This window comes from Marmota flaviventris, chromosome X (genome assembly GCF_047511675.1).
Source record: "Marmota flaviventris isolate mMarFla1 chromosome X, mMarFla1.hap1, whole genome shotgun sequence".
NCBI classification, from domain to species: Eukaryota; Metazoa; Chordata; class Mammalia; order Rodentia; family Sciuridae; genus Marmota; species Marmota flaviventris.
In genome coordinates, this window is record NC_092518.1 from 99,328,433 (window position 1) to 99,472,611 (window position 144,179).

General features: G+C 38.4%; 1 protein-coding gene across 2 annotated transcripts; it reads left to right on the forward strand.

The window, feature by feature from the left end:
- The first annotated feature begins 12,554 nt into the window (after window positions 1-12,554).
- On the forward strand, window positions 12,555-97,200 carry Pls3 (plastin 3). 2 transcript variants are annotated; one of them, XM_027932249.2, is made up of 16 exons: window positions 12,555-12,660; window positions 57,685-57,765; window positions 69,374-69,537; window positions 76,097-76,226; window positions 76,923-77,055; window positions 79,336-79,417; window positions 80,138-80,303; window positions 82,746-82,888; window positions 86,302-86,397; window positions 89,106-89,301; window positions 90,168-90,246; window positions 91,070-91,184; window positions 91,503-91,636; window positions 92,343-92,466; window positions 92,676-92,800; window positions 95,958-97,200. In XM_027932249.2, exons 2-16 carry the CDS (start codon window positions 57,693-57,695, stop codon window positions 96,088-96,090), a joined length of 1,893 nt encoding a protein of 630 aa, XP_027788050.1. In that variant the 5' UTR covers window positions 12,555-12,660; window positions 57,685-57,692; the 3' UTR covers window positions 96,091-97,200. The 2 variants fall into 2 exon arrangements, with proteins under 2 accessions (XP_027788050.1, XP_071462310.1); XM_071606209.1 differs by lacking the exon at window positions 12,555-12,660 and adding an exon at window positions 43,569-43,670.
- The last annotated feature ends 46,979 nt before the right edge of the window (window positions 97,201-144,179 follow it).

The following is a 144,179-nucleotide window of genomic DNA, read 5'->3' on the forward strand; positions in this document are numbered from 1 at the left end:
CACCTCCACTCTGTATATCTGGGGAGCTCCAATATATGTTGCTGGGAGATAGGCCAGACAGGTAGTCATACTGGGATTTTAAGGATGTAGTGTGGGGCCGAGGGTATAGTTCAGTGGTAGAGCACTTCCCTAGCATATATGAGGCCCTGGGTTCCACAAGGAGGGAAAAATAGGGAATATGAAGGCAAGTCTCACAGAGGGAAAGAGGGTAAACGTACCACAAAATAAATATCCATGCATGACCAAAAATCATCTCGGGCCACCAGGAACTCCAGCCCTGCCTTACATGCCTGTGGCACCACAAAATAAATAAATACTGCCAATCCTTTGCAGTTTGTTACTGATGCTTCTCTCTTTGGTGGATTTTTTTTTTTTTGCTCTGTCAATGTTAAAATTTATATTAATCCAGAATGATTTTGACATTTTAATAAGAAGTACCTGCTTCAATCAAGGTAAAAAAGAAATCCAAAGGAATAAATAAGGATGAAATTTATTTCTCAGATTTGATGAAGAGAAAGGGTTTCGTTCTCCTTTAACAGAACAGAGAGGATCTTGTATATTTAAAGGGAAGGGAAGGGGAAAAAAGAGAATTAAGAAAGCAAAGTAAATGAAGTCTTCCTATTGTATGACAGAATGACTTGACATGGGACCTCTTCCTATTGATGTGAATAATTTACTTCAGCCTTCATTCAATGTAGTGAATTTCACGTCTCTTAGTTTCAAAGTCACTAGTTAGACAACAGACTGAAGGGATGCGCCAAATAAGGGATCTTTGCACTGTTGTGTGATCATTTGGGACACTATCTCAAAACTAACAAATCAGGTTGGGGCTGTAGCTCAGTGGCAGATGTTCCATGCCCTGGGCTCTGTCCCCAGCACCTTCAGAAACAAAACAAAAACAAATACCTCTCTGCTGAGGTTCTATTCAGGTTTCCTTTGCCTTCCTTGCTTCCTTCTCAGATTAAATCTTTAAAGCTCAGATTTTGCATTTCCTTTGGTAATTCTTTACCTGCTATTTGAACTCAGCCAGTCCCCTATTGTTTGTTTGTTGAGCCAGGGTCTCCGATATTTTCCCAGGCTACCCTTGAACTCCTGGGGCCCAAGGATCCTACCTCTTCAGTCTTCCAAGCCCCTAGGACTATAGACATGTGTCACCACTGCCTGCCAGTCCCCCATTGTTGACTTATACAGGAAACCCACAACTGGAAGTAACTCCCCCCTACTACATGGCATGAATTATGACAATGTCATGGGAATGCATCATTATCTAGCATATTCGCAAAGCCACACTTAAAATGGAAATATATAGAAAGAAAATTATAATCCTCCAGAATGCCACCAGTTAAAGTAACTTTATAAAAGGACTTCAAAAGAACCAAAAGATTGAAGCAAGTCATTTTATTCCTGTGGGCCTCGGTTTTACTAATCTATAAAAGCCAGAGTGATAGTCTACGCTTTCTCTAATACAGAAAGCTTATAATTTTAGAGCTGGGGATATAGCTCAGTGGTAGAGCACTTGTCTAGCATGCACAAGGCCCTGGTTTGGATACCCAAGGACCAAAACAAAACAACAAAAGGAACAACAGCCAAAAAAAAAACACTTATGATTTTTTAAAAAAAATTTTCTAGTTGTAGATGGACAGAATGCCTTTATTTTATTTGTATATGGTGCTAAGGATCAAACACATGACAGCCAAGCGCTCTGCCACTGAGCTATAGCCCCAGCCCCCACTTATGACTTTTAATTATAAAATTAGTTACATTTTTAAAATTTATGTATATATATATTCACAGTGCTAAGGATCTAACCCAGGGCCTCAGATGTGCTAGGCAAATGCTGTACCCCCACTTCTCAAATTATTTCACTTTTTAAATTTGATACTTCAGGAGACTATATTAGATAAAATTAAAGGGAATATCACACATGTGCTTTGGGTGTTTTGTTATAAACACATATTTTAGAATCTATTCCATTTGCTTAAGTGAATTATGATTGATGAAATCCATAATTTAGAGTTCATCAGGTAGGAGAAATTGGGCTGTACCAGTACATTTTCTGAAAAAATTGATAAATTATGCCTGTGTCTATAATGTACCTAGAGGATAACTGAAATTTTGTTGTTTGGTATTTGTAGCAAATAACTGGCTTAACTAAACCTTTCACTGAAATTATCTTACATTTTAATATTCTATAGAATACAGCCTAAAAATAGAACACCCTTAGTTTTTGGTCTTCATAATGATGAAATAGCTCTATTATTATTCCTGAGTATAACCTAAAAATATTACTAAGTAGTAAGGTGGAATTATATTCTTTCTGCTGTCATTGGCATACATTACTATTACATGAATTCATTTGCTTAGCCTTCAAAGTTGATAATTTGATTTCGTGAAAAGAAAACACCATGAGTAGAATTATGAAAAAATAAATACATGCTATTACACACAGCTAACAGTAGATTAACCATTAGTGTATTGTCTTAGTCTGTTTGTGAAAGCTTAGACTAGGTAATTTATAAACAATTTAGATTTATTGCTCACAGTTCTATTGGCTGCGAAATTCACAAGACAGGAGCTGATTTAGTGCCAGGTGAGAGCTCTGCATAGCATAGTGCCTTCAAAAGGCCTCATCTGTCATTTGTGCAAATCAGTTCTGTGGGGTCTCTTTAATGACGGCACCAATTGCAATCACTAGGGTTTCATCCTCATGACCTAATCACCTCCCAAAGACCTCACCTGCTAATACCATTGCCTTGGTGATTAGGTTTCAATTTGGGTGAAGAGGCACAAATATTCAGACCATAGAATTAAATAAATGTGTCTGCTAATCTACAAAATTTACTGCCAGTGGGCTGACCAATTTTCCGTGGAAGTCAAAAGAAGGTGGTCAGCAGTGTTCCCACCTGTGCTTCATTTCATGAGATAAAAGTACAATAAATATTTCCCATAAAATCCTATGGGTCTGCCAGGTGCAGTGGTGCACACCTGTAATCCCAACAGCTCTAGAGGTTGAGGCAGGAGGATTGCAAGTTCAAGGCCAGCCAGCCTCAGCAATTTAGGAAGGCCCTAAGCAACTTAGCCAGACCCTATCTCAAAATAAAAAGTAAAAAGGGCTGGGGATCTGGTTCAGTGGTTAAGCACCCCTGCATTCCTAGTACCAAAAAAAAAAAAAATCCTGTGGGTCTAATCACAGGCTGTAGAGTCAGATATGAAATGGGGCCATTTTCCACCTACCAGCACACCTCAGCTCCTGCATCTCTAGACAAAATGATGTCAGACAAAAGTTACTTATTCTGTAAACCTTATTTATCTCATCTTAAAATGGCAATAATGTTTTCAACTATGGGAGAGAGTTATTAATCTTAAGTGAGATAATGTATATAAAATTTCTAGAAGGCAGCTTACCACATAGAAGCAACTCACTAAGGATTAGTCTTAATGGTTGTCTCCTTCCCCAGTGGAATTTTGTCATTATGATTACATTCAAATTTAAAAGGTGAAAAAGAAGAGAGTAAATAGCTCTTTGTTGGTTGCTTGGTGTTGAAGACTGTGAAGACCTAAGATCGGCTCATTTCTGTTTTATTTAATTTTTTAAATTTTTAAAAAATATTTTTAGATGTTGATTAACCTTTGTTTTATTCATTTATTTATACACAGTGCTGAGAATCGAACCCAGTGCCTCACACAAGCTAGGCAAGCGCTCTAACGCTGGGCCACAACCCCAGCCCTCATTTCTATTTTAATCTCTTTCATATCTTTACTCATGAACGAACTCTTAAATACCCATTTAAGAACACAGCTCCAGGGCTGGGGATATAGCTCAGTTGGTAGAGTGCTTGCCTAGATTACACAAGGCCCTGGGTTCAATCCCCAGCACCACAAAAAAAAAGAAGAAGAAGAAGAAGAAGACAGCCCCAATGGGTGCAGTGGTGCAAGGCCTGTAATCCCAGCTACTCCAGGGACTGAGGATCAAAAATTTGAGGCTAGCCTGGGCAACTTAGTAAGACCTTGTCTCAAAATAAAATTAAAAACTGCTCAGGATATATCTCTGTGATAGAGCACATCCCCAATAGAGCACATCCCCAGCATTTGTAGATCCTAGGTTCAAATCCCCAGGACCACAAAAACACAGCTCATCCAGATGCCAAGACCATACTAGAGTAAGCACAGAAATCTAGACAGTGGTTGGCAAACTATAGTCCACAAGTCCCATCTGTTGCTGCCTATTCTATTCTTGTAAACAGTTTTATTGGCATATCAACTGTGCCCATTTGTTTATTTTCTATGGCTGTTCAACAGCAAAGTTGAGTAGTTGTAACAGAGACTGTGTGGCCTGCATGCAAAAAAAATATTTACTATCCAGTCCTTTACAGACAATGTTTGCTGACTCTTGACCTAAAATATTTCTTAGGAGTCTGATCTCATTTCCTATGATGTTCTTTCCAAAGGACCCTCAAATGTGTTTTTAAAAATTTAAAATCTTGGGGCTGTCGTTGTGGCTCAGCGGTAGAGTGCTTGCCTAGCATGTGCAAGGCCCTGTGTTCGATCCTCAGCACCACGTAAAAATAAAATAAAGATATTGTGTCCAATTACAACTAAAAAATATATATTTAAAAAAATTAAAATCTTAGTTAAACTTAGTTATAAGCCTACTCCATTCCATCCAGGGAACGAGATTTATCCTACCAGGATGCTACTCAGTATGTGATAGGAATGGAATCTTCAAATGGACAGCTTTACATTCTATTTGTGCCCTTGTTAGATGACTCTGTGACACTGATAAACAAGCCAGTGAAAGTATTTTTGGTGTTAATTACAAAGAGATGGTGATTTGAAAGGGAACTTATATTCTCAACTCTTCTGTAACACTTCCTAAGGAACCTCTTAATTTGTTGAGATGAAATATCCAATTATCTTTATAACTACTGTTTATTAAAACCATGCCATGATTGAAATACTTAGACCAATTGTCTCATGATGATTCAAACCTTTCTAAAAGTGAAAGAAGAAATATAACTCTTGTTATCTGGGTTATTTCTGGCTTATTTGGCATAAAGTGGTTTTTATATACCATTTAACTTAAATCCTTTGTGGTAAATCCTTTGTGGTAAATGACAGTGGCAAACAAGGGATCATGATGACCAAGTGACCTTTTAAGTCCCTTTTTTGGGGGGGCGGGCAACAGGGATGGAACTCAAGAGCACTCAACCACTGAATCACATCCCATCCCAATTTCGTGTTTTATTTAGACACAGGGTCTCACTGAGTTGCTTAGCGCCTCGCTTTTGCTCAGGCTGGCTTTGAAATCGCAATCCTCCTGCCTCAGCCTCCAGAGCCACTGGGATTACAGGTATGCCCCACCATGCCCCGCTCTTATTGCTTTTGACTTCTATGAGTTTAGTTCATTTTCTGCAGTTATAGATGCTTTCTCTAATTTATTTCTGCCATCATACATATCCACATTAATATGGTTTTCCATGTGCTTGAGCAGCTTAATTCTGTCAATCTCAGGGTTTTTTTTTTAAGTAATAGCCTTATTAAGATATAATTCACATACCATACAGTTCATTCATTTAAATGGTTCAATTCAATGGTAGAGTGAGCACTTTGCATTCCCCAGGCTCCCAGCTCCTAAAAAGAAACAACAACAACAACAAAAAAGATGGACAAGATGATAACTCCTGTAATGCCAGCTACTCTAGAGGCTGAGGTAGGAAGACAAGAAGTTTGAGACCAGTCCGGGTAATTTTGTGAGACACTGTCTCGAAATAAAAAATAGATAAAAGGGCTGGGGATACAGCTCAGTGGAAGACAGCCACTGAGTTCAATCTTCAGTTCTACAAATAAGTAAATAACCAAAATGGTATGATTCAATAGCTTTTAGTTGATTCATAAAGTTGTACAAATACCAAACAATCTATTTTAGATTTCCATTACCCCCCCCCCCACAAAAGAACCCCACACCCATTAGCAGTGACTCCCTGGTTTTCTCCAACTCTTCTCCTTTCCAGTCCCTAGCAACCATTAATTTACTTTCTGTCTCTTCAGAGTTTCTCTTTTTGTACTTTTCATATAAATGGAATCGTACAATCTGAGGTCTTTTGTAAATGGCTTCTTTCAGTTAGCATAATGTTTTCAAGGTTCATCCATGCTATAGTGCTGTCAATCTCCTTTTAAAGTCACATTTTGCATATTCAGTAGACACAGACTCAAATATTTAACCATGACCATTCTTTGAAGAATAAATAGTAATAGCATTTAAAAATGTGATTATATGCTTTCTCTCTCTCTCTCTCTCTCTCTCTCTCTCTCTCTCTCTCTCTCTCTCTCTTTCTGTGTCTCTCTGTCTTACTCTCTCTCTGGCAGACACTCCTAAGTTCACCAAAATCTATTCTAACATAGTAGACTGGACATGACTGTTTCTTCCTGGTTAATGGTGTGGAGAATCATGGATAATCTGTTCTATTTTTAAATGTGCTCTGTAATTTATCCTGAAGGGTCTTTAGTATATCTTTAACAGAACCTTCTCATCAGAAATACCCAATATTTGAAATTACATTCTGACAAAGATTTAAAGATATCATCAAAATGAGTACCTTATATCCAAGACATACAAAAGGATAAAATCAAGATGTGTTTGAGCTGTTACACTCACCTACCTTTACATTCCTGTAAGTTTCAGGCATGTTTATATTTATTCAAGAAGCAAAATGCAATGTGTGGGACTGAGGATGTTGCTTAGTTTGTAGAGTACTTGCCTAACACACACAAGGCTCTGGGTTCCATTAATAAATACAAACAAAAGTGATGTGTGTCAATTGGTTACATAGATCTCATAGGAGAGGTGGGGATTAATAGGCTATGTAGAAAGTAACTGTCAAAATTACTGTAGCCAAAAGCAAAATTTTCTGTGACTTGTAGTTAAAATACTATAAAGTCACAAGTCTTTAATCACTAAAGTAAGTTTAATAAATACATAGTTCTCCCTCTGTATCCACAATGGAATTGGTTCCAGGCCTCCTGCAAATAACAAAATCCTTTATATAAAAGTCCCCTATACAAAATGGCCCACAATATTTGCATATAACCTGCATATCCTTTATCTCTAGATGTTTTATAATACCCAATACACTGTAAATGCTCTGTTAATAGTTGTTATACTGTATTGTTTAGGAAACAATGACAAGAAAAGTCTGTACATGTTCAATAGAGACACTCTTTTATTTTTCATTTTCATATTTTTTATCTGTGGTTGACTGAATCCAATGGATGGAGAGGGCTGATGGCCTACTGTATTTTATCTTTTTTAAAAAATATTTTTTAGTTGTTGATAGACCCTTATTTTATTTATTTATATGTGGTGCTTAGAATCAAACCTGGTGCCTCAAACATGCCAGGCAAGTGCTCTATCGCAGAGCCCCAGCTCCAGCCCCTGTATTTTATCTTTTAAATGATTTAAATAGATGAGATCTCGAGTAACCTTTCCAATTGATGTTATCACTGGATCTTTATTTTAAGCAAATTCTCAGCTTTTGTTTTGCATACAGAGAAATAGAAGTCTAGAAAAGAAGCCCAATTTCAGAAACTCACCTAAAACTTGCCCCTTTTGTTTTTTTTCCCAGGAATGGCATGTTTTACATTTCTACTTAGCCTTTTAAAAATTTACCCATTTCTTTCAAGCCTCCTTGAATCCCACTGTACAAAGGATGTCTTCTCTACTTCAGCCTATCATTTTCATTCTTTTCAGAGTTCTCACAGCACCCCTTATATATTCGATCTTAAATTGTTTACAATGATTTTAGTTGTGTTGATTTTGCTATTTGAATTAGTATTAGACTATTAATTCTTTGTGTATTGAGACCATATTTTTTCTATCCTGCTTATAATACTTAATTGAATACTAGAACCTAATAGGCTCTTAAAAGAATATTGTTGATTAATTATAAATTTAATAGACAGCAAAATCAGGGAAATGCATTTGTTTTAAGCATTTCCAATGATGGTAGTGACCTTCATTGGATCTACATAAATGGATCTAATTTGATGTTGATTAAATATGTCCTAATCCTAATAAATATATTCCAATTAATTTTGTCTTTAAATCTTAATTTTTCAACAATTGAAAATCTAAAGTAACCTTGGACATGTCACAGTAACTTCTTTATGACAATGGGTTTGTAAAATAATTGACCCATAATAACCTTGGATGTTTGAAAAGTGTTTGCCAAATGTCCATTAAAGGAATTAGCATTCATGTACTATGCTGGTATATATTTTGAGTTATAAACATGAAAAATATTCTACATTTACTAAACAATGGAGATAACTGTTCTAATTTTTATTCTCTGGTTGAAAAAATTTTAAGAATTTCCAGATCTACTAAGATTTCCTCAATGCCTAATATTGTAATTATAAAATAATTTTCTAAAAATTCATGTCACAATATGTTAATAAAAAGAAGACTAAAGGATTGATTCAATACTTTAACATGGAATATAATTATCATATAAGCTATAAGATGAAAGAAAAAATAAATGAGTTCTTAGAGGCAAATTGATAAAATAAGAAACAAAACAGATTAGTATGCAATTCTATATTTATTTTTTCACATTTTTATTGGTGCAAATGATGAAATTTGTTGTGATATATTCAAACATGCACACAATGTAACAATATCACTTCCCTGTATAATTCCACATTTAGACACTGATAAAACAGATGAGTTAGAAAAATGATTCAGCATTAAATCAATCAAGATTCTTTAAATTATTCCTTACTTCTATTATATAAAGTTTGTGCAGCAAATTACTTTTTTAAAATGTTTATATTTCATTTTTATTTATTTATTTAGCCTAGCTGAGGATTGAACCCAGGGACTCAAGAATGCTAAGCAAGCACTTTGCCACTGAGCTACATACCTGTCCCCAAAAGGTTTTCCTGTTTTATTTATTTATTTATTTTTGTACTGGAGATTGAATCCAGGGGCACTTTACCACTGAGCTAGATTCACAGCTCTTTTTATTTTTTTATTTTGAGACAGGATCTCACTAAATTGATGAGACTGGCCTTGAATTAACTAGCCCCTGGCCTCAGCCTCCTGAGTCAATGGAGAACTACACCTGAGCCACTGCACCCAGCCCAGAAGGGTTTTTTTTTTTTTTTTTAATATTTTTAGTTGTAGATGGACACAATAACTTTATTTTTTTAAGGTTTTTGTGTGTGTGTGTGTGGTGCTGGGGATTGAACCCAGTGCCTCCCATGTGCTCAGCAAGCGCTCTACCACTGAAAACAATCCCAGCCCCCAGAAAGGTTTTTAAAAATAGATTAAAAAGAAACTGACAGCCACAAGTGGTAGCCCACACCTGTAATTCCAACAATTTGGGAGATTGAGGCAGGAGGATGGCAAGTTCCAGGCCAGCCCAGGCAATTTAGCAAAACCCTGTCTCAAAATAAAAAATAACAAAGGCTGGGGATTAGAGCTCAGTGGCAGAGTGTTGTTATTCATTTATTTATTGCAATCCCCAGTACTGCAATAAATAAATGAATAACAATGAAAGAAAGAACAAAGGAGCCAGGTGTGGTGGCTGGTGCACACCTGTAATCCCAGTGGCTCCTGTGCCTGAGGCAGGAGGATCACAAGTTCAAATCTAGCCTCAGCAATTTATCAAGACCCTGTCTCAAAAATCCCTGGTACAAGGGGAAAAAAAAAAGAAGGAACAAAAGAAAGAAAATGACAACTTACTCTAAGAAAGTTTCTAGAAAAAACTCAGACTGTATGCATTTCATAAATTTTGAACTGGCTTGGGGAGAGCGTTGGGAAAAGCAATAGAAAAAAAGAGCCAAGAGAAAGGGAATATGATTGTGGAAAGGGAGTAAGAAAGGTAAATTGGACAGAGAAAATCTAAAGGGGAAAATGGAGTTTCCTATGATATTCAAGAAAGATAAGAATAAATGCTTTCAAAATTTTGTGATACTGATTTTAAGTTATTTATTACAAAGTCAAATGGGATTGAAAATTGGAGATGGAAAGAAAAGGCCAAGACTCTTAGGTTATTGATTCACAGGGTCTGTGAGAGACCTATATACTGCTTTTTGCTGCTGTTGTTTTACAAGAATAAACCCATAAAATAACCATTATTTCAACAAACATTTACTGAACTCCTAGGTGTTGGGCACTATGCAAGGTGAGGTTAAGATGAACTAGAGCCCATAACCTGCCTATAAGCAGCCAGAGGGGACCCTGAAAATCATGTGATAGTCTTTTTTTATATAGCTATGGAAACTATCAACTTTGGCCTCTTTGTGAATGATCCTAAGTGTGTTAAACTGATGCATGGAAGACACAAAGAAATGCAATCTAACTAGAGCTTTGAGCCTGAGGCTCCTTTCCTAGAGCAAAATGCTAAAGTTTGAAAGGGTCTTTTTAGATTTCAGGCAACACAAACGTAGTTTAGTGACATCAAGTTGGGTATTTTAATGGTACTCATTACAAAGGCGTTTTACCTGGATTATACTGTTGGGCCTGTTAAACAGGAATCTCAACTAGAATCCAAATTGGTGCTTCTGTGCTTAAGGCATGCTTTATCTGTTGGAAAGTTACTGATGAGATAAGTAGTGCTATCACCTGGACACCCTACAGTTTTGAAGTATGGACTAACCCACTTCCATTAAAATGGAATTTAACTAAGCCAGGTGTGTTGTGGGAGGCCAAGGCAGAAGAATGGCAAATTTGAGGCCAGCCTGGGCAATTTAGTGAGATCCCGTGTCAAAAAAAAAAAAAAGTCTGGAATGTAGCACAGTGGTAGAGCACTTGCTTAGCATATACTAGCTCTGGGTTCAATCTCCAGTACCAAAAGATAAAAATGAAAATAAAGCAGATGGAAAACTGAAGTACCCTGGTGAAAAATCTAGAAATTTTGTGTAAGGATCCCAGAAACAACACCAAGCCAATTATTGAAGGTAAGAAATCTCATTTTGGAGCCTATTATAAATGCATATGGCAATGTATTGCATGTTCAATCCAACACCAACATATTGAAGTCAGTATTTTTGTGCTGACCAAAACCTGACCCAGTACAAAATTTCTTATAACAGAAATTTAATGTTTCTGAAAGCATGATTACCCTCTCATTTCTTTTTTTTACCTTCTTGTACCTTTCATAAGTTCTTTCAGTTGGTTAATCATTAATTAATATTTAACAAGGCTTTTTCCCAGTGCCAAATCCTTCTCAGCTAGTCTAGCCTTTAGGCAATGTATGAACTCCCCCACCCCTCACTTAAGAAGCCCTGGCACTCACTACAGGTTAATTTCTCTAAGGAAATTCATAATAGCAGATCAAGTTAGGGCTTTTTTTTTACAAGAACATTCAATTTTTTAAACCTCTCAATTTAGCATTTTTCCTGGTGCATATAAAATGGAACTTAATTGAACCAATTTTAAGTTTTCACAAAACTTTCCAAGCACACATTTCCAGAACAAAAATGATTATGACTGGAACAGGAAAGTTTTGTGAAACAGGAAAGTGCTTAGACATTTTCTTCTACAGCTGTCCCACAAACCGCTCCTTTGACTCCACCCTACAGAATACCCCCAACTCTGGCCTTCTCTCTAGACCTTTCCAATTCCAAAGGATTGGAATGCAGATAAGGAGGAGTCAGTTATGACAATGAGGCAACCTCATGAGCAGAGGAGAAGAAATGATACTCTGGGAAGCAGGAGCACTCTCCAAATTTTCTCTGGTGAAAGGAGACTCATGAGAATTGAACCCATGTGCAAATGAACGGAACCAAGTTGCTTCCACTGCCCGCTCCCACCTCCACCTCTCACTCCTTTCCACATGGACAAACCTTGCAGACAGAGGTGATTCTGGTCAACAATTTACTTGGCTGGAAGCCAAGGGCATGAGGGCTTTGCCCTCCCTATCCCGCTCCCTTAATTTCTTAAAGAAAGGGTTGTTGGTGGGGTTTCTCTGGGTGTTGTTAGCACCTGAACAGAGCAGATGAAACAAGCAATGTTTCTTGCCAAGCCGAGATTCTTTTCGCGATTCCATGAGAAATTGCCTGTCCCCTCTCCCAGACCTAAATAGTTGACGTTCAAACTCTTGTTCCTGCATTCCCATCTTTTCATTTCTCCCACAAGATTGTTTGTTTTGTTTTTGTGGTATTGAGAATTGCCTATCACTGAGTCACATTCCCAGCCCTTTTAGTTTTTACAAATGAGTTATTCATTTTTTATTTCAATGTATTTGTTTAGTTGGGTTTTCCCACAAGATTTTTTGAACATATACTTCAAGTCAGGCACTGTAGACTTCTAACTTCTTAGCCCAGGTAGGAAAGAAAGAAACCAGCGCCAGAGACCGGTCTCTGCTCCCTGCCGCAGAGTCACAGTTACCATCCCTACTGAGTGCCCATCCCAGTGCCTACTCTCTCAACGCTCCACCCAGTTGATGTGACAGGTTCGTGGCCCAATCCCCTTCCTGGTTCCCAAGCGGACTGCTAGTACTACCCGAGCCAATAGCGGCGGCCGAAGGGCGGAGGGGGCTGGCAGAAGGGGAGGGAGCGCTGGCTTTAGAACAGCAGCCGCAAAGATTCCAAGGGGCAGAAGTTGTCTGAGTGTTGGTCGGAGGCAGTCGGGCCAGACCTGGGACTCTGCGACTTTACGTAAGTGCTTTGCAGGCACTGGCGGGCACTAGGAGAGCGGGTTTCCTGGGCGTGGGCTGGAGTGGGTCCTGGGGAGAGCATCTCCGGTAAACTCAGTAGAAACGTGCCTTGCACCGACTGACCGTGTTTGGGCAGAAGGGGGAAAGATCTGAGAATTTTCAGTCTCTGCCTTTGGGCGTCCAGGCGATCATTTGCAACCGGGATGGGTAGGAGTGACTGAGGATTCACCACCACCACCCGCCGCAGGCATTTCTTCACTATAGAAGACAGTGCTTTCTCTCTAGTTGCTCTTAAACTTGTTGCCCACCTCGGGCTAGAGTCCTTGACGCCAACCACTGCCCAGATTCCCTTCCGCCACGGCAGCTCCGAAGTGGAAACCGAGCGACTAACTTCCCTCCGCTGTCCTTCTCCAGCTCCTGCCATTCCCCCCTCCCTCTCGCCCGGACTCAGGAAATCCCGGAGCCGGCAGCCCGCGACGCCTCCAGCCCCCGCTCGTCCGCCTCGCTGACCCGGCTGCTTTACACCGACCCCGAGGCTCTGAGCCCGGGCGGGGGGCGGAGTGCGGTGGCCAGGGGAAGGAATCTGGCTCGCGTTGCCTGCCTTCTGCTTGCTTCCCCTCCTTGCCATTACCCAGAGCGTCGCGATCTCACCGCGTCTCCCTATGAGTAAGCACTTTTTTTCTTTCAGTAGCAGAACATCTCTGGGCCAGTAGGGCAGTACCTTCCGAAGTTCTTCTCTCCTCGGACCCGGTGCCTCTAGTGTGCTCTCTTCCTAGCTGCTCTGCAGCGGAAAGCGCGCAGTCAGGGCTGCAGCTGCCCGGGACCTCTCCCGGCTGCCTTAGAGGGTGAGCCTAAGGGTTGGTGGAAGGGGGATGATGCTGCCCCTTCCTCCGCTCAGCTGCACTTGCCTGTGTTTACTTTTCTCCACCCGCTGTACTTAAGCGCTCTACTGAAAGGCCGGGGACGCCGACCACCCCCGCCAGGGCTTTTCGCCAGTAGCAAAGTTGCCGTCGCCGCCCTGGCTGCTCTAATGTGCTGGTGGTTCTTACTGCCCGCCAGGCTCCAGGCAGGAGCTGGTCCCAGCCCCAGAGGTGGAGTGGAGTTAATACCACCTGACACTTCCCGTTCGAGATGCTTCTTGCTTCTCACTTGAACTGCATTACATCCCCAGTGGTGCAGAAGGTCGAGCTTGAAATTAACAGACTTGGAGAGCCTCGCCATTTAGGATCAAACAGAAGCGATGCTCGGGGTGCCAGGCATATTCAAGGCAGAAGCAGGGAGAATGGAGCATGGCTGGCCACTGTAAGCTGGAAACGTAGGTGAAATTAAAAACTACTGAAGAGTAAGTTTTTCCTCCAGTTGGATGTCACAGTGTATTTGGGAACCTAAACTTGATCCCTGCGATGCACTTTACAGTGACTTCTAACAGTGGCCGAAATCCCACACATGCCAATTGGCATCACGTGCCCCAAGTCTCCGATGCCCCTAGGGTAATGGTCACATGACATCTTTTGACTTTAAAAGTGGAATGTAGTGACTGAGGCCCTTATTCCAGAAACTACGTCGACAAAAAGGGGGGAGGGGGACTCAAGGGAATTCTACTTGGATTTGGATGCGAGAAACAGAAAGGGAATTTGGTGCTCCAATTTTATCCAAAGTAAAGACTGGAGCCACTTTTAAAATAAAGACTTAAAATATATTTGTGCTGGGACATGACATAGCTCTATTTTCTCCCTACAATCTCATATGGCTTTTGTAAATTAAAATATATATATATTTTTTTTTTCTAGGAAAGGTATCCTTTTACTTATATCCCATTTTGCACCTAAATGCTAGAATTGACCATACCCATAAGATAATGTTAAAAAATAAGGCTCTGTCCATATTCCTGACATGTCCTATATTTTAATTGAACCATTCTCTATATTGGGCATTTACTTAAAGATGGTAGCTAAGCCCTTGACTAAAATTAATTATACAGTTATTTATGATAGGGAGTTAATTGAATCAGAAATCATGCACAAAACCAGTCCACACTAAATTTGACAAATAAGACTTGGTTGGGGTTTTGGTTGGCCACGGTTTGGTTAAAATAATGAGAGGACTTTAAACAACTTTCTTATATTGTCCTATACCCACCCATGTGGCCCAAGTTAAGTTTGCTGCTGGGAAAACGTGGCAATTTGCTATTTAGATTATATATTGCAGAGTATAGAAACAACCAGAGGAATCTTAGAGGTCAAGAGTTTGAAAGCTTTATTTAGTTGCAAGAAGGGATCCAGTTGATACACATTCCATCTTAAAACTAGGGCAGAAGTCCTAAAAATGAAACAGACTATTTAAGAGCTTTTTGTCTTTGTAATTTTTTTTGTTCCAAGCCCTTTTTGTTTACTGTTGCAACCTCTGAATGAATTGGCCACTCATTTTGTTGCTGTGCCTGGATTTCTGAGCTTGAAGCTACCTTAAAGCTCGGAGTTCTGTTCCTCAGGCTAGCCTTGTGGCACAGATTAACTAGCAATGGATTTAAACTGCACCTGAACTACTAGAGTTAACTACACTGGTGGATAGACCCCCCCTAGTGGAAATGAGATGACAATATAATTTTAGATTGAGCTAATAAATGTTTAACCTTAAAATATAAAAAGTGGGATACTACCACCCCACTAGGCTACAGTGGTAGAGAGATAAGATTTTTTTTTCTGGCACTGGGGATCAAACCTAGAGCCTCCTACTAGCAGTCTAGTGCTCTATCACTGAGCTACACTCCTAGTCCCAAGAATTATTTTTTAAATGTTATGAGATCCTAACCATATGGAATCATTGGCAGGGCATAGTGAGGCATGCCTGTAATCCCAGCAATTGGGAGGCTGAGGCAGGAGGATCACAAGTTTAAGGCCATCCTCAGCAACTTAAGCTCTAAGCAATTTGGTAAAACTCTGTCTCAAAAAGGGCTGGGATGTAGCTCAGTGGTAAAATGCCCCTGAGTTTGATGTCCTATACCAAAAAAGAAAAGAATCATCATTAGGCTTTAGTCCACAGCATTTCACTGCCTTGGGATTCCCATGCATTTAAAACCACCCCCAAGAGCTCATTGGTAGAGCATTTGTCTAGAAAACATTAGACCATGGTTTCCATCCCCAGCACTAAACACACAAACACACAAAACCACCCTCAATATTGTTGACTTCATGTTTTAATGATACAATCAAATTGAGCCCAAATTTTAATAAAGTTAGAGGATAGTTAGCCTAATTCTTAATTTCTACTGTTAAACCTGGCCAGATATCAACTGCTTTCTTTACCTGGGGTAGGGAGCCAAATACATTCTGCTAGGTCATGATGATCAACATTAAGAGTGCAAAGTCTCTAGTCTGATACTCTTCAGATTCAATTGCTAAAAATGACTAGACTTATGGCTTTTGGGGTAGAAGGATTAATTATAACTACTGAGTAATATTTTGAGTGAGATTAAGTCTCTTCTACCAGTGGTTATACACACATTAGACTTGACCGGGACTATTTATACTGGCAGAATGTCAGTATCCAGGGTATTATCAGAAACCCAATGAAATTTTGCTCCTAGGCAAACAGTATGACTGTTGCTGAAAAGAAAGGACAGCTTGACCATGGTGCTTGAGCACTAAAGTGATTCTGTTTGGTGAAGCTGACAGGGAAAAAGAAGAAAGTCCCCTTCTGTATTCTTTTAAGCATTATTTCAGCTTGGCTTTCTGCAAAATTTACTGACATAATGTTCTTAGCACATATAATAAAGACATGGCTGCTTTTTTATTTGATCTGGCATAATGTAGGTGGAATGTACATGGCAAACCTTTTTTGTTGGTGGTGTAGATTCTAAAAGTATCTGGTATAAAATAAAATTTGAACATGAATGTTATTGATACAGTGCAGTTTCGGTATCTGTTTTTGAAATCATTTGTGACTTATTCATATAACAGTTTTTCTTTTGGTACAAAGTTATGCAGAGGGGAAAAATTTGATCTGTGAAAATAATAAAACTTGGGTTAGAAGAAAATAGGTCATGTTTTGAGTCTATAATTATTCTAGAGAGTGATAAACCAATTTGTTCAATTTTTTTGGAGGTTTTGAAAGCTTTTTGGATGCATTACAATGTTGGAAGCTTGTTTAGATACCAGTGGTCATGACTAACTGTTTTCAGTTAGTTATATATTGGTCTTGGGAGAAGTTGTCATCATACTTTAGTCAATTTATTTTAGCTATACAGGTGAGACAGTTTCAAATTATTCACCATAAATTTTTTAAAAATTTTAGTAGATGGACCAACACCTTTATTTTTATGTGGTGCTGAGAATCGAACCCAGTGCCTCACACATACTAGGCAAGCACTCTGCCACTGAGCTACAGCCCCAGCCCTCACAATAAATTTAATAATATTGAATTTTGCTATATTTTTAGGAGTCAAGAAATTTAAGTATAAACCATTTTTAGGGACAAAGAAGAATTGCTGTTTTATGAAAATGCTAAGGGGCGGTATATTGGACTTGGCCTCAGAGGAGCTAGATTCTATACATGACTCTGCCACTGACTCATAGTTTGACCTTGAGAAAGTCACTTAAAATTATTTTATTGATGACTAACATTGGGTATATACATGTGGCAGACACCAAGCATTTTCACATTTATGAAATGAGGACTGGCTCAAGGACTTTTTGGTTGGCTGGGGTTTTGTTTTATTTTGTTTTGGGCACTGGAGATTGAACCCAGCAACACTTTACCACTGAGCAACATCTCTAATCCTTTCTTTTAGTGCATTTTAGTTATACATAATATCAAGGTTCATTTTGACATAATTATACAAGCATGGAATTTAATTTGCTCTGATTCAGTCCCTAGCACTTACTCTTTTCCTCCTCTCCTCTTTCCCCCATTCCCTTTCCTCTATTCTACCAGTCTGTCTTCTATTTACCTATAATTTTATTTTTAATTAGTGCATTATGGATATACATAAAGATGAAATTCACTGTGGTATATTCATATGTGTACATATGATAGTTTGGTCAGTTTCATTCCACCATTCTGGTTCCCCATCCCTCCTCCCTTCCTCACAATCCCTTTCCTCTATTCCCTTGGTCTCCAATTTTCATGGGATTCCCCTATGTCCCTACCCTGCTTATTTAGGTCTAGCTTCTGCATATGAGAGAAAATATTCAACCCTTGACTTTCTGGGTCTGGCTCATTTCACTTAGCATGATTTTCTCCAGGTCCATCCTTTTACCAGCAAATGACATGATTCATTCACCTTTATAACTGAGTAAAACTCTATTGTGTATATATATCACATTTTCTTTACCATTCATCTGTTGGTGGGCATCTGAGATGGTGCCATAACTTGGCTATTGTGAATTGCACAGCTATAAACATTGATATGCTTTCATCATGATGCTGATTTTAGATATTTTGGATATACTGAATAGTGGGATTCCTGGGTTATATGGTGGTTCCATCCCTAGTTTTTGGAGGAATCTCCATACTGCTTTCCAGAGTGGTTGTACTAATTTGCAGTCCCACCAACAAAGTATGAGTGTATTATTTTCCCCCACGTACTCACCAGCATTTGTTATTATTTGTATTGTATTATTCTGACTGGAGTGAGATGAAATCTCAGAGTGGTTTTGATTTATATTTCCCTGATTGCTGAAGATGTTGAACTTTTTAAATAATATATATGTTGGTCATTTGTGTTTCTTCTTAGGAGAAGCGTTTGTTTAGTTTTTTGGCCCATTTTGTCCTTTCAGGTTTTTTATTTTGACACAAGGCCTCACTAAGTTGCTAAGGGTCTTACAAAGTTAGTGAGGCTGGCCTCTGAAATGTGTTCAATAAAGAGGTAGTGTTGTTTATTGGAAAAGACATTGGATGTGGAATCCGGGGTCATTTAGTCCTCTGCAGTCTGGACACATAGGTCATCTTCAGTAAATCACTGACATTCTCTGTGGTCATATCTGGATTGTGCTTTATTTTTAAGCCATCTGTTTCTAATCTATGCATTTCACAGGAATGCTGAAAGGATAAGTGAGCTATGTGAAGCCTTGGCTCTTTAGCAGACAGGTGCTATATAAATTCAAAGTACTGTAGTAATATATCATAGCATCTCTAACACTTGAATAAGTTTTCAGAGAGGCTGAGGTAGAGCACTTACCTAGCAGGCATGAGACCCTGAGTTTCATTCCCAGCATTGGACAAAAAAAGTCATGCCATGTTTTTTTACTTTGTAAATGTTCTTCAGCCATCCAGTTCTATAAGCAAAGGCAAAATAAAGTAAGACGTAACATAATGAAAACTAAGAAGTAGTTGATGGCAAGAGAATCAAATTCTACATGTATACTTTTTATATTTCTTCCCTCACCTTTTAAAGCCATTAACTCAGTAATTTTTTTCCCTTATTAATAAACTACTAAGCAGATTTGCTCTTCATTGGTAATCATTACAGAGTCTATTGACTTATCATACTTCATTCTTAGTTTTATAATTACCCATATTGTGTAAAAATGCTTACGAAAAATCAAGTGTTTCTCTTCATAATTGCATTCTAAAAAAGGACAAGGTGAAGGTATGGAAAATCACAAAAGGAAGAGATAATCTCTAATGGTAAGTCATGAATAACATGGGAAATGTGAGAAGTTAATGTAACTTTTCTTTTAAAAAATAAACATGTTGAACTGGATAAATTCTGAGGTAATTTTCAACCTCCATCCTCAAAACTGTTAACTTGGAATTAATTTCCAATATTTATTTTCATCTTGTCAATTATATAGTGGTTCTATAACTCTAATTCTTTGCATTATTTTACTTTACATTTTGTTAATTTAAATTCCACTTGATAATATTTGTTGAAACATCGGTCAAGTGATTTTGAGTAAAGTGAAATAAGCCAAAAGCCCTGATTTAAATGACTTTGGAAAATATCAGATATCATATAACTAGTTCTAAAGAGTGGGTTTATTATACTATTACCATTTTCTTTTGTAAAGTCTGATTTCTTATTTCTCTCATCTCTGGTTTAAAAGATTTAATAGAAAAAAAATTTAAATATTTTAACCCATTCACTGAAAATAGAACTTTGATTTTCAAACTATGATGCAGGTACATGAATATGTATGCATATGTATATAGGTATATAAAGTTATATTATTATATAATATGTAAAAATAAAATTAAAATTTTTCCTCTATAAAATAGAATGTTAGAGCAGTGTGATAGATTTGAATATTCATTATTGTGTTGTAAATCATATGTTCTAATTACATAGTATTGCACTTAGATTGACATTTCTGCTATTGATACTTGCATAATTCACTGTCTTTCATAGATGAGTATAATTTTTAGTGCTGGAGATGGAACCCAGAGCCTCATGCATATTAAATACATGTTCTATCACTAAGCTACACCCTCAGCCAACACAAGTATAATTTTTAAGCTTTTATGCTGTATTTCTTAACTTGCTTGTGTTCCCATTTTTGCCACTTATTCTTCTTTTTGATATTTTTAGGCTGGTATTTCAGGTCAGGGAAAATTACTATTGTAGACTGAAAAGTGTTTGCCCAGAGGTTAAAATGATATGAAATTGTTACTAGGACACATCTTATTGCTCTAATCAATATGTATGAATTGGTCAATCTACTAGGAAATTATGTTAAGTAATATTTAAGATATTTTTAATCACTTTAAATTTAAAAAAATACATGATCATTATAAAAATTAGAGTAAAACAAAAGAGTTTATAAAGAAGAAAATAATGATACTACCTGCTCATAATCTTATGTATTTATTTCACATGGACTGAGGGACATATTTTTTTAAATTGGAGGTTGGGGATATAGCTCAGTGGTAAAGCACTTGCTTAGCATGTGTGAGGCCTTGGATTCCACCTCTACCACAAGAAAGAAAAGAGAATAATACACAAACTATATATACAATATGATTTCTTTCTTCTTTTTTTCGGGCTAAGGATTGAATCTAGGGGCCTCTCCCATGCTAGGCAAGCACTCTACCACTGAGTTACAGCCCCAGCCCATGTTCTTTTAATTTATTACATTGATAATATGTTTTTGAGTAATTAAACTTTTTTTGTCCCAAGGATTGAACCCAGGGGCACTTAACCACTGACCTACATCCCCCAACCCTTTTTATATTTAGAGACAGAGTCTCCCCAAGTTGCTTAGGGCCTTGCTAAGTTGCTGAGGCTGACTGAAATTGCAATCCTCCTGCCTCAGCCTCCTGAGCAGCCGGGATTACAGGCATGTGTCACTGTGCCCAGCTAGTAATTAAACATTTTAAAAGATATTTAACAGTCACTGTATAGTATGCTCTATAATGGATATTTCATAATTTTTATTTCACTAATTTGGGGTTGTTGGATATGTAAGTTGTTACCAGAGTTTATTAATAATGTTTCTGTGAATATCCTTGGGCAAAAATAATTTTGCAGCTTTATTTCTTAGAAGATAAATTGCCAAGATTGTTTTAAAGATGAATGCCTTTGATAGTCTAGAAATTTAAACATTGACTTAAAAAAAAAAAAAGATTGCCTTGGGCTGGGGGTATAGCTCAGTGGGAGGGCCCTTGCCTAACTAACATTCAAGGCTCTATCTTTGACCCTTGATTTCAAGTAGTGGCACTGGAAAACCAAAAATAAAACAACGCTATAGGCTATTCTTTCTATAGTGTATCATCTCATATATGACTCTAAACTGGAACTGGTTTGGGTAAAGTATATGTCTTGGAAATATTTTGGTTTCCTATGATTTAGTTAACAGGTGCACAGCAGGATGAAGTAGAAGCCTGTGGGGGTGTACAATCATAGGAAGTTCTGTTTTTTGAAAAGGAACTATTAATGGGGGACGGGACAGATTTGTTTTAAGTAGCCTTTATATTTCAGGTTGCTATAAAACTCAGTTCAAGTATACAAAGGTTATTTGTGCCCATAAACATTCAGTATCCTTAAGACTTTATCCTGGAATTGGTTAGGTGACTGTTGATAGGTCCTTTTATCTCAGACTATTGGTCTCTTTTTGCAGGGAGAGTTTTGGGTACTAGGGATTGAACCCAGGGGCACTCTACCACTCAGTTATATCCCAGCCCCTTCTCTTTTTTATTTGGAGACAGAATCTTGTCATCTTGTTGAGGCTGGCCTCAAACTTGCTATTCTCCTGCCTCAGCCTCCCAAGTCTCTGGGTTTAGAGGACTGTATCACTATGCCTACACTATTGATTTCTTAAATTACTTTGATGTCACTAAGTAAGCTCTGAGCTAAACTCAATAACTTTTATATTTCATTTAGGTTGCTTAAATAATATTAAAAAAACAGGTCTGATAGTGGTAAAAATTCTGATAATGCCACTTTGTGACTGATTTCAGTACCTATGGTGACTCTCTACCTTACAAACGTGTGACTTAACAAACCTTTTGTATATTTGAATGGCTTGTACACTGCATGCCTAAACTTATCCTATACTGCTTCATAGATCCTTCCTTGGTATTTTTATCCTTCTTCCAGTTTACCAGCCTTATTAAGGACCCTGTTGGTCTGGGAATTCAATGATGATCCAGAAGTAACATTAAAGTTTGCCTGACTCAACAACTCGTCCCCTTCCCCTTCCCCTCCCCCACTCTCGGATCATGTATGTGCTGTTTCATAGAATTATTTTAGCATAAAATGTGAGTTTCAATGGCTTTGGTATCTGGGAGATTTCTTAACCCCCCTACATCAATTTCCCCATCTAAAATATGGGAATAATATCACTTGCTTTTCACTGTTCTTAGAATTTAATGGTCCCATTTACAGGCTTGTTAATATTGTCTTAGATGATCCTACAGATAATTCTCCTCTTCATTTTATTTTGGTACTTGGGATTAAATCCAGGGGTGCTTTGCCACTGAGCTACATCCCAGTCCTTTTTAAATTTTATTTCATTTTTATTTTGAGACAATGTCTTGCTAACTTGCTGAGGCTGTCCTTGAATTCAGATCCTCCTGCCTCAGCCTCCTGAGTCCTGTGCACTGCTCCACTCAGCCCTCTTTACTTTCCTCTAATTCAAAACCTAAGTATCACCATTAAAAATAAATAAAATAGTTTATTTCTATTTTATTTAATGGCATTGTGAAACTATTGCTTTCCATTGTTTTCATTGTAAATATAGAGGATTTTGGCAATGTTCTGGGATAAAAGAGCTTCTTTGCTTAGCTCAGAAACCTGTTTATCATTTAAGTCATCCTTTTGTGAGGATATGCCATCCAATAATCTAAAGAACTTTACTCTCCTTCAAAGGAAAATTGGAAACATGACTCTTAATAAGTTACAGACACCATTATAAACTCATTGCCACTAATAAATATAGCTTAAATAAAGATGAAATAAAATAGGTAATGTTGATTCCTGATTTTTGAGAGGAAGGGAGAAAGCTTCAAATTTTTCAGTGTTACTACAATAATAGAAAGAATAAAAATGTGATGTTTATAAAGTATACTTTTAGAGAAAAAATAGGAGAAAAAAGAAAATAGTGAAAACTTAAAATGCTGGGGAAGTAGAGGGTTATAAATTACATCAGTATTATCGGGCTGGGGCTGTAGCTCATTGGTGGAGCACCCACCTCACACGTGTGAGGCACTGGGTTCAATCCTCAGCACCATAAAAAATAAAGACATTGTGTCCAACTACAGCTAAAAAAAATTAAAAAAATAAATAAATTACATCAATATTATTTCTGAGATGTGGCTCAGCGGTAGAGTGCTCGCCTAGCACGTGTGAGGCCCTGGGTTTGAGCTTCGGCACCACATAAAAATAAATAAATAAAATAAAGATAAAATTGTGTCCAACTACAACTAAAAAAATAAACATTTTTTTAAAAAGGGTGAATCCAAAACATTAATCTTAAACTTGATTCCCATTATTCCCTCTGGTGGAGGTTTTCAAAAGCAAAATCAGGAAATTATGACAGATACTGGCATATTCAACAAACATTTTAAGCCGTTTGTGCATCTCCAGTTTAGAGCTAAAGTTGAATCATTTTTGCAAGTGGTTAAGAATAGTTAAAATTTTATATTTCATCTTATAATAATTTAAAAAACAAATAGTCAAGTTATCATTAAATATAGATAACAAAAAATTGTTGACAGATTTACATATTCAAAAACAGAAGCCAACCCATGCATTTTGGTATCTTATCCTAAATCAAACCATTCCAGCTTTTGTTGACCCTCAGAAAAAAGCAAGATAGAAGATATTTATAGATGCTAGCAGAAGGGGAAAAACTTCCCTAACTAGAGATTTGCATCAGGATGAAAGGAAGATTGATATGTCAGATTAAGTACCTTAAAATATGTAAGAATTATATAAAAGAAAGCCTGTAGGCCATTGATAGAGTAAACGTAGGGAAACTTTAAAAAGTGCCCCAGATTCTTAAGTACATATTGAGATAGTACTAAGTACACATGGAGTAATAGTTAACTGAAGGGGTAACATGAATAAAACCTTAGTCTGTGAATGGTTTCATCATCTATTCAACTAACAAAAGTTGAATGAAGACTGTTAGATGCTACAAATAGATAACATACTCCTGCAATGTAGTAGAAGAGAAAGACAGAAAAGTAATATTGGTTTTCATGAAACCTAAAAATATTCTTATGCATAGAAAATGAATCTAAATGTAGCTGTTTTGTGCGGTGGGGTGGGGGGGAGTACTGGGGATTGAACCCAGGGCCTCAGGCATGCAACTTAAGCACTTAACCACTGAGCTATATCCCCAGCCCCCTTTTTTCTTAACATAAAATAATTTCTAAATTTAAACCTTGTGTGAACAAAGACATTCAATTATAACCCAATATAATCAAATCTAAACTAAGAACAAATCACATTTAAACATTGTTATTTCTTTGCAATAATTATTGCATCTAAAAAAGAGACCACTATGAGTTAATTTTACTTAAATAGAACATTGCTCAACCTATAAATGAAGGTCAGCAGACACCAGTGTCTTGGAATAAAATAGCCCTTTGGCAAGAAAATGAGCCACACCCCATTTAGTTTTTACAAAAATAAAATTCTTTCCAGCTTTACTAAATTGTAGATGTTGTGCACAGCATGTACTTCTGTAGTAGTTTGTTCTGCAGCTGTGGAAATATCCATGTATGCAGAAGCCCTAAAAAAAATATCTATTTGCCATTACTTATGCAAGCAGTGCTCAGACTTTTTGTTGTACAGAGTGCTGTTGTCTTTTTTTTTTTTTCTGATTCGCAGATAATACCAAGTAACCACAGTTATAGCTTATGCCTTCGTTTTCTGCCTTGAACTTCATGATTGTCACAGACATTAAATAGGACAGACAAACCTGGAATTTCAAACCTGATATTTGTTTCATCTGGTAGGAGGGCCTCAAAACAATGTACTGTCAACTGTATATGGTTTTCTTCAAGGGCATTAAAAAATTCCTGTTATGGGGCTGGGGATGTAGCTCAGTTGGTAGAGTGCTTTCCTTGCATAAACAAGGCCCTGGGTTCGATCCCCAGTACCACCAAAAAAAAAAAAAAAAAAAAAAAAATCCTGTCATGTACCATGGTAAAGAACTGTATTTCTAGGGAATCAAAGAAATAAACCCTGAGGAAAAGCTCCATTTTCCTAGCTCCTTCACAGGGGTCTGGCATACAGTAGGTCTTCCTATCCACAGGGGATTAGTTCCAGGAACCCCATCTGTAATATCAAAATCCATGGATGCTCAAGTCCCTTATTAAGAATCACATAGTATTTCCACATAAGCTGCATATATCCTCCCATGCAGGTTTTTGTTGTTGTTTGTTGAGAGGTGCCTTTTGCAGAGGCGGTACAGGGAATCCAATCCAGGGCCTCTTGAATGCTAATCATATGTTCTACCTCTGAGCTACATCTCCAGCATTCCCATATACTTCCATATCTCTAGATTACTTAATACCTAGTGCAATGTAAATGCTACATAAATATTTGTTATACTGTCTGTTTAGGGAATAATGGATAGAAAAAATTATGTTTTCAGTACACACAATTTTTTTCTGAATATTTTCTGTCTGCTGTTGGTTGAACCCATGAATATGGAGTCTGCAGGCTGACTATATAAATACTTGAAAGAGGGAGAAATGGATGCCCATGAATTGTCCTTGCTGATAAAGATTAAATTGGAGTTCTGGGTGTGTAGCTCAATAGTAAAGCATGTGCTTAGCATGCAGGGTTCCATTCCTAACACCAAAAAGAAAAGAAAAAAAAAAAAAAACGAATCAGTGAGTCAGTGACTTATGGATCACATTGAATAAAATACATAAAAGTCAAACCTGTGGGAAGACTAACCAAATGGCTTTCTTGGTTTTCTTTACCTTTTAGCTGTTTTAAATGAATGGTTATGAGTTCATGGTATGGCTAGCACTTTCACCGTAAGAACTACTTAATTTTGGAGTCAAAGAGGAAATTAGGACATTAATATTTTCATGTTTTTAGCAGCTTTATTGAGATCATACCATGTACTTAAAGTATACAATTTGATAGATTTTAGTATATTCCAAGATGTACAACCACACCACAATCAATTCTCAAGTTTTTTTTTTTTTTTTTTTTTTTTTTTTGTGGGGCTGGGGATTGAACCCAGGGCCTTGTACATGTAAAGGCAAGCACTCTACCAACTGAGCTATATCTCCAGCCCAATTCTCAAGTTAGTTTTTATCAGTTCAGAAAGAAATTTCACACTCTTTAGCTATCATCACCTTCCCCAGCTCCCCAACCTTAAGCAACCACTAACTAATCTATTTTCTATCTCCATAAATTTCCCTATTCTGAACTTTTTCCCCTTCTTTTTGCAGTATTGGGGGTTTGATCAGAGACACTCTACCACTGAGCTCCATCCCCAGCCCTTTATATATATATATATATAAATATATAAATATATATATATAAATATATATATATATATATATATATATATATATATATATATATATATATTTTTTTTTTTTTTTTTTTTTTTAATTTTGAGACAGACTAACTTGCCCAGGCTGGTCTCCAACTTCTGATCGTCCTGCCTCAGCCTCCCAAGTGACTGGAATTACAGTCATGTGCCACTGCATCCAGCCCCTGTTCTGCACTTTTATATTAATGAAATCATGGCATGTGATCTTTCATGTCTTTCTTATTTCCCTCAACATAATTGTTTCAAGTTCACTCACATTGTAACAGGTATTAGTATTTCATTATTTTATGGCTGAACAATATTCTGTTGTGTATATATGTACTATATTTTGCTTATCTATTAACTTATAAATATTTACATTCTTTTGGTTTTGGTTATTATGAATAATGGAAAGTGTCAGTATTAAATGTTTAATTACAGATGAGCTAATTTACAGATGAGCTAATGAGTTAGAGGTGATAGTGACAAAGTAACATTTCATTTATTACTACTCTGCTATTAATGTAAATCTTTGCTTTGATTAATATTGTATACTACTGATTTTTCCATCTAAGTTTGGATATTTTTTTCTTTCTTCCTGAAGCTTACTGGCTTATTGGCATAGACTTGTTTCCAATAACTTTTCACTAGTAGTGTTTTTTTTTTCTTTACTTGAATGAAGTGAAGTCTATAAAAGTTATAGAATCATCTTGTCTTTTCTTTTGGTATAAGGGATGGGGCACTGTACCACTGAGCTACATCCCTAGCCCTTTCTTTAAGACAGGTTCTCACTAAGTTACATTGCTAAGACTGACCTCAAACTTGTGATTCTCATGCCTCAGCCTCCTGAGTTGCTGGGCTTATAGGTGTGAGCCACCATTCCAGGCTCTAGAACCATCTTTTCTAAAATTTATTATATCATAGATGTTTACAAAATTTTGTTAAACATATCCTTGTTTTTTTGTTTGTTTGTTTTTGTTTTTTTGTGTGTGTGATGCTGAACATCAAACACTCAGGGCCTTGGATGTGCTAGGCAAATGCTCTACCACTGAGCCACATCTCTAGCCCTTATCACATTTTTTGAACACTGAAGGGCAAAGGTAATCAGGGTTAAGGCCTACAAAACTAATAAATAAATGCTTGGAAACATGATGATTACAGTCAACCTAAAGAATTATTGGGCTAAGTACCTGTATTCCCAGTTACCAGAGAAGATAAGGCAGGAGAATCTTAAATTCAAAGTCAGCCTGAGCAACTTAGTAAGACCTTATCTCAAAATAAAACAAAAAGGGTTGGGGATGTAGCTCAGGGGTAGAGTGCTTGCCTAGCATGCATGAGGCCCTAGGTCCCAATCCCTAATACTGAAAAAAAAATAGTTTGAGAGAATCTTACCTTTTGACTTCTTGGGAGTAAATATGAAAATGAAGGATTATCAAAGGATGATAAAATATTGACACTTTTCATTATTCATAATAACCAAAACTAGTATACAGATATTGATACAGCTAAGATACAGAACATTCCCTCACCACTAGAATCTCTTTTGTTGTCCATTTATAACAACACAAACCTTCCTCTACCCTCAACCCTATTCCTGACAATTGGAAGCCACTAACCTACCTGTTCTCCATTTTTACAATGTCATGTTCATATTATATAATGTAACCTTTGGGGATGGCTTTTTTCACTGAGCGTAATCCTCTGAAAACTCATCTAACTTGTGTTTATCATTACCTTGTTCCTTTTCATTGCTGAATAGTATCATATGTTGTAGAGGGAGCTACCATAATTTATTTAACTGTTCACCCATTAAAAGACATCTGGGCCAGGGGCTTGGGTTGTGGCTCAGTGGTAGAGGGCTTGCTTAGCATGTGTGAGGCACTGGGTTCAATCCTCAGCACCACATAAATAAATAAAATAAAGGTATTGTCCATCTACAACTTAAAAAAAAAAAAAAAAAAAACATCTGGGCCGGGGCTATAGCACTTACCCGGCATGTATGAGGCCCTGGGTTAAATCCCTTAGCACCCCCTCCAAAAAAAAGGCATCTGGGCCATTTCCATTTTCATTGTTTATTTTTATTTGTTTTGGTGCTGATAACAGAACCTAAAGCCTGTGCATGCTAACATCCACTCTACCACTGAACTATATTCCAGCCCAGTTCTAATTTTTTAACTATCACAAAAAATTGCTATAAATGTTGGGTAGTTATTTTTGTATAAATGTAAATTTTTGTTTCTCTGGGATTAATGCCCAAAGAGCACAATTGCTGGGTTGTATGGGAGTTGCACATTAGTTTTATAAGAAACTGACAAAATGTTTTTCCCAGAGTGACTATACCATTTTGTGCTTCCACCAGCAATGTATGAGTGATCCAGTTTTTCTATATTCTTGCCAGCATTTGGTGGTGTCACTATTTAACTATTCTGACAGGTGTGTAGTGATAATCTCATTGAGTTTCATGTTTCATTTCTCTAATGGCTAATGATGTTGAACATCTTTTCATGTGCTTATTTCCCATCTCTATATCTTCTTCAGTGAAATGTCTGTTCATGTTGTTCATGTCTTTTGCCTATTTTCTAATTGGATTTTTTTTTTTTTTGCACTATTGGGGATTGAACCATTGAACCCAGGGAACCCTACCACTGAATTACACTCCCAACCTCTTTATAATTTTTAAAATATTTGAGATGGGAGTCTTGCTAAGTTGCCCAGGCTGACCTTGGACTTGTGATCATCCTGTCTCAGCTTCCCCAGTAGCTGAGATTACAGGAGTATACCATCATACCTGGGCAATTGCTTTTTGTTTTTTTTTTTGTTTGTTTGTTTTGTTTTGGTTTTTTTTGTTGTTGTTGTTGTTTTTAACTGGGGTTTGAACCCAGGAGCACTTTATCACATCTACCCAGTCCTTTTTTTACTTTTTATTTTGAAACATGGTCTCGCTTAGTTGCTGAGGGCCTCACTGAGTTCCTAAGGCTGAACTCAAACTTGGAATCCTTTTGTCTCAGCCTCCTGAATTGCTAGGATCACAGGCATGTGCCTGGCCTATGTTTTTTTTTTTTTTTTTATGTTGAGTTTTGAGAAATCTTTATATATTCCAGATAGCAGTCCTTGATCAAATATGTGGTATAAAATATCCTAGTCTGGATAATCAAGGTCTTTGATAGAACAAAAGTATCTTGATAAGCCCAATTTAACAATATTTCCTTTCATAGGTTGTCTTTTTTTAATGTCATGTCTAAAAACTTTTCACCAAATCTTGCTCCTGAAGAATTTCTTCTTTTTTCCCCTCTTATGGTATTTAGGCCTATGATCCATTTTGAGTTAATTTTTGTAAAGTAAAAGATTTAGGTCAAAGTCTTTCTTCTTTTTTTATTTTGACCTGTGGTTGTCCAGCTGCTCTAGCACCATTCCTCCACTAATGGGCTTTTCTTTTTAATATGTTTTTAGTTGTAGATGGACACAATACCTTTATTTTATTTATTTATTTTTTTATGTGGTGCTAAGGATCGAACCCAGTGCCTCATACTTGCGACGCAAGTGCTCTACCACTGAGCCATAACCCCAGCCCCCACTAATGGGCTTCTTATTCCTTTCTACAAAATCAGTTGAAAATGGAATTAAGGGTATAGCTCAGTAGTAGAGCATATGTTTAATATGTACAAAACTTTGAATTCAATAACCAACCCAAAAAGAACAGAAAAGAAAAAGACAAAAATCCACAAAGCAAGCAGAAAGAAAGGGGAAAAGAAGTTGAAAGTATTTGTATAGATTTATTTCTAAGTTCTCTGTTCTACTGTTCCACCTGTCTGTTGCTCGCCAGTGTCACACTGGATTCCTATAGTTGCACCAGGTAGAGTCATTCCACCCACCTTATTTTTCAGTATGTTTTTGCTATTCTTAGGCTTGTTCCTGTCCACATACATTTTTAGAAAAAGCTTGTCAATAGCTATAAAATAAACTGTTCTGGGATCTTGAGAGGAATTGTGCTAATGAATTTGATTTTTGAAATTGCATATGTAATGTTAATAAAGTTAAAAAATGGTAATTCCATTAGGGAAGACAATTTAGTCTCTGATCTATACTGGGTCTTATTTTCTATAAGACTTATTTTTATAATTTGAACTGATACATGAAAACCTAATATTGTATATGGTACTATGTGATGTCTTGATACATGTGTACATTGTGTAATGTTCAAATCAGGATAAACATGTCTTCAACATTGATCATTTCTTAATTATAAAAACATTTAAAAATAAACTTTTAAAATTTTGAAGTTACTGAATGGTTAATTGACAGTGTTTCTTTAGATATAATTTGAATGTCATTTTTAATTGCCAAAATTGAAGTTTTTCAGAGGAATAACACATCTTTGATATAAAGGTCAAGTTCTAAAATCTCAGTTTTTATTTATTTATTAGTTATTGGTACTGGAGTTTGAACCTACAGTTACTTTCCCACTGAACTACATTGTAGCCCGTTTTAGTTTTTATTTTGTGATAGAGTCTCACTAAATTGCTGAGACTGGTCAGGAACTTGAGATCCTCCTGCCTCAGTCTCTTTAGCTGCTAAGATTATAGGCAGCCATGCCCGGCTCCTCCAAAATGTTTTTAAATTATACCATAGATTAGAAGCCAGGCAAGGTTGTGCATGACTATAATTCCAGCAACCTGGAAGGCTGAGACAAGAAGGATGGCAAGTTCAAGGCCAACCTCAGTAACTAAGCAAGATTCTGTCTCAAAAAGTTTTTAAAACTTGGAGGTTTGGGGCTGGGGATGTGGCTCAAGCAGTAACACGCTCACCTAGCATACGCAGGGCACTGGGTTCGATCCTCAGCACCACATAAAAATAAAATAAAGATGTTGTGTCCACCGAAAACTAAAAAATAAATATTAAAAAAATTCTCTCTCTCTTTAAAAAAAAATGGTGGTTTACTTCTGTAATTTTTAAAGACCACCCATTAAACTTCTAAGACTTTTTAATAAGACTCCTAAACCTATTATTCTGCCTAAGGAAAGTCTGGTTTATACCTTCTGTTGTCTCAAACTCATTTGCCAAAAAAATGAAATGGAATATGCTATTAAAGCATTGGGATTTGGGGTATTGGAGTTTGGGGTGTACTTGCTATATATTAATATAAATCAAAAGTTTTAAAATGAAAACACTTGTGTATTCTCATGCTTTGATTATTGATTCTGTAAAATGAAATCTTAAAAATTACCAAAAGCATCTGGTAAATCCCTTGACTTAAAGAACACTTGGAAATTTACTGTTGTGTTAAAAGAGGTGGAGGGGGGCTGTCAAACTGATTATGGCTGAAGAAGAACTGAAGAGAAAATGTCACCTTGTTGGTTTGGGGTGAGGGAAAACTAAATGACATCATGCTTTCATCTCTGTCCTGCTTTCTCAAGATAAAGCTTTTTCGCTGTTTTTTCCACCTAATGATTCAGAGTAGGAGGCATAAAACAAAACCTTCTGGTTCTTTTCCTATCCTGTTTATGTTCTAAATTGGCTTTTATTGCTTTAATAAAATATATCACTGTTGACCTATAACATTATGAATGTGGGATTAAGTGGTTAGACTTAAGAGAGCAGGAATAGGAAAATCACAGTCCAGATGTACTTCCCTAAGTACAGTTAGCAGAATTGCTTCTCCATAATGAAAACCTCCCTAAGTTACAGCCCATGGCTCTTGATATTATCATAGTATTATCATTATAGTGGTGTTTTCCAACACTAGCAACCTCCTAACTCTCTTTAGGTAATAGCTACAGCTCTAGTTAAACCTATCCCCCAATTGAAAAAAGTGTGTGTGTGTGTGTGTGTATATATTTATTTATTTATTTATTTATTTATTTATTTATTTATTTTTGGTATGAGTGATTGAGTCCAGGGGTGTTTAACCACTGAACCTTTTTATGTTTTGTTTTGAGATAAGGCCTCACTAAGTTGCTTAGGGCCTCACTAGGTTGCTAAGGCTAAAAAGTATAATTTAAAGAAGAATGTGGACTGGGCCAGTGGTAGAGCAGGCCCTAGGTTCCACCCCCAGACAAAGAAAACAGAATGATATAATGGTTCTCATCATAAAGAAATATGCAACTTTTTCTTCACATATAATTATTGCATTTTTGTATTTATCTGGTCTTTTTCTTTGTGGTGCTAGGGATGGAGCCTTGCTTCTACAGGCAAGTGCTATACCACTCAGCCATAGTCCCAGTCATTTATGTGGGCTTTTGAAAGCTCATTCTCTGAAGCGGTGAATTCTTAGAGCCAATGAGTCTAGAATAGTCTACCCTGTCAAAAGAACACAGCTATGGCTTTAGCCAATTTCTGAGGCAATAAGCTAGGAGAGGGAAGAGGTTGATTGCTCCTGTGCAAATGACATTTTGCCAACAATGTGATTTTTAGCAAGTGAAGATCACAAAAGCCTTCTGACTTGTGGCAGAATTCATTACAATGAGATTTTAGCTGTGCCCAGTAACAGATTGCCAAATAAAATACTGAACAAGCAAGACTGGTCAGTTACAATCCAGTGTCTAGTAATCTTAACCAACATAGTTTTATGTTTATGGATTCTACTCCATTCTCAAAGAAATATGAGGCATCTCAACAGAAATATAATAAATAAAATTTGCAAGGTGTCTCCCATATATTTGAGTGACAATGGCATATAACCATTTTATGAGACCATGGTATTTTTGCAGCCAATCTTACTGATAAATCTGCATTGTGTTCACAATTCTGTGTTGAGCCAGATTTAACAATGACTATTATGTGTAGAAAATAGCAACCATTGTTGCTGAACTAAACTCTCTCTGGAGAGTTAAAAAAAATTAAACTAATAAAGCTTTAATGGCAATGTAACCAAAGAAATTAACCTGAGAAATGTGATTAGATATAACATGGTACATTTGTTGAATTGTTACCTAGCAGAGGAACAATGTATGTATGATGACAGCTCACTTGTCTAAAGGGGTAATTCCAAATTGCATGTGCACACACGCACACACACACATTTCTAGCCAAATGTTTCTGTGAAAGGAATATGTGTGTGTGTGTGTGTGTGTGTGTTTACACATATTCAGAATGTATTCAGAAGAGATAGAAAGCAGGATGTTCCTGGCTAATTCTCAATGAAATGAAATTTATTTGAATTGTGCCTTGATAATGTGTATATGTGCTTCAGAGAATTACAGGGAAGAATTCCAATGACAGCGTACTTGGTAGTGGTTCTTGCAGTGACAATTGGTAATATTCAGGGTGTTTTATCAGACAATGACAAAACAGTTTTTCTCTGCGAACTTGTCTCTAATAATTGTAGAAGTCAGGAAATATTGCACATGCAAGTATATCTGAAACCATCCATGGATGCATTTAACACTTTGAAGTGATGGTAACATCTGGTAACAACTAGAAACCAGAATCTTAGGGGCTATGGCTTCATGTTACCACTTCATCTGAATTAGTCATTTAAAGGGGATTTTACATGTCTTCCTAAGAACTGACAAGGTTAATCTTGGACTAGGGCAGGCTGGCAGGAAATGCTAGAGCAGCTATTTCTTTTGAAGTTTTCTTTTGTTATTCCTTGTGAGGTCAAAAAGTTGTCATTTTAAAGTTTGAAATCTAAAGCAATAATGTCTTAACATCTAAGATGATTTTTCTTTTTTTTAATGTGGAAAGCTTGATTTGTTGAGTGGCTACTGCATGCCAGGCACTGTCATAGGTGTTAAAAATGGATTAATAAACAAAACAGACCAAAAATCACTGCCCTCGTAGAGCATAATAAATGTAAAAACTGTATATCAATTTAAAATTATTTAATGCTACCACTCAGATTTTAAAGACCATCATTGAATGAGTCTTGAGGACTTTTGTACACTTTATCTGGAGTTTGAATAAGGAAAATTTGACAATTTCAAATATAGGTCAAGAAACTAGCAACTGATAACTACAGTAAATATTTTCTTCTTTTATTCTCACTGTTACATATCATTTATCAGTGTTTTATTTAGATCACTTGAGAAACTGAGAAATATTACTGATTAAACTTATGGGTTTATTCTTTTTCTTTTAATATTTTTTAGTTGCCAATGGATTTTTCACTTTATTTGTTTGTTTATATGTGGTGCTGAGGATCGAATCCAGGGTCTCACACATGCCAGACAAGTGCTCTACCACTGAACCACAACCTCAGTCCCATGGATTTATTCTTTAGGATAGGTTTAATATATAGGGGGTGAAAGGACATGTTAGCCTCTAATGTGAAGGTATGGCATTTACAAATATATCTTCTGTCATTTGAAGACTTATAAAATCCTTAAATGTATTTAATGGTCACCCTGGAAAAATGAATGTATTGTTCATTTATTTTTGCCTATGTGAGTAGTACACGAGCTGACTCAAAGGAGATGACATGATGGTTCCTGTCCTGAAGTGAAATAAGATGACGGGTTGTGGTGGAAAAATGATGTGGTCATGCCCATATTTGCTCACATCTCTTGTTCGTTTCCTTTTATAGAGGAAACCCAAGGAGAGTCTCACTTCTTATTTTTTAAGTTTCCTTTTGGTCTTTTCGTTCTCATGCCAGTTTTCTTCTATTATTTCTTAAAATTCCATGATAATGAGTTATAATTTAGTTGGCTCAAGTTTGTGCTGATTTACAACTCAGTTGGCTCAAGCATAAGTACCCTTTAGAATGGTCATAGTGGAGGCATCATGCCTATTTTAAGGAATTAATGTTGATATGATTAGTATTCTGTGCTTATAATATTAACATGTATGGACGCAGCCATGCTGAGCCCCTTGAGGATATGAAAAGCATGTTTCTTAAACCCTTGTATTTCCTGATGCCTTTTGCAGAGTGGATGCTCAATCAGTACTTGTCTATTGAATAAATAAAGCCAGGAATTTTAGTTTTGCTTCCCAACATAGTTTTGTATAAAACAATTTTATGGAAGTGTTCAAACATACAAAGTAAAAGAGTATAGGCACCCTTACCCCAAGCTTTCATGATTATTAATTAATGTTTGATGTTCTTATTTCATCTTTGTCTCCCATTCTTTCTTTTTAACTGAGTACTGTGCATTGAGCCCAGTGACATTCTATCACTGAGCAACATCCCCAAGCCTTTTTAAATTTTATTTTGAGACAAAGTCTTGCTAAGTTGCTGAGGCTGGTCTCAAACTTGGGATCCTCCTGCCTCAGCTTCCCAAATAGCTGGTATTACAGGCATGTGAAACCATGCCTGCTCCTGTCCTGTCCTTTCCTCTTTCTTTTTTTTTTAATGATTTGCTTTAGAATAGTCCCCATATTATTTTATCTATAAATACTGTATACTTGGTTTTTAAATTTTTAACTTAGTAATAATTTTTGAATTGCCTACGGAGTTTTACTTTCAAAACTTTTCTGTGCTGCCTTTATGCCAGAAAAGGAAATTCTTAATGCTTATCAGAAGAAAAATCTTTATTTGATACAAATGAACTAGATGTTATTTTGTAACAAATGTTTCCTTTGTTAGTCTTTTTAATAAAATTTATTAAAAGGTTTTAAATTACACTGTCATGATCAAATCATGTCTTTGAATATGAACCCAATTCTCTCCAAAATATGCTCTGGAATAGATAAGTTTTTTAGTTTTCCCCTCAAAATTGATATTAATGACATGGTTTTACTTTTTGCAGCTTAACAGCACAGAGCTCAGCACAGAGCTCAGGTTAAAACCTAGATATGTAATTTTAATAATTTTATCCTTGGATTGAAAATTCGTGCTAAAACCTACATACCTTATTTCTTCATGTGTGTATTGAAGCATGGCGTATGCACCCATGGGGGTCAGAATTACTTTTTTGAGAAGATGTTTGTGTTATTAGCTTTCTTTACTGTGTTGACATTTGCACTGATGATGCAAAAGTGCTAGTACCTGCCAGGCACAGTTGTATACACCTGTAATCCCAGTGATTCAGGAGGGTGAGGCATGAGGATGAGGTTTGAGGCTGGTCTCAGCAACTTAGTGAGACCCTATCTCAAAACAAAATATAAAATGTGTAGAGGACTCAGTGGTAGAGCACCCCTGGGTTTTATCCCCAGTATTAAACAAAATAAAACAACAACAAAACTGCTAGTGCCTTAGCAAAGCCAAGACAGGGGCACCATTCTGTATTAATAATCATTGTATTTCTTAACACCATACCTTCACTGTTTGAAAAAAAAATCTATAACATGCATTTCAGTTACTAATATCCTAGATGAAGCAGGAAACATTAATTTTATTAATTCTGAACTCTCAGGTATGCATCTTTTAAAAATCCTACATCATGAGATTGGACCCACCCATATAGCATTTCCGCTACATGGTTGTCATGAGGAAACATACTTGTGCAATTGGTTAAGTTGTGAGCTGAACTAGTTGGTGCTTTAAAAAATTGAAAATCAATTTTCCTTGAAAGGTTCAAATAATTGAATATTCAGACCTGAATATTTGACAGATACTTTATCAAAAATGAACCAACTGTGCCTGTCATCTCAATAATGGAGAGGGCTTGTTGCCAATGATAAAATTAGAGCTTTCAAGCAAAAATTTAAATTTTTGGAAATTTGTATTGGCCATTAAGTAGTCTTTTTGGTATCCAAGACTTTTTTCCTTTGCGGAGGGTGTTGGGGATGGAACCCAGGGCCTAGTGCTTGCTAAGCAGTTGTTCAACCAGTGAGCTACATCCCCCACTCCATCAATACTTAGACTTTTCTAATGAGACTGATGGTATAATTAATAGAAAGTGATTTGTTAAATATTGTATAATGAAGTGTCGGCATTTGGATGATCTTTGTAACTTAGTGAAACAATCTTTTTCAAAGGACCAGTGCATGATGTAACAAAATCAAGGTGGGTAAAAAGTCCAAAGTTCAACTAGAACAAAGGATTTTAATGTAACAGAAATTTTTTTTTTAAAAAAATGAAATACAGCAGATTCCATATTGTAACCAACATTTTAAAAAACTACCACTTCTGGAGCTTTGGTGTAGTACTAAAAAATATCTGTAATTTTCTGGAAAGAGTTTTTAAATACTTCTTCCTTTTTTAAGAATGTATTTGTGGGAGGACAAGTTTTCTTCTTATATGCAAATCAAATCACATATTGTTATAGATTGAATGTGAAGCAGATATAAAAATTCAACTGTCTTGTGTTAAATTAAATAAGGTAAACAGTGCATAGCAAATGTCAACTAAGTGCAAAAATGTAAATAATGCTACTCTTAACTAAATTTATTATTGAAAATAGTTATTTTTTATAAAAAATATTATTTATGTTAGCAAGTAATGGACTTATTATGATTTTTTAAAAATTCTTTTAGTTGGTAGATGGGCACAAGACCTTTATGATTTTTATATTACTAAATACCAGGGCTGGGGATGTGGCTCAAGCTGTAGCGCGCTCGCTTGGCATGCGTGCAGCCCGGGTTCGATCCTCAGCACCACATACAAACAAAGATGTTGTGTCTGCCAAAAACTAAAAAATAAAATATTTTTTAAAAAATTACTAAATACCTTTAACATTTCCTAATTGTAATTTTTTTTTAAATGCTGGGACTGAATCCCAGGTCCTTGGGCATGATAGGCAAGTACTCTACTATTGAACCACATCCCCAGACCCTCCAGTTGTAATTTCTAATATGATAACTACATTGACAATGGTTTTGAATATATTAAAAAAAAAATAACTACATTGACAGATCCAGCTTGCCTATCAGAAAGCTCTTTGGAGTCTTCATGTCTTTAGGTCCAAAACTTTAAGAACTACTAGGTTAGCTGGAATTTCTTGTTATTTCTCTCCTTTCCTCTCCTGTCTTCATTTCTCTGCCCTTCTCCCTCTAAGCCTTCCTGTTCTCTCATACCTTTCCTCCTCTTTGAATGAGAGATCCTCAGGATAGAAAGGTGTAGAGCATATATCCCTTATGTCTTTGTATGTTTTTATTAACTGTGAACAAAACACAGATGTCATTTATCATGTTATTTATTTGTTTAGCGGTGCTGGGGGTCTAAATGGGGGTTTCACTCATGCTAGGCAAGTACTGTACCACTGAGCTATATCTCCAGCCCCAGATGTCTTTTTTTAAATATTTTTTTTAGTTGTAGTTGGACACAATACCTTTATTTTATTTATTTTTTTAATGTGGTGCTGAGGATCGAACCCAGTGCCTCGCACGTGCTAGGCTAGTGCTCTACCGCTGAGCCACAACCCCAGCCCCCCCCCCAGATGTCTTTTAAATCAGTCCCTGCCCCATGTGTTAACAAGTTTTAAAAATTCATAATTAAAATTGTCTTTATTTCAAACTTTTGTTTTTAATGCATTAGGACAAAGTAGATCATTCAATATACAATAATAATCCTATTTGATTTTCAACATTTGATTACTTTATTACACAAAGAGCTAATAAATACTCAGTATCTGGGGGATGTCCTTCAGAATATTGAAATTAAGATATTTTTGTGACTTATTTTTCTCCCCAAATGTGAAAAAAAAAAAAGATTACTGGGGCTCAGGTGTAGCTCAGGTTAAAGCACTTGCCTAAGGACATGCACAAAGCCCTGGGTTCATTGCTTAGCACTGGGGGGAAAAAAATGTTTACAGAAACCAGATCCACTTGATTGTTCAAATTGATACATCTGTGCAACAGGACGTTTGTATACTTAATATTGCTTCTAGTATAAATTTCTTAAACTTTCCAATATGGATCAAAATTACAGTAGCAATTTCCAGCATGTTAATTTGGCTCCTGCTTTGTATGTTAGATCTCTCTGCTTTGATGTTTCACTCACTGTGTTACTTATTAGTCTGCTTTGCTTTTTAAGTGACAAAGATAGGAAAATCCTGTTCCATGAAAGGAAAATAGATGATGTTGTGGTGTGTCATTAAACACACTGGGAGAGGCCTCCAGTGTACATGTCACACACGGAAAGAGCATACCTAGTGCTGGGTGTGGTGGAGAGCATGACGTTTGGATGAAAGTTTGAAGGAGACCTTAAAAATACTATGTCTGTGTTTCCTCTTCTAACTGCATATTGCAAGTCTCCTGCTCCTGTTTTGGGTGTGTCTCTTTCCAGCCCGAGGGGTGCATATGCCCATAGGTGTGTGTGAACTTCACGGTTTTGTTTGTCACAGCTGTTAGAGCTTGGTTTCCATTAGCTTTCCTTAGTATTCATTATGATGAATTTGGAATGCAACGTAAAAGTTGTTTTCATTCTGTGGCCTGCTTGTAAAAACGTAAAACTTATTACACAATCCTTGCCACCATCTTCTATTCCCAAGCCAATTTTCCTTACCAGTAGTAAAAACAGATTCTATAACACACGAAGTCACACACAATAGACATACACAAACACACTCCCCTCTACTCTCTGCACACCCACACACACCTCAGATGGTGAATGAGATAGACTTTTACAAAATGAGCCATAGATGAAAACTGGTCACACAGTTGATGTGGCAGAACTGTCCTTTAGGAAATGCCCTCCCCAAAATTTACTAAGTTTTTAAAACTGTGCCTTGTTTTCCCTTTTGTGGTGCTGGGGATGTACCCAGAGGTGCATACCTGCTAGACAAATACTGTACCACTGAGCTATACTCCCAAGTCAATTCAAAGGGAGTATCTATTCCTGTAACATTGACTACAATATTATGTAGTTGAAAACAATTCTGTCATGGTAAATAGACTTTGAAATCAGTGACTTGAAGTTGGTAGATTTTACTCTGATCAAAGATTAGCCTCTAGCCAGGAGTAGTGGCACATACCTATAACCCCAGCTACTTGGAAAGCTGAGGCAGTAGGATGGCAGATTGGAGGCCAGCCTGGGCAACTAAGCAAGACCCTGTCTCAAAATAAAATAAAATTAAAAGGACTGGGGAATGTAGCTCAGTGGTAAAGTGCCCCTAGGTTCAATCCCCAGTACTGCTGGGGTGGGGGGTGGTGGCAGGGGGAACCTTATGAGTTTGGAAAGTATATATGTTCCAGATGAACAAGAATGGGGAAGTTTAAAACATTTTTAAGTAGCCCTAGTGTAAGGACCTCTAAAACTTGTGCATGAAAATGAGAAAGTTTTCTTCTCAGAATATTTTTATGTTTAAAAATGTTAATTTCTTCAATGGTAATGCTACATCTCTGAAAAAGGTAGTTAAATAGCACTTGAGACAAAGCCATCTAAGTGGCTTGAGGTGACAGGTGTGGCTGAAGAAAAGGTAAGGCTGGGAAAAACCCAACATTTCTGGTCTAACATTGATACTGTCTTTTTACCTAAGGCAGTTGCTTATGTCCCAATTTTCTCTGCCTGCAAAATGCATGCTAATGCATACATATATAATCTTCCAGTTAGCTCAAAGTGCTTGGTAGCTCCTTACTACTTCCTATACTCTACCATGGCTGCAGGCAGACAGTGCTATGCTTATTGTACACATGAAGAAATTCAGAAAGTTGAAGAGGCTTCATTCACATAGTGAGTCAGCAATCAATAAAGACAGATGGAAAAACATGTCCTCTGGCTCCTGCTGCTATGTTCCTTCTGTTCTGGATTGTGTCGCTTTTTGATATTTCATGTGGTTTTAGTGTTTGGTGCAATAAATTAAAGTACTTCCATTAAGGAGACGAGATGTAATCCAGGGTCTGCTGGTGGTGGTTAGTGATGAGGACAGGAGAACACCGCCTGCTTCATAATGGAGACTGTCCAGGGAGGGCTTCTTTTCACATGTGAATGAACTGTGACTCGACTCCATATGCCAAGAAGCCAGTATATCATAAATAAGATGCATTACCTTGTTTTATATTTTATAAAAGACTGAGTATCTATTATCTCACTTTTTCCATTTGCAGAGGTAGACAGAGTAGATTGTAGTATTATGCTTTACTCCAGACAGATTATAATAATATCTGCCACTTACTGAGCACCTTCCTGGACCCAGATGCTCTCATGTACATATATCTTCTTTTTGATCATCATGGCAGCCTTCTGAAGTTATGTGGAATTAGCTCCATTGTTGCCAGGTGTGGTAGTACATGCCTATAATCCCAGAAGCTTGAGAAGTTAAGGCAGGAGGATCACAAGTTTGAGGCCAACCTGGGCAACTTAGCGAGACCCTGTCTCTAGATAAAAAATAACAAAACGCTGGGGGGACTGGGGTTGTAGCTCAGCGGTAGAGCGCTTGCCTCATATGTGTGAGGCATTGTGTTCAATTCCCAGTACCACATATAAATAAGCAAAATAGGGTCTGGGCTGTGGCTGAGTGGGTAGAGCACTTTCTTGACATGTGTGAGGCACTGGATTCGAGTCTCAGCACCGCATATAAATAAATGAATAAAATAAAGGTCCATCAACATCTAAAAAAAAAAAACCCACATATTTTTAAAAATAAATAAATAAATAAATAAGCAGATTTTTAAAAAAAATATTTAAAAGGAGGGGGCTGGGGATGTAGCTTAATGCAAAGTGCCGCTAGGTTCAATCCCCAGTACTAAAATCAAACAAACAAACTTCTATTGCTAAAGAACATGGGGCTCAGAGAGGCTACGAAATTTGTTCCAGGTCACAGAGACTTGAAGTTTGTCAAATAGCTAAGACCTCAATGTTTCCGTTGTGCCACATTTCCTCTCAAAATTTTAACTTGTCCTGTGTCAGTGTATAGAAATGGTGTCCTGAGCCTAGTCCAGTACTCCCATTGATTTTTTTTTTCTTCACTTCCATAAAGGGTGTTCACAACTAACCAGTTGCTTAATTTAGCAATTCACTGATCAGATTGCTAGACAGTTTAAAAGCAAATTTTAATAAGAGCAGTTATCATATCATGTACTTACCATGTGCCAGGCTATAATCTAAATTTATGGCATATATTAAATCATTTAAGCCTCTCAACAATAACATAGTTACTATTAAATGAATTGGTATTGGGCTGGGGATGTGGCTCAAGCGGTAGTGCGCTCGCCTGGCATGCGTGCGTCCCGGGTTCGATCCTCAGCACCACATACAACCAAAGATGTTGTGTCCGCCGAAAACTAAAAAAATAAATATTAAAACACTCTCTCTCTCTCTCTCTCTCTCTCTCTCTCTCTCTCTCTCTCTCTTTAAAAAAATGAATTGGTATTGATTGGTTGATTGATATTGTTGTGCTGAGGATAGAACCCAGGGCCTCATGCCTGCTGGTCAAGTGGTCTACCACTGAGCTACATCCACTGCCTGAAATAGTTATTATTGTCATTATCCTGAATGAGGAAATGAGGCAGAAGAGTTTAAGCAACTTGCCCAAGGACACAACAGGTAGTAAATTGTGGAACCAGGATTTGAACCCAATCCAGCTCCAGAGCTCTTTACTTTGTAGTCCTGCTTCTCAATAGAAAATTACCCAGTTCAGAGAATATTGGCTTACTCCTATGTGCTATGAAAAAAATTTTTGTCAGAAAAAATGTAGTTCCTTCAGGAGCTTATATTTTCAATAAAAACCAAAATATACATAATTTTAAATAAATTCTTCAACAACCAGAATATGGAGTGTAAATGTTATATGTGGATCAAAATGAATCATGGAGAATATAAATGGTCTGAGACAGTTAACTTGCCTTTCTAAGTAATGTACTTGACTATGGTTGAGTGACTTGGGCACTAGGGAGAAGCTGTTCCATGCGTTCTAAAATAAGCAGGTTACTTGGCTACTGTTCAAACTCTAAATAGGTATATGGGTTGTAGCTATTTGACCTGAACCAACTTTAAATTCCCTTGGGTCCTTGTATGGTTTTAAAAGTGGAGCTGAAATGAAAAACTAAACTTTTCTCCTAGTGTCGTGATTAAGTTAGAATTTATTAAATCCATGGCAAAGGATCTCAAGGCCCACAGGAAGGGGATTCATATGTATTGTATCATTCTTTTGTCAGGGTGTTCTCCTTTGCTAGCAGGAAGTGTTGTGACTTGCTCTCTAAAGATGCAATTGTAAGAAGAATGTTGGGCTTCCAGATTGCCAGTTCTGGGCGTGGGAGAAGGTTCGTTCTATTAGTGCAGCGAGAAAGGAAACAGGTTTGCTCTCGTCGCAAAAGGGTAACTATTTTAATATTATTTTGTTAGGCTCTAACTTTTATATTACTAAATATTCAATCAGAAATTTACTTCTAAAAAAGGCTTAAAATTCCTATTATTTGGTGAACATTTGGAATCATTTTCTAAATAATATTTGCTCAAGTCAAATTTATTTTGAGTTTTTGAAGTTTGGAATCTGACCTGTTCTGTGTATATTCTGTTTTTTCCTTTAGTTTGGGAATATTCTAGTGACTTTGTATGTTCAAAAAATTGATTTAGAACTCCCTAGTTATACAGCCATATTAATGAAGTTAAATGCCCATCTTAAAGGATAGAAATTATTATCTGTGTTTTGGGGAGGAAGCAGGGAGGAGGCAGGATTTCAAATGCCTTTGATCCTTGTTAAATGGTTTTTCCAAATTCTGTGAAATAGAATTTGAGGTGTCTGTCATGATAGAACATGTTATGATTAGATTAATATTTTACTCTTACAAAATGACTTATGTCAAACAATTCTTATGTTTATGAAGTACAAAATACACAAAAGTCGCCGGTGATGAAATTTAGGTGGTATTACTATACCCTGGTAGTGATTTCCAGTGTCCATAGATTTACCAGGGTTTACCATCAGATAGAGTAAATAATTGTTTTAAGTTTTATTTCTCAAAATTTCTGGCAAAAAGGCAGGGTAGCTAGTTACATAGTAAATCCCAACTCTGAGTTAAGCGTCATTTCTCAGATTGGTTGTAATTAATATACCTATATGAAGTAAAAAGTGAAATCTGAAACATAAAAATCTAGTTTTTTCAGTTAAATACTGTATTTGAGAGGGTATGACACTGCAGGAGGCACTTTCAGTGTTGAATAGATAAGCTTTTTGCTTAGCTGGAAGTAGGAGCTGAAACTGTGTATGGTGATTTCTGAGTTGTAAGTCATAACATTTTATGATATTTTTGTTTTGAGTTGCAGCACACTAAATAATCTTGTGTGTGCATATACACACACATATACACCTCCCTAAGATTGCCCTGAGCCTCACTCAAGCTCAGTTAATTTTCACTAGAAAGAAAACTGGATATATTTCTCAGATGTGAAGGTTAAATAATTTCATTAGCAGATTTATTTTTCCATAATCTATTCAGATTTATTTTGGTCAGCATAAAAATGTATTTGGGAAATATGAAAGAGATTAAAGCTTTTAAAGGGGGTGTTCCCAGTCTAGGGTTGTGGCTCAGTGGTAGAGCACTTACCTAGCATGTGTGAGGCACTGGGTTCAATTCTGAGCACCACATAAAAAAGTAAATAAAATAAAAGTATTTTGTCCATCTATAACAATAAAAATATTAAAAGACGTGTGCCCCATTTCAATCCAAAGATTTAATATGAGCTTTAGCTTGGTAAAGATAGGAGAAGGAAAGGTATCTCTCTATTACATCTTTGAGTTTGATATATTTAGACCATTATTAAGACTTGCATTCAATATCTACAAAATTCTTACCTGGCAAGCACTTAAAGAATGCCTTCAATTGAAGTAAAATTAAATGTTTCTATTAATGGGAAAGTTATTTATCAACTTGTTTTAAATAGTCATTGAAGAGGAAAGGAAACTTTTACTTAAAATGGAATTATTTGATACTACTCCAGGAAATGACACAGGACTGGGCACCCTTTGGGGTTTGAGTGACTCATATGTATTAGTACCGAAAAAAAAAAGATCAATTAGAATCTAGCTTATACCTGATTCTGGGATAGAATAGAGGTACATCCAGAAAATTGAATTCATTTCTTTGTAGCTATATAGGGGTGAAATCATGGCACATATGGGGTTTACTTTAAAATAATTCAGAGAAGGAAGGAGAAAAAAAAAGGAGAGAGGACAGGAAGACAGATTAAGTGAAGCAGTTGTGGATAAATCCTAATAAAGGTAGAACCTGTGGTATATTAATGGGTACTTTTTTCTCTTATTATTATCTATTGAAAGTGTTCATAATACAAAACTTAAGCACAGCTTTAACTTGGAGCAATTCATATTTATTTGTATTAACTTTGTCTATAAATTGAAAGCCCATCAAAACATGATCGGTGCATGAAGTACAATATAGTAAAAGTGAAATGCACTCCATGTCTGCAAAAAGTTGTTGCTTTGTTTATTTTTTTGTTTGTTTATTGCAGTGCTGGGATTGAACCTAGGGCCTAGCACATGCTAGGCAAGTGCTCTACTACAGAGTGTATCCCTAGCCCCAGGAAAAATTGTTTCTAAACAGATCTTTGTTTGACTTTCAGCTAAATTCAAAGTACAGGTTATAAACATCTTAAAGAGTTTTGTAGTGTTTTGAAGTATTAAACAAGAGTAGATAGATAAGGCATGATAACAGGCCAATTGCATGTGAAGAATGTGAGAACATTATTATGTCTTGATGATATTTTTTCCTTTGGTACCAGGGATTAAACCCATGGGTACTTAACCACTGAGCCACATCCCAAGATCTTTTTATTGTTTATTTTGAGACAGGGTCTCACTAAGTTGCTTAGGGGCTTGCTAAATTGCTGAGGCTGGCTTTGAACTTGTGATCCTCTTGCCTCAGCCTCCCAAGCCACTGGAATTACAGACGTGTGCCACCACACCCAGCCATTTTTAAAGGTTTTTTTGTTTTGTTTTAATTTGAGACCTGTCTTGCTAAGTTGCTAAAGCTGACCTTGAAACTACAGATCCTCCTGTCTCAGTCTCCTAAGTTACTAGAATTACAGACATGCATCACTATGCCCAGGTCAAGCCTAGTATGCATATTTTAAAATAAATTTTTTAGCTGTAGATAGACATTATTTTCATGTGGTACTAAGGATTGAACCCAGTGCCTCAAACATGCTAGGCAAGTGCTGTACCACTGAGCTATGACCCCAGCCCTCAAGACTATGCATTTTAAAAACCATATAAGAAGCCAGGCATGGGATCACAAGTCTCGGGAGGCTGAGACAGGAAGATCACAGGTTCAAAGCCAGACTCAGCAAAAGCTAGGGACTAAGCAACTTGGTGAGACCCTGTCTCTAAATAAAATACAGAATAGGGCTGGGGATGTGGCTCAGTGGTCAAGTGCCCCTGAGTTCAATCCCCAGTACCAAAAAACAAACAAACAAAAAACACATGAGATAACTAGATAGCGTGCTTGATGTGTGGGTCTGCTCACCTGCCCTACTCACCCCCATCAAAATTTATTTATTCTACCAATATTCTACCAGTATTGTAGACCAAGATACAGAATCAAGTCAGATATCATCCCTGCTTTCAAGGAGCTCACAGACAACTGGAGGAGACAGAAGTAGATGGTCATCACACTGAAAGAGGCTACAGCAGCATGGGGAAGAGCAGATATTGGTTAGCAAAAACTATGATTCTATGATGTATTTCCTTTAAAATAATACAAACAGGAAACTTGAGATTTTTTAATTGGTTTTGTATATTATAGAAATAGGAAGAGAACAAAGATATTAAAAATATTATATTAAGCTATAACTCTGTGCATGACTTCACACATAAGAATCATCTCTGCTCCTTGGTCTTTCCAAAAAAAAAAACCTTTATAGGGACAGGTGCAGTGGTGCACACCTATGATCCCAGAAGCTCAGGAGGCTGAGGCAAGAGGCAAGTTCAAAGCCAGCCTCAGCTACTGGAGTGAGGCCCTGAGCAATTTAACAAGGCCCTGCCTCAAAATAAAACATAAAAAGGGGACTGGGCATGTGGCTCAGTGGTTAATCACCCCTGGGTTCAATCCTTGATCTAAAAAAATCTTTATAGATCTCTTGTGCATTTTCAGGGGGCTGTGAGGCAGCACACATGCAGGAGAGAACACTCTTCTTGACTTTTAATGGTAGAGTAGATGGGTGTATTGGTACATGCCTGTAATCCCAACTACTTGGTAGGCCCAGCAGGCGGATGAAGCAGGAGGATCACAAGTATGAGGCCAACTTGGAAACTTAGTGAGACCCTGGCTCAAAAAAAAAAAAAAAAAACTATTAAGGGCTGGCAGTGTATGTAAAATAAAATTACTAAAAGATCTAAGCATGAAAAATAACTTTGCTGAGCAAAGTTTGCTGTTTATGTGTTTGATATTGCTTTCATAGAAGTTTGTCCTCTGTGTTAACAACAAGTAATTTTTAATAATGTTAATGTGCTAGAATTAGTGAGCTGTAAAATTCTTCACCATTTCTTCTGTCCACTTTACTGCTCTACCAAGAGTCCATGTAAGTTTTCTAAAAGGAAGTAAATGAAACTCCAAGCCTCTTTCTTTGCTCCTTGAGAAAAATTCTGTGAGGAAAAAGAATCCTAAAATGAAAAGTAAACTACATAGATACTTGAGTGTTTGGTTATATTAAGACTAAGTTATTAGCACTGATACATTGGGAGTGGTTGTTCATAGTACTTAGCATTCAAGAGGATGAAATTAAGCAATGTTAAATATAATGACACAGAAGCTCGTCATATATAGGAATGAATGTGCCACAGAGAAGGGAAGCATTTGTGTGCTGCTTTTCTTTTTCTTAGTGCTTTGCTTCGATTTTTTTTTTAATTGTTTAAGTTGTCAATGGACCATTTTTTTATTTATTTATGTGATGCTGAGAATCGAACCCAATGCCTCACACATGTTAGGCAAACGTTCCACCACTGAGCCACCACCCCAGCCCTTCTTTTGTTTTTTCTATTCTTTTTCAAGGCCTTGTGGAGGCTAAGTATGCACTCTACCAATGGGTACACCCCACCTCCGAGTGCTTATTTTCAAAGACCATGGACTGTTTTACAGTCAGGGCCATTTTATAACAATATTTGTATGTTTTGTAGTACTGGGCATTGAACCCAGGGGTCTTCTACCATGCTACATCCCCAGCCCCATCCCTATTTTTTTTTTTTTTGAGACAGAATTTTGCTAAATTGCCCAGGCTGGCCTCCAACTTACAATCCTCCTGCCACAGCCTCATGAATTGCTGGGATTTTAGGCATGAGCCATTACACCTAGCCATACAAATGTTTGAAGAAACAACTTTTAGACCCCTGAATAGGCTTTGTTGAACCTATTGTGTATATTCTGTATGTTTCATACAATTCGTATTTGCTCTCAGTTAATGTTTAAGTTAATCCTTTATCCTTTAAATAATGAAAACAAATTTATATTAGCTAGAGAGGTCCCTGTCTACATTTTCTGGAAACTATTCTTATTTCTCAATATGGTCACATTTGCTAAGAGTTTTGGGAAACATTGTCACTTCTATTGTTATGGTAAGAGAAGTTAATTACTTCTTTTCCCATATATTCTTTTAGTTTTACATTTTATTCATTTAGTTTTACATCATAGCTCTGTCTTGAGCAAAGCCACTTAACTACTCCAGAAACTTGTTTCTTCCATATTATAATTTAGGTGATAAAGTCATGGGGCCCTGCAGACTTAGCTTTTCAATCATAATTTCTGTGATTACTGGATTTTGAGCATGCTGGGAATTACATTGTTTGAAATATTTTTAAAGTCAGGCCTTGTGTGTTTGGTTATGTTGAACATAACATGGGGGGAGTATGCAAGAGAAAGTTTAAACTCTGTTTTCAGAAACAATCTTAAAATAAGACTCAGCATGGAATTAGACAAGTATTTGTGTGCTGTCAGTGAAAGGATAGTTCTTTTTTATTGAGGAGGATTATTCTCTATGTCTAAGTCTGAGGATTTGTGTGGAGGAAGCAGATGAAATGAATCAAGGAGGATGATGGACATCCCAGCTAGACTCTCCTCTATTTATATAACTACAGGAGGAAGTCTATAATTAAATTGCTAAATTTCATGGCAAGATTCTATATTCTGTGGGATTTGAAGAGAAAGATCAGAGGGAGGTGGAATCATTGGGAAACCAGCTTTGGGAGAAGAGGAGGCTTCTGCCTAACCTTGAAGAGTGAGTCAAATTTGGATTGGCACAGAAGAAAATTTAAAAGGAGGGCATTTTAAGTGTGACAAGTAGATAAAGTGGGAGAGAAAAAAGAGGAAGAGGGCAGGATGAAACCAAAGGTGTCATTGAAGGACTTAACAGGACCTGTTGTAAACAAGACTTAAGATTAAAAGCTTCTTCTGAGTATTGTTGAAGAAAATATAAAACTGGTTAGGTGTGACTAGTTGGGAACACTCTAGAAGACTTGGAATATCAGGCAGAAACTAGGCAATTAATTTAGGCATGAGCAATTACAGCTTACTGAAAGGAGACTGGCATGATCAGATGGTTGTAAGTACTGTGGGCCATTCTTAATTCAAAATGTAATTATTGAGAATGCACTATTTATTTGTCTTGTAGTACTAGGAATTGAACTTGGGGTACTTTACCACTAAGCTACATATCCAGCCTATCACCTTTTTTTTTTTTTTTTAACTCTCCCCGCTCTTCCCCTCTCTGGTACTGCAGATTGAACCCAGGGCCTCGTAAATGTTAGGGAGGTGCTCTACCACTAAGCTATACTCCCAGCCCCCTTTAAATTTTGAGATAGGGTCTCTCTAAATTGCCCAAGCTGATCTCCAATTTGTGATCCTCCTGCCTCAGCCTCCTGAGTTCTGAAATTACAGGAGAGCACCAGTGGGCCTGTTTTGAATTTCTACTCTAATGAGTCTTGTTGGGGAAGTAAATTCATTCAATAAGTTGTTAAGGAGGCTCTCTAGGATAATGGTTCAAGAGTACTGACTTTGGTGTCAGGCCTGCATTTGAAACCTGGTCTGCTTTTTCTAACTGTGTAACGTTGACCAAGTTACTCATTGTCTAAACCTGTTGCTCTTCTGTAAAATACGAATAACATTATTACCAGGCTTGTGGATTTTTTTGGAGAAGTAATGTACATAAAGCATATAAAGGTTTTAGCATGGTTAGCAAATAAGTCATCTGTTACTGTTAGCTGCTATAATAAAAACTTAGAAGTGAGCCACAGAGTGTAGCTCAGTGGTAAAGCACTTGACTAGCATCTACAAGGGCCTGAGTTTGATCCCTGGCACTGCAAAACAAACAAAAAAAACCCCAACAACCTTACAAGTTTATGTTTTTATATTATCATATTAATTATTATTACCTGCTCTGTGCAGGCATTGTGATAGGGGATGGAAGTATGAGGATAAATGAGATACGGTCCCATCCATCAAAGAGCTTTGTGTAAGAGTATTAAGGTGCTATTCTTGTGACTGTACTTTCAAATTTCTTTTTAAATGGCACATGTGGTCTGACAGTGAAAGAAGATGTTTAAAATTGGAATGGTCTGAGATAATCCAGGGTTGTACAATGGAAGGAAACATACTCTTCTGTGAAAATTCTGGGAATAGAGGAATCTTATCTCTGTGGGGTCAATCTGAAGAGACTTTTTTGAAAGATGCTCTTGAAGAGTAGATAGAAGGGTGTGAAGAACATTCAACTAAAGAGAATCCACAGAGGAAGAGGAATGGAAGTGGGGAAATGCGTGGTATATTTGGGGAATAGGGTATCTTTCAAGTGTAGCATTCAAGGGTGCAGTCCATGTAATGGGAGGTGACATTGGAAAGATAAGCAGGTATCAACTCAGGAAAATTTAGGATACTAAAAACTGCTAAAGAGTTAGGGCTTCCTTTTGTATGGAACAATCATGAGATCTGATTTTTGGGAAGTTTGCAGCGGAAAGATTATATTCGAGGAAGACAGGACTAAAGGCAGATCAGCAGAAAGGCTTTTGGAGTCGACTAGACCTGAGGTGATAACACAATAAGATGGAAGAATCCCAGAGTTTGCAAAGGAAGAATCCAGAGGGATTGGTTCCTTGGTTCCATTTGTTCCTTATAGCCAAATCAGTCTCAGATTTACACAGCTGGAGACATAGGAAAATAGGGAAGTTGAAAGGGGGAAGTTGAAAGCGAGACCCAATTTGGCAGGAGGGAGGGTTGGCTGCGGGTGTAGCTTAGTGATAGGGTGCTTGCCCAGCATGCACAGGGCCCTGGGTTCCAGCCTCAGCACTGCAATAAACAAACATTTTAAAGAGAAGATAATGTGACATTAAGTTCAGTTGAATCCTCCTCACTGACTTTTCTTTTCCCTTGTTCCCTTCTGAGTTGAACTCTGACCTGCTGTAATTATGCCTGCCACTAACCCTAGGCACAAAACCCCAGCCACCCCATCTTTCTGTAGCTCTAGATACCATCTTCTGTTTCTGTTTCTGTGCCTAGAACACCTTCACACCAGTGATAGATATCTGAGAAAGTCTTCCCTGTGCTCTCAGATAAAGTTCAAAACTCTTCTTCTCAGAAAACATTCCCTGGCAACCACCACTCAGTTATATATGACTTTGATAGCACTAATATGATAACTTTGTTTATGCATCTGTTTCCCCTACTATAGAGTAAGCTTTTCCACAGAAAAGGGAATTTGGGCTGGGGTTGTGGCTTAGCAGTAGATCGCTTGTCTAGCACGTGCGAGGCCCTGGGTTCGGTCCTCAGCACTACATAAAAATAAACAAAATAAAGGTATGGTGTCCAACTACTTCTAAAAAATAAATATTTTAAAATACCTAACTAGCTATATGTACAGCACCCAACACAGTGCTCGCTCCATATTTAGCCTTTAATGAAGGCTTGATGAATATAGATGAAGAAGTGGATAAATGTGCTAGTCATTCAAGTTGAAATCTTCAAGAGTCATTAGAAACATAACACTAAGAACTTTAATAATTATACTAAGGGTAGGTGAGCTTTAGCCTACAGAATGTTACAGACGCATCTAACCTGGAAATAGTGCTATTGACCTACCTAACTTGAGAGGAGGCAGCACAGTAGTTTCTGTTGGTACAGGTAGGTATGTGAAGTGTGGGTGTTGCAAAAGCAGTACCTGTTTTGGATGAGAGAAGGTAACAAATCATACCCCTTCTTTGTTGCCCATTCTTGAATTGTTCACACGTAATGGTGGCTACATTGTTGGGTTATCCCCCCCCCTTCATAGTGAACTAATGTATTCTTCCATGTTTCATTCACCCTTTATTGCTTCATGATCTGAACTTTCAGTATGTATTACCCAATCTCTAATTTAAGTAATCAAGCTTCTCTTTCCCAATACTATTTACCTAGAATACTAGTGGCTAGGATAAAGTCTATGGCGAGTATCCCACTTTTTTGTTTCATTGCTAAAATAGAACCCAGGGCCTCATATGTACTAGGCCAGCAGTGTACCACCAAGCCATATCCCATTTTTATCCCCTTAATTGTCTTTCAATTTCAAGAAGAAAAAATGTCAAGTTGATAAAGTTGGTTTTTCTACTGACCGATGTCCACACCCTTCTTCCTGACCCCGACATGGGACTGAATGGCAATACCCTAGTAAGTAGATTATTCAGTGAGCTACTTAAGGTTAGTGGCTTAGGAGATGAAAACAGGCACCCCTCCTCTCTTCCTCAAATACCTTTCAGAATTTGAGTAATAGTTTCAGGTAGTAGTAGGAACATCTTTCTCGGTAAAGATTTGTGTTCAGGGTTTATGTATAGTTAAATGAGCCAGTGGAGTGGTTTCATAATTGCTGTATTGTTAGTCAAACTCTGTAATTAGGGATGACTTCATAGGCATAAGATTCTTCTATGGGTGACGCCCTGAATTCATACCCAGTTGTACACCATATCCTTTTATGAAAAAAAAAACAAACAAACAAGGTTTTGTTTGCTTTTGCTTTATTCCCTTAGTTGAAAATCTGTTTTCCTGTGTCTCAGATGTTTAGGGAGAGAGGTTTTGCTTTTTTTTTTTTTTCCCCCTGCTTTTTTCCTTATACAGAGGAGGTGGTCATTGGAGCTAAGGGGGGAAAAAAAAAAAACGACTGGGGGCAGATCAAAATGCTTTGTAGACAGGAGAATTCAGAAAAATATAGAGGCCCTGGGAGATTTTGCTTTTGCTTTGCATTTCATTTGATAAGTGAAAATGGAGGGAAAATATATTTCTCTTTCTTTGAATATCAGTCTTCTCTTTCTCATGACCTGTAAATATTAAGTTCACTTTTGTGGGAAGACAGACTGAGGAAAAAGAAAGACACATTTCAAAGTCAGCCTTTCCCTTTGCTGTCAGTCACATATTATAAAATGAGGGTTAAACTTATATTCAGCAAGTACTATCTATTTTTTTCACCTCTTTGTCTTTTATTTTCCATTGTTCATGGAAAAAAATAAATTAGGAATGTGACAATATTAGCAAGTGTGAGCTCTTTTGAAAATATTTAAAATTAGCTTAGTTTTTTTTTTCAATGTATCACTTCTCTACTCTTGAGGTTGTATTTAGAAATTAGCCTTATGAAGGAGCCAAACTGAATCATAGGTAAAAAGTGGCTGACAGGTTTTCTGTAGGCCCATCCTTAAATTACTTTAACTAAAGGCTTGTAATTTTTATATATTAGGGAGACCTATTATATTCTGTAGTCAATAATTATAGGGGAGATGAGATAACTTTTCATGTATCCTATTTAAAGGCTCTTAGTAAAACTAATGCCTAATATTTATGTAGCCTCTCACAATTATTTTATGGTTATTTATTCCCCATTTTCTTTCATTAAGGATTTGAAGTTGCTGTCTAATATTTTATAGTTTACAGAATGCCTTCACATGTACCATCTTTAATCTTCACAAGGACTCTGGGGAAATAATATTGCTATTCCCAAATGAAGAAACTGAGGCTCAGAGAGCTTAAAGAAACTTGTTCATAGTCATATTTTTAGTAAAAAAAAAAAAAAGCAGAACCAGTGCATTGATTGATATCTTTTGATTCCATGCCCAGCAGTCTTTCCATTAGCACACACATCACTTTAGGCTTTTATTAAGTCAGTTAGAAAAAAAACAACAAGTTAGAAAACTTAAAAGTGTATGTATATTTATATATGTATATATTGCATTAGAATAAATTTTTTGGAGTAAACTTATGCTGTAAAATAATCTATAAGAGATTTAAGCATTTCCTAATTTTGTAAGAACAAAAGAACTACCTTCCTGGTCTCCCAGTAAAGGAATTAATAATCCTTAAAGTTTCCAGAGCCTTTTCCCCTCCAAAAAAAATGGATATTTGTACCTTTTATTGTAGCCACTAATTCACTTTGTGTCCTACTGTAATTATTTACATGCTTGCCTCCCCAGATTGTAAATTCCTCAAGGGCAGGAACTAAGCACATTCACAGATGTTTAAAATATGGCATGAGGATAAAAGTGGGGGTGAGAAGCATGTGTGGGGGGGGGATATGAACAAGGGAAGAATGAGATTTCTACCCTATTCAGCCCTGCTACCTATAGAGAAGAGAAATGGCAGTGAGAGGAGAAATGGCAGTGAAAGATTTAGTCAAATTCCTGGTCAGCTGGAATAAGGATGGAGAGTCGGGTGATTATGTTCAGGCACATCTAATTTTCTAAACTTTTCTAATTTTCTTTTTCATACAAAAGTGTTGAAGGAGGGACTGAGGTTGTGGCTCATTGGCAGAATGCTTGCCTAGCACGCATGAGGCACTGGGTTTGATCCTCAGTACCACATAAAAATGTATCAATCTACAACTAAAAAATATTTTTAAAAAAATGTTACAAAAAAATGTACAGGAGCATAAGAGTAAAAACTGTGTGTGGTATTTTTGTTGTCATTTGGGATTTTTCTTTACTCACTTTATCCTTTCATTCATTCATTTTTGTCACTCCTATACCACCAGGGAGGAAAAAAAGCTAGGCCATAGTGCTCAATGCTCCAGAATTATTCAGAGTCAAATTAGTAGGAAAAACAGGTTTCATTCAAAGGAAGGTAGATGGAAGAAAATTGTTTCAAAGGTTCCATCTTGGAAATTCCTGAAAATTAGCAAAGGCAGGGAAGTAACAAAAGGCCAGGAAATGTACATATGCAGGTTTACTTAGCCTGTAGTTAGGCCTGAGTGGGCAATCTCTGCTCTCATCTTCTTTGGCACCTATCAAAGTGGGAGAGAGTTTGCAACCCCCCCAGCCTCCACTCTCAGCTGAAGTAATCCCCCCTGCTTTCAAAAAAATTCTGAAATTGGCCAAATTTAGTCTGTTTCAGTAATGGGGATGGAACTCAGGGATGCTTTACCACTGAGCTACATCACCAGCCCTTTTTAAATTTTTTATTTTGAGACAGGGTCTTTTTTTTTAACTACTTCTCTTCTGTTTAATTTCTGTTTTTTTTTTTTAAATATCTTATTTATCTTTATGTGGTTCTGAGGATCAAACCCAGTGCCTCATGTGTGTGAGGCAAACGCTCTACCACTGAGCCACAACCCCAGCCCTTGAGACAGGGTCTTTCTAAGTTGTTGAAGCTGGCCTCAAACTTAAGATCCTTCTCTCTCAGCCTCTGTAGCTGCTGGGATTGCAGGCATGTGCCACCATACTTGTCTACTTACCTTATTCTTTAAGGGATATGTGAACCTTGAAAGTATTAAACGGTATATTTACCCTTCCCTAATTAGCTTGGCCTTTTTGGCTTTTTTTTTAACATTATTTTAGTTGTAGATGGACACAGTGCCTTTATTTTATTTGTTTAATTTTTTATGTGGTGCTGGGGATCGAACCCAGTGCCTCACACTCGCTAGGCAAGCACTCTACCACTGAGCCACAACCCAGGCCCCTTATTGGCTTTTTCTTGGAGCTTCCATGTCTTCGTACAATGTAGATTATTATACTTTTCATTAAATTATTCCTGACTCAAACTGCCTAAGCTGGAAAGGACCTTTAGAAATAGACAAGCCATGAGTTTTAGATTTTGTCACTTTCAAACTTTGTGAGCCATTATTCTGCATGATATGATTCATGAACATGGATAGTAATTTTGTATTGAAAACCCAATTGCTAGCCAGACAGGAGGATCACAAGTTCAAGGCCAATCTGGACAACTTAGGGAAGCCCTTTCTCAAAATAAAAATTTTTAAAAGGGTTGCGGATGTAACTCAATGCTTGCCTAACATGTGAGGCCCTAGTGGGTTCCATCCCCAGTTCTGCAGAAGAAAAAATAAATAAACAGAAAGGTAGGGGTACCCAAAGCACAAAAAGTGGTGGCAACATGTAACTATTTTCTTTTTCCTTTGTTCAAAATTGTTGATAGGTTTGTATTTGGAGATTATCCATTATGATCTAGACCATCTTGTTACAGGATTAAGCAAACCCTTTCTGTAAAGGTTCATCATTGTAAATATTTTATATCAGGAGGAAAAATCAAGGACATTAAATATTTTTACAAATTTTTACTGAGAAACTTAAAAATTCTATTCTGGAGGCTGAAGTAGGAGGATCACAAGTTTGAGGCCAGCTTTGGCAATTTAGGAAGAACCTGTCTCAAAAAGAACTGAGGATATAATTCAGTGGTAGAGCACCCCTGGGTTTAATCTCCACCACTACCAAAAAAAAATGTGTATATTGCTATATACTTGTGATTTCTATATCAAAACCAAAAATATTTGTTTTAATTGATTTCCTCTTGACCCTTCTTTTAATAGTGTGACTGATAGATGTCAGTATGCTATTCGAAAATTTGTGTTTTCAGTGAATGGATGTGAAAGTGGCCTAAAAGTGACATTTTATATGAATCATTGGTCAAATGATTTTGACCTTAGGCTTTGGCACTATAAGCAAGAATTTCTATTATGTATCTATTTCCTGTTGTGGGGTACCTTGGCCCTTCCTTACAGGCTTTGAATGTAGTTTAAGCTGTTGTCCTTAAATGGAAGATTCAGGGCTGGTGTGTAGGTCAGTCATACAGCTCTTGCCCAGTGTCGACCAGGCCCTGGGTTTGATTTCTAGCACTACAAGGGGGGCGGGGGAGAAGGAAGAATCGGAATATTTTTTTCTGAATAATTTTCAGTAAATGAAGACTTATCATTACTTTGTTTTCTTTTTTATGGTTATAGCTACAAATATGGTAACCTAACTGGATCCTGCAAACCTTTAGTAGCTTGCAATTCTCTTTAGATTATCTTTTAAATGAGAATTTAGCAAAAATGCTTATAGTATATTCCTCACAAACTTTTAAAGTCTGAAACCTTTTTGGTTCCTCTTTAGATCTTTAAATGGATGAGATGGCTACCACTCAGATTTCCAAAGATGAACTTGATGAACTCAAAGAGGCATTTGCAAAAGTCGGTGAGTATTTTTTTATAGTATAACTATAGGTAAGCAATCTTTTTTTGATCTCAGTCAAAATTATTTCTCTAAAATATTAAACGAATGATGAATTAATTATAAGCCTTGTAGCAAGATAGTTAAATTAACTTGCCATATAGATATCATTTACTGTAAGAAGAGTACTACCTAGTCTAATATTAGATTGATTATGAAAAACAGCAAATGAGTTCTTGACTACACGATGGGTCCTTCCCCATTTTTTTCTATGTTGTTATTCTTTCCAAATAATCTTATCATCATTGTTTTAGGAATGCCATTTCCTGTGTACCTCCCATTTTATTTATATTAATCTTTCAGTGTTGGGGACAGCTTAATTTGTTTCATTATGAATAGACTCTTGGGGTAGAAACATGTGCTTTACTAATGTTGTAATTGTTTAATCTTCAGTGCCTGGCCTACCCAGATAATTTTTTGTTGCTGAATATAGGTCTTGTCTTAAGATGCAACATCACGGAAATATTTTGTATACAATGTTTCTTAAAATTTAAAGCTAACTCAGCAGGGCACGGTGACCCATGCCTGTAATCCCAGTGGCTCAGGAGGCTGAGGCAGGTGGATCATGAGTTCAAGGCCAGGATCAGAATACTTTTATCATTAAAAGAGCTTAATTGCCCCTTAGGGGTATAATGATATAAAGAGAGTTGACCAGTTATCTCCATGGAAGAACTAGGCTTAAATGGTAATGAGAGATCAATTAGAGGTTTGACTGCAAAAAAAAAAAAAAAAAAAGGATTTCTATGAAACTATTAAGCAGAATTTGGGGTAGGCAAATAGCTTCTCAAAGGCAAGTCTCACTGAAATCCCTACCAGGCATACATTCCTATGTACAGACTTACTTACATATATGCTAGAAATAAGAATTTTGGAGTCCAAACTTTCTGCCTGTTCTGAAAATTACTCTCTTATATTCTCCTCTTGGTATCTAGCACAGTGCTGCACACATTAGGTTCTTAATAAATATTTAATTAATTGAATCCCAAGGAATTATACAGTCTTTTGATGTACTGGGATTTTGTCAATATCGACTTTACATTCAAAGGGACTTTATTAGGAAGATTTTAATTACAGTGGAATTTTTTTATTAAAGGTTTCAACCATTATACTGTAAAACATAAAATTTATATATTTTTTTCAGTATAATAAAGGCTTGTTTATAGTCTGTCCTTGAGAAACTCATTAAAAGGCCAAGCTGATTTTTTTTAATTTTCCTTTAAAATCTTTATAGTTTTTAGTTGTCATTAGTTACAGAGCCCACAGGCGATTGTTAACGGTGGAAATTTATTTTTTCATTCGAGGAAGCTTTATTTTTAAAATAGTCTCTATAACTTACTTTCTTCTCGAGGACGATTGTTTCCTAGTTGGGCATGGGGGGGGGGGGGCTAGGGAGTACTACATTGTCTCAGTTCAATTGTGACAAAATATGGAAATCATTATATGATTTTCCCCATCTATTAACAATAATGGTCTTGATTGTCTCCTTAGAAATTCAGCAAAATCATAGTGTGTGGAGAAAATCTCTGTAATTACCACTAATCACAGGTTTTGTTCAATCAATTAATAGTGCTTTGAAACTCTTTACTAGCAATAAATTGAGTATTAGGATTTAAAGTTCTCCTTTTCACTCACTTTCTGCACCTGCTTAGTTTCAAACTCTAATCTCATATAATTATTACCATTTTCTCAACAATTGTTTCCAGCTTCCCACTGGGATAGTAGAAATCTTAGCTCTCATTTTTTTCTACTTCATAATATTTCTGTTTTAATTTAAATGCTCCTATCCTTCATGATCTTTCTAGAGGAATAAATAAACATTTTCAGAACACTTAGGAAGTATTTCACCAGCTAGAAAATGTCTTTTACTTTCTGGCTTCAATCTTGCTATGGAAACTGTGGTCATTTGGATTATTACTGGACCCAAAGACAAATTCAGATGACAGAAATCTTTTTAGTTTTGCTTTAATCCTGCAAACACTTCCTTTTAAATCTGACGTTTTTACCCTCTCTGAATCACTTAACTGAACTTTTTTTAAACATAAAATTCAGCACTTTTGAAATACAAGAATAATGGGGTTTCTTAAGTGACTAGGAATAGTGTGGGTGTATTCCTTTGAGGTTGCCCACCAAACTAAGTCAAAAACTTTTGGTTGTGGTGATTCTAGCCAGACCATATTTTTTTCTCTCATCCCAGGAAGTTGAGTTGTTTCCAGTTACTTCATATTCTCTAGTATATAAAAACCACATCAGATGATGCCACAAAAAAAAAATATGGCGGTTTAGTCAAATTTACTTTTACTACTGAATAAAATGATACAAGTGCACATTTGTTTAATTATGTCTTAAAGAATAAATAAACTAACTATGCTCTTTACCATGCCATGTGCCATTCCATTATCCCTGCGATATTAGAAGTGGATGTATTGGTTCTGGGATTGTGGCTCAGAGGTAGAGCACTTGCCTAGCATGCATGAGTCACTGGGTTCGATCCTCAGCACCACATAAAAAAAATAAAGATGTGTCCACCTATAACTAAAAAATAAATATTTTTAAAAAAAGAAGTGGATATTTTGGCATAGCCTGAAAAACATGGATTGACAGTGTGGAAGATAGTAGGAGTACACACAGGTAGGGGAACACAGTCAGTGTATGTGTAGGTAGTTTTCCTTTTTATGTTTTGGTGGTACCAGGGATTGAACCCAGGACCTTGCACATGCTAGACAAGAACTCTCCCACAGAATTACACCCCCAAAATACCAACCTGTGTAGGTATTTTTAAAGTGGGAGACAGGCAGCAGGTAAAAAATAATGGCCATGCTGCTAGAACATTTGTAGGAAAGTATTGTTGAACAACTTTTTTTATTTCTTTTGGTGGTATTGAGGATTGAACCTAGAGGTTCTCTACCACTGGGCTACATACATTCCCAGACTTTTTTATTTTGAAGCAGACTCTTGATAAATTTCAGAGGCTGGCCTCAAACTTAATCCTCTTGTCTCAGCCTCCCAAGTAGCTGGGATTACAGGACTGTGCCACCACACCTGGCTAATACCATTTTTGATTGCCTGGTCTTAGCCCTCTAAACTTGTCCATTCTTCAGCTGTACTTTTGGGGATCTGCTATTAAACTCTAATGTAGCAGGCTCTAATATACCCTTAGCTGAGACTCATTAAACCATCTCTTAGATTTGTTGGAGTAAGCTACCTCAAAAGGTATAAACTGTTAAAGACCAACCCCATTTTTAGCTAGACATCTGGAGATCTTTAGCAGCTGCCTTTTCCAAAGTTTTAATGCCTAATGAAAGTTTGACTTAACTGCTTAGATCTTAGGATGGAATATAATCTAAATTCTTCTGTACAAGTCTTTTGGCCAAGTCTTTTAAATCAATATTTTGTGAACTTTCATGAACATTCAAGATTGTATTTATGCCTGTGTGAACCCATTGTTCAACATTCAGATTCCTATTGTCATTTTTTTTGCAAAAAATTTGTAGAATACATTGGTTAGAATAAATGGAACTTCAAAAAGTCACTGAAATTTCATTTATTTTTTGCGTGTTGTATTATTCCATGTATTAAATTGAACATTTAAACCTAACTTTTTGGAAAAGATGTACATCTGCACTTGATTGATTTTCTTCTTTAAGTCCTAATGAGCGCTGTCCCGAGTGGGTTAATAAAGAGGCCACATGTGTGTTGCAGATGACGGCACACAATATTCGACCTCTTTATAAAGAACGACACCAGATTTAGACAGCTTCAAGGACGATTAAAGCAATATACATATACACATTCACACACTCAACCTGAGGGTCAAAGGAAGCCCTCATCTTTCTTGCTGATGAATTTATAAGACAAAGTAGCACCCCAAAAGATGCATTTGAAGTGATAGATTGCAGAACATACCACCTGGGCAAGGACAGTGTAAAACAGCAGCTAAAATCAAAACCACTTGAATTCTGGCTCAGCTTTCTCCAGACAAGTACTTAAAATAGCTTAAATAACAGGATGCAAGGGGAGGGAAAACATTTCCTTTTAAGGATATCCATTCTTGGTGTGATTCAAACTTCTGCAGGAACATGGCTGTATAATAAGTTTATTTACTTTGAGGTTACTTGTAGGGGGAGTATCTGGGGAGGTAACTGGCATTTAAAATAATACTTGCTAAAGGAGAATAATGAGGTTTCCTTTAAAACAAAATGCAGATGTGAACCTACATGTGTCATTTGAGAAAAAGAGAATTCCTTATAACAAATAGTTGATTCTTTTCTGATGAACCCAGTAGCCAAGATGAAAGATGGGCCTGTCTGGTGCAGTATTGGGAGCCTCTTAATGATAACAGTTTTTGTTTTTTTTTTAAGTATAGTGGGATTGTTTTGTGTTTTTAAAAAGTCAGTTTATTAAAAGTGAGCTCTCTGTTTTTTGCCAGAACTTTGTTAAGTGGTTAGGTGGTATTTCTTTGTTCCTGCTGTTTAATGTCTACCCATATTAGCCATGTTTTCTAAACTAAAAAGTTGAGACATATGTTGGCAGAAACATTGAGACTGCTGCAGATAATATAAGCTGTATGATAATTCATATCTGCTTTATTAGCTGGTTGAAAATATAATGCTGGAATAGACAAGTCTTACTCACAGCCTTTTCAACCCTATGCTAATGTATAGTTACAAGAAGTGGCAAATGAACCAAAAAGGGGTTCCAGAATATCAGCAGCTTTAAAGAGAATATAAAAGGCTGCCATCGTGCCTGGTGGTTATGATTTTAGTTTCCAGGGGTTAAAACTGCTTTCTTCAATCTAGATCTGTATTTTCTGGGTCCTTTTATTATTAAATTCTCATGTTTATGTCAAAACTCAGAATAGGAAAAATTCACCATCATAGGTTTGAACTCCTGATTAATAATATCACGGATGAGATGGATGCTTTCTAAATGTCATTATGCTACCTCATTTTCTGGCCTCCCAAAGCTCATTAGGTCGCTGATACTGCTTTAAAAATGTGTTTCTGTTTTTGTTTGGGAATTGGAAATAAAATTAGCATAAAACTCTAAAAATAATAGCATGCTGTTTTGTCTTTCAAGTACTTTACCAGCTGGGAGATTTTGTAAAATTAATTGCTAGTCACTGTTTTAGGCTCCCTCTGCTTTCTTATTGAAATTGAAATTATTTTCTTCAAAATATATGATTTAGGAGCTCTGAGAAAGGCTTGATAGAATTTGCTGGTGCTAACACCAAAATGCCTTTGATCACAGGAGGTAATAGAAGCTGGATTACCATCTGCTGATAAAATATAGGAAAATAGCAGAGTAGGGAGAACTTTCAAGAGATGACACATGTTCTCATCTCAGAAAACATAAAGATCTCTTAAATAAGCCAAAATTTTTACATGGATTTTGAAGCTATTGTTTCAAGTAAGACCCAGGGGTTCTGCCTGATTCTGTATCTTGGGTGTCCAGCTTAGTACCTACAAGAGAGTAGGTACTCAGTGGACCCTGGGGGGTAACTCAAGCACACATGGTACTTCTTTCTTTCTTTTGAGAGGGGGTCTTGCTATGTTGCCCAGGCTGGCTTCCAACCCCTGGGCTCCATCCATCCTCCTGCCTCAGCCTCCCCAGTAGCTGGAACTACAGGCACAACCACCACACCTGGCTAATGGTATTTCATACTAAAGCCAGGACAGGTTTCCACATTTGGAAAGAGACCTGACCTGAGAGCCAATGCTGCTTGTCTACTTCGGCCCTCCTTAGTGGGTGTGTTCACTTAGGAAACCAAATTACAGATCTGAAGGCCACTGGGTGGGGACAGGATTAGAACAAAAGGAATGAGATTGAATGTTATTTAAGGGATATTTCTGTCAAGTTTTGGTTTCCTGATGAATTGCCATTCAGGCTTTCTAGTGCTATTTCAGTATTTTTGACATTTTAGTTTCGTTTTGTTTTTAAATGCTCATCTAGGATTACAGCATTCTTTCTCTGCTTCATGACTGAGAATCAGGGATTCCACAAACATTTTTTCCCATTGCTTACTGTATGCAAGCCACTGTGATATGTATTGTGGTAGGAGATTAAAAAAAAGATTTAAGAGTATCTTTATCAAGAGATATTCAGCCTAATAAGGAAGATTGTCATGTAATGACAAATTATTCCTGCAACTCCCTTTCAAGTTTTCCTGTCCCTTACTAAAAGCATCTGTTATTACTACCCTTACTTTGAAATGGAGTTTCCACATGTGGTTATTTTATGTTGGTTACATTTTGGGTGGCTACTTCCTGGCATCTTTTAATCACATCAGTGAGCTGTCTTGTAATTAATGCTCAACAGAGGTTATTGCAGAGAGCGTTCATGTAAGCAGTACTTCTCCCTTTTACCCAAATCTCTATTTCCACCTAATAGAAATAAACCACCAGATGGACTCTCAGGGCCTTGGTTAGTTTCATATAACTTTGAATCCATAGTAGTTTTCCAATATTTTGCTTAAAATTTCTCTACCTTTCCACTTCAAGTATACCAAAAGAACAACTATCCAGTACCTATTATTTGTTAGGTCTAAAATGGAATCAATAACAAAAGATTATATTATGCTCAGATAGACCAGTTCAGAAGTCAAAGAAAAGGAAAATACGTTTTCCATCAAAAATCATTAAAGAGCCAGGCTTGGTGGCACATACCTGTGACTCATAACTGAGGCTGAGACAGGAGTGCAAGTTTGAGGCCAGCCTCAGAAACTTAGCAAGACCTTGTCTCAAAATATTTTAAAAAGAGGAGATGTGGCTCAGTGGTAAAGCGCCTCTGGGTTCAATCCCTAGTACCATGGAGTGGGGAACTATTTAAAGTGGACAAAATTTTAATAAAGATATTATAAAATGAAAAATGAAAGAATGTTATATTCAGGTAATGAGGTATAATCATAATTTGAATGTTAATCACTCTATATCTGTTTTTAACATACATTATTATTCTCTTATTTTCAAAGTTATATATGTGGTGGTAGGAGGTTGTGAAATCCCGTGTATTCTGATTTAGAATCAGTGAGAGCCCAAAAGGACCTTTTAGAGGTTGTTTCATCCAAGTCACTCCTTTTGGGTTTTTTTTTTTTTTTTTGTACCCGGGATTGAACTCAGGGGCACTGGACCACTGAGCCACATCCCCAGCCCTATTTTGTATTTTATTAAGAGACAGGGTTGGGGCTGGGGATGTGGCTCAAGCGGTAGCGCGCTCGCCTGGCATGCGTGCAGCCCGGGTTCAATCCTCAGCACCACATACAAACAAAGATGTTGTGTCCGCCGAAAACTAAAAAATAAATATTAAACTCTCTCTCTCTCTCTCTCTCTCTCTCTCTCTCTCTCTCTCTCTCTCTCTCTCTCTCTCTCTTTAAAAAAAAAAGAGACAGGGTCTCACTGAGTTGCTTAGTGCCTCACTTTTGCTGAGGCTAACTTTTTAAACCTCCTGTCTTAGTCTCCTGAACCCCAAATCACTGGAGAAGTAACTTGTACAAATTAGTAGCCAAGTTGAAATTAGATTCCATTGTATATCCTTCAACTATGCTGTGTACCTTTCATATGTCACACTTAGTCCCTATTACTGAGCTCCATGTTAATTTTATAAGGAAAATGGAGAAACAGATTGGTATACAAACAAACGGGAGCAGGTGTGTTTAAACTCGGTACTTTAATATGTAAAGAGTTGCTCAGATTCTGCCACAGTGCCATGTGGGTTGCTTCCTTCTTTTTAGCAACTGCACATGTTGTTGCCGGTTTGATTTCTAAATATAAACAGTTTATGTGTAGAAGTGAAGACTTTGATATATGACTTTTTGTAAATTCAAAGCAAAGAAAGTGAAGATAAGCCATAGCAAAATTAAGTGCTTTACCTTGAAGGAAATTTTAGTGATTTTTTTCACAAATGTTGAGTAGTGTATGAATGCTGTTTTTAAAGTACAGATATTTTCCTTTGGGGGGCATATCTGGTATTGAACTCAGGGGCACTCCACTGCTGAGCTACATCCTCAGCCCTATATTGTTTTACTTAAAGACAGGGTCTCACTGAGTTGCTTAGCACCTCGCTTTTGCTGAGGCTGAGTTGAACTCGTGATCCTCCTTCCTCAGCCTCCTGAGCTACTATGATTATAGGTGTGCACCACTGCATCCAGCCAGATATTTTCTTTCTTTCTTTTTTTTATTTTTTTAGTTGTCAATGGACCTTTATTTATTTATTTAATTTTTTTGAGATAGAGAGAGAATTTTAATATTTATTTTTCGGTTTTTCGGCGAACACAACTTCTTTGTTTTTTTGTATGTGGTGCTGAGGATCGAACCCAGGCTGCACGCATGCCAGGCGAGCGTGCTACCACTTGAGCCATATCCCCAGCCCCCTTTATTTATTTATATGCAGTGCTGAGAATCAAACACAGTGCCAAGCAAGTACTCTAGTACTGAGCTACAACTCCAGCCCCAGATATTTTCACTGATAGATTTGTAAATGTATTAATTAGTGTTTTAAGACTATTTGACTCTAAGGGATAGGATATGCAGCACTCAGTGGTAGAGTTCTTGCTTCCCATATATGAAGCCCTGGGGTTCATTCCCAACACTGCTCCCACACCAATATATTTATTTACTTATTTAACTCTAGAAATGTATTGCAATAAAATTAAAGATAGCTGAGCATGGAGACCCATACCTGTAATCTCAACAACTCAGGAGGCTGAGGCAGGAGGATTGCAAGTTCAAAGCCAGCCTCAGCAACTTAGGGAGGCCCTAAGCAACTCAGTGAGACCCTGTCTCTAAATAAAATATAAAAAGGGCTGGGGGTATGGTTCAGTGGTTAATGCCTCTGGGTTCAATCCACAGTACACCCCCCCCCCAAAAAAAAAAAAGAAAAAGAGAAAAACTAAAGATCTAAAGATAGAATTTCATCAGCCTTTGGGCTTGGAATATAGTTCAGTGGTAAAGTGTTTGTCTAGCCTTCAACATGCCCTGGGTTTAATCTCCAGCACTGCAAAATAAATAAATAAATAAAATGATTAGTCAACATTCAAAGTATTGGTGAAAGGGTTTCATATAGGATATTTGATATTTTAATAATTAACAAAAGTTAACTAATAAGATTGTGCTTATATCACCCTAGAAAAAAGTCTTAAAATATGTGCTATGGCCTAAAATAATTTGCATAATCCTGCTTCCTGATCTGATCTCTTGATTTCCCTCTTACCCACTCTGCTCTCTCCCTGCAGTTCCCAAAATACACCAGATGCACCTTTTCTTTCTTTTCTGTTTTTTTTTGTTGTTGTTGTTGTTGTTTTGTTTTGTTTTGTTAATAGACCCTTATTTTATTTATTTGTTTGTTTGTTTGTTTGTTTATATGTGATGCTGAGAGCCAAATGGTACATGCTAGGCAAGTGCTATACCACTGCCCTACAACCCCAGCCCACCAGGTGTACTTATGTATCTGAGTTTGCATTTGCAATTTCTTCTACCAGAGCTCTCTTCCCTCAAATATTCATGATTTGCTCCTTTACCTCCTGCAAGTCTGTATTCAGATATAATCTCATAAAAGTAGTCTTCCTTGACCATTCTATCTAAGTGCATACACACACCCTCGCCAAAGTCACTCTAACCCAGGCTTACTTGATGACATCAGTACTCTCTGGGAATTGAACCCAGAAACTTGCACATACTTAGGAAAGTGCTCTACCACTGAGCTACATCCCAGCCCTACTGTTTACATTTTGAGCTTCATAATTCTTTGTTGAACAGTTGTAGGGGGGAATAATGTGCATTGTAGCATGTTTAACAGTAGTATCTCTAGCCTCTATCCACTAGATGCCAAAAATGTCTCCAGACCAGCATGGGCTTTGGTGCACCTGAACAATCCCGAACAGCTGAGAGAGGATTGCAAGTTCAAGTCCAGCCTGGGCAGCATAGTGAGACCCTATCTCAGAATAAAAGTAAAAAAGCTGAGGTATAGCTCAGTAGTAGAGCACCCCTGGATTCAATTGCAGTACTACAAAAAAAAAAAAAAAGTCTCTGGACATTTCTTGAATGTCTCTTCAGGGCCAAAATAACAGCCCCTGGTCTAACCCCTGATAGCCTGCTTTATTTACTTTATATTTTTAGCACTTATATTGGTATTTTACTATATATAGTATTTTATAGTCATATTGCCTGTTAAGTGTTGTTTATTAATTGTCATTAGAATATGAGCTGCTTGAGTGCAAGATATTCTTTTGTTGGCTATAGTATCCTCAGTCCCAAAACAGTACCTAGTAATGTATCAAATAAAGTTACCTATTCACAATACATTTCTTTGAATGCTATTGTGGTAATCTTGTGTCATTTCTGATTGCTGTTGTGGTAATCTTGTCATTTCTCTATTCAGGTTATTTGTTTCTATTACAATTTAACTTAAATATTTGATACCACAGGTGAAAGTCAAAATTTATTCACTAAAAAATATACGCAAGTGATTACAGCCCTTAGGACATTAGCCCTCTTTCTCTTTTTCTTATGTTTGTTTTTTTTTTCCAGTGTTGGGGATGGAACCAGGGCCTTGTGAATGCTAGGCAAGCACTCTACCACTGAGCTATATCCTTAGCCCAGCACTCTTTTTCAATAAACCAACTTTTGATTATTGTCCATGTTTTTCTTTCTCCTTTTGAAGAGTTTCAGAATAAGCATCATTCAGTGAGCACTTCAATACATATTCTGTTAAAACTGAAGTAGCACAAAGATAAAAAGTTTATTTATCAAATCATAATAAACATCTGCTTTACTTAGCACTGCATTTAGTTTTATGAATTCTATATTTGGCTTGGATTAATTCTTGTTTACATTAACTCTTTTTTAAAAATTGATATTTGTTTTATTTCAGGTATGCTTTAAAATAGAATCAGTGCTGCTAGGTGCAGTGGCACACACTTGGACGCTGAGGCAGGAGATCACGAGTCAAAGCCAGCCTCAGCAACTTAGCGAGACCCTGTATCAAAATAAAATATTAAAAGGCCTGGGGATATAGCTCCGTGGTTAAGTTTCCCTGGGTTTAATTGCTGGTACCAAAAAAATAGAATCAGTTCTAATCCATAAAACTTCTTTTAGACTAATGAAAGAATAGAAATGTAAAACTAAATAGTTATAGTAGGAATTGTTTAATACCATAGTATGGCAATGTTTTGTTGGTATATAATGCATTGTTTTTTTAAAGTCCTCTTAGTTTTGTGATTTAATAATAATAGTATTATTAACTAATCATACTTTAATTGTGGATTTTTTTTTTGGAGGGGGGGTGCTAGAGATTGAACCCAGGGCCTTGTACATGCTAGGCAAGCACTATAGCAACTGAGCTGTGTCCCTAGCTTTAGGGGTGCCATTTGTAAGTAGAATTTCTCGAACAGTTTAAAATACAAGGTAGCATGATATAAAACCTTACTCATTCTATTAAAATTTACATCTCCCTTTCAAACATCAAACATCCTTAGGTTACAAGCAATTAGAAAATATGCTTATGAACTGAGCCAAAAAGTTGGAAATACTTAGTTTATTTCTCCTAATTTTTTTTTTCCTTGCCTGTCCCTTTTACAAAGATCTCAACAGCAATGGATTCATTTGTGACTATGAACTCCATGAGCTTTTCAAGGAAGCTAATATGCCATTGCCGGGATATAAAGTAAGAGAAATTATTCAAAAACTCATGCTGGATGGTGACAGGAATAAAGATGGGAAGATAAGTTTTGATGAATTTGTTTATGTAAGTATGTGAAAACCACAATTATTAAAAGTAGTGATTGTTGCTTTATCTAGTAGGATCTTATAATTGATATTAAGTTGTTAAATATATCATGTGGTACTCTTACAACTAATAATATTTCTGTCATCCTGCCCATTAAATTCAGTTAGTTCTTTCAGCAACCAGAATCTCTTGACAAAAGAATTGAGAAGAACACTGACAGGAACCAAGATGCAACACAATGCTCAATGTGGAAGGTGAACAGTCTCCATTGGGACATCATTACAGGGCATCTTTCGAGGTGCTAAATGACATCCTTGAAGTGTTCTTTCTTTCTCCTGTGGTGAACAGTGTGCTCCACAATTTTAATGATATACCCTGACTCACAGTCTTAGAAGCTTCCTGAGCTAAACTTTCTGGTTAAAAAGATGTTTTCAACTCCTGTGGTGGTGGTATTTAACTGTACCATTTTCTCTAGGGCGATCATTTTGATAATTAAAAGTTAGAAGCATATCTTTTTAGTCGTTGGAAGAGGCATGTAAAATTTTTGTTTTCTTCTCTAGTATCATCATATGCTCTTCAAGGTTAGGGGTTGATCTCATGATTCTCCTCATCCAACCCCAAGCAATTAGGTTGGTGTTCCCTGACTGGGGCTTGGAGAGTCTCTATATGGTTCTTTATTGAGGCCTAACTTTTTTAGCTGCTAACAATTGAGGTCTCGATTTTCTAGACTTATGCCATTTTCAGTCTAGATTTATTGAGGAATTATTTGAGATATACATTAAAGAATACTTATTGCTTCTTGTTTCAATTAAGAACATACTTCAGATTTTATGGATTTATTTATTATTAAAGGCTGAATATGACTACATTGGGGGGGTACTGGGGATTGAACTCAGGGGCACTCAACCACTGAGCCATATCCCCAGCCCTTTTTTTGTATTTTATTTAAAGACAGGGTCTCACTGAGTTGTTTAGCGCCTCGCTTTTTGCTGAGGCTGGCTTTGAACTTGTGATCCTCCTGTCTGGGCCTTCCGAGCTGCTGGGCTTACCAGGTGTGCGCCTCTGTGCCCAACTTAACTACATCTTTTTTTTTTTTTTTTGTACTGGGGAATAAATTCAGGGGCACTTAGCCACTGAGCCACATCCCCAACTCTTTTTGTATTTTATTTAGAGACAGGGTCTCGCTGAGTTGCTTGGCACCTCGCTTTTGCTGAGGCTGGCTTTGAACTCACGATACTCTTGTCTCAGCCTCCCTAGCTGCTGGGATTATAGGCGTGCGCCACCACACCAGCTTGACTACATCTTATTAGGCATTCTTTTCAATATATTGCATACTAGTCGTTAATGCCTAATATTTGTCACAAACTTCTTGGCACTTCTATCTTCCTTTTCCATGGTTCATTTTTGCCCAAAGACAGCTGAAATTATAACATAAACTCCCATCAGTCACCATTGCTCGCTATGGCAGGTAAAATTCTGATATTTCTCTCTAATTGGAATTAACTCCAGAGGTCAAGGAACAAATAACTAAGTAATGACCCTACTCTGCTGTTAGCATTTTGTGGGGGTGTTGCTATTTTTAAAATGCAGACTCATGTTATAATGATAATGATACAGTTCTTGCCATTTTTCTTTTGAAATCCTGATTTCCTCCCACCGTTTTTGTCTCCAGTTATGGCCAAAGCCTTTGTTTTGAATTCTATGTTCAATAGTAAGTTGCAGTTGATTTGCAATTTGAGCACTTGCATGCCTTCTGTATAACTTGCTCTCCTTGTAACTGCATGTTTAATTGTGAATTTAAAGCACCTCAGAGCAGTAGTTAACTATGATTACTTATTTTAGGCACAGTTTACAGCTCAGAAGCTTTTAATCTGCTAAGAATAGGCCTAAAACGTTAGATTTGTATTATGCTAGTGATGTTAAGGATAAAATTGTGAAAGTTTATGTGGGAAAAAAATGATCTTGGAAATTTTTAAATCTGTGTATTTTGAAACATTGTAGTTTCTACATGGCTTTTAGTGTCTTTTAAGCAATAAGGTAAGATTGTGGTCATACATTTTTTTAAAGGTTAAAGACAGGCATAATAATTTTGGTAACATCAGGGATTTTTTGAAAAACAAATATTAATAAGGATATTTTAAAATTAAGTTTTAGAATTAGAAGGAACTGAAATGTTTACACTCCTTAATTCTTCAAATTCGAACAAACATCAGTTCCTGAAAAATGAAGTGACTTGACCAGAATTACCCAGAGGACTAGGGGCTTTTTCTAGTATCTCTCTGCTCTTCAAGTAACTTGAAGTCTAAAGGGCAGTGAAGTTAACTGCCTGAAGTTTCAGAATGGTGCTACCATGACTGTACTGAAAGATGGGCATTGAACCAAATGTCTGTCCACTCCCATCTGCTCTGTCATCAATGGAACATCTTACAAATTGTCAAACAAAACATGAGTAAAGCTTAGTTATCCAAGAAACAGGGAGTAGGTTATTCCTGTCAGGTGTTAGCTTAAGGAAAGAGAAATAAACATGTTCTTGCATGTTGAATTTTTGGTTTTTGATTTGAATTGCAGCCACAAGGGTGTTAATTGTAAATCAAGTTATAAAATCAGTTTATATTAATTTTGGAGAAAAATATATGATCGGTGGAAGAAGACTCCCCAAATTATATGTAAATTTTAAATGAGAAAATTAAATTTAATTATCTGCTTTTATCTGCTTTTGTTTTTTCTAAGTATTTCAAAACTAAATTAGTAGAATTTTATACTTAGAAGATAATAGGACATTTTTTCCTTTAATTGTGAAAGGCTGGTATGGCAATAATTTCTCTGAGCAGAGATGACTGTATTCTCATTTTCACGGTGACACACTTGCTCTTGCATAATAACAATGAGTTGTTCACCTTTTTGAGAACTTTTACTAATAGTATGGACCTCACAGGATTAGATTGCTTAATATAAGTAAAGTGCTACCTAGTTGTTGAAGTGGTTGTTTCTATTTTTTTTAATTTGTTTGATTGTTTGTTTGTTTAGAGATAGTGTCTTGCTAGGTTATCCAAACTGGCCCAAACTCATGGGCTCAGGCAATCCTCCTGCCTCAGCCTCCCAAATAGCTCAGATTACAGGCCTATGCCACCATGCCTGGCTACTGTTTTCTTGCTGTTGTTGATGTTTGTTTTTTTAAGAAAAAGGTAGTATTCTTTTCCAAGTTCAGGGTTTAAAACAAATTTAAAAAAAAATTCAAACTTGCTACTTTGGAAACAAGCCCCAAACCATGGAATATAGTCGATTTTGGGTTTTTTGTTGTTGTTTTATCTTTTTTTTCTAGGGGGGGCAATTTTTCTGAAATCTTTCCTTCTTAAGTCATATGCCTCTAGATTGTTTTGGTTTGGCCACTATGCCTGTGCCAGGCTAATTTAGGGGTCAAAAGAAGCTAGCTAGTTGCTGAGGGTCTTTGAGAGGAAGGTGATGAAACAAGTTCCTTTGAGAGGAACAAGAAATAAAAATGTATAGAATGAGAGTAGATATTACTGCCTGATCAGGATATACCAGGAGTTTGTTTACAGATGATAGCAGGGTCTTCCTCATGGAGGGAAAACAGCACAAAACAGTGAGCTCATTAGGATCACAATGGCAGCTTTGAAAAGATTCATTGAGAACACTCTAGCACAGTGATCAGCCTTGTACTATCTCTGATTTCTGAGATTTTTGTTAAGCCAAAGCTTGTACTCAAATAATTTTATCATCACTCCACACTCTTTACTAAACTAGAAAGGAAAATGCAAATTCTTATATAGTGAATCAATTTAAAAGATAAAGAAATTTTCAATTTTCTACCATTTAAAAAATTGTAAATCTAAGAAACAGAGGGAAATACTATGAAATTTAAAAATAGAGGTTAACTGAAATAATTTATTTAAAAATATTTGGAAAGTAGAGGCTGGGGGCATGTATATTCCTAGTAGAACACTTGCTTAGCATGCCTGAGGCCCTGGGTTCAAGAAAGGAAAGGCAGGCAGGCAGAGTAAAAAAGGAAGAAAAGTGAAGGTCATGAAACTTTTATAAGACAATTGAGAATTAACAACTTTAATTACAATTTTGCATGTCGTTCTCAGTCATTAGGAGTTTTATTAGAGCTGTGAAAGTAATTGCATTAGGATATTGTACAATAGAGACATTCTTTTTTTGTTCTCATTTGAATTATTTTACTTTTCATAACAGTGAAATTTGGATTTATCATTCAAGTGAAATTGTGTTCATTGAAACAACCTAATTTTTACAAGTCAATGACACTTGAATCAAAAGCCCTCATAATAAGAAAAATGAACTTTTCATATCTCACTCTGAGACGGTAACATTTCTTTGTCATTGCAGTGAGAGATTTGTAGTATGTCAGATATGAAGAAATGCATACCAGTCAGATTTTAACTTATTTGACAATATTTTACTAAACAAAGTACAGTTCAGAATGAGGTAGACTAGTAAATAATTGTCTTTTCACTGAGCAGGTGCATTCTTATCAAAGAGGAAGTAGTGGGATCAAAATGCATTGCAGTTAAGGCTTTTGTTGTATAATATTTGGAAGTGGAAGATAAAAGAAAATGAAATTAAAATTGGACTGGCCAGGTGTGATGGTGCACGCTTATAATCCCAGTGGCTCAGGAGGCTGAGGCAGGAGGATCGCTAGTTCAAAGCCAGATTCAAAAACTTAGCAAAGCCCTAAGCAACTCAGAGTGACCCTGTCTCAAAATAATAAAGGGCTGGGGATGTACCTCAGTGGTCAAGCACCCCAGGGTTCTTTCCCCAGTATCAAAAAAAAAAACTGGACTAATCAGATAATAAATAAAATTTTTAATAATTTCAAATTACCTAGAGTGCATGATTCAAGTACCACATTGTTGATACTTAGCACAAAAGTCAGTATAATGGCCATAGAGGAGGAAGAGTGATTTTACTGATTGTATGCAATATTTAGAGTAGCTAATGTGTGTGCATCTATGTGTATACATATATCCATTCTAAAATACCACCTCTAAAATTATAGGTGTAGCACAAAATTGCAGCTATGAGAATTGTGTAAGCTTGATTTTTTTTTTTCAAGCTTATTGCTTATTAACTGTTTTCCTAAATAAAATTATGCTGTAGAGCCAAGGAAAGGCAGGATTTAAGAAAGGTGGTAGGAAAAGATGACTTTGTAATGGGGCTACTGACAAATACAGAAGCTTTTCTACTTTCACATGACAGAGAAATTTGGATTTATCATTCAAGTGAAATTGTGTTCATTGAAATAACCTAATTTTTACAAGTCAATGACACTTGAATCAAAAGCACTCATAATAAGAAAAATGAACTTTTTAAATGTCAAAAAGCCACTTTCCCTAGGTGAAATAATTGCAAAAAGGGACCCCCTGGAAAGACAAGTCTACTTAAATAAGGGTTCTAAACAGCATTTTAATTTTTTATGTTTTTGTGCAGCTAGGGATCAAGACACCCAGAGCCTTATGTGTGCTAGGCCCTTGTGCTACCACTGAGCTGCACCCCAAGCCTCACTAAGCATTTAAATTTTATGAAGTTGCTACATCTTGTTCCTCTTATTGGCGATGACCAAAAGCAAACTTGGGGTTAGGCTAATTCCAGTATTTAGAAAATATATGGACCTTTAGAATGTCTATTCATTCAACCAAGTGGTTGTACCATGATGTAAAATTTGCTTTATTGCAACCTGCTTTTGTACAGTTAGAATGTATAAATTAACTTCATTAGTCAAGTTCTGACTGTGAAGAAAAGTTACACTCATAAATGCCCAAACAAGACAATCACTGAAAAGCCTCTATGTCTGTTCTCAATAGTCATCTATTATTGCCAGCTTATACATTTTTTCACCTTATTATTTTGTAACTTTCGATTGAACAAACTCTTACTGAGCTCCCCATTATACCACAAAATGTGTTTTTTTTTTTGGTGGGGGGGGGTGAGTCATAAATTTTTTTTATCTTAGTGTAGTGACACACCTGTAATCCCAGAGACTCAGGAGGCTTAAGCTGGAGGATCACAAGTTCAAGGCCAGCCTGGACAACTATTAGTGAGACCCTGTCTCAAATTAAAAAACAAAGAATATCAGAAATGTAGCTCAGTGGTAGAGTATCCCTGGGTTTAATCCCCAGTGCCAAAAATAAATAAATAATAAACTTTTACCTTTCTTTGCACTAAAAATTGTAGTTAAAGAAGGGGGAATCCTTCAGCTTTTTCTGTCCAAGAACAGAACAGAGTCGTCCTTTTTCATAGAAACTTAACAGATTTACCTGTGCCTTTGAACCACACTAGTTTTTGGCTTCAAGTGGATTCAATGCATGGAGCACTTAGTGTTTTTTGACAATTGTGTTTAATTGGCTTTGGCGCTTCATCTTTAGCAGTAGTATTATACTTAATTAGCCTTGTAAAACTCAAATCAAGTTTTCTTTTTAACACTCATCACCTATGAAAAACACTCTAGGTGATCAAAATAATAAAAGAAGATAAGTGTGCTTCTTCTTGTACCTAATTTTAAATTCATGTGGATGAAAAAAATTATTTTTATCAATAGATTTTCCAAGAGGTAAAAAGCAGTGATATTGCAAAAACCTTCCGCAAGGCAATCAACAGGAAAGAAGGGATTTGTGCTCTGGGAGGAACTTCAGAGTTGTCCAGCGAAGGAACACAACATTCTTACTCAGGTAATAATTTCACAAGTGTTGGGTTAACACAGTGGACATCATGATGTCATCATGTAAGGAAGGGGCTCTAGAATACATATTCTCCTAATGTCTTTATTTTATTTCATTTTTATTTTTTTGTTGTTGTAAATAGCATGCCTTTTTTTTTTTTTTTTTTTAATGTGGTGCTAAGAATCAAACTCAGTGCTTCACACATGCCAGACAAAGAAGTCTTTTGTGACATGTTTTGGGGCTTGGAACAGATAATTGTCATGAAGTCATGTTTTATTGTATGGCTTTGTTAGCTTGCAAGAGACATGATACAATACATGCAATGATAGGCTTTATTACAGTGGGATTCTACGGTGATATAAATGTGATTTTAAAAAGATTTTCGTGGGGCTGGGTTTGTGGCTAAGAGGTAGAGCGCTCGCCTAGCACACGTGAGGCATTGGATTCGATCCTCAGCACCACAACTGAAAAATAAATATTTAAAAAAAAAAGATTTTTGTAACTAATTTCTCTAAGAGCTAATTAACCTGCTGTGTTCTTTTAGTTGATGTTGTGATTCCTAATGGCCACTATGTTGAGTCCAAGTATCTGAGTTTCCAAAGAGAATAACGGCATGTTTGTGACACACTAATTTTCAATACTACTATATTTCAGGCTTTTGAGTCAAATAATGAACTAATTTCTTGTCATTTATCATAATTTTAGAGGAAGAAAAATACGCTTTTGTTAACTGGATAAACAAAGCTTTGGAAAATGATCCTGATTGCAGACACGTTATACCAATGAATCCAAATACTGATGACCTGTTCAAAGCTGTTGGTGACGGAATTGTGCTTTGGTAATATATTAGCTTGTTTTTGATCCAGATTTCAAAAACTAGCTTTTCACATCATTGATATATTTGTTTCTGAATGCTCAAAAGCTTTACCTCAAGAAATAAAGAAAAGGGGAAATTATCCTGGTTCTGCTATTTTTATTTCATCTCTAAGTCTGTCTCTAAATCTACAACTCAGAGATTGGAGACCTACCTCTTTATAGTGCAAAACTCTCAGCTTCCAGTTTCTTCTTCTCATCACTGAGCAAGCAGTACATTACAGTTGTGTTGAATTTAAGTATGTCAGTATCTATCTATTCTGAGATACCATTGCTTCCAGGTGTGGGGGGGCTACTCTTCAGTTCTCACTCTTCAATGACCTATTTCTGAAAAAATGCTTTTTTCACTGCAGCTGCCCTAGAGCCAACAGTATCTTGGTAGAAATGATAAAGATTATTAGCACTGCCCATTGCTGCCCTTATTTATAGAGGTAGTGTAGCACCATGGTTAAGAGTTTGTTCCATGGGGCTGGGGATATATCTCAGTTGGTAGAGTGCTTGCACAAGGCCCTGGGTTCAATACCCAGCACCACAAAAAAAAAAAAAAAAGAGTGTGCTCCATAATCAATCCACCTGGGTTCATATCTGGGCCCTTGTCACTCAGTAGCTATGTAACTATGGTCCAGACAGTTGAGCCCTTTACATTTAAGTTTCCATCTATTATAATCTCCATATTATTATACAGGTTAAGTATCCCTAGTCCAAAACTCTGAAATCCAAAACTGCTCCAGAATCCAAAACTCTTTGAGTGTAGACATGATGCCACAAATGGAAAACTTCACATCTAACCACTTGTGATGGGTCACCATCAAAACATAGATACACTAGAAATACTGTGTAAAATTACCTTCAGTCTTTGTGAATAAGGTGAATATGAGTCAAATAAATCCTGTGTTTAGACCTGAGTCCCATCCCCAGGATATCTCATTAGGTATATGCAAATATTCCCAAATCCAAAAAGATACAAGGTTCAAAACAATTCTGGTCCAAGCATTTTGGATAAGGAACACTCAACTTGTACTTAGCTCACGGGGCTGTTGTGAGGTTAATTAAATTGCTACATATGCAGTGCTTAGTTATCATGCAATGCATATATTTCATATGACCGTCTAATAAATGTAAAATTTCTCTTTTTGTAAATAGGTCATTTTGGTTGTTTAACAGTTAAATTTTGCAAGGAAAGAAGCATGGTTTTCCAATGCAGAATAAAATTTATTAGGGCAGTATTATGAACAAAAGAAATGTTAGTATAACTCTAAATTTTACCAAATGAGAAGATCCTTCCTGATACATCACAAAGTGTAGCCTAACCTTCCTTTCTCTCACCATTCTATTAGCAGCATCAAATACAGTGTCTGGATCATCATCAAGGCACTCAGTAAACATTTGTTGAATGACAGAATTTCAAGCTCAACTAATTTTGCTGCTTTGTGGATAAATGGCAGGCAGTATTTATTGATTGATTGATTGGTACCGGGTATTGAACTCAGGGGTACTTAACCACTGAGCCACATCCCTACCCCTTTTTATTTTTTTATTTTGAGACAAGGTCTCACTGAGTTGCCTAGCATCTCACTAAGTTGTTGAAGCTGGCTTTGAACTCACGATCCTCCTGCCTCAGCCTCTTGAGCCGCTGGGATCACGGCATGCTCCACGATGCCCAGCTAAATGGCAGTTTTTAAATGGTGAATTAAATAATTTAGAAGAGATCCATTTTTAGTGTTGGATTTTATCAGTTATTCAGGTGGACATAGTGGCACATGCCTATAATCCTGGCAACTCGGGAGGCTGAGGCAGGAGGATGGCAAGTTTGAGGACAGTGTGGGTCATTTAGTGAGATCCTGTTTCAAAATAAAATAAAAAGGGCTGGGGCTGTAGCCCTTCAGTGGTAGAGTGCTCCTGAATTCAAACCCCAGTACCAAAAAAATTTTATTCAGTGAAATATTTTTCAATATTCGGGTCATTCAATGTAAAGAATACTCAAATCTCGTAGTTTTTTTTTTTTTTTTTTTTTTGGGGGGGGGGGGCGGTTGTTAGCCATGTGTATGCCAGGCCATGGTCTTTTTTTTTTCCTTAGAAATTTGCATTTTTTGTATTACATCTTTTGTGATCAACATGATAAAAGCTATCTGTTGCATTTAGTTTTTTAGATTATGTGAAAGACATGTTATGATAAGCCTTAAAATATTGGTGAATATAAAGACCCTTTAAATCAACTCTTTTTTCATCCCCATTTTTATTTTAGTAAAATGATCAACCTTTCAGTGCCTGATACAATTGATGAAAGAGCAATCAACAAGAAGAAACTTACACCCTTTATCATTCAGGTATGCATTCTTCTCACCTCTTCCATGAAATGACTGAGTCCAGATTTGTTCTCTGTACTCTCTGTGCTCTTATTTAGTCCCCACAACTCTCATTTAGTCCCCACATTATTATGTGGATATTACAAAGTAACCTGGAATTTAGATTTGCAAGCTTGCTTGAGGTTAATATTGGAAGGTTATGTCCCTGACTAACTTCAAAGCCCTATGATCTTTTCATAATTTGTTCAAATGTTGCAGAAATAAGTGAAAATATTTGAACTCTTAATTAACTGACATGCTTAAGGAAGGAGCATTTTTCTTTTCCATCGATTAAATACTGGACTATTAGGTAGCAAAATTCCCTCAAGCAAGAGCATCCCTTGAGATGTGGAGATTGATGACTTCTAGAATTTGGAAGTATGCCATAGTATTGAACTCCCATTAAGACATTTTTAAAAACATAACACTTTGCTAACATGGACATGCTTACTTTGGTTACTCAGCCTTTTCATTTAATGTCAGCATAATTCAAAAGGGACCAGATAAAAATACCATGTCAACTTCCCATGGAATTCTGCAAAAGATAATAGCAACAAGGCAGGGATCTGATTTAACTGTGCTTTTTAACTCTGAAGTCTGGGTGAAGTTAATATAGGTTATTAATTTATTCATTGAGTGTCATTTTCACTGAAGGAAAATTGGAAGGCCAAGAAGCAAGTGTGTAATTTGGCTGTCTTGCAGGAAAACTTGAATCTGGCACTGAACTCTGCATCTGCCATCGGGTGTCATGTTGTGAACATTGGTGCAGAGGACTTGCGGGCTGGGAAACCTCATCTGGTTTTGGGATTGCTTTGGCAGATCATTAAGATTGGTTTGTTCGCTGACATTGAATTAAGCAGGAACGAAGGTAATAGAGCACAGTATTTTGGAAATTGTTTAGTGTTTTTTTTTTTTTTCTCATCATGCAAACTGTCAAGCTTTTACTGTCAAGCTTGAGGTGATTAGATGATTAGAATTAACATTCATTAATGCCGTAGAGTTATTTAGGAAAACAGTCTAATTATAATTCTCTTCTTTAGTAGTAATTAACATTTGCCTGGCACTTGAAAATTTATTTTACAGTAAAGGTACAAAAACAGATATTAAGGAACTTGATATCCTTTTTTGCTGTGTCCACACAACCCTCATGTCATCACCATCCTCAGGTCCGCAATTGTGCACTTATTATTTTTTTTAATTTTATTTTATTTTTTACACAAATGCAGCACAACTTCTCATTTTTCTGGTTGTACATGATGTAGAGTCACACCATTAGTGGAATCATAAACATACGTAGGGTAATTATGGCATTTACAGGTAAATGGATGGAGCTGGAGAATATCATGCTAAGTGAAGTAATCCAATCCCAAAAAAACCAAAGACCAAATGTTTCCTCTGATAAGTGGATGCTGATCCATAATGGGGGAAGGAGGGCAAGGGAAGAACGGAGGAACTTTGGATTGGGCAGAGGTTGGGGGCAAGATGGTGGAATGAGATGGACACTTATGGTTTTGGATACCTTTTGTATTCTATCATGTATTTAGACCTCTTCCAAAGTCTTCTAACTAACCCTTGATGATCCCACATTTCCTGAACCAGCAGAAACATTTTTTTAAAGATTTATTTTTTATTTGTAGATAGATACAATACCTTTATTTTATTTTTATGTGGTACTGAGGATTGAACCCAGTGCCTCACACATGCTAGGCGAGCGCTCTTTCCTCTGAGCTACAACCCCAGCCCCAGAAACATCATTTTAGTAGCATAAAGTATAGATTTTTGTATCACATCATCAATTTATATAATGTATACTTTAAATGCAATAAAATTGCTATTGGATCCTAGAAAGTGCTACACCTCCCTCTCTCTCTAAAGTTGAAAATGTTAAGGATCAGGAGGTGTAACTCAGTGGTAAAGTGCTTGCCTAGCATGAGCAAGGACCTGGATTGCATCCTCCTTGAAAAGAACAAGAGAGAAGAAAAAATGAACACCTCTGTAAATATTCATATTTTATTCCAGAGATTCCTACCATCACCATCTCTATCCTCAATTACCTTTGAGGACGTGTATACATTTGGGAATCTAAAAGTATTTCACAGGTCTTAAAATGTCTGTCAAGTCTTATTTTTTTTTAATTTTTCATGCTATTATTGTTTATTCATTTTTATTAAGTTCATTAAGTTTTTACAACAAGTCTTATTTTTCACATAAGATTTCTTTTGTGCTTTTACAACTTTACATTTTTAATCCACTCAAAAGGTCCTATGTTTATCCTTTTATTATTGTTGTTCTTGTTGATGGGGCTTCATTCAGGTTGGCTGTGAACTTGTGATCCTCCTGCCTTAGCATCCAGAGCAGCTGAGATTCTAGGCCCTGCTCCTACTTTTGCTGGCCTTCTTCACAGCTGTGTTAGTCTTGCTTAAAGGACTTGAAGAAAAGGGGGAAAACAAAATTTTTTTTTAAAATTGGTTCATGTGATAAATCAGGTACTAGATGTGGGACTGACTATTTGATCCTTTGCAACCTTTGATTTGATGGGGTAGGGAATAGAAGGAAGGTTTTATACAAATAGCTATCTTGCCTCTGTTCTTTTTTTTTTTTTTTAATCTCTAACTGCCATATTGACAGGAATCCATCAAAGATGAAATATGCCTGATAAAATTATTACTTGGACCTCTCCAGAAATCATTTAGTTTTTCTGGGCACAGTAGTGTATAATCCTATAATCCCAGAGACTTGAGGCTGAGATAGGGGAACTGCAAGTTCGAGGCTAGCTTCAGCAACTTAGTGAGACCCTGTCTCAAAATAAAAAGGGCTGGGGATGAAACTCAGTAGTAGAGTACCTCTGGCTCAATTTCTAGTACCAAAAATAAATAATAAGTTTAATCCTGCAAGTTAATTGATTATACTTAAATATAAGTAATATAGTGTTTCTAAGCTGCTTTAATTAAAAGGTTAAGTAAAAGGTTCCAAATTTAAATATTCTTCCCAGATTCCTGATTTTAAAAGTGTTAACAATTTATCTATAACTGTAACATGATGTGAAAATATTAAACTTAAAATCTACAACTTTATTTGGAATGTGAAGAATTATAAAAGAAAAAATAAATTATATAACTTACTTTAATATTTGGTGTGCATTCTCATAATACTGTCTCTACCAGTTAGCTTGTTAATAATTGTCTACTTACATATTTATTTTTTAATTAGGTTCTTGCATCTCTGTTACTTACTAGGGTGTCAAAAGACTGAGTGAACTTGTCATGACCATTATTATATCATATATTGATCATGTATTTTTTTTTTCTAGCTTTAGCTGCTTTGCTTCGGGATGGTGAGACCTTGGAGGAGCTTATGAAATTGTCTCCAGAAGAGCTTCTGCTTAGATGGGCAAACTTTCATTTGGAAAACTCTGGCTGGCAAAAAATCAACAACTTTAGTGCTGACATCAAGGTACCCATGCAAAAAGCCTTAACACTTTGGAAGGATATAAGATCTTGGGGGATTTCATCCCATCTTAACTAAGGGAAAAATTCTAATAGTATATTATCAAGCCTTATTGCTTCTTGGCCTTGGTGGCTGATTTTTTTTAAATTTAGTTTCACTTATTTATTTTTGCAGTGCTAGAGATTGAACCCAGGGTCTGTGGCATGCTAGGGAAGTACTCTTCCACTGGGCCACACCCCCAGTCCTCCTAACGGAAGATTCTAGTAGAGAGGTTGAGCCAAGTCAGGAGCATGAGCACCAAGTCATTTTGTAGAAAAAGGTCAAAGAATTATAGTGGTAATATTTTGTATTCTGTCTACTGTGCACCCATACGGGATATTGAATCCAGGGATACTCTACCATTAAGATACATCCCCAATCCTTTTCTTCTGAGGCAGAGTGTTTTTTGCTGAAGCTAGCCTCAAACTTTTGATCCTCCTGCTTCTGTCTCCCAAGTAACTGGGATTACAGACCTGTGTCACCATGCCTTACTTGCCTACTGTGGAACATAAGAGTATAAAATAGTCATGCGTGAATTTTATATTGTTAACTGTCTTTCCCAGGCCACAGTATGTCTGTAGTAAAGACTAGAAGAGAAAGGAGGTGCCTCAGATTCCTGTCACCTTTTATTCAGCTTCTGCCATGTCATATTTCCTCATCTTTAGAGGTTGAGTTCTTTGAGGGAATGATGAGCACTTTTTATTTGTCTCCTACCTCAGCCCCGGTCCCAATACCCTCCTACTAAAGCCCACCTCTAATACAATACCTACCGCATAAAAGCCCCTCGAATATTTCTTCTGTCAAATTTAATGTGGCACTCACTACTCAACCTTGAGCAGTAGAGAAAAAAGAAAAGGAAAGGAAGAATTTACTCACCATATACAACCTTTGACTTTTCACATGGAGAGGGACAAAATGCCATAGCAAATACAGTTGACACTCTCATATTCTTAGGTTCCACATACACTTAAATCATCTGTAGATTATTTGTATGAAGGATGTGTGTAGGTTATATACAAATAATACACTATTTTACATATGGGGCTTAAGCATCTCAGATTTTGGTGTCCAGGGGAGGAAGGTGCCCTAAAACCAATCCCCTGTGATACCAGGGGACAGCAGGTGCTCTGTTTTATCAACTGACTCAACTCTTGAAACTCCAGATGACCAGACCCAAGTAACAAACTTGAAGATCTTCATCAGATGTCACTGAAACACTGACAGGGCTATGAAAGCAATACCCTGTGTTCGTATCAGTTTGTTCAGTGGTGAAAGGAAGCAGTGGAATACTAGCTCTACTGATTAGCAAAAATAAAGGATACTCAAATTATTAGACAGATGACCCTTTCCCCTCTTTTAACTTATACAACATATCTGGCTAGATATATTTTGCTTCTTGCATTAGATGTGTTCCTGAAAACCATTTGTACATGGATCCATGGTCTAGGACGTATTTTAAATGTACAAGAGGAAATTTTTTTTAATGAAGCCTGCTTTGAATTTTTTGAAATACAAATAGTTATTTGGTAATATAAAAACTAACTTCCACTTTATCTATATTCAAGTTCAAATTGTCCACTGTAAAGCTCCTTTCAGGGTAGTAAATACAGACTCTGTTGGGTCTACTCTACCAGTTCTTCTCAAACGCATAGGATTTAATTATAAATTGTTTATGTACATTTAGTAAGTAATTAGAAATGAAAGCACTTTTGCAACTGGAATGCACTGTTCCTTAAGAGGTAAATCTTCTGTCTACAAATGATAGAATCTGGATTGACATTTCATGAATTGCTTTGAAATGGCTTTCACTCATTGATTATCTCCATTCTTAAGAGTCTTTTATGATGCTGAATTTTAAATTTACTTACATAGCTGGTTTAAGATGCAGCTTTTGCCAGGCATGATAGCATATGTCTGTAATCCCAGAGACTTGGAAAGCTGAGGCAGGAGGATTGAAAGGTTGAGGCTAGCTTCAGCAACTCAGCAAGACCCTGTCTCAAAATGAAAAAAAAATAAGGGCTGGGGATATATTGCAGTGGTACAGCACTCCTAAATTCAGTCACCAGTACTACAAAGAAAAAAAAAAAAAGAAGAAGAAGGAGGAGGGGGAGGGGGAGGGGAGGGGGAGGGGGAAGGGGAGGAAGAAGAAGAAGAAGAGATACAGCTTTCTTGGCAGCTACCAGAGATTCATATCTGGCAGATCTGGGATTGAAACCAGTCACCCATATACTGAGCAACTTCCCCAGGGGATTAGGAGGCACACAGTCTATAGAGAAACACTCCTTTATAGCCTGTCTGGATATTCAAGACCCAATAATAGAAAACTGTCACAGCTAGACAGGTGGTCTTCAGATATGACAGAATTAAGGAATATTGAACTCAAGTTCTTGTCCTTTAGTATTTCAGAGAGGCAGAATTTTACCTGACATGTATGTTAAGAAACTTAGAATTTGCACTAGTACAATGGTTTCCAAAATGTGTTCTATAGAGTTTCCACACAGCCTAATTCACCCATCCCACCCCCAAGATGAACAACTTCATTTTGTTTCATGTAGTCAAAAGATAAGAGTCTAGGAGCTTAAGGGGCTGGGGATGTGGCTCAAGCGGTAGCGTGCTTACCTGGCATGCGTGCGGCCCAGGTTCAATCCTCAGCACCACATACAAACAAAGATGTTGTGTCCGTCGAAAACTAAAAAAATTTTTAAAAAATATTTAAAAATTAAAAAAAAATAGTAAAAGAGTCTAGGAGCTTAAAACAAAGAGAGAAATTTGGGGATGGGAGCATAGCTCAGTGGTAGAACATTTAACTCTTGCCTGGCATGTGTGAGGCCCTGGGTTTAATCCCAGCACCTAAAAAAATAAAAAAGAGAGAGAAAGAAGCTTGTTTATTTAAGTATACTCCAAATCTAAAGAGGTAAATGTTATTTTGCTAACTAAAGGGTTTCTCATTTAAGACATCATGTCATTTAAATTTATAATTAAATATATTGTTAACATAGCAGATCTCTTCACCATACATTATGGTATATATTGTGCCTTATAATGATATAACTTGTTTATCTTCTCTTTCCCTATGCTTCCTGGATTTCTGCTCTACTACTTTTTTTCCATGCTTATTTTAATTATCCAGCTTGTTGACTTCAGTAATTCGGTGAAGGTACAGAAATGTTCATTAGCATTATTGTATCAGCGATTTCAATAAATTTTAAAGTCCTGTCAAAATCCAGTTCATCCATATTCAAGACAGACCAGATAGATTTAAGGCCAGATAGGTGGATTTTTCCTGGGGGAAAGATCAGTTAAATAAGATAGAAGCCCACACCTTATATTATTCACTCTTTATAATTGTGATCTCACTAACATTTTCAATTCATTTGTAGGATTCCAAAGCCTATTTCCATCTTCTCAATCAAATTGCACCAAAAGGACAAAAGGAAGGTGAACCACGGATAGATATTAACATGTCAGGTTTCAATGTAAGTATAGGTGCTCTTTTGAATTCTACAGCCTTACAATATTGTTGTCTATTTCTTATAAGAATTTTTTTTTTTGCTTTTAACTTAATTTTATTGTATACAAACTGATGAATTCTCTTTAGGTTATTTTTTCTTATAGTAAGAAAATTATTATTTTTTTATTTTTTTATTGTTGGTTGTTCAAAACATTACATAGTTCTTGATATATCATATTTCACACTTTGACTCAAGTGGGTTATGAACTCCCATTTTTACCCCGTATACAGATTGCAGAATCACATCAGTTACACATCCATTGATTTACATATTGCCATACTAGTGTCTGTTGTATTCTGCTGCCTTTCCTATCCTCTACTATCCCCCCTCCCCTCCCCTCCCCTCCCCTCTTCTCTCTCTACCCCCCTCTACTGTCATTCATTTCTCCCCCTTGTATTATTTTCCCCTTTCCCCTCACTTCCTCTTGTATGAAATTTTGTATAACCCTGCGGGTCTCCTTCCATTTCCATGCAATTTCCCTTCTCTCTCCCTTTCCCTCCCATCTCTCATCCCACTTAAATGTTAATCTTCTTCTCATGCTCTTCGTCCCTACTCTGTTCTTAGTTACTCTCCTTATATCAAAGAAGACATTTGGCATTTGTTTTTTAGGGATTGGCTAGCTTCACGTAGCATAATCTGCTCTAATGCCATCCATTTCCCTGCAAATTCTATGATTTTGTCATTTTTTAATGCAGAGTAATACTCCATTGTGTATAAATGCCACATTTTTTTTATCCATTCGTCTATTGAAGGGCATCTAGGTTGGTTCCACAGTCTTGCTATTGTGAATTGTGCTGCTATGAACATCGATGTAGCAGTGTCCCTGTAGCATGCTCTTTTTAAGTCTTTAGGGAATAGACCTAGAAGGGGAATAGCTGGGTCAAATGGTGGTTCCATTCCCAGCTTTCCAAGAAATCTCCATACTGCTTTCCAAATTGGCTGCACCAATTTGCAGTCCCACCAGCAATGTACAAGTGTACCCTTTTCCCCACATCCTCACCATAAGAATTTTATGTACACATTTGATTACACAACCAATGTAATTCTATATCACGTATAACCAGAAGAACGAGAAGTTATACTGTATATATGTGTAATATGTCAAAATACATTCTACTATCATGTATAACTAATCAGAACAAAATTGTTAAAAGAAAGAAAAACTAGAACCAGACAATAGTTGAAGTAATAAAAACAGATTTAAAAAAAAAGAATTTTTATAACTGCATGTAATGATGTTGGCAATTTTAAGCATTTTTTTAAGTGTTACTGTATGTATAACTCAGGGAAAAAACTAGCTTTGATTGATTTTGATCATTTATTGGTGAGTTCCATAATTATTTATTCATTTATACAAATGAAATATTCAAAGCAAGTATGCAAAAATAAGCACTAGAGACTAGTCTCTTTCAAGTATTTTGGATTATAACCACAGTAATAGATTTAATGACTACATATTCATATCTACATCTGTAATATTCCTGTATTAAGAGTAATATGAATACATTCACAAAATCCTGATTCATGAAACCCAATTTGGGGAATCACTGTCAGGGACCATGTTTCCTGGTTATGTCACCAATTTGCTCAATGATCTTGGGCAAGTTTTGTCCTAAAATTGGATCTCACTTTGCCCACCCATGAAGGAATGGACTAGACTATTTGGTCCCAACATTTTAGAATTTCGTGTTTTTCTGTACCCATTAGAAGTAGAATGCATTCTACTAATTAACAAAATCCACATATGTGCCCTGTTATGCAGCAGAACCAAGTAGATTACGTTGACCAAACTCTTTGACTCTACCTTTACCAGAACTGAATTTATAACTGACCTATATGCTTATATTTTTATGTGTATGTTAAATGTAAAACTCTTCAGCTCAGGTCACTCTTGGTAGGAAGAAGGATTAAGGGAGCTGTCAGGGATGGCTGATCTGGTGGACTCATGCTTGGGTAAATGGTGCCAGTATACTGATTCTGATATAGCCCTTCTCCAGCCAATCCTTCCTGATTGATCTTCCTAAAACACTTTTCTTTGTGTATTCCCGGCCCAGAATCCTATAAGGATTCCCCCACTGACTTTAGAGTTCAGTCTAAATGCCCTGCTTAGCATTTAAGGTCCTACACAATCATGTTCCATTTCTCCTCACCTGTGATATTCCCTTAGGGTTGTACCCCAGAGACTGTCTCCCCACCACCATCCAGGTGCCTCAGTCTTCTCCAAACACTCATTTTAACCTCTGATTCTCTGCTCTTCTTTTCCCCTTGTTTTTCAATGTCCTTCATTTTTTTCAGCAGTGTACCTTCCTTTGGACCTAATTTTAAAATGTGAACACTTTTAATGTTTTTCTTTGTCTTCCTTTTTAAAATTCTTATTTAGATTTTTTCATAATGCATTTTGGCATGAGAGATGTCACCCCAATTGAGTTAAACGTACTCAGTAGTTAAAAAGTTAAAACATCATCTGGCGCCACCCAGTGTGTTTTAGAGGTACTGCATATCCTGCAGAGCCCCCACACCCCGCCTTTTTTGCATTCAAGACAATTTTATAATAAGTACCATGTGTTAGCTATAAGAAAGCACAATTGTATACTCAGCCTATGATTGTAGGGAAATTTTCTATATTTTTAGTATAGCCTTTTTAAAAATGTCTTCTTATTCTACTTCGACAGGAAACAGATGATTTGAAGAGAGCTGAGAGTATGCTTCAACAAGCAGATAAATTAGGTTGCAGACAGTTTGTTACCCCTGCTGATGTTGTCAGTGGAAACCCCAAACTGAACTTAGCCTTTGTGGCTAACCTGTTTAATAAATACCCAGCATTAACTAAGCCAGAGAACCAGGATATTGACTGGACTCTATTAGAAGGTAACTAATTGTTTCTCAAATGCTAATGTGTGAACTATAGAGTATAAGCAGAGAGGCCACAATGGTATCATATTCCTAACCTAAAAAGTTTCTTTATTCACTTTGCTTTAGCAAGCATATGGTAGAAGTAGACACAGTGCTGAGTAAAAACTGGCAACTGCTAAAAGAGATGAATACAAGTGATCTAAGTTCTGAACTTTAAATAAATCAGCCAAGTGCAGTGATACATGCCCATAATCCCAGCTACTTGGGAGGCTGAAGCAAAAGATTACAAGTTCAAGGCTAGCCTCGGCAATTTAGTGAAGATCCATTTCAAAAGAAAAAATAAAAAGGACTAGGATGTAGCTCTGTGGTAAAGCTCCCCTGGGTTCAATATTCAATGCCAAAATAAATATAAATAAGTAAATATATATGCATATATACATATATATATATAATATCAGTTACTTTGATGCATACAGATTTGAGGTGATATTGGAGAATGATTAGAGGGAAAGGAGATTTAAAGTTCATAAACCTCTATGGGGCTGGGGTGTAACTTGATTGGAGAGTGCTAACCTAACATGCTAAAGGTCCTGGGTTTAATTTCCAGCACCTCAAAAAAAAAAAAAAAAAAAAAAGAGTAAAAGCTTATAAACCTAAATTGCTTAACTGTTTATAACATGGTTATTCATTAATTTTAAAATAAATTCAAAAAAATTTTTTAAAAAGCATGAATCTAGAAAGAATATTTAGAAAGAATGCTTAGAAATTAGAAAAACATAGATATCAATAGAGCAAATAAAATAAAGTAATACATGAGTTGATACTAAATGCATATACAAGAAGTTTAATGAATAACTAAATTTTAAAAATATTCTTAATAGGAGAAACTCGTGAAGAAAGAACCTTCCGTAACTGGATGAACTCTCTTGGTGTTAATCCCCACGTAAACCATCTCTATGCGTAAGTCATCCCACTGCTATTATTATAAACAGTAATGAACATCGTGGATGGATGCTACATAAATATTGACTGCCCTAATGATTTTTCTAAATGTTCATTTGTAGCAATTATTTATATTGGAAAATGTTGAATGGTGGTTTGCATCATTTTCCAAACTTGCAAAAGTCTGAATTCTTTACATGATCATTCACTACAAGTGATAGAACCATATAAACATCTTTATGGTACCCTAGGAAACAAGTACTTTATTTTGAAACAGTCCAGGGAATGATTTTAGCAGAGCATCCATGACGCCTCAGGGCCTTTGGTTCGCTATTTCCTCAACCTGAAATATTATTTGCCCACATATAATGGCTCATACCCTTATTTTATTCTATGTACTGTAGTGTTCTTCATCCACATATATTTCATGTCCTTACTATGTTCCATACCCTTACTATTTTCCTGACTTCCATTCGCCTTTCTCTAATCAATAACCCTAGTTCCTTTTGCCTTCATAGTATGTACAGCAAAAATCATATTGTATATCTGTCCATGTACTTGTTTATTGTGTATTTCTTTGGCTCTAATGGAAGAACAGGGATTTTTATCCCATGCACCTAGCCTTTAGAACAGTGCCTTCTTCACAATAGACACTCAAGACATACTGTCAAGTGAATCCAATAGTCTTAGCTCTATTTTCAGCACAGATTGATAAAAAATATGAGTCTTGGGTATTATAGTTTTATATATCTTGTTTGACTGTGGGAGTACTGTTTTTCAGGAAAGTAAAAGCTCAGCTCTCTGAAAACAATAATTAAATTATTATTTTTTAAATTGTTAGTGACCTGCAAGATGCCCTGGTAATCTTACAGCTATATGAACGAATTAAAGTTCCTGTGGACTGGAGTAAGGTTAATAAACCTCCATATCCAAAGCTTGGAGCCAACATGAAAAAGGTAGATAATTAAGTTGGTGCATGTCTTTGTTACAGACTGTTTTTATTCTCAGTGTGTTTGTTTCAAAAACTTCTGATCTTGGGGCTGGGGATATAGCTCAGTTGCTTGCCTCACATGCACAAAGCCCTGAGTTCAATCCCCACCACCAAAAAGAAGAAAAAAAAAAAACCTCCTGATCTTGAGCTTCTTGAGAATAGGAACTGCATCTTACTTGTTTTTGTGTGCAAATTGCACAACACACACACACCCACAATTATGTATATGCAGATTAAACAAATGAAAACCATTAACCATTTATTTACATTTGTATGTTTGCAGCTAGAAAATTGCAATTATGCTGTTGAATTAGGAAAGCATCCTGCTAAATTCTCCCTGGTTGGCATTGGAGGACAAGACCTGAATGATGGGAACCCAACCTTGACCTTGGCTTTAGTCTGGCAGCTGATGAGAAGGTATAGTATAGAATTTTTACTGTTTGAGCTTCACTATAATACAGATCTGTGATTTAGCTCTTATTGGATTTTTAATAAGTAAAAATACCAATGACTACACTTTTGAACTTCATTGTATTTAGTCTCTGAAATGAGTTAAGTCATGAATGTACGTTGGATATTCGGTTGTTAGATTCTTCTTTGTAAATTAGGCAGCCGAACTGTGACACTTCCCTTTTCTTCATAGGAAACATGACATGTAGACTTAAGGCTAATTTAGTGGCAATAAATAAAAGTTGTCAGAGGGACTGAGAGTGTAGCTCAGTGGTAGACACCACACACATGTGCATGAGGCCCTGGATTTGATCCCCATCATCAAAAACATAAATGAACTCCTCAGAAAAAATATGAACATCCCCATGCATTCATTATGACTGGGTGCCAGCCAAAGCACAGCTTATTTTAAGTCATTCTCACTGTTAGAATAGTACAAAACGTGCCTACACATTTAAGCCCCCTAGATCTTGTCCCCATCAATGCAACATGTAGATGAGTGGCAAGCCACTACTGCTTAACATGTTTTCTCATATAATGTGAATCTCTTTTCATGAAACCTTGAGTCTTTCAAACCTAAAAAATAAAAGAAAAAGGAAATAAAGCATCTTTCTCATGTTGCATTTTTCCTCATAAAGTACATTGTGACCTCTTTTTTTGCTGCTTCATTTAGATATACCCTCAATGTCCTGGAGGATCTTGGAGAGGGTCACAAAGCTAATGATGACATCATTGTGAACTGGGTGAACAGAACATTGAGTGAAGCTGGAAAATCAACTTCCATTCAGAGTTTTAAGGTCAGAATCCATATTTGACAATTAAATATTATATTTGCTAGATATTATCTATCATTTGGAAGGAAAACCTTTGTTTACTTTGTAAGAATTAATATTGGGCCAATGGCAAAATTCTTTTTAATTTGCTGAGCTTCACTTTAGGCACTTCACATAGGGAAGCACCTGTTAATTTGTACATGCTGAAAAGATTTGTTCTCCTTTTGTATTAGGACAAGACGATCAGCTCCAGTTTGGCAGTTGTGGATTTAATTGATGCTATCCAGCCAGGCTGCATAAACTATGATCTCGTTAAGAGTGGCAATCTAACAGAAGATGACAAGCACAATAATGCCAAGTAAGGGAGAGAGCATAATATTGTGGAAAGAACATAGGCTTTGCAACCCAGAAGATCTGAATTATAATTCAGGGTTCTGCGGCTTAAAATTAATATCACCTGAAGGAATCCTGTATTTTCTTTTTTTAAAGGTCTTAACATGATTTATTTATTTATTTAGGTACTGGGGATTGAACTCAAGGGCTTTACCATTGAGCCACATTCCAAGCCCTTTTCATTTTTTATTTTGAGACAGGGTCCCCTAAGTTGCTTAGGGCCTCACTAAGTTGCTGAGGTTGGCCTCAAATGTCCAGTCCTCCCACCTAAGCTCCAGGATTACAGGTGTGTACCACTGCACCTGGCTAAAAGTTATTACACTTTTTTAATAGCTTTATTGAAATACCATTCACATATTGTACAATTTACCCATTGAAAGTATATAGTCATTTTTAATATATTCACAGTTGTACAACCATCCCCGCAATCAATTTTAGAATAATTTCATCATCTAAGAAAGAAGTTTCAAGTAATCATTAGTAGTCACTATGCAAAGTGTTACCTACTTTCTGTCTTTACATATTTGCCTATTTAGGACTCTGTTTTCTCTCCTGTCACTACATATCCTTTGACCAACATCTCCCCAAATACTGAGGCTTCTGATAACCACCATTCTACTCTGTCCTTTGAGACCAGCTTTTTGGAATCCATGATGACAATAGAATACTATTCAGTTACTATAAAGGATGAAATCCTGTCATTTGCAACAGCATGGGTGAACTTGAAAATATTGTGCTAAGTGAAATAAGCCAGGCACTGAAAGACAAATACTGTATGCTCTCACTTTTTGAGTCTCAGATTCCTCATCAGTAAAATGGGGGCAATAATAGTTTATTTTACAGATTTCATAAAGATTAAATGAAAAGCCAGCCACAGTGGCACATGCCTATAATCCCAGCGGCTTGGGAGGATGAGGCAGGAGGATCACAAGTTCAAAGCCAGCCTCAGCAACTTAGCAAGACCCTGTCTCTAAATAAATTTAAAAAAAGGAATGGGGTGCTGGGGTTGTGGCTCAGTGGTAGAGTGCTTGCCTAGCATGTGTGAGGCACTGGGTTTGATCCTCAGCACAACATAAAAATAAATAAAATAAAGGTATTGTGTTTATCGACAACTAAAAAATATATTTTAAAAAAAGGAATGGGAATGTAGCTCAGTGGTTAAGTGCCTCTGGATTCAATCCCCAGTACCAAAAAAACAAAAAAAGAAAGAAATGAAAAATAGATACAAGAACCTAGTATTGTGTCTGACCTTCAAGGTTCTCAAACTTTTGAGGAACTGGGGTTGCGGCTCGGCGGTAGAGCTCTTGCCTCAAGTGTTTGAGGCATTGGGTTTGAGTCACAGCAACACATATAAATAAATGAATAAAGGCCCATCAACAATTAAAAAAAAATTAAAAAGAACTCTTAAAGGGCCGGGGTTGTGGCTCAATGGTAGCGTGCTTGAGGAGCATGAGTGAGGCATCACATTAAAAAAAATAAACAAAATGAAGATATTGTGTCCATCTACAACTAAAAATATATATATATTAAAAAAAAAAAAAAAAAACTCTTGAAGCTGGGCACTATGGCGCAAATTTGTAATCCCAGCAGCATGGGAGGCTGAGATAGGAGGATCGCAAGTTCAAAGCCAGCCTCAGCAACAACCAGGTGCTAAGCAACTCAGTGAGACCCTGTCTCTAACTAAAATACAAAAATAGGACTGGGGATGTAGCTCAATGGTCGAGTGCCCCTGGGTTCAATCCCCAGTACAAAAAAAAAAAAAAAACTCATGGAATTGCTCTTTCCAGGAACTTGATTTTTAATTATCTTTAAAGATGTCTTTTGGAAATGCTTTCTGGATTAGCTGAGATGTGTTCCTGCAAATTTCCCTAACTAGACATGTCAGTTCTTTTGTCCCTTTATTTTCTGCCCTTTCCAGGCCTTGATCCAGGCACTCTGTCCATACCTTGTAGATTCTCTCATCTCCCTTGAATATTTGGAAGTACTCACTGCACCTACCTAAGCAACTTGAATTTTTGCATCTGGCTTAAGTTTTTTCATTCCATGTCTCTCACATCACAGGAGACCATCCATCACTACCTGTTCAATGAGAATATCAACATTGATTGTGCAAATCACATACATAATTTCTTTTTTTTTCTTTTTGTATTGTACAGGGGGAATAACCACTGAGCTACATCCCCAGCTTTTTTATTTTTATTTATTTATTTTTAGGGGGGGTACCATGATTGAACTCAAGGTCACTCAACCACTGAGCCACTTCCCCAGCTCTATTTTGTATTTTATTTAGAGACAGGGGCTTATTGAGTTGCTTAGAGCTTCACTGTTGCTGAGGCTGGCTTTGAACTCTCAATCCTCATGTCTCAGCCTCCCGAGCTGCTGGGATTACAGGCATGCACCACCGTGCCCAGTTTATTTTTATTTTGAGGCTGGTTTTGCTAAATTGCTGAGCCTGGCCTCAAACTGTGAGCCACCATACCCAGCATGATTTCATTTTTATATGAAGTCAGTGCTATAAGCTTAATTCTCACTTCATATTAGAGGAAAGGAGTGGATAAATATTATCAGTCTGAAAATATAACATAAAAACATGGTATAGAGCTGGGGATATAGCTCATTTGGTAGAATGCTTGCCTCACATGCACAAGGCCCTGGGTTCAATCCCCAGCACTACTACTACTACAAAAAAAAAAAAAAAAAAAAAAAAAAAAAAAGGTATAACCTAAAAGTGAACTCAAAGCCAAAATGAAACAAAAAAAAAAATGTAATCATTCTGGTAGGCTCTTTCAGTGGGGGCTTTTTGTATCCCAGGTATGTGATTTTATGACAGGAAATATATCTCATATGGTGTCCTTGACAGACAAAAATTTTAATCTTGCTGGGCACGGTGGCACATGCCTATAATCCCAGTGGCTCAGGAGGCTGAGACAGGAGGATCATGAGTTCAAAGCCAGCCTCAGTAAAAAAGAAAGGTGCTAAGCAACTCAGTGAGACTCTGTCTCTAAATAAAATACGAAATAGAGCTGGGGATGTGGCTCAGTGTTTGAGTGCCTCTGAGTTCCATCTCTGGTACCAAAAAGAAAAAAAAATTTAATCTTAATTTTTGTTTCCTCAATAAATAGGTATGCAGTGTCAATGGCTAGAAGAATTGGAGCCAGAGTATATGCTCTCCCTGAAGACCTGGTGGAAGTAAAGCCCAAGATGGTCATGACTGTGTTCGCATGTTTGATGGGCAGAGGGATGAAGAGAGTGTAAAATAACCAACCTAAGTAAAACCAACCTTGTTCCCAGGTGCATGATTAGCAAGTCAGCTATTTCCAGGTGAAGTGCTCATGGCTTAAGTAAGGTTCTTTGTCATTTAAAAGACTTAGTTTGATTAACAAGACTAGCTCATCCTGAGAGCCCTCAGTGGGAAGAGTTTTAATAAAAACAGCTCCTCTTTCCCACAGTCAAAGCTGGATTTGTCAGGCAGGCACACCTGAAATGTGCTCATAGCCAAACATTTTACTCTCTCCTCCTAGAATGCTGCCCTTGATGTTTTCCATTACTGTGTGTTATTTCTCTCTATTGTATCATTTTCCCTCTTAGAATGTCCATCTCTTGAGATTTGCTTAGATGATTGGATATGAATATTATTAGATGGTCATTTTGTTTTCCATCCACTATGTTAATTCTTATTCAAGAACTATGGTCAGAAAGTATTTGGATGTGAGTATCCTGTGCTTACTTTATAGTAGTGAAAATTTGCCGAAGTAACTGGCTGTGCAGAATGTAATAGAAGCTTTTCTTATTCTTTTATTCTTAAAATCAGTATCTTTTTACAGTATTCTTTCTACATGATCCTTTTTTGTACATTTAAGAATATTTTGATTACATTCAACAAGACTGCTGATTTTGCTACTTTTTTAAAGGGGTCTTCAAGTAAGTAAAAAACATACATTATAGGTAGAGGAAAAATGTACACCAAAATTTCATCTTTCCTTTCACACTCAAAATGTAAACAAAAGAAATATTTTGTCTAAATCACTTAGGTCCACACATGCTTATTTGTTTGGAAACCTGTGTCATAAAACTCTCTCTTTAAATTTTTAAAATGCTGTTTGAGGAGAGAGTGCATTCAGAACTTAAATGGTATTCGGTAGGCCAACTATGCTAAGTGTACGATATATTTTTTAATTTTACACCTAAAACAAAAAGCTGTGGTCACTAAAAAGTAAGATTATATATGTAGGATTTAATGTACTCTTGCTTTGTCAAGCTGTTTGCTATAGTTTTCAAGATCATTATGTTACTCTAACTCTGGAAAAAAAAACTGATGTAATCTGGTAGCAATGTAGTAGTTCAATAAAGGCATTTACATAATAATTAGTCTGTTCTTCCAGATTCTGTCCCTTAGTAGTATGCCAATGTTTGATGGAGTTATTTTCCCTTTTCTGATATATTCTATAAAATGGTGTTGCTCACATTTCAGCTTTTGGAACTCTAAATTAGAGGTACTAAACTAAGACGGCACTGAACAAATGGGATAAAGTGATTTTCTCCAACTTTCCAAAATTTCCTTGAACTAGGGTATAGGACAGTGGCATAACAATTAACCCAGCATGCAGTGAGGCCCTGGGTTCAATCCCTACCACACACAAAAATAATTTTCTTTGTAATGGAGATTGAACCCAGGGGTACTTAACCACTGAGTGACATTCCCCAGGCCTTTTTATTTTTTATTTTGAGAGAGGGTCTTGCTAAGTTGCTGAGGCTGGCCTCAAACTTGCAATCCTCCTGCCTCAGCCACCTAAGTCACTGGGATTACAGATGTACCCACCATGTCTGACAAAAATTTTCTTATGCAATATCTTCTTTTTCTTTCTTTCCCATCACCCTTATCTTTTCAATGTGTTCTGATATGCAGACCCTGAAACAAGGTGGATCAGAATAGCCAGCGAAGAAAAATTATTTATGGCAGGTTTTCTCAACCATAACTTCATCACTATTGATATTTTGAGCTAGGTAATTCTCATTCAGAGGTGAGAGGAGAGACTATCTTCTACACTGTAGGAATATCCTTAGCCTGTTGGATGTCAGTAGCACACCCCCAGTTGTGGCAAACAAAAATATCTCCAGCCACAGCCTATTGTCCCCTGAAGCACAAAATAATATATATTTATGATCTGAAAGTGGAAAAGACTTTTCTAATATGGTACAAATCCCAAAGACACATAAGAATGATTAGTTTGACAATTCTACATTCAGAGGAAAAAAAAACTCAAATTATAAATGACCAAGAGAAAAAAGCCCAGTCTTCTGTAAGGAACTATGGCCCAATACTTTGAAATGTCTTTGAAACAAAATAAAAAAGGTTTATTCCAACTGGGTGTGGTAATTCATGCCTGTAATATCAGCAACACAGGAGGCTGAGGTAGGAGGATCTCAAATTCAAGGCCAGCCTCAGCAATTTTGCAAGGCCCCATCATAAACAAAGATCAAAGGAGGTAAATTGCAGAGTTATCCAAGTTAAAGCAACCAATAACTACCTATTTCCCCCAACCTCATCCCATTCCGGGGAATTGATCCCAGGGGCACTTCAGCACTGATCTATATCCCAGCCCTTTTTTATGTTGAAGCAAAGTTATGCAAAGTTACCCAAGCTTGCCTTGAATTTGGGATCCTCCTGTCTCAGCCTCCCAAGTAGCTGGAATTATAGGCATGTGACACCACACTTGGCTGAACTATCCTTTAAAACAGACTTTATTTTTTAGTTTTAGATTCACAGTAAAACTCAACAGAAAGTGCAAAGGTTTTCCATATAAACTTGCTCTCCCGCACATGCATAGCCTCCCCCACGATTAATATTTTGCATTGGAGTGGTACATTTGTTACAATCAAACTTATATTGACACATAATCATTGCCACGAGTACATAGTATACTTGAGGATTCACTCTTTATTTTTAGTTATGCTAGGAATTATGTGGAAGGCCTCTTGCATGCTAGTCAAGATACTCCACACTGAGCTCTACCCCCAGCCCTCTTGGTGTTGTATATTTCATGGCTTTGGACAAATATACAATAGCATAGATCCACCATTATATAATACAAAATAGTTTTGTTGTAGGGACAGGTGAGGCAAGGCACCGAAGATAGCAGGAAATACTTTAATTTGGCTGCAGTCAGGTTCAGAGGGCACAGCTTTTGCTGTTAGCAATCAATCCCCTGAACCCCAAGTTCAGGTAGTTTCAGAGTTTTATACCCAGCATGTAAGGAGAGGGGCTCAGAAGTTCACAGTCTGCAGAAGTTCACATAAAAGCAGCTTTTTTTTCCCCACTGTTCTGGGCAAGTTAACCCTTCAAGGACAACACCTGAGGAGGGAAGAGCTTCTCCACCCCCCTTTTTTTCCTCGCCCCCCCCCCCGCCAGCTGTTACCATGGAGCCCAATTGGTAACTTATCTTTAAAATGTAGACATCTAGTAAGGGGGTGTCCAGTGTCAGGTAGGTGGCGGTGACTTAGAACAAAGCAGCCCGCGCTGGAAAGAAACATCAATCAGGTGCCAATGGAAACGCCTGTCAATCAGCAGAGCCTGGCCAATCCTGGAGTTAAGCCAGCTCCCCTGACCAACTCCAGCGGGACAAAGGACCCTAAAAATCCCCTTTCCTGTCCCAAGCCCTTCCTTTCCTGCCGTGATCCCCATAAAAATCCCAGTCCCATCAAGTTCCCACGCGGTTTCTCCTCAGACCCTTCTCCTGTCCACTCTGTTGGTCTGATCGAGTTCCGCCCTGGAGTGATATCTCAATAAAGCCTCTATCAGCGGCCCTTTTAAATCTGCCTCCTTTGGTCACTGCCCGCCTCGCCTGATCTGACATCCAGCACCTGGCCAGTGGCCAAGTAAAACAGGGCAACACAAAAATAGGAAGTTTATCTACACTGAACTCTTTTGCAGATGCAAGACTCTTTTGCTACAGTCCCCAAATCAGCCATGGTGAAGATTTCTGGAGAAGCCCAGTTAAGACTTTTCTGTGGAGAAAGGGAATGCCACTATAATCTCATTGCTCTAAAAATTCTCTATGCTCTGCCTATTCATCCCTTCTTCCCAACCTATGGCAACCTTTACCATAGTAGGTTTTCTATTTTCCTTTTTCCAGAATGTCATAGAATTGGAATCATATCCTATAAGCCTCTTCAGATTGGCTTCCACTTAGTAACAGGCATTTGTTTAATAAGAGAATCACTTTTTTTGTTGTTGTTGAACACAATACCTTTATTTTATTTTTTATGTGGTGCTGAGGATCAAACCCAGGGCATCACACATGCCAGGCGAGTGCCACAACCCCAGCCAGAGAATTGCTTTTTTAATGAAATTATTTTTTACTTGTCAGATTGACAAAAAAATGTATGGGTATACAAGCATCCCTAATACCACAGGTGGAAGGGTGATTAGTTTATAGTTTGTTGAAAGCAACTTGGTAATACTTATCAAACTAAAAACCAGTATATCCTTCAACTCTGCAGTCAACAAGTATAGCAATGTTTCTTGATAGATTTTGTATTATAATGAAGGATTAGTAAAATAAATTGTAGTCCATCTACACAATAGAGTATGTAGTTGTTTTAAGACTACTGTGGCTCCCTATATATTAACACAGGAAAATGTCCCCATATAATGACACCTTTTTTTCTGGTACTGGGGATTGAACCCAGGAGTGTTTTACCACTGAACTACATACTAAGTCTTTTTATATTTTTGAGACAGTGTCTTGCTAAATTGCTGAGGCTTTCCTCTAACTTGCAATCATCCTGCCTTAGCCTCCTAAATCACTGGGATTACAGGTATATGCCACTGCACACAGATCATTTTTTTGTAATGGTAGTACATACATAGGGGGGAAAAAAACTTGCCAGGATTTCTGGCACATGCCTGTAAACCCAGCTACTCAAGAGGTTGAGGAAAGAGGATTGCAAGTTTAAGGCCGCCACAGTAACTTAATAAGACCCTATCTTAAAATCAGAAGTAAAAAGGGACGGGGATGTCACTCAGTGGTAAAGTACCCCTGGTTTCAATCCCCATAGCAAAATTAAAAAAAAAAAAAAAACTAGATCTGGGCTCAGTGGTGCATGATGTAATCCCAGTAACTCAGAAAGCTGATGCAGGAAGATCCTAAATTTAAGGCCAGACTGGGCAACTTGGTGAGCCTAGTAAAAGGCTGTATTTTTTATTTTTTATCTTGAGGCAGGGTCTCAAAATAAAAAAAAAAAAAATTAAAAAAAGGCTGAGATCTGGCTCAGTGATGAAGTGGCCCTGATTTAATCCCCCCAGTACCAAAAACTGAATGAATGAATGATAGAAAGCCAGAGAAATGGGAGGGACTAGGCTCACTTTTTATAAAAACTCACTCTCAGAAACATTTAACTGGGGTCTCACAGGAGTAAGTACTTAATCCCTTCTGGGGACAAATGCCCCCAATGACCTTTTACTAGGCTCCAACTCTTAAAGGTCCCACCATCTCAACACTGCCACACTGGGGATCAACCTTCTAATACTTGGAACCCTTGGGGCACAAAACACAGCTAACATGTCCTATTTACATGTCACCTTGAATTGTCAGGTCCCTGTATTATACTTTAAAACAAGATACTAGCTGGGCACAGTGGCACACACCTGTAATTCCAGTGGCTCCCAAGGCAGAAACAGGAAAATTTCAAACTCAAAGCCAGCCTCAGCAACTTAAGAGACCCCGCCTCAAAATAAAAAGGGCTGGAGATGTAGCTCAGTGGTAAAGCACCCTGTGTTAAATATCTCCAGTACCAAAAACAAAACTCAAACCATGTTGTCTTCAAATTGGGAAAGTTTTATTTATACCCTTTCAATCTATAACTTATGTAATATTAATATGGTCTCATCATTCCTGCATGTTAATGTTTGCATATCCTTTTACATTCTTTTATTTTCAAGTTGCCTAAGTCATGATGTTTAGAATAAGTTTACTATAGATTGCATATAGTTCAGTTATGATTTTTATCAACTAGCAATCTATATTTTAATTCTTACATTTAGACTTTATTTACATTGAAAGTACTTAATATGTTAAGACTTAAGTGTGCCACTTTGTCATTTTGTTTGTTTGCCCATTCTACTTTTTGTCTTTCTGTTTTCTTATCTTTTTGTAAAATCTACTTGGACACTTTTTAAAATTTCATTTTGATATATCAATAGTGTTCTTGCAGGGCTAGGGTTGTGGCTCAGTGGTAGAGCACTCGCGTAGCATGCACGAGGCATTGGGTTCGATCCTCAGCACCACATAAATATAAAATAAAGATATTGTGTCCACCTAAAACTTAAGAATAAACATTTTTTTAAAAATAGTGTTCTTGCATATAAATCATTTTACTAGGACTTGGTTAGAATATACATATGTAGTATATTATAGACTACAAAAAATATTTTACTACTTCAAGTAAGGTGTAAAAAAACCTCAAGTCCATTTAGAACAATTCACACTATCTACTCTTCTTTGCTGCTGTGTTGCCTGGGATGGGACTCAAGACCTAGTGTATGCTAAACACTTGTCCTGCCATTGAGCTACATCCTCAGCCCCTTTTCCCTACCTTTTAAATGTAAAATGTTTTATGCAATTATTCTGCATACCTTGAGCACTATATTAGATGACACTAGTTTTTTCTTGGTACTGGAGATTGATTCCAGGGATGCTTTATCACTGAGCTACATCCCTGGCCCCTTTTTTATTTATTTATTTTTTAGACAGAGTCTCACTATATTGCTTAGGGCCTCAATAAGTTGCTGAGGCTGGCTTTGACTTGTGATCTTTCTGCCTCAGTCACTGGGAACATAGGTTTGCATCACCACACCCACCTTTATAATTTTTGCTTCAACATTGAAATAGTGTTTTTAAAATTAATGAGAAGCTTAATCTATTGTATTTACCACCACTACACTCATTCTATTGTTTTTTTTCTTCCTTCCTGAGGTCCCACCACCCTTAGGTTACAGTTTCCTTTCTGTTTAAAGAACTTTAAACCATTAACATTAACCATTCTTTAAGAGTATGTCGAGCTGTGCACTGTGGTACTTGCTTGTAATCCCAGCTACTCAGAGTGAGGCAATGCCTAGAGCAGTGGCGCATGCCTGTAATCCCTCCCACCTTGGGAGGCTGAGGTGGAAGAATCCTAAATTCAAAGCCAGCCTCAGCAACTCAGCGAGACCCTGTCTCTAAATAAAATACAAAAAAGGGCTGAGGATGTGGCTTAGTGGTTAAGCACCCCCTGGGTTCAATCCACCGGACCAAAAAAAAAAAAAAAAAAAAAGAGAGAGAGAGAGACAAGAGGACCGCAAATTCAAGACCAGCCTCAGCAATTTAGCAAGACCCTGTCTCAAAACTGTCTGGGGGGGTGTAGCTCCATGGTAAAGCAACCCTAGGTTCAATCCCCAATAGAGAGGGAAAAAAATTATGTGTGTGTGTGTGTGTGTGTGTATGACATATAAATAGTATTGCCATTTTTTCCTATCAGCCTAATACCAGTGATAAGAGAAAAATATCCCCTGACATATGGAGGTTGGCCTGGAAGTCACAGCTAGGCCATGTTCTCCTGGGAGCATAAACAATTTCATAGAACACCAATCTTCAACAAGGCCTTTCTGAGAATGAAGTGAGACAAAACACACAAATGTCCAATTCCATAGAAATGAACAAATATCTCCCTCTACTGACTAATAAGAGTAATTGCTACTGTTTTTGTTTCTCCGACCCCACCCCCTAGCCCCTTTTTTAAAATCAATCACTGTTTAGCCTCCATATAATCTAGCATGATTTTACAATGTTCATTGTAAACAGTCTTTTTTTCTTGCAGTTTTGTGGGTCAAACCTAGGGCCTCACATGCTAAGAAACACTAGCACTATGCTGTACCCCCAACTAATTGTAACTATGTATTCTCTTTACTTAACAACTTATACCTTGTCTCCTCTTAACAACTATTCTTGATTTTTTCTGTTTTCCCAAATACAGGCTCCAAATTGAGAATTATAAAACAGTTAAGATATCTTTTATACCTAAGCTATCTTTGGTTTTCCTGAAATACCATTAGGTGATAACAATGGACTATTTGTGTCCCATGTCCCCAAATTCATATATTGAAATCCCAACCTTCAATATGATGGTATTAGGAGGCAAAACCTTTAGGAGGTAATGAGGTCATGAGGTTGGAGCATTCATAAATGGAATCAGAGTCCTTATAAGAGACCCCAGAAAGTTTTCTCATCCTTTTTCTTCCCTATGGGGATACAAGAATGCAAAATCTGCTTTCTGGAAGAGAGCCCTCACTAGAACCAAACATGGTGGTACCCAGATCTCAGACTTTCATCCTCCAGAGCTGTGTGAAATAAATTTATGTTGTCTCTTAGTACCCAATATGGTACTCTGACTAAGGCAGTAATACAAAGATTTGCTTCTCAATCCAATAAAAGAAAGAATAATAAGAGTACATGTCCCCAACTTTTAATTAGTCAAAACTTTGACACCTTTTGTCTGCCAAAACTTAATAATAATGATTGATGGTGATGATAATGAAAATAAACTTGACAAAGAGTTTTACTACCTAAGTTAGTTATACATGAAATATGATAGTTAACAGGGGTTCTTTACCATGGAGCTACATCCCCAGTCCTTTTTATTTTGTATTTTGAGACAGAATCATGCTAAGTTTTGGAGGCTGGCTTCAACCTGCTATCTTCTTGTTTCAGTCTCTAGAGTTGCTGGGATTATAGGCCTGCACCACCATGCCTGGCTTTTTTTTTTTCTTCTTCTTCTTCTTCTTTTCTTTCTTTTCCTTTTTTTATACTGGGATTTGAACCCAAGAACACTTTACTACTGAATGGACATCCCCAGTCCTTTTTTAAAAATATATTTTTTAGTTGTAGTTGGACACAATACCTTTTTATTATTTATTTATTTTTATGTGGTGCTGAGGATTGAACCCAGCGCCTCATGCATGTTAGGCGAGCACTTTACCGCTGAGCCACAACCCCAGCCCCAGTCCTTTTTATTTATTTTTTGATATTCCCTTTTTATGCCCCTGTGGCACTTAAACTTCTCTCATATCATTAGTCTTGACCATCAGCCTTATGAAAATGGACTTGACTTTATATTATCATATTCTTCTGATAAGGTTATTATATTATCAGCAAGACCAGCCAGTCAAAAGCAGACAATAATATTGAGGCTTTCCTGACTATAATAATTTGTTCTCTTTAGAAACACATCATCCTGTTACCATGTGAGGGTTTGATCTGCTTGTCACAGGACAGCAGCCAATTAGTTGAGGTGAGCAAGGCAGTTGATAGAGAAGGAATTTTGTTAGAATGAGCTAGCTAATGGAAAATGGCTGGATTATCATCCTAAATCCCATCTTACTAACCATTGCAAGTAAACAGCTTATAAGAAATTTAAGGAAGTGTATTTTTAGCCAGAAATGGGTGGACATTGGAATAATCATTAATTCTGCACGGTGAACATTCTGAAGAACATTCCAATGTTATCTGAAAATCACCAGATGCTCTGGGTTCTGGAAATTTAAAGAAAGATTACTGATTAGGAGGCCTTATGACCTGATGGCCCTCTTGTTCATTTTTCCTGGACTACCTGGCTATAGCAGTTAATATCTTAATCCTTTAAGGTTAGCTTTTCTTTAGAATTTAGAATGCCAGACAAAGGTAAAGAAAACAAAAGGCAAGTTTGCACAGGACACATTAACCCGTTAGGGAGCTTGTTCTGCTTTGCTGAACTACTTAAATCCACCTAAAATTTTGTCTACCTCAGCCTGGTATAATGGCAGACATCTGTAATCCCAGTGATTCAAAAGGCTGAGGCAGGAGGATCACAAGTTTGAATCCATCCTGGACAATGTAGAAAAACCCTGTCTCAAAATACAAATAAATACAAAGGGCTAGAGGTATAGCTCAGTGGTAGAACACCCTTGGGCTCAATCCCAAGTATCACTCAAATTTTAAAAATGTCTACCTCACACTAATTCATCATATACTCAGGATAATTGTGAGATAATTTCTGATATTTAAAAATACCATCTTTCTGGTGGATCACATTTCTCTGGAACCTCTAAAATGCAATACACATGCTTACTTAAAAACAAATTCCCAAGAGGCAATAAATATATCTAAATCTTTACAGAATCGAGGTCTAGGCTAGGGATATAGCTCGGTTGGTAGAGTGCTTGCCTCACATACACAAAGACATGGGTTTAATCCCCAGCACCACAAAAAAACAAAAAAAGAATCAAGGTCCAAGAGGCCTCCCCACTCCTCAGTCAGTATTTTTTTCTACTTTAGCCTTCTTATTCCTAAAAGTTACAGAAAAACTTTTCTACTTTACTAAAAAATAATAGTCAGAAAAGTTTACTTTTCTAGTTTTCTAGTTTCTATAGTCTGTTTAGTAACAACAATAACAACACAATAAGGCACCTGAAATGTAAGTTTTACGGGGATCTTCCACTGGACCCCTGTGTACTTCTAACCACCCAAGTGAGATAACAGGTAAATAGATATGGCCTGGGCCTGGTGTCCTATGTTATCAACTGTGAAAGGTCAAGCTTCTTGGCTCAGGGATGATCCTCAGGAATGATTGACTATTCTTGCATGTCTAAGTACACAGACACTGAGGGAGAAATAGAAAGTCTGGTAGTAAATTTTCAAAACACATTATTTAATTTTAAGTGCAAACTTACTTGGGATGTAAGAAAGGCAGCTGGAGGGGAGAGCAGAATGAAAAGTTACAAGCAGTTAACACCAGAGTGTAAAAATTCGTAGCTCCCAGCCAGGCATGGTGATGCACACCTATAACCCCAGTGTTTCAGGAGGCTGAGGCAGCAATATCACAATATCAAAGCCAGCCTCAGCAATTTAGCAAGGCCCTAAGCAATTTAGTGAGACCTCATCTCAAAATAAAATATAAAAAGGGCTGGGGATGTAGTTCCGTGGTTAAGTGCCCTTGGGTTAAATCCTCAGTACCAAAAAAAAAAACATATCCCCTTGACAAACAGGAGGTGAGAAGGAAGCCCTCCCCCTCAACCTGACCAACAGATAAACTGTGCACACGTCAATGGGGACTTTCCACAAGAGAACAAAGGGAGGTGGGGACAACTTAAAGATGTATTTCTTTAACCCAATAGGAGACAGTAAAACCTAGGTGACCTTGGGGAAGACTGTGCACCCCACGGTACTCAGCCAATGAGAAATCAAGGGAGGATCTTGCACACTAGGAGATAAAAATGCTTATTGTAACCATTCTGGAGGGTTCATGACCACCAGGTGCCCAATCTTGCAAGACCATCATTAAAGTAAAGCCTCACGTTTTTGCTATACCTTGTGTTTCTTAGTCCTTTCTTTGAGTTTGGACAGGTCAGCATGTTTCTCACAAGTCCAAGACATGGAGAAGGGTTAATCTATAGTCTTACAAACTAAAACTCCCACACTTGCCAGCCTAGGCTGCAGCCACAATGGCAGAGTGAAGAGGCCAGGAAAGGGGACTGTCACATCCACTCTGGTCAAATCTAACAAACCAGGCAACAAGGGATCATGTATACCCATGCTTCCCCAAGGAAGCTCCCTAGCAGCCAGGACCTTTCTAAATTCCTAAAAGACTACACTGGTCTAGAAAATGTTCTGACCCAGCTTCTGAAAGGAGGCCTATAGCTATTCTGTACACCATGGTCTTCTCACCTCAGCTTATGTTCCGCTATGGCTCACTAATGACGAGATAGAAGCTTTGACAAAGCTTCAAGGCCCTAGGATGGCCATCCTCTCACAGGGGGGAGACCTTTGTCTTAGAAACTGGAAAGGGAACACTGGGCTCCAGGCTTGGAAGCTATTTTAGGATGTACCCACCAACAACTCACTGTGCTTTAGGGAATGTGGAATCATTCTTTTTTCTTTCCTGGCTATTTATTTATTTATGACACTGGGAATTGAACCCAAGGGCACTTTACCACTGAGCTACATCCTCAGCCCTATTTATTTATTTACTTATTGTGGTGCTAGGGATTGAATCCAGGGCCTTGTGCATGTGAGGCAAGAACTCTACCAACTGATCTATATCCCCAGCCCCGCCCTTTTTATTTTTTATTTTGAGACACGGTCTCTGTCTCGCTAAGTTGCTGAAGATCTTGCTAAATTGCTGAGGCTGGCCTTAAACTTGAGTGATTCTCTTGCAATGGCTCCTGAGTCACTGGGATTACAGGTCTGGGCCACCGCACCCAACTCTTTCCTGACTTTTAAAACAGGAGTTATTGAACATCCCACTTTGTTGTTGTTGACCCAAATTAAACACTAAAATATTAAATACTAGCATGAAATGGGAGGACACCACTGGAGCAGGGTTATTTGCCTTTCCGCTGAACAGTCCCATCCTGCTGAACAAGGTTAAGTTTGTTTAAACATTTTAATAATTTTTTCTGCATGTCTTTCCTTAAAAACAAGCTGTCACTTTTCAAAATTGCCAGTGTTTTTTTCCTCTTGAATACCCACTGCATGCTCAAATTCTTTCCTAAATTATTACTCAACTGCTATAAATTGGGAAAACAAATAGCTGAGTTATTAGAGTTGGATGGAAATAAGAAAAAAAAAGACTGATCAAGGGGGTGAGGGGCCCTCTGGTGAATAAAATATTCAAGGGTCAGGTGCAGTGGCACACGCCTATAATCCCAGCAGCTCAGGAGACTGAGGCAGGAGGATCACGAGTTCAAAGCCAGCCTCAGCAAAAAGCAAGACACTAAGTAACTCAATGAGACCCTGTATCTAAATAATACAGTATAGGGCTGGGGATGTGGCTCAGTGGGCAAGTGCCCCTGAGTTCAATATCTGGTACAAAAAAAATGTATCCAAGGATTTGACATAAAAAAATAAATAAATAAAAGTTTATCCCAGAAGGCATAAACTGACTCCCTTTTCATGCATACTGATAATGACCAAGGGCTCACTGCATAAATTGTGCACAGAAGCCAATATTATGGCACTGGGTTTTTGCAAAAGAAAAGGCTTTATAGCATAGGCAACCTGCAAGGAGCTGACATAGAGCTCAAATCTGCCTTCCTGATCAGTATGTAGTGTGGGAATTTATTAGAAAGGATAGGAAAGAAGTTGTTTATTAATTGAATAGTGTGCAGGGGAAATTTTAGAGTTATTTTGTACAGGCTGAAATAGTCATTATGTCTCTTCACAGGCTGCATGTTTCTTTTCTGGGGAAGTTATCATGTTCTGCTTGGGGAATTTTGAGCTTGTGAAGTCAAAAGGTCATTGAGCAGACAAACTGGCTTCTTCTGCATATGTCCATTCTTGAAAAGTCCATTCCAAATCATCCTTGAGTGGATTCTGGAGGATTTTCCTGAATGATAACTTAAGAGCTTTGTTATTTAAGGAATTTATGTCTGGGTGTATCCAGTTCCTAGCTAATTTCAATATTTAGTAATGTCCACTTTCCTTATAAGCATTAATACTACTGGCAAACATGGTCCAAAATGTGCCTCAGACCCCAACAAAAGTCATAAATAACACAACTTCAACTCTGAAAGACAAACAAGTTAATCTAAATTCATTAGCCAGGATTATTATGGACAATGACATAGTCTTTGATTACCTCTTTAACTAGTCAAGGAGAAATTTATGCTCTAGCAAAATCTTCTTTATGCACCTGTATACTACAAAACAGACTCATGAATAAGTTAAAAAATTTGATGGGGTGCTTGAGAATGGGGTGTGTGGCTCAGTGGTAGAGGGCTTGCCTAACATGCATAAAGCCCCAGGTTCAATTCCCAGCAAAATAATCATTATGCAGATTAAAGCAAATGCCTTCTTCATTGACAAGAGTTTGTAGTGGTTTAGAGTCATTCTTCTTGTCCTGGTGCCCAGGGGGAGACAGGTTTACCATTAAACTACACCCCAGTCCCAAAAAGTTAATTTCTACTCTTTTTTTTGGGGGGGTGGGGATGGGGATTGAACTCAGGGGCATTAACCACTGAGACTCATCCCCAGCCCTATATTGTAATTTATTTAGAGACAGGGTCTCACTGAATTGCTTAGCAACTCACTAAGTTGCTGAGGCTGGCTTTGAATTCACCATCCTCCTGCCTCAGCCTTCAGAGAAGCTGGGATTATAGGCATGGACCACCCCAGGCGCCTGGCATAATTTCTACTCTTGACTTTAGAGCTTCTCTTACGCCTGCTGTTTCCCAAAATAATCAGCTCAAAATAATCCTTATTTTAGGGTGGCATATTTTAGGGTGACATAATCTAATCTCCTAGTCAGATTTGGGGAGTGGGATGTCCTATATCCTGTCAGTCTTAAATGTTATTCTGCAACCATTGTCCAATCAGAGAAGTCAACAATTCACCCTGCAATAAAAGGATCAGGAGACAGATGTAACTCCAAATTTAGATTATATTCTCTGCAATCTAAACTAAAATCTTGGCTAGTGTGAAAATCTGTGGATATCATGGGTGAATGCTGCAGGCTGACTTCATCTGCCCTTGGCCTAAAGAAGAGACGGAGGAAGAGCCAGTCATCCCCTTGACATCCAGGAGCTGGCCTGGTACAAGCAGCCAGGCCTTGGTGTTGCTAGGAGGTGACCCTGTGCTCACAACTGGGCCACAGTGACCTCTTGTTGAACATGAACAATCTCACAGAACAGCAACATCAGACAAGGCCACACTCACAATGATGGGCCTAGGGGAAAATAAGACCACTCTGCACCACTGACCTATATCCCCCGGCCCCACCCTTTTTTCTTTCTTTCTTTTATTTAATATTATTTTGAGACAAGTTCTCACTGAATTTCCCAGGCTGGCCTCAAATTTACTATCCTCCTATTTCAATCTCACCGGTAGCTGGGATTACAGGCCCGCGCCACCATGCCTGACTTGGAATCACAGACTTAATGACAAAGGAATTAGGGGATACAGATAAGATATATGGAATCTCAAAAGAAGCTCCCATGAAACACAAGAATGCAGGAAACCTTTGAAATGCAAAACAAGAAACTCCTGAGCAACCCAGCCCATGTCCTTGACCTGTGTCCTTGCCCACAAATGTAACACGATGTAAAGGCAACATGCATGCACTGGAAAAAATTGTGTAACTCTGCCGACTCCACTCTAGCTCAGTCCCTAGCTACTATCCTTCTATAATTAATAACATCCCAGACCAAGACAATGCTGTCTCTCACAAGATGGCCCACAGTCTCCCTTGATTATATATATTTTTAAATTTTTTATTAGTTATTGATGAACCTTTATTCATTCATTTATTTATATGCAGTGCTGAGAATCGAACCCAGTGCCTCACACATACTAGGCAAGTGCTCTACCACTGAGCCATAACTCCAGCCCCTTGATTGTATATGTTTTGCTTTACCCCAAAAGGCTTCTCTCTCATGGGATAGCCTGCATTCTCCCATAAATGTATATCTGCTTTCCTAAATAAATATGTCTGTGTCCCTGTCTGATACATGCTGAAATTCTTTTCTGTCACATAAGCCAAGGACTCCACTTTTCCTGAGTTGAGGTTCTTCTCTATGGGATCTCCTCCAGGGACTAAACATAAATATTGTCTGATCTACCATAATGACTAACATCCTTGGCTTTTTTTTTTTTTTTCTTAGACAGGGTCTTGCTAATTTGCTGAGGTTGGATCAAGTTTGTGATACTCCTTCCTCAGCCTCCTGAGTATCTGGGATCACAAGTGTGCACCACCACACCCAGCTACCCCCACTATGTATTCTTGTGCCCTTCTAGACAGACTTTCCAAGATTCACAGTCATAGAATTACCTTTACTCTCTATGGCATCATATTCAGAGCAAATCACTAAATCTTATTCTTTCCACATTTTTGTTGGTGCATATAGTTGTACATAATGATGGGATTTATTGTTACATATTTGTACGTGCACACAATATAACAACATAATTTGGCCAATATCACTCCCCAGCACTTCCCCCTCCCTCCTCCCATCACCCACTGTTCCCTTTCCTCTACTGATCTTCCTTTGATTTTTAAGAGATCCCTGCTCCCCCCACCTTTCTTTTCTTTTTTTTAGTTGTAGATGGACACAGTATCTTTATTATTATCGAACCCAGTGCTTCACATGTGCTAGGCAAGCACTCCACCACAGAGCCCCAGCCCCAGCTCCCTGACCTTTCTTTTCCTTTTTTCTCTCTAGCTTCCACATGAGAGAAAAAACATCTGACCCTTGACCTTCTGAGTTTGGTTTATTTCACTTAACATAATGGTCTCTAGTTCCATCCATTTTCCTGCAAATGATATAATTTCATTTTTCTGAATAAAATTCCATTTGTATATATACCACAATTTCTTTACCTATTCAACCGTTGATGGACACCTAGGCTGGTTCCATAATTTGCTATTGTGAATTGTGTTGATATAAACATGTGTATGCATGTATCAGTGTAGTGTGTTGACTAATTCTTCAGGATAAATACTAGGATAAATATCTGGGTCATATGGTGGTTCCATGCCTAGTCTTTTGAGGAACCTCCAGACTGATTTCCACAGTGGTTGTAGTAATTTACAATCCCACCAACAGTATAAAAGAGTTCCTTTTTCTCCACATCTTCTCTAGCATTTATTATTATTTGTATTCTTTTTTTTCCACTTTTTTTTTTTATTTGTGGTGCTGATGTTTGAACCCAGGGCCTTGTGCACACTAGGTAAGTGCTCTACCAAGGAGCTACATCCCCAATCTCTCTCTCTCTCTCTCTCTGGTTCTTAGGATTGAACTCAGGGATACTCAAACACTGAGCCACATACCAACCCTATTTTGTATTTTATTTAGAATCAGGGTCTCACTGAGTTGCTTAGTGCCTCGCTGTTGCTGAGGCTGACTTCAAACCCATGATCCTTTTGTCTCAGCCTCCCAATCCACTGGGATTACAGGCGTGCTCTACCTTCCCAGCTCTATTATTTGTATTCTTGATGACTGCCATTCTGACTGGTGTGAGATGAAATGTCAGCTTAGTTTTGATTTGTACTTCCCTAATTACTAATGATGTTGAACAGTTTTTCATATTTGTTGGCCATTTGTATTTTTTCATTTGAGAATTAGTTGTTTAACTCATTTCCCCATTTATCAATTGGGTTACTTGATTTTAATTTTTTTTTTGGTGCTGAGTTTTTTGGATTCTTTATATATTCTAGATATTAACCCTCTGTCAGAATTCTGAGTAGCTAGCAAAGATTTTCTCCCATTCTGTAGGTTCTCTCTTCACATTTCTAATTGTTCCCTTTGCTGTGCAGAAGTTTTTTAATTTGATGCCATCCAATTTGTTAACTCGGCATTATTCCCTGAGCTTTAGCAGTCCTAATGAGAAAATCCTTGCCTGTGCCTATATGCTGTAGTGTTTACCCTACAAGCAAAACACTAATTTTTAAATCCTTTCTAAAACCATGTAATACAATCCCAAATCTTAAAATAAGTCCTTTCTGATATTCTTTTGCAGAGGTACTGCATATTTCCTTCAACAAGCAATAAATCTCATTTGCTTCACTATAGGGTCTTTATAGTTGTTGATTGTTTGTAGCCAGGACAATAAAACACACTGAAGATCTTACCCTATTCATATACCTCAGAACTAGTTTCTTATCCCCATTTCTTTCAGCCCACTCCTTTGTCTCTTCTGACTTTCCATTCTCAAAAGAGGAAAATAATTTCTGATATACCTGTTTCATCCTTGGGAAGAGTTCGAAGTACTTAGTATGCAATTAATTATTGTAAAGGTCTGTGGGGTTTTTGTTGTTTGTTTGTTTGTTTTTGAGGTGCTAGGGATTAAAACCTGGGCCTTAGCACATGCTAGAGAAATATTCTACCAACTGAGTTACACCCCCAGTCCATAAAAGCTAAACTGTGAATAATTGTTCTAATTGAAATTTGGAATCAGTTCTTCTCTGAAATGGCCCATATTCAAGAAGTTTACTGAGGATTCCTAAGACTTCTTTTCTCTCTTTTTTTATTTCATCAGTGCTGCTGGGGATTGAACCCAGAAGGTAAGGTAAGCACTCTACCAACTAAGCTACATCCCCAGCCCTGTGGGACTTCCTTTCAAAAATATCTTTTCTGCTGGGTTCGGTGGTGCAGGCCTGTAATTTCAATGGTTACAGGGCTGAGACAGGAGGATTGCCAGCCTCAGCAAGGGCAAGGCGCTAAGCAAGTCAGTGAGACCCTGTATAAGGTCCTTGCTTAGCATCTGGATGGCCATCTTAAGTGACAGCCACCATTTTAAGGAAAAAGTTTCGATTTCCCACCTAAGGGCATTTCTGAGAAAGGCTCACTACTCCCTCATACCAACCCAACCCCTCAGCACCCACATTAGGACCCGCTGGGCTCTGATTCCTGAGCCTCCCTGATAAAAGTCCCAGAACTCAAGCCTGTTTTGCCTCTCTCTCCTATAGAGAGATGGCCTTTATTTGTCAGCTCTGACAAATAAACTCTCGTGTGTATCTCTATCTGGTCTCTGTCTTTCATTTCTCACTTACCTGTCTCTCGATCCTCGCTTTCCCTTCACCCTGTCTCTAAATAAATACAAAATAATGTTGTAGGGACAAACGAGGCAAGGCACCGAAGATAGCAGGAAATAGTTTTATTTGGCTGCAGCCAGGTTCAGAGGGTACAGCCTTTGCTATAATCAATCAATCCCCTGAACCCCAAGTTCAGGGAGTTTCAGAGTTTTATACCCAGTGTGTAAGGGGAGGGGCTCAGAAGTTCACAGTCTGCAGAAGTTCACATAAAAGCAGCTTTTGCTTGCACTGTTCTGGGCAAGTTAACTCTTCAAGGACAACACCTGAGAAGGGGAGAGCCTCTTTTCCCCTTTCTTTCCTCCCCCTGCCAGATGTTACCACGGAGCCCATTTGTAACTTATCTTAAAAATGTAGACATCCCTGTGAAGCCCAGCTCAAGGCCAGAGGCCTTGTTTGCACATTTCTTCAAAGTACTATACTGGATACGTTTGTGAAAAACTAGTAAGGGGGTGTCCAGCACCTGGAGTGCTGGTATCTTCTCTGCCAGTGGCCAAGTAAACAGGGCGACATGAAAATAGGAAGTTTATCTACATTGGACTCTTTTGCTGACAGTCCTAAAATCAGCCATGGTGAAGAGGGCTTTTCTGTTGAGAAAGGAGGTGCCACTTCAATAAGGCTGGGAATGTGGCTCAGTGGCCGAGTGCCCCTGAGTTCAATCCCTGGTACCCTCCCACCCCCACCCCCCAAAAAAAAATCTTTTCTTCAAAAGTGGACTCTGAATCCACCCTGAATTTCCATTAAAATGCTCAGATTTTCTTTTTTTTTTTTTCCTGAGTAAAGAGAAGTGGTATTTGTTTGTTTGTTTGTTTGTTTGTTTGTTTTTTATAGGGAGAAATGGAACCCAGAGGTTCTTTGCCACTGAGCTGCATCCCTAGCCTATTTATTTATTTAAGGCAAGATCTCCCTAAATTGCTGAGGGTCTCTCTAAATTGACTAGGCTGGCCTCAAACTTTCAATTCTCCTCGCTCAGCCTCTGGAGTTGTTGGGATTAAGGCATGCTTTACCTCCCAGGTAGTTGAGTGTGGAGAGAGATTTTACTGAGGAAAGACTTATCACTATGGAAACAATCTAGATGATCAAAATTACATTCACTTAATATCATTGTCAAAATAAGGATTAATTTGAGAAGATAGGCACATGGAGAAGTGTTCTCAGAACTTGGTGAATTCCTTTTGTTTTGCCTGGGGTTGGTTAGCATTACCACTTAGGGGTTTTCTGAGCCAGCTTCATGTTATACTCAGGTTGAGGATGTCCGGCCATCTAGTGGCCAAATTTCAAAGTGCGCCTAGTTTATTTAAAATTGAACAGGATACTTGGATTTAGTTGGAATACTAAGAAAACCTCATGCATTTCAAGATGCAAAACACACCCTAAGAGGCTGGGGTTGTGGCTTAGTGGTAGAGCACTTGCCTGGCACGTGTGGGGCCCTGGGTTTGATCTTCAGCACCACATTAAAAAAATGAAGGTATTGTGTCCCTTCATTTTTTTATGACTGAAACACACACACACACACACACACACACACACACACACACTTTAAGTTTTTGGGGGAAACAGAGGTTTGGGAGGTAACTCAGTGGTAGAGCACTTGCTTAGTATGCAAGAGACCCTGGGCTCCATACCCAGCAACACACACACACACACACACACACACACACACACGGGGATGAGGAATAGTCTGACTTTGCTGAGAAAACAAAAATCTTCATATGGGAAAGCTAATGATTTGACTTTGAAGCTGAGGGTCCCGTTTACCATGACTATGTATGACAATGTGTTTTTTGCCTTAAAATAAAAACATTTAGGAGCTGGGGCTGTAGCTCAGTAGCAGAATGCTTGCCTGGAATGCGTGAGGCACTGGGTTCAATCCTCAGCACCACATAAAAATAAATAAATAAAATAAAGGCATTGTGTACAACTGCAAAAAAAAAAAATTTTTAATCTAGGCATTTAGGAACTGGACAGGTAAGCAGGTAGATATCAACCTGTGCTTATCCTACACCCTGAAAGAGTGCAGCCAAGCAAGGAGGAAACATAATTTTTGGCCCAGGAAGCCACAGATAATTGTGGAGTTCTAAGAAATACAGAACCGAGAGAGGAGATTTTTTTTTTTTTGGTACTGGGGATTGAACTCAGGGGTACTGGACCACTGAGCCACATCCCCAGCCCTATTTTGTATTTTATTTAGAGACAGGGTCTCACTGAGTTGCTTAGCGCCTAGCCTGGCCGTTGCTGAAGCTGGCTTTGAACTGCGATTTTCCTAACTCAGCCTCCTGAGCCCCTAAGATTACAGGAGTGTGCCATGGCACTCTGCAGAAAGGGGATCTTGATGCATTGAGATTAGAGCTTGGAAAATAAAATCTGTCCACAGACAGGTACTGCAACATAAGGGGACCTGATCCTCAGGGCTCTGAGAGGAGGTGAAACTGGAAAGAATAGGACCAAATCATAAACCAAGTCAAGAAGATCCTGGCCTCTAAATGAGAAAGGAATTAGAGCTAGGTGTAGTGGCACATGCCTGTAATCAGTGACTCAGGGGGCTGAGGCAGGAGGATTGCAAGTTCTAGACCAGCCTCAGAAAATTAGCAAGACCCTCTCTCAAATTTTGAAATAAGAAGGGTTGAGGAGGGAACTCAGTGGCAAAGTGTCCCTCAGTTCAAAATAAACGATAGGGAGAGAGAGAGAGAAGGAGAGAGAGAGAGAGAGAGAGAGAGAGGAATTAGATTATACTAAGCTTGGTTTTATTGGACAGGCTAAGCTCAAAACTGGACAAGCACAGAGAAAGAAAGTTGGACCTAGAGCAAGGGCAAGGTAGTTGAGAAGCATCAAGTGCAGGTAAAGCTGGTCTCCACTCTAAGGTGAAAATTATAAAAAACAAAACAACAACAAAAACACTTAAAGCATGGAGAGAACAAAGGATTTGCAGCCTGGGAGCCCCACAGATGTGCATCCATTCTATTCACCCTGGACAAACCATTCAACTTTTGAACCTTGGTTTCCTGGCAAAATCAGTAGTTATTGAATCTGTCTGTCCAGGAAATGGGGACAGAAAAAAAGGCCTTGACTTGGTTCTCTACCTAGGGGAATGGCCACTAATTCCTAAAGTGAAGAGGAGAGAAACAGAGGAATCCCATAAAGGGGACCCTGAGATTCATAGCCCAAGTGTTTGTGGTTTAATTCCCCCTGGGAGGAGTTGGAAGCTCTTTTCCCTTCCCACTTTCTCCCAGGTAGCAGTATTAATTCCTCCCCCAATTCACTCCTCACCTGGAGAAGACAGCTGCCTGCCAAGGTTGATGCACCTTTCCTTCCCCTGTCCTGATAACTCCCACCTACTTTTTCATAAACAGCAAAGGAAAGGATAAGAAAAACAGGGCTCTGAATCAGACCTGAGAAAGCTGGGAGTAGCGGCCAGCAAGTGGTCATAGGAGAGCCTGACATGGTGACACTGCTAGAGAGTAATGGAACTGAGGTGGGAAATTTTGAGGAGATAGTGTAACAGGGACTTAGGCTGCTTTTGAATTATGAAAATGCAAATTAAAACTACACTATGATTTTATCTCCAGTCAGAATGGCAATTATCAAGGACACAAATAATAATGAACACTGGCAAGGATATGGGGAAAGAAGCACACTCTTACATTGCTGGTGGGACTGCAAATTAGTACAGCCACTCTGGAAAGCATTGTGAATATTCCTCCAAAAACTAGGAATAAAACCTCATATGGCCCAGCTATCCCACTCCTCTGTACATATCTGAAAGATCCAAAACCAGCATACTATAGGGATACAGCCACTTCAATGTTTATAGCAGCACAATTCACAATAGACAAATTATGGAATCAGCCCAAAACCCATCAATAGATGAATGGATCAAGAAAATGTGATATATATACACAATGGAGTTCCACTCAGCCATAAAGAAGAATGAAATAATGGCATTTGCTAGTAAATGGATGGAAATGGAGAATATCATGCTAAGTAAAATGAGTCAGACTCAGAAAATCAAGGGTCAAATGTTTTCTCTCATGTGTGGAAGCTAGAGAAAAATAAGGAAAAGAAAGTAGGGGAATTGGAGATCATAAATATATAAGGAAGATCAGTGGAGTAAAAGTAGAATGGAAGGGAGGGAAGAAAGAAGAGAAAGGGGAAGATATAAGGAATGAATTTAACAAAATCATATTATATGCCTATATAAATGTACCAAAAGGATTTTCACCTTTTTTAAATTTTATTTTTTCGTTGTAGTTGGACGCAATATCTTTATTTTATTTTTATGTGGTTTCCTCGACCAATCCCCACAGGACACAGTGTCCGCTTGCTGTTCCTGAACTTGTAAGCACAAGCTCTCTTCTCTCTGCCCTCTGCCCTTTTCCTCTCTTCCTCTTTTTTCTCTTCCTCTCTGCCCTCTTCCTCTTCTTTCTCTCCTCTCTCTACCCTTTCTCTTTCTCTCTGCTCTCTTCCTCTGCTCTCTTTCTCTCTGCCTCTCCTTTTCTTTCCCTTTGGGCAGCCCCTCAATAAAGTCTCTTGGTTGAATCTCTGTCTCCAGGTAAGTCACTTGCCTTTCAGAGAGGCCCTAAGCAACATAGTGAGACCCTGTCTCAAAATAAAAAATAAAAAGGGCTGGGGATATGGCTCAGTTGTAAGACACCACTGGGTTAAATCCCCAGTCCCCACTCCCCCCAAAAAAATTCAACAACAACAACAAAAACTAAAAAGGGTTGGGGATGTAGCTCAATGATAAAACACCCCTGGGTTCAATCCCCTGTAACCCCAAAATTTTTTTAAAGATTTTGTCCTTCCAAATCACCCCATGATGAAACTGTTCCCTTAAGCAGGAGCCGTCATCTTGTAAAAACTGGATTGCCCCCTTCTAGGATCATAGATCTGATGGATAAACATCCTGACCAACAAACTAAAACTGCCCTCTCAGGGGATAAGGACTTTGGAGGAATATCCTAGAAGAAGGAGAACTGAGAGAATGATCAACCAGACTATAGTTTGACCAAGACTGTTTTATTATGCATACCTCTTGTCCCCTTCCCTAATTCTTCCTGAATTTAAATCTAAAGCTCCTGTCAGCAACCCAAAGACAAGGATAAGATGCTAGATCTCACTTTGCCTTCCCAATATGGACATATTGATTTTAAAAAGTTTTCTTCTTCTGTGTGACTTTTGGGGCAAGTGGCCTGACCTGGTTTGTTGAGACTCTCTGATTCAGGCCTCAGGCCTAGGATTCCCTTAACAACAGAGGCATTCAAGAGGCGTTTGTGCGTCTTGGGGTATAGCTCAATGGTAGTTATCTGTGAGACCCTGGGTTAAACCCCAGCAGTGCAAAAATACATACATACATACATACGTACGTACCATACCCTCTTTGGGATTTGGCTTACATTTTTACTTTCTACCATGATTCTAGTTTTGCAATAAGACGCCTAGATGAGGGCTGGGGATGTGGCTCAAGCAATAGCCCACTCGCCTGGCATGCGTGTGACGCTGGGTTGGACCCTCAGCACCACATACAAATAAAGATGTTGTGTCCGCCGAAAACTAAAAAATAAATATTAAAAAATTCTCTCTCTCTCTCTCTCTCTCTCTCTCTCTCTCTCTCTCTTTAAAGGAAAAAAAAAACGCCTAGATCAGACATCAGTAAGAGAAAGTATAATAAAAAAAAATTCTCTTTCAGAAGTCTGTATTAATCATGCCTTTTTATCTGCAGTAATTCTGATGCTGTGCTTTCCTAAGGATTTGCTGAGCCCAGAGACACTGCCTTTCCCAGAGCTAAACAATTCCTAGGATAGTAAACAACTGCTTGAGAAGCATATTTTTCATTTGCAAATTAACCAATCTCAAACCCACCCCCCTCAACCCCCCCTCCCCTACTGGGCTCCTATACTTTGGACCAATAATCCTCTTCACTAATCACCTTAGGGCCAGGCAACAGAGGAAGCTAGTCCTCCTCTACATCCTAGACCTGTGGAGTCATTCAAACTAGCCAGTTCTAAACCTGTTAACCCTGACTCACCCCCTTTCTTCCCACAGAAACCATAACAAAGGCCTCTGCTTAGGTTTTTTTCCCCTTTTCCCTCTGCTATTGACCAATCCTGGTGATCCAGTGTTGCAGTTTTCCTCTTGGGAACTATAAACAAGGAACTATATTTTCAATAAATTATCTTCTAAACAGTTGGTCTCACCATAGCTGAAAATAATAGAACCTACTTTGTGTGTGTGTGTGTGTGTGTGTGTGCACAGAGACACAACCCAGGGCCTCACACATGTGAAACTACTACCTAAATCCCCAGCACCCTCCCCCAACCTTTTTTTTTTCCAGTACTAGGGATTGAACCCAGGGGTGCTCTACTACTGAGCTACATCCCCAGTTCCTTTTATTTTTTATTTTAAGACAGGGTCTCACTAAATTGCCCAGTCTAGACTCAAACTTGCCATTCTCCTGCCTCTGCCTCCTCAGTAACTGGGATTACAAGTGTGCACCACCACACCCAACATAAGGGATTCTTTTTTGCATGTTTATCATGAAATCAATTTTTTTCTTTGTTTTGGAATAGTTTTTCACAATTCCTTTGATGAGGATGTCTTCTTTTCTAGAAGTAGAGTGTTAGCAGAAGTCATCGTATAGAATTTATATGCTAATCATTGCTGGGTGCAATGGTGTACTCCTGTAATCCCAGCAACTTGCAAAACCCAGGCAGGAGAACTGCAAATTGCAGGCCAGCCTCATAAATTTAGCAAGACCCTAAGCAACTCAGCGACACCCTGTCTCAAAATAAGAAATATAAAGGGCTGGGGATGTAACTCAGTGGTAAAGTGCTCCTAGGTTCACTCCTCAGTACCAAATAAATAAATAAATAATAAAAATAAAATGTTTATCATTTATCTATATAAGTCTTTTGCACGTACTGCTAGGTCTTTAGAAGTTGATAAATTGGAGTTTAATACATCCATGCTGGGAATTGAACCCAGAGTCTTATGCATACTAGATAATCTATCACTGAAGTATACCCCAACTCCTCAACATGTAATAAATTTGTATTACAGGAGCATAGCCCCTCAAGTTGCTCATAAATTTCAGGATCTTTCCAAATACAATCCACAGGCAAATAGAGGGCCATCCCCAACACCAACTCCCCACTGTCCCTTCTACCTGGATAATAGGATTATTAAATACTTCAACTTCTAACTTTACTATACTTAACTGTTTAAACAAATTACTATATGAGAATGCTCAAATTTATGCCCCTCAATAAAAATCAGAATTTTTCTATTGCACCGTGAATTGTCTAGCATCCAAAAAGAGATGGTACACAAAATCAGATGGCAGAATTATATACACTACAATGGCATTATCCCTGCACTGGCTAACCAAAACACACATGTAAAATATTACAAGTGGAATGTGCAAGGTTAAAACGCAGTGGTGTTTGCATGTGTTATGGCACATATCCACCATTATAGGTACCATACACAAGTGCAGTATTATGCCAGAAAGACCATCTGGCCAGGTGCAATGGCGCACGCCTGTAATCTCAGCACCTCAGGAGGATTACAAGTTCAAAGCCATCTTTAGCAACAGCGAGGCACTAAGTAACTCAGTAAAACTCTGTCTCTAAATAAACTACAAAATAGGTCTAGAGATGTGGCTCAGTGGTCTAGTGCCTCTGAGTTCAACATCTGGTAGCAAAAAAAAAAAAAAAAAAGACCATCTGAATGGTGAACATTGAACATTCTTCTAAAGCATCCTGTTCCAGCCCCTACCTCTGCCAGTTCTCAAAATAGGTCCAAATAAGCCTGAATATTTTTAATGAACACTCTCAAGTCCTGTCATAGAAAGATAACACATTTATTTATTTTGGTGCCAAGGATGGAACCCAGGTCCTTATACATGCAGGGCAAGCACTCTACCAACTGAGCTATATCCCAAACCCCACATGTCTTATTTGATCTTGGTTGCCAATGCCATCTCAAGCCAGGAGGACACACAGGATGACCTCAAATTCTTTCCCAGATCTAAGTCTTCATTCACATCTGGCTACCCTGATAGCCTTGAAAGATCTCTGATTACTGAAGTACCTTATCTTTCTGTACTCCAAGTTAAGCACTAATAACATAGCCAAGGTACTGATTGAAGACTAATGGACACACAATTTCTACCAAACCTATACAAGTTGAACTAAGATATTTCAGAAAGTCTTGCCTCTAAAACTCAGGAATTCTGCTTTAATTAAATAATGGCTCTGAGCCTAAACTGGTTCAGGGGTGTTGGAACTTATCAAATTAAGTTGATCTTTCCAATTGCACAGAGAGGATTCTCACAGTCATCACAATTAACAATGAATAGCTATTGAGTATACATGGACACAGTGCCTACCCCAATATTAACAAAGAAGGTTTTGATGGTACAGGGAAGATAGTAATGCTGCTGAAAGGCATATTTGTAACATGTGACCAATGCTGCCAGTGGACCAGACTTAGGACCTTGACACAAGGCACTGTGTCAGGGTACTGCAGCAGAACCCCTTGGTGGTGTTTCCATCTGCACAGGTGGTGGAATGGAAGCAGGCTCCCAGAATGTAGTCCCACAAGACCGTGTGTCTAAGGCCCATTCCCAGAAGCAGCAACAGAAGGAGCTGCTTCTGATGTCCCTGTCCCATAAACCCAGATCTAAGTCTTCATTCACATCTGGCTACCCTGGGAAGAGGCGGGGCTTCGCTAAAATATAAAGCTTTTCCTGGGGACAGAAGGCAGAGATGATGTGTTCTTGAGAGTTGTCTATCCCCATTTTTCTTCCTGCTTCAGAGCAGGACCTTAACTTCCTTTTCCATCTCATGGAGGAGTTTTTTTCAGTACAATCTGCTGGGTTTTATTATTTTTATTTTATTTTTTGCATTATGCAGAATAAGTGTCCCCTTTGGAATTTGTTTCTGTCACTATGAAGCTCTTTGGGTCTGTCTCAGTAAAAGGATATTGGTAATTACCCACCTTTTTGTTTCCACCCACAACAGTGTAATGACTACAGTTAAGTTCAGGCCATTTCTGGAAAAGCAAAGGAAGATCCTGTTGGAAGGAAGGTCGCAGGATAATTGACCCAAAAGTTTTCTTCTTTTGGCCATCTGGAGTGCATAAAGGTGTTGCCAGTTGACAAGCTGAAAAGTATTACTCTTAGTAATTTGAAATTTGATGCTATCAAGGATTGATCCAACCTAAAAGCCCCACAAAAAATAATTGGTCAGTGGTTACACATTGTGTCACTAGGTGCAGAGAACTAGAATTTCTTGTTTGAATCTTATGGCAACTTATCTTAGGACAACAAATTTTATTTAACCAAAATTCAAAATGCTACTGTATTTTTCTCTTTTTTGTGTGTGGTTCTGGGGATTGAACCCAGGGCCTTGTGCATGCAAGGTAAGCACTCTACCAACTGAACTTATACTCTCAGCCCACCTAATCTCTTCTTGAACACTTTATACCTATGTTATCTTTGGAAAGAATCCTAAATTTTTCATTTTATTAGGTTTCAGGGCAGTAACTCATTTTAGTGGGGGGAGGGTACCAGAGATTGAACTCAGGGGCACTCAACCACTGAGCCACATTCCCAGCCCTATTTTGTGTTTTTATTAGAGACAGGGTGTCACTGAGTTGCTTAGTGCCTCCCTGTTGCTGAGGCTGGCTTTGAACTTGAGATCCTCCTGCCTTAGTCTCTCAAACTGCTGGGATTACAGGTGTATGCCACCATGCCCGGTTGCTAGTGAAATTTTTTAAAGTATATAGTCCTTTGGCATTGTGCTTACAAAAGGAATTGAATTTTTATTTGATAGTAATTTATATAAAGAGTTTAGAACTTTTTTTTTTCTTTTTGGTACTGGAGATTGAATCCAGTGGCATTTTGCCACTGAGCTACATCCACACCCTTTTTATTTTTTTATTGGGGGACAGGGTCTTGCTAAGTTGCCAAGGTTACCAAGGCTGGTGTTGAATTTATGATTCTTTCTTAGCCTCTTCAGTAGCTGAGATTACAGGTGTGTACCACTGGGCCCTGCTAGAGTTTTCATTTTTCCAGTTATCCCAAACCCATTTGTATTTATTTGTAATACACTGAGGACAGAGAGTTAACTAGGTAAATAAGGCTGTGCTTGGCCTAAATCAGTGTCCAATCTTCATCTGTCCTTGTCCAGGAGTCCAGATCACTGCAAGTTGGCACTAGCTGTGAATTTTCTTTAATACCAATTAAACTATCTTTAATTTTCTTATAATACCATGACTTGAACAACAAAACAAGTATTATTAAATACCTTTGCTACAGATACAAACTGGAAGGTGTAAACCCCATATTTACCTCATACAGTTTCCTTCTCCTGCTCAGTTTGTTGCATAGAATATGGAACTAGTCATCATTATTGATATCTTATTGGTTGTATTGATATCTTATTAACTGTATTTTCTCAGTCTCCCCTAGTAGAATGTGAACTCCATTTGAGCAGGGACTTATTTTTGTCTCTTTCAGGGCTGTACTTCCAACATGAAAAACATGACTGGCATATAGTAGGTGCTCAACAAATGTTATTGAAGGAATTAATGAAAGTCATCTTTGGCCAAACACCCTAACACTTATACCATTCCCAGAAATGACCCTGTTAACACTATAGTGTGCTTCTTTCATAATTTCCTTCCGCATATATATGTTCTGATACAAGTCTCCATTAAAAATGAATAACATGTCCCTCAAATAAGGTGCTGAATATTTCTACAAGTTTTCTTTCTTTCTCTCTCTCTTTCTTTCTTTTTAAGATACTGGGGATCAACTCAGGGTCTTGTGCATATCAGGCAAACACTCTACCAGTGAGTTATACTCCCAGCCCTCTACAATTCTTTATTTTTTATTTTTTATTTTTAGGTGAATACAATATCTTTATTTTTATTTTTGTGTGGTGCTGAGAATCAAACCCAGTGCCTTATGAATGCCAGGCGATAGCACTACCACTTGAGCCACATCCCCAGCCCCCTCTACAATTCTTTAAACAAAAATTACCTTTCTCCATTCCCTCTTGGAGACATAACCAATTAAAGCTATAAATGTAGCTATAATCAGTTCTTTTAATTTTGGTATTTTCACTCATATTTCTCAGTAATGTAGTTACATTATAATTTAGTTATTCTTGTTTACTTTAATTTTTTTTGTACCAGGGATTGAGCCCAGAGGCACTTAACAACTGAGTCACATCCCTAGTCTTTCTTATTTATTTTACTTCGAGACAGGGTCTTTCTAAAATTGCTTAAAACTTCACTAAATTGTTGAGGCTTGCCTCAAACTTGCAGTCCTCCTGTCTCAGCCTCCCAGGTTGCTGGGATTATAAGTGTGCACCACCACCCCCCGCTCTTATTTACTCTTTACCATGGATACTTTTAAACAAAATAAATGGAACAATATATGGAAAACTTCACATACCCATGAACCAGCTTAATAGTAATGAATATTTAACCAATAATATTTTATTTGCTATTTTTTTTTACTAAAGTTGTATTTTTTTCTTTTTTCTTTTGTACTGGGATTTAACCTAGGGGCTCTTCACCACAGAACTACATCCCCAGTCCCTCAGTCCTTTTTTTTTTTTTTTTTTTTCAGACAAGCTCCCACTAAGTTTCTGAGTTGGCCTCGAACTTGGGATCCTTCTTCCTTCTGCCTCAGCCTCGTGAGTTGCTGGATTACAAACATGCACCATTGCACAGGGCTTTACTGGATTATTTCTAATTATATTCCAAGTATCATATAATTTTATGCATGAAATCAAACAAATTATACAATTCTTAGTCTATTTTATTTTTATTATTATTGTTTGGTATGAGGGACTGAACTCAGGGGCACTTTACCACTGAGCTGGATCCTCAGTCCTTTTTATTTATCTTTTAAATTTTTTAAAAATATTTATTTTTTAGTTGTAGGTGGACACAATATCTTTATTTCATTTTTATGTGGTGCTGAGGTTCAAAGCCAGTGCCTCATATGTGCTAGGTGAGCACTCTACCACTGAGCCACAACCCCAGCCCCTACCTTTTTAAATTTTGAGACAGGTTCTCACTAAGTTGCTGAGGCTGGTCTCAAATTAGTGATCCTCTTGTCTCAGCCTCCCAAGTCACTGGGATTACAGATATGCACCACTGTGTCAGGTGTCCATACAATCTATTTTAATATACACTCTAACCGATAAGGACTTTGGATAAAATGATTAAAATAGCATTACTGTATTTAATAACATTATAATTATTCTCTAATGACACATGAAAACTTCCATATCCAATTTTCCTGTTTGACCTAAATGTATCTCTTAAATTTAATGTGCTATTATTAGGATTCAAAAATTATTGTACATAAAATTGTCAAATAAATATTTCCTGTTCTTCTTTTAATCTACAACACATCCTCCTCTTTTGTCTTTGTTATTCCTTTAAAGAGAGACATTATTATTATTATTATTATTATTATTATTATTATTATTGTTATTATTTTGCCAGTACTGTGGATTGAACCCAATTTCTCATGTATGCTAGGTAAGAATCCTATCACTGAACTATATCCCCAGCCTCTGTGTGTGTGTGTGTGTGTGTGTGTGTGTGTGTGTGTACACCAGGGATTGAACTCAGGGGCACTGGACAACTGAGCCACATCCCCAGCCCTATTTTGTATTTTATTTAGAGACAGGGTCTCACTGAGTTGCTTAGCACCTCGCTTTTGCTGAAGCTGGCTTTGAACTCTCAATCCTCCTGTCTCAGCCTCCTGAGCTGCTGGGATTATATGTGTGCGCCACTGCTCCCAGCCAGTTTATTTTAATTAAAAAAAAAAAAAAAAGGTACTGAGTATTGAACCCAGGGGGCATGATACCTTGTTCCCACTGAAATATATCCCTAGATAGTTTTTATTTTTATCTTGCAACAGGGTCTAAGTTACCAAGGGTCTCACTAAAATTGCAAAGGCTGGCCTCAAACTTGAAATTCTCTTGCCTCTGCCTCCCCAGTCACTGGGATTACATGCATACACCCCCACACTTTGGCCAGAGGGGATTATTTTTGACCTATAGAGTTATTCTCATTCTATATTTCACTGTGCATATCTTTGTGCTGAATGTGTTCTACTACAAAGTGCATATATTGTACTCATATGTATGCACTTGGTTAGATTTAGGCTCAATTATTCTAGGAAGAATAGTTGATGCTTTATACTCCAATTGCATCAGATTACAGCCAAAGTTTCCCATCTTTCCTATCGTTTTACTGTAAAGATTGATCTGTGGTTTGCATATTCTTACCTTGATTTGACCACATTATAAATTTTGCCATCAATATTTTGCCTGAATTTTATTCATTGGTGTACTAGTTTGCTATTTTGTTGATGTACAGTCCATGTATCATATAATTCACAATATTGAAGTGTACCAGTCATTGTCTTTAGTATGTGCACAAAATTGTATATCACAATCAATTTTAAGCACTTCCATTCCCAGAAAATAGCCCAAACCCAATACCTGTCATTCCTCATTCTCTCCTTCTCCAGACCCTGGCAAACATTAATCAACTTTCTTTTTATTTATTTACTTTTTTGGTGTGGGGGGGACACCAGGGATTGAACTCAGGGGCACTGAACCACTGAGCCACACCCTCAGCTCTATTCTGTATTTTATTTAGAGACCGGGTCTCATTGAGTTGCTTAGTGCCTCATTTTTGCTGAGGCTGGCTTTGAACCCGTGATCCTCCTGCCTCAGCTTCTAGAGCTCCTGGAATTACAGGTGTGCACCACCAACGCCAGCCAATCAATTTTCTTTATCTATTGTAAAGATAAAGAAAATTCCATAATTTTATAATTATACAATCAGCCATAGTATGGATTAAACATTTTGTTTCACATTCATCAGCTGATGGGCATTTGGGTTTTGTTTCCCCTTTTGGCCTTATGAATAATGCTGCCATAATCATTTTTGTGACAAGTTTTTGTTTAAATATCTGCTTTCAATTTTCTTGGCTGTATAACTAAGAGGAAAATTGCTGGATTATGTGGTAACTCTATGTTTAACTGTTAGTGGAAGTGCCAAACTGCTTTTCACATTGTTTGCACCATTTTTATTTCCCACCAGCAGTGCATGAGGATTCCAACGTTTTTCCACAACCTCACCATTCTTGCGATTTTACTTTTTTTTTTTTTCTTATTCTAGCCATCCTAGTAGCCATGAAGTGGTATCACCTAATGGCTTTGATTTGTATTCCTCTAATGACTAGTGATGTTGAGTACATGGAGAAGCAAAGGATTTGCAGCCTGGAAGCCCTGTGCATGTGAATTCCCCCTGGTTCACCTTGGCAAAGCCATTCATCCACTGTGGACCTCAGTTTCCTGGCACAATGAGTAGTTACTGAATCTGTGTCTGTCCAGGATATGAGGATAGGGAAAAAAAAAGGCTTTGACTTAGTTGAAGGAGGAGAAAAATTGGAAAGAATCCCATAAAGGGGGTCTTGATTCATAGCCCAGGTGTTTGTGGTATAATTCCCCCTGGGAGGAGTTGGAAGCTCTTTTCCCTTCCTACTACCTAGAAAGTGGAATTTTGACAGAGTGTTAACCCCTCCCCCAACATGTCCCTCACCAAAAGGTAGGTGGGTGGTGTGAGATTTCCTGTTTACCTGAAAGCAGGAAAAAAGGCCTTTGCTTAATCAGGAGTTAGTACCACATAGGCCTCTTTATTCTCCTCACCCTGCCCTGGTTAATTCCTACCCATTTTTGTCTAAACAGCAATAGAATGGATAAGAAAAAAGGAGTTTGAATCAGAGCTGAGCCCAAGGCTGAGAGTAACAGCCAGCAGGTGGTCTTGAGAGCAGGATTCAGATGGTGAGGGTTGGGGAGGAGAGAAGAGTAATGGAGGCAGGAAGTAATGTTGAGTTACAGATGGTCAATGCCCAGTTTTGCTGCCCTGGGGGTTGATGTGGTGAATTTCTTTTAAAAGTGTTTATGAGTAGTTACACTGGAGAATGTGACTGGGGCAGGAGTGACTTAATATCTCACTGGAAACACTCCTATATTTGTGAAGGTTTCTTTTGTTGTTGTTAAAAACAAACAAGAAACAAGGACTACATTGTCTGTGGAAATAAAATAAGGATAAACAAAAATGCTTCAGAAGTCAATTGTTTGGTAACCAAATACCTGGTAGGCTACACAGGGCCTAAGGAGCTCAGAGATTAATGTTTTAAAAGACTGCCCCCCCCAACCCATTCCACCCCTTAGATAAGGTGCTGGGTGGCTACAAACCATACTTCAATATTTTCATTTCCTTAAACATAAATACATGTGTCTCCATTATGTGAACATTTTGTTGCAAGAGGACATATCCCTTTTTTTCAAAAGAAAGGAAGATATATATTAGGGCACCAGTTTGGCAGAGGAAACCTAAGAGTTTTTGTATTCCCTTGGACCCAACACATCCCCATCCACCTAGGTGGTGTGCGTGCCACCTTGAAGCAGCCCCTGAAAGGGCTCAGAAAAGGTGCTGATCGCTTACCAGTTCCAAGGAATGAACAGAAGGTGACACCTGGTCTTGGGAACTCACTTCTCAATTGGGGAAGGGCCAGTTAAGTCTTTATACAAATGGTAAATTTAGAACAACATCATTTGAAAGTGTACTTTTTAAACTTCTTTTACTTCTTTTTCCTCTAAATATTTTTGCGAATGTTGAATGGTATTTTTTTTTTTTTTTTTGGTGGTGCTGGGAATTGAACCCAGGGCTTTGTGCATGCAAGGCAAGCACTCTACCAACTGAATTATATTCCCAACCCTTGAATGGTAAATTTTCTGTCTTATTATACCTTCAGTAATCCTTTGACCTCTCGTCAGTAGGGGACCTTACTTAAAGGTGACAAATAGGTTCTTCTGAGCAACTAGCAAGAAGAGATATTTGCCCCTGGAGTTTCTCAAGCCCACCTTTCCCCGCCCCTACACACCTGGAGTCCTCTAGGATTTCCCACTCCTCCCCTGGGCGGGGCCGGTACTTAAGATTTCTCCTGCCTCTCTGCTCCTTGGATTCTTTCAGCCCTCACCCCCAACCGTGAATGAGAAGTAAGCGTGAAGCGCACTGAGAGCTGTCGGTGTCAGCCACCTCAGGACCTCAGGCAGCATGGCCTCATCCAGGTAAGTTCTCTTAGCCTTTCCTTTCATTGATGCGGAAGGCTGAGGCCGGCCCGGGTTGTGGCCAGGGCAGAGCCAGGGCCTGGGTCAGAATCAGGGGTGCTCAAGTATCAGGGGATGTCCTGGGCCAACGTAGGGTGATGTGGACCCGCCCGTGTCTTGTGTTTGGGGGCATTAAATTTTTACCATTGCCTAATTTTTGGGCTCTGGCAAGGGTAGGGGGAAACTCTAAGAAGAGCCCCTTTGGCAGGCCCGGCCCCATCGGTGGGCCCGGTAGGTGTCCCTGTGGCCAGAAGGCCTGCGGGGAACCAAAGGAGAGGATGTTCTGGAGGTATTCCTTCGCTGCAAGCAATTTCTCTGCACCCACTGCACTGGAATCTTGGTCGCTTTGGGCTGAGTGGTGAAACGGCACTGATGCCCTTCGCTCAGGGTCCCAGGCTCTCCAGAACTTACCTCTAGAGCAGGAACGTTTACTTTAATGAATGTTTGATCTAAAAGAAAGACGGCTTCGTTCCTGCTTTTTTTTTTTTCCCCTTCCTTTATTTATTTATTTATTAAATCCAGGGGAAGTGAGCCACTGAGCCACATCCCCAGCCCTTTTTATATTTTTTGAGACAGGGTATCGCTAAATTGCTTAGGGCCTCGTTAAATTGCTGAGGCTGATCTCCAACATGTGATCCTGCTGCCTCAGCCTCCTGAGTCGCTGGAATTACAGGCGCAGACCACCATGCCTGGCTTCATATCTTAATCAGAAAGACAAATCCCAAATTTTCAGGGGAATCTCACAATTTCATCTTTCTAGCTTCTGTGAAATAGGAGGATCTGAAATACTGATCAGCAATACTATTATTTTTCTGAGCTGAGGCAGGAAGCCAGAACCTCTGGCATGCTAGTCAAGCAGTCAGCCATTTTGCTACACCCCCAGTCCATAATTAATAATGAAAGAAATAAATAATGAAGCTATTCAAAGAAATAATTTCAGATACCAAAGATTATGAAACTTAATTGGAATAATACAAGATATCTCTAAGTTGAACAAATTATATGAAGTCAAAACCTCCAAAAGGAAAGAAAACACATGATGGTTATTTCTTTTTAAAAAAACATTTATTTTTGGTTTTTGGTGGACACAATATCTTTATTTTTTTATTTTTATGTGGTGTTGAGGATCAGGATCGAACCCAGCACCCTGTGCATGCCAGGCGAGCGTGCTACCACTTGAGCCACATCCCCAGCCCCATAATGGTTATTTCTAGTCAAGTGTGTGTGTGTGTGTGTGTGTGTGTGTGTGTGTGTGTGTGTGTTTGGGCTGGGAAAGTATTCCTGTGTATGCTTGTGTTTCTTGTTACCTTTATTGAGGCAGAAGCATGATATTATTGCAAAAATTTTAAAACCCATGGAAGTTCTAAGGATTTTTAATTTTTTTTTCCTGTTTGTCATTGGTTGCTTGACTTGGATTTTTTGTTTTTGGTATGGGGGAATTGAACTCAGAGACACTCGACCACTGAGCCATATCCTCAGCCCTATTTTTGTATTTTATTTAGAGACAGGGTGTCACTGAGTTGCTTAGCACCTCTCTTTTGCTGAGGCTGGCTTTGACTCATGATTCTCCTGTCTCAGACTCCTGAGCTGCTGGGATTACTAGCCTGCGACACCACACCAGGTTATCAGCCTTTTTAAAAAAATTTTGAGACAGGGTCTCATTACATTGTGTAGCTGGGCTAAATCTTGCAGCCTCAGGATCGTCAGGAGCTGAGATTATAGGCATCAGCCACTGTGCTGACTTCCTCCTCTTCCTCCTCTTCTTTCAACAAGATGAATTTTTTAAAAAACATTTATTTTTACTTATACGTGAACACAATACCTTTATTTTATTTTTATGTGGTGCTGAGGATCAAACCCAGGGACTCACACATGCTAGGCAAGTGCTCTATCTCTGAGCTACAACCCCAGCCCCCAGTTTTTATTTATTCATTTATTGATTTGTTTGTTTGTTTGTTTTGATGCCTGGCATTGGACTCAGGGTGCTCAACCACTAAGTACCAGTCCAGCACTTTTTAAAATATTTTATTGAGAGACAGGGTTTCCCAGAATTGCTTAGTGCCTCACTAAATTGCTGAGGCTGGCTTTGAACTATGGATCCTCCTGCTCAGCCTCCCCAGCCCCTGAGATTTCAGGCATGCACCACCACGCCCAGCTAACAAGATAAGTTTTTTTGTGTGTTCATATTTATCCATGTTTTCTTTGATGAATTTTGAGTCAAATATAAGAAGACATTCCTCAGTCTGTAACCATATAGGAATGAACCTAGGCTTTTAAAAATTGCTCACTGTATATTTAATTCTTGGTTCTATATACAATTTATCCTGGTTTCTTGTATAAGATATGGAACTAAGTACTTTTTTTAGATATTTTATTAGTTGTTGTTGACCCTTTATTTATTTTTATGTGGTGCTGAGAATCGAACCCAATGTCTCACACATGCTAGGCAAGCACTGAGCCACAATCCCAGCCCTGAACTAAGAGCTCTTAGTGAATGGATAACACTGTCCCTCCTCACTGGGGAGGTTACCTTCCCATTTATTAAAATTTTGTTTATCTCTAGGTGAACACTTCCATGTTGTGTTCTACCATATATTTTCATACGTGATGCTTCTAATCATTTCACCAAATATGTATAAACTGTCATATCTCCCCTGGATATTCCTATTGGTGTATTTTCCTTTATTAAAAATGGGGGGGGGGGCAGCTGGGGGAAGAGTCTCAATGGGGGGAGGAGTCTTCAAAAGTCCTTTGTACTTTAATTGGTTTCAGGATAAATTGAATAACTGATGATCCACATAATCATGAAAATGAATCTTTTTCTTGTAGTTGCTGGTAAGTGAACACAGGACCTTATGCATATTAAACACATGCTCTATCACTTTGCTATTAAATCTTTTTTTAAAAATATTTTTTAGGGGCTGGGATTGTGGCTCAGCGGTATTGTGCTTGCCTAGCACCAGCAGGACCCGGGTTCAATCCTCAGCACCACATAAAAATAAAGGCATTGTGTTGTGTCCATCTACACCTAAAAAATAAAATATTAAAAAAAATATTTTTTAGTTGTTGATGGACCTTTATTTTATTTATTTGTATGTGGTGTTAGAATCAAACACAGTTACTCACACATGCTAGGCAAGCACTCTTCCACTGAGTTACAGCCCCAGCCCCTATTAAATGTTTAAAATGAAAAATATAGTATATCTGTACATTTATTTATAAATGTCTACTTCCTGTTTGTCAAGAATTGTACAGTTTACTTCATGTAGATTTTTGTTTTGTTTTGTATTTGAGGACACACAATTACTGAGCAAAATACCTTGAACTTTTCACTTTTTATTTTATGATAGGTCTCAGTTGCTCAATCTGGCCTCAAACTTGTGATACTCCTGACCCAAACTACAAAGTAGTTGGAAATACAGGCCTAAAAAACCATGCCTGGTTATGTAGAATTTCTTTATTTTTGTTAGATTATTGTTGAACATGTGAACATTTATCTATGTACATTAAATACTTTTGTTCCTATTTTCTAATTAGACATAGATTCATGGAATTGTATCGAAAAAACTATGATAAGTTCCTTCATTGTAAGAAATTTCAATAACTAGAGGTAAAGAGAGAAGGTGGGACAGAGACAGAGAGAAACACAAACAGAAGGACATAAAGAGAGACAGGGCTACCAGGGGATATATACATGTTGGTTGCTGGGGAATGGCACAAAGGCATAGTTCTGTGTCCAAGTGCAGGAAGAGGACAGGCAGGAAGAAGCTAGTATATACTGTTCCTTTTCTCTCACTCTCTCTTTTTATACTTTTATGCATGAGGGATTTTTTTTTAGTGCCATGGAGTGCTTAACAACTGAACCACATCCCCACCTCTAATTTTATTTTATATTTTGAAAAAGGCTCTCTAAGTGGATTAGACCATCCCTAAGTTACTTAGGATGGATTTGAATTTCCATACTCCTGCATTAGCCACGCTTCCCACTGGAATTACAGGCTTGCTCCACCCTGTCTTCTCCTGACAGTATACTTCTTCCAAGCTACCCTTGTGGGCAGTCTGTCCTCTCCTTTCAAAACATGTTGGGGTACTACCAGTATTAATCTTGTCCAGGCAAAAAAAGGAACTATCAAATTCCACTTGATTTTACAGCAGCCCCTTGGGAAGGGGTGGTGGTGGTCTTAAAAAGACACAGTCAAATTGTGCCTTGGTGGTTGACCCCAAGTACAGGGAGTATAAAAAGGACTCCTCAGGGCATCTAGTCCAGCAAGCATGGTGGGACCTGGGGACAACTGAAAATAGGGCTGGTTAGAAGCAGGAGTGTGTGACAGTGGGGGTACCTGGGTATCTTCACAAAAGACTTACAATAGCAGATATTGGGGTTGGGGGGATTCTGTGAGCACATAGGCTCAGCCACCAAAATTTCACCACACAATACTGCCTATGGCTTCTGAGCCTTTCATTGAGTAAAAGACAAAAGTAAGGAGCAGTAATGGGCAGTGCCTTCCTGCACTACCCTCTACTAAACCACTTCTAGAGTGGAAGGAAGGCACAAAGTGAAAGAGGAAATAACACAGCTTCGGAAACAAGGGACCAATGAGTGACACACAACACTTGTATAGTTGGATGTCAGCCCAGTCCAACGCTAGCCATGGCACATTTCACCTGGAGATCCTCTCACTGATTAAAGAGAACAGTGAAGGGGAACTACCAGGGAAGTGTGAGAAGAAGAATTCATTCCTAATATTCCTTTAGAATATACTATCAAAAGGGGTAGGTTGTATGTGTTCAGAAACATTGGGGGGACTCCCAGTGATACAGTGCTCCAGGAAGAAGGAGGGGGCCATTAAAGGGCCCTTAATGTGGGAGCTACTGCTGCAAAGGGGTGAGGTTGTTGTTGGTGGTCATGGTGGTAAGAAGTCACAAAGTGAACTTGTTGGAGTCCGAACCCTCCAGAAGGAAGCTGGGGTTCTCTGGTGGGAGCTGAGGTAATAGAAGAGGTCGCTGAGGGGCAGATATGGGGTATCCCTCGAATCCAGTGAGGACGATACATTGGGACCCACAGGAGTGCCGGTACCTGCAGTGTTTTTCCAATAGCAGAATCCCGCTGGGTGGACATAGGCTTTGACACCAAGACCCCATGGCTCCAGTGCTGGGGGTGGGCTTTCCCAGGAAGAACAAGACAAATTCAACAGTGACTTGGGGCGGAGGTGGGGGGCTGGGGGAAGTTGGAAGAGGTGCAGGCAGTTGTGCTGAGATAGCCTTGGCATTGGATTGGACGACTGGGATGTGGGCTCCAGGTTCCCTGGGTTGGTCCTCCAGGGTTCTGGCTGTCTCTTCTGAATGCCTCTCTGATCCTTCCGTGCCTGTGTCCTGCTTAGAGGTGAAGGGGTCCTGGTCTGGTCCCTGGAAGGGAAGAAATCCAGAAAGATCAGGAGAATCTCAGGAGAGAAGTATCATAGAGAAAGGTATGGAGAAATCAGAGGGAACAGAGGGTAGAGGTAGGGGGGAGAGAGAGAGAGAAACTGAAACAGAGAGAGAGGGAGGGGAGAGAGAGAAGGACTATACATAGAGAGGCCTGGATCTGGGAGAGATGTTGGGGGGTCTGAGCTCAGGAATAGGCTCGGCAGGCAGGTGCCTGTATATAATGTGCTTCTACTCTCCACAGGATACTTCCTCCAGGCTACTCTCTGGGCAGAGAGGTTGGGTCCTATGTGTTCAGCACCCGTTGGGGGGACTCCCAGTGATACAGTGCTCCAGGCAGTAGCACTTGATGTGGGAGCAACAGCTGCCCATGGGGGGGTGGTGGTAAAAAGTCACAAAGTGGGATTCTGCTGTCCACGCCAGGGTTCAGGGTGTCCAAACAGGAGGGAGGCCTTTAGGTTTCCAGCCAGGCATACCTGGTGGGAGTTGGCGAGGGTCGCCCACTGAGACCAGTCCACTTGGCAAGGAGAACTGTGTGTGTGTGTCTGTGTCTGTGTCTGCCTTCAAAGTGCATCTGGATATCCTCCCAAGGGACCTACCCCTGGCAGGGTTTGGGGGTTGGGTGGGTGGGGGGCCTGTGTGAGCAAATGGGTCCGGGTACCACCGTGTCAGCCCAGACTTGACTCCTGTGGTTGTCTGTGTCTGTCCTTGAGCCCACGCTGGAACAGGGCCCCGAGTGTGCCCTGCCAGTGTGCCATTCACAATGCTTCCAAGCCCCAACTCCCCAGCCACCCAGGGCAGGCATTGGCTTTAGCAGCAATGGGCGGCGGGGGGGGGGGGGGCGCGGCAGTGCCCTCAGCCCAGCCTTTCCTGGAGGACTCTCCCAAGCAGTGCGTGCCAGGCCAGAAGGTTTGGCCACTGCAGCGGGTCAGGGCTACTGGCTGGGGTGTGGGTGTGGGGGCGGCGCGGGGCGGGGAGAATCCATTCCCTTCTTTTCCCACAGGCCGTGGCAGAGGCCATCCCCTCGGGTCCCTGCCTTGTGGGTCAGAGCCCAGGAGCCCAGGAGCCCAGGATGTGGGATGGAGACCGACCCGGGAAATCTGGCTTCCCCAGGGCGGACAAGATGGCAGAGCCGCTGCCGCCATGTTAAGAGTCCATGTTGTCCTCCCCTCAGAAGCAGGTTGGCGTTTTTTACGCAGCAAAGGGCGGAGGGAGCAGACCGCAGCGAGGGCAGTTGGCATTCGTGGAGCAACACTGCCATCAAGAGGCACTCGTTTGCCTTCCCGCCAGTATGGCGGGTGCCATCTTGGTAACTGGCGGGTGGGGAAGGGGCGCTCGGGCACCCCGGCTACCAAGGCGAGCGAACACTGGGCTCAGGGCAGGGGCTTGGAAGGCCTCCCTGGGAGGTCCCTCCAGCTCTGGAGGCCAGGCAGAAGCCAGGAGGAAGGAGCCCCGTGGCCGCCGGGGACTGCGCAAGCGCCATTGTGGCTGGCGGGTGCCGCTCGCTCCGGAGTCCCAGGATCAGGAGTCCTGGGGCGGCTCCCTGTGTGAGGGATCCGGGTTGCTCCTCTCCCGAGGGGTCCCACGAATGCCAGGGGTGCCGGCCTGGGGGCCGGGCAGCCCTTTCTGGCTTCGGGAGGGGGCGTGTCTTTTCAGGCGGGAGGGCGGGTGTGGGGGGCTCTGGTCCTCAGCCTCGGCCCTGCCACCGCCTTCCCCAGGGCGCAAACCGCAAACCCTGAGACCACCAACCGCCACCCAACCTCCAGGCCATCCCGGGCCACCCCACCCCCTAAGCCCCCTCCCACCCCCTACATCCTTGGGGCCTGGTGGCTGAGTGGATCAGAGGCGTGTGTCTCTCCACCCGAGGGGATTCCCGAAAGTCAGCTGGGGTCTGAGTGAGTGTGTGTCTGTGTGTGGGGGGAGGGGGGTGGATTGGGGAAGTGGGTGATACATTTGTGTTGCTGGGGAATTTCCAGGACCCCTGGTTGGTGGTTCCCAGTGCATAAATAGGCGATGTAAGTAGCTTGTGGTATATATGCTCTCTTACTTCTTTTTACACTATATTTCCTCCTGGTTACTGTTTTTAGGGGCCCATCTTATCCACCAGTTCATCCCTTGTTTTTACTGTGAGCTTTAATGTGGTCCAGGCACAGGGAGTGGTGTCCAAGTCTATTAGATATTCTTGGCAGCTGCTGTGGCTGGGGTGGCGGGGTTAGTGGTGCTGGCAAGAACACAGAGGTGTTGGCTTCTGTCTTGGCTCTCCAGCTCAGCATTCGGGGCGTTCAAACAGGATCCCTCTAGGCATCCAAGTGGTTGGCCTGGTGTGAATTGGGGAGCAATCTACTGAGAATAAGCTGTCCGGGAAGTATGTGTGCGTGTGTGTCTTTCTCTGGAGTTGTACCTGTGTGCCCTTTTAGAGGACATGGGTTTGTTGGATTTTAGATTGGGATTGCAGAGTCCAAGCCCTTGGTGTGGAAATGGGCCCCAGGAAACAAAGTTTTAGCACACAGTGACTCCTCTGGGTGCCTGTTCCCGTCGTTGTTCCTGAGGTGAAAGTGACCAAGGAGTGCTCCCTGCCACTGTCCCAGCTACAATGGTAAATCTGAGGGCAGGCGGAGGCCTTGGTCACAACCAGGTGCCCAGAGTCCAGGAGCCCATCCTTTCCCTGAGGACTCCCCCATGCAACTGGTGCCAGGCCTGGAGGTGAAGGCACAGAGGCGTGCTGGTAGGCTCACTGGCTTGGGCATCTGGGTTGGGGGATTCCTCTGGTTTTTCTCCCTTGCATACCTCAGGTTGTAAGACCTGGATGTGAAGGGTCGGGAGAAGAGGGCTTCTGGCTTGCTCTGAGTGCCCAAAATAGTGGCTTGTATAGTGGACCCAATAATTTTAATGCACAGTGGAGCCAAACATGGGAGTAATAAACAGGTTAATAGCACTATACCCAGTATACATACCAATTAAGTTTTAACACTACCAAGAACTGAAAACCATCTCCCAAAAGTGTGTTTGGGACCCAATCTTTAATGTTTTTCTGAGTATGAACTATCATATATGCTAGTTTTCTTATGTTGTTGGCTATATCCTTAACTGTTTGTCTATTGGTCATTTATTTGGATGCAACAATCTGAGCTGTTGAACTCTCTACATATTTCTTTTTTCTCAGCCAGTCAGTAATCTAATGTTAAGCAGTTTTGATAGTTAGGCAGTTGCATCTGGGTGTGTTGTGGTTAGGAGGTCAAAGGCTGTGGCAGTCTGATTAATAAAAATTTTTTCCATCTGATATTTAAACTCTTGGCCAGTACAGCATGTGAGTAATTGTGTTTAGCATATCAATAGGATTCTATCGCTTCAACTGCCATTCTGTGCCCAGGTAGTGGTACGTACCATAAGTGGCAATAATCCTCTGGTGTGGCTAATTACCTTTACCCCAACATTGGTGACCTCCTAAATCAAATTCCTTCCCAATGGACCTCTATTTGTTTTCCAAAGAGTCATCCATTATAGCATTCTTCTGGCAGGACAGGTCCTAAATATATGTTTTACCACTTCTTGGTTATAATGGATTGTCTTGACACATGGTTCACATAATCTCCATGGTTGGAATAGGAGTAGTGCAGAACCCCTTAAGGTTATCAAAAGAAACCAAACCAAATAATAGAGTATCATTTTGGTTAGCATAGGTTAAACAGCATAAATTAACTTATAAATTAAGCCAAATAATATCCAACAAATCCTAGAAATTTACATAAGCAAGACTTTAAAAAAAAGTATAAATGCAGTTTTGTTACCCAGAGTCCAGTCAGTAGTAGTTACTGTTATTAAACCAATTGCAAAAACCAATTAGAGAACTATGTGTGTATCTAGAAGCAAGGGGTGGCAATGCATTACAGTATAAAATCTTAGAGGTTGAAAGAGTTCATTAGTCCTGGGAGAAGTTTATCTTTCACCATGCATTGATCAGCCAGTCCCTTCCATGTGACTGAAACAGGGCCGAAGTCTCCTCACGCTTTGGCTGTGAGTAGACCAGTCAGCTTCCTGAGTGACTGGAGTAGGGCTGTTGTCTTTCTGATCCTCAAGCTTCTCTGGTGCTCCTTTTTTTTCCAGATGGTTAGCTTCAAGGGCGTAGCAGCATCTGGAGTGCACTCCGCAGCTGCAGGCTTCAGTGTGATGTAATGAATCCCGGGACCTATCTCTACAACCTTACTGCAGTTTGGGTGGATAAAATAACAGTGAAAGGGCCCTTCCAAAGAAGTTTAGGAGTTGAATATTCCATTCTTTGACCCAGACTCAATCTCCAGGCTTGAAGGAGTGTGCATCTGTGGTCAAACTTACTGGCAATCTTTCTCTAACCCATTGGTTGAGAACCTGTAAAGTTTTCCCTAAGGCCTAAAGCTGTCATCTCAGGGCTAATTCTCCTCTCTCTTCCAATGGTCCTCTAATAAGAGGGGGGCCTCACATACATTATCTTATAAGGAGAGAATCCAGTCCTCCTAATGGCAGTGGATCTAATCCTCAACAGTGTAATAGGGAGAAGTTCATCACAATGTGTGTCTCCTGACACAGCTTACCCAATTGACACTTAAAATCCTGTTCATCCCTTCAACTTTACCAGAACTCTGCAGCCTATAGGCAGTATACAACTTCCATCTGATGTTTAAACTCTTGGCCAGTAATCACCTCTGCCCAAAGCTGGCCAATAGTTATTGGGATACCAAATCTGGGAATAACTTCCTGGAGAAGCATCCTGGTTACCTTCCTAGCCTTTTCAGCCTTTTGGCTTCCACCCAGTCAGAGTATAAGCACACAAAAACCAAAAGTTATTTATAGCCCTGTGAGCTGGTAGTTTGGTGAAGTCTACTTCCAAATCTTCAAAAGGTACTCCTCTTATAGTTTGGATTTCTGGTGAAAGCTTTGGCCCCTGACAAAGATTGTTGTGAGCACAAACCTCACATTGTTTACAGATGCTTGTGAGCCTGGGGGACATAGAATTTTGACTCAGAACTGTCTCAAGTGCTGTATGTCCAACTTGTGTACTCCTGTGGAACTGTCTGATAAAGGCTGGGGCTAGAATCTCCGGGATGGCTATGCTGGTCCTCAGAAATCTCCACCATCCACCTGGGAGAAAATTTTCTCTTTCAGTCTTAAACCATTTACTTTCATGTTAGGAATATGGCTCCCATTCTGTTAGAAGGTCGGTCAGGCAGAAGGGCAACATTTAACCTGGGACTGGATTTTTTCCCCATTTCTTGCAGGCAGCTAACCTGGCCTCTCTGTCAGCTCTCCAGTTGCCCTGAGCAACCACAGTGTTTCCCTTTTGATAACCTTGGCAATGTATAATCACAACCTTTCTGGGAGCCCACACTGGGTTCAAAGTTTAAGAATTTCTTGCCCATACATTATGTGTTTTTTTTTTCTTCTCCTGAGCTAATTAGCCCCTTTTCCTTACATAAGGACCCATGAACATGAAGGGTAGTGAATGCATATTTTGAGTCTATGTAAATATTCACAGACTCCTGCTGTCAACTGAAGTACTCAAGTCAAAGCAATAAGCTTTGCTTTTTGTGCTGAAGTTCCCTGAGGCAGAGGTTCTTCCTCAACAGGGGAGTCCAGGATGACCACTAACATATCCAGAAAAACATACCCCATCTTTTATAATACTGCTTTCATCTGTGAAGTATTCCACATCAGGGTCCCTGAGGGGCAGATCTGTTAGGTCTGATCTGCTAGAGAACACTTCATCAATGACTTCAATATAGTTGTAATCAGGTCCAATGGGCAGCAAAGTTTCTGGGTTTACAGTCTGGATGACTTCAATATGGATATGTGTGTTTTCACATAATATGTCCTGGTATTGACCATTCTCATAAGTCAACCAGTATTGTCCATTGTACTCTAACAATGTCAAAATTGAAGGAGGAACCCTGAAAACCAATTTTTGTCCCATAGCCAGTTTATCAGCTTCAAACACCAGAGGATCTGTGGTTTCAAGGGCGCGTAAACAAGGTGGCCAGCCTTGGGCTACAGAATCCAGCTGTTTGGATAGATGTCCATGTCCCCAGCACCTGAGTCAAGACTCCTACAGCCACTCCAGACTGTTCATGGATATACAGAAAGAAAAGCTTTGTGAGGTCAGGGACCCCTAGTCTAGATGCACTGGGAGTGCTTGTTTAATGTCCTCAAAGGCCTTTTGCTTTTTTGGCCCTCATATTAGAGGATCCCATTCTCCCCCCATTGTGGGTTCATAGAGGGGTTTTGTCATAACTGAAAGTTGGGGATTCGTATATGGCTGAATCCAGCAGCCCCCAAGAATTCTCTAGTCTGATGGCAGGTTGAAGGGACTAGAATTGAGCAGATCTCCTGTTTCTTTTGAGGTCCCATTGCTGTTGTCTGTTCTGTTGCTGAGTCAGATGGTAACCAAGGTATTTGACTTTTTTCTTGATAGATGTGGGCTTTTAAGTCAGAGTCCAGTGCTGTCCCAAGGATGGTGTACCCAACCCCCTTGGAGGAACTGTCATTTAGGGAAGGGAAGCATACATAGAGCCTCTGGCGCTTTAAGATGCAGGATTTTTTTTTTTTTTTTTTTTTTTGGTTATCTCCCAGTGCAGGATCTTGGCTAGTGGGATTTTCCAACTCTTAAATCTAATGTAAATCTTAGCAGAGACTGATGACCTGGGACATCATTTGTATAAAATGCACCTATGTTTGGGCTGTTTGCTGAGGTTGGAGGGCAGTAGTGTGGTCCCGTGCACGTCCTGGTAAGGCAGCCACGTTGTGCCCACCTAGGAGTTGCTCTTTGTCTGCGTGGTTTCCTCCTCCCGGTGGGAGCCTGCTCTAATTGTATATAGTAGTTGCCCCGCTTGTGTTTTTGTTCACTATGTCTGGGTGCATGGGACTCCGTGGCCCTTTCTGCTGGTGGCTCACAGCATGTAGCTTGGAGCCAGGGTGGCATGTCCTTTTGGAGTGTGTGTCCTATGGCCCACTATTGGCTGTTAACATTAACTTATTCCCAGTGTATTCTTGGGCCTGCAGCAGCTGAGCCCTCCTGAGGCCTGGGTCCTGTACATCAGATACAGCTGTGTGCATCTATCGGACCCCTGCCATTTTCCTCCCTCATCAACTTCCAAGCAAGTGGGAAGAAACCCAAAGGAGGGGCTAGGGCCAGAGGCTGGAGGAACACATTTGATCCTACTCTGTTCAAGGCTTAGCTTTTGAGCATGGTAATGGGTCCTTGCCTGCCGGGGCCACTGGTGGGTTCCCTTTTTATCTAGCCACTTTTTTTTTTTTAAATAAACATTTGGACCATTGGCTTTTTTTTTAGTGAGACCCCCCCCCCCCCTTTGAGTGACCTCTAGGTTTCTGGTGAGCGCAGCTGTAAGGAGATCCATCCTCCTCTTTATCTTTTTGGTCTACCTGTCTTTGAGTTTCTGGGTCTCGATTGATGAAAACTGGTGGCTACCTTAATCAGCTCACTGGCATACTTCTCAGTAAAGCCCTCTAGTTTTTGCAATTTTGGGGAAATGTCACTTTGAGCCTGTCCCACAAAGGCTGCACCTATTGCTTGCACCTGTGCATCTCCTCACTGATAAACTTACATTGCGGCTGCTGTGCTTGTAGGTACCTCTCCTCCCCCAGGTGCCTCTGGGCAAGGAGAGGGGTGGGAGCCACAGTGGCCTGGACACTCAGCTCTGAGTTACTTGGGCACATCTCTTTTGATCATTACTGCCAGTTTCATAGGGCCTTAGGCAGATGTGGGTGGGGCTGAGAGAAAAGTTCAGGGCTATCAAGGGTGAGAGAAGGGAGATGCTGGAGCAGCAGGAGGCTTTGCTGGTCTCTGTCTACAGATGCTCTCTGGTTTAGGGCTGGCTCCGATTCCTTATAACTCTTGGGCACAGGTTTGTTTGTTTGTTTTGTTTTGTTTTCCTCTTAGACTTCCTATGAGGGCATCTTTTTTTTAAATTTTTTTTAAAGTTTTTCGGCGGACACAACATCTTTGTATGTGGTGCTGAGGATCGAACCCAGGCCGCACGCATGCCAGGCGAGCACGCTACCACTTGAGCCACATCCCCAGCCCCCTATGAGGGCATCTTGATATCTCTTTACCTTTAGATTTTCT

Bases quoted from the DNA above. Each gene is read 5' to 3' on its own strand.
- Pls3 (XM_027932249.2), top strand. From the start codon at position 57,693: ATGGATGAGATGGCTACCACTCAGATTTCCAAAGATGAACTTGATGAA. The intron at 76,227-76,922 runs GTAATAATTTCA...TCATAATTTTAG, and splicing joins AACACAACATTCTTACTCAG to AGGAAGAAAAATACGCTTTT. The intron at 91,637-92,342 runs GTATAGTATAGA...TGCTTCATTTAG, and splicing joins GTCTGGCAGCTGATGAGAAG to ATATACCCTCAATGTCCTGG.